The sequence below is a fragment of the Perissodus microlepis genome, chromosome 7 (genome assembly GCF_051167445.1).
Source record: "Perissodus microlepis isolate ML-2025 ecotype Zambia chromosome 7, ASM5116744v1, whole genome shotgun sequence".
In the NCBI taxonomy this organism is placed as follows: Eukaryota; Metazoa; Chordata; class Actinopteri; order Cichliformes; family Cichlidae; genus Perissodus; species Perissodus microlepis.
Window position 1 is genome coordinate 47,202,297 of NC_140467.1, and position 142,831 is coordinate 47,345,127.

Sequence of the window (142,831 nt, forward strand, 5' to 3'; positions counted from 1 at the left end):
AATCTAATATGTGGAGCTACCTGATGCTTCAACTCCTTGTGAAAATGGCAGCAGCTTTTTTTGTTTTTTGAGCAACATTCTGGTCCACACTGCATTCTAACTGGTGGTACTAACGTACCATGAGGCACATCAGGGGACCGCACTGGGGTAGGGCAGCCCACTCCTCTAATGTAGGTATACTGTGGACATGCTGCACATTTATAATGGGTCCCTGTCTGCTTAGTGTGAGCAACCCACATTCAGCCCATGCCATGAGCTGCCCCACTGGGGCCAATCTGGACCTAGGCTCTACATTACACAGTGGGTTGCCCACTGTGTAATGTAGGCCTGTTCACAGTAGCTCCACATGGGCCCCAAGAGGGCATCTTTGCTGGGATTTCTATGTAATGCAGTGTATTACTGCAGTCTACCCTGACTTCACAGTCCAAATCGATACCATGCTATGAGTAGTATGTAAAACATTAGAGCTTGTAATCTGTACTGCCACCGTTGTTTACTTGTGATTTGCTAAAAAAAAAAAAAAAAAAAAAAAGCATCGACCAGGCTCTATCCACGAATGTACTGTTGTGGTGTTTTAAAGTACAAAGAGAAAAAAGGCATTGCATTGTACTCCAGGCAGTGGTAGTGATGAGCTAATAGCCTGTTTTGTTTTCAACTGCTATTCCTGCAACATGGTTGACTCAGTTGTGACATCCCTCCCATCTCTGATGAAGTGAAAGGAACGTGACTTATGCGCACAACACAAAGAAACAAAGCGAGTGCCAGCAGGTATGTTAACAGGAAGTACACAAAAAAGACAAAAAAGAGCTGGCATTCTAAAAGGATTAGTTTTGTAACAGCTGTTTCATGTCATTGAGATTCTTTGTTTCAATATGACGTGCCAAGTATCGTTAAAGTTTGGTTAGACCAGTTTTTCTTCATACAGAAATGATCTTCCAGAGATGCAGATGTAAAGTAGTAGCGCAACAGTATTTAGCACGAGTTGTCAGCTGTTCACGGGGTTGGCAATTCCATCTCCTCTTTCTGACCCCAAAAACACGACCTGATGCGTCCACCTGGATTTGCATGGATGCATCAGTGTGTGTAAAAATCTGCCTGTGGATGAGGCTGGTAGTATAAAAAGTGCTGGATACAGTAAATTACAGTTAATTTACCTTGGAATCAACTATAACAATAGTTACAAATAGTTACATGAGTAAGCCAATATAACGCATAGCTGTACAATACAGTGGTGTAGACTCCTGATCACGTGAGGACCTTGATAAAGGTATAGTCATTGCATCAACAGGGACCAAGGCCATTTGGCCAAGGTCAGCAGTGGCTTCTCTCTGGCTTGTATATCAACAAGACATTAAAAGCCTATTGATCGGGACTAGAATGAGAGAGCATATTTCTCCCACACTAGCTTGATGATTCAGTAGACAGACACTCACTCTATCTTTAACATTATTAAAAATGACCTTTTTGATAAAGCTAATAATTAGGGCTGGATGAGGCATCCCTGAACCCTCCTGCTGTTATGCTGAAATAGAACTAGCATGCTGGGAGCGTCCCATGATTCACTGAGTGTTTCTTCTTCACCCAACTCTTGTCAATCTGGGTTTATACATCACTTTGCATTTAATTATTAGTTATTATTATTATTATTAATCTCCGCCTCAGTTCAACTGTGTGTCTTTTGTCCTGTCTCCCTCCCAACCAGTCGCGGTGGATGGTTCGCCCCTCCCTGATCCCGGTTCCACCAGAGGTTTCGTAATGTTTCTTCCCACTGTTGCCAAATGCTTGCTCATAGGTTTTTTCTGACTGTTGGGGTTTTCTTTGTATTATTGTATGGTCTTTATCTTACACTTTAAAGCACCTTGAGGTGAGTGTGGTTGTAATTTGGTACTATATAACTAAAACTGACCTGAACCTGTGCTTGTGTCAGATGCCTCACAGTATGAAGGCTCTAGGTTTTAACCTGTCCAAAGACTTGCTTGTCCGGTTAACCGGTGATTATGAAGTGGCTCCTTGGTGTGACAATACATGTTTGGGGTGACCTCTCATCCAGTGTCTGGTTTAAAGTCTGTAGAACTGGATAGAGTTGAGCCTAAGATAAAGAAGCCTTTATGCATCAAATACATGAAGTCTGTTGAAATAATGTGAATATATTGGCAGCAGACGACTATCTGAACCTAACTGTATGCACCACAGTGCTGTCAGAGGCATAAACAGATCATCACCACACAGTGAAGCCGCAATTATTAGTGGACCACTGGAGCAACACATAACATATGTGTCATCTCAGTTATTTTGTTTTTTGTGAAACAGAGAAGCTCTGAAGAAGTTTTTGCATTATAAATTTTCCATTTCTAGTACATCCACTCCCCTCCTGCAGATAAGGGACCACAGTGAGTTTCTGCACACTTACCTTCCAATCTAGACAATAATCAGCAACATTGCCCTTGAGACCTTCACAGAAGCGAAACAGGAGGCACCACACAAAAGACTGCAGATCATGATTTTCAAAAAGCGCTCCGCTGGGTAGGACACTATCAGACCTCAAAATGGTGAGAACTCACCAATGAGTACACTCTGCTAACACAAAACTAACCAGACCAACTGCATTCATTTACATTCATATTCACCAGACGGACATGAGGGTAAATCTTCTTAATATAAAATAAATCTTCTTACTCATCTCTCTGCATTTTCAGACACCCAAATAATTAGTTTGAGTTGACCTCCTTGGTGTAACAGTATGATATCTCTGTCTGCCATATTCTAAACGACGCTTCTAAGAATAGGTTGGACATAATAGCTTAGCATGTTGATACCTAATAGAGAATGTGCATGGCATTTAAGGTTCTACTAAGATGACAAAATTGTGAATTTTAAACTCTTAAGATAATTTTGAATGTAGTAAAATCTATCTCTCATGTTTCTTTAGCATACTTTTAGGATAATACATGTAATAGATGCTGTGCATGTGCATGACATACACTGTAAAAAAAATGTAATACAAAAGTATTTTACTGTGTATTTTACAGTTTTGTACTGTTCTTCTAGAATATCATTAAATTTACATAAATAGACTGTGATTTTACATTTCAAATGTAAATTAACGTAAAATCACTGTAAATGTAATAAAACATAATTTTCTTGTTTGTTAAATGTATCTGTCTGTACATATGCATATTTAGATTGTTAAAATACATTCAGAAATGTATCATGATTTCACAAATATTTGTCCGTTATTTGAAAGATTGAACTGTTAAATTCAAACGTAATGCTATGGAAAAGTGTATAAAATGATTCTTATAAACTTTTTTTTACATCAAATTATTATTATTATTGTTTTTGTTGTTTAGGGCGATCGTGGCTCAAGAGTTGGCAGTTCACCTTGTAATTAGAAGGTTGCTGGTTCGAGCCCCGGCTCGGACACTCTCGGTCATTGTGTCCTTGGGCAAGACACTTCACCTGCTGGTGATGGCCAGAGGGGAATTGTAAAGCGCTTTGAGGGTCTCAGAAAGCGCTATATGAATGCAATCCATTGTTATTTAAACCAACTGTTAACTGTATATTTCTGTACATTTAAGTATTATTATTCATATTGCCGCATTCATTGACCTTGTTTATAGGTAATTTCATTGTTTAATCACATTAAAATGTTCCTAATTTAATGTTGAAGAAGGCAAAATCCCATGTGAAATTAGGGCAACAAACTGTATTGTCATTACTGAAAATAACCATATTTTCATGGGAAAGTTATTTTCTGGTATTTTCTGGTATTGTTTTGGCGCCCCAGCTGCCGGAATATTACTGTTTTTTTAGGATTTTTTTTTTTTTTACGGTGTATGCAAAGCTGTGATGGTTTTAAGGATAAAGTCAGTTACAGGCTAATTCCCATTTGGGGATGTAATCCTGCAGGTTTGTGCCAGCAGGATTACATCCCTTTATGTCGTAGGATGATGGTGTGTTATGTTCGCTGTCAGACTGGTATTTTTTGGCTCACACTGCTGACACAAGTTACAGCACCATAGCAACATAACAACCCCCTGCAATGAAGCATAATTATGATTTAATATGACTGCAGTATGTCTTGCATGCTTGTTTATGTAGTCCAGAGTCTGTGTTGTGGAGGATGAAATAATAGTTTCATATGAAAGGTTACAGAGATACAGTTATCTGCAGGAATTTGCACATCAGCAGCGATTGTGAACACTTATTAGCCTGCAGAGTAAAGGCATGTTCCATTTATTAGAGAGCACCACATACTGTCAGTTTCATTCGAAAAGACAACTTAGAAAAAAATGGCTGAAGCAAATGCAAATGCACACTAAGGCACATTTACTGACAGGTGACATATAAACATGAGAACAAGCTTCTCTGACTTTGTCCTCACTCTCTTCAAAATACATTTAGAGTTCATACACATACAGATACACATTAAAACCCCAAAGTGAAAGGCTAGCAAGTTTGGAAACTGTCTCATACAGTGGAGCACTTTTAGTTAAGCCAAGCCTCCACACACAGGCTCAGCTGTTCAGCCTCTGTAGCTCAGAGGCTGCTCGGCTCCAAATATACAGATCAAAACAGCCTTCAGCACAAGTTCTCCTTGTCCTCCTCCAAACCAGGAGAATCCAGAACCTCATTTTATACATACTGTATATATATAAATGTATATATATTTATACATGCTTTTCTTGCATTGCTAATGTTTCTGAGTAACAATATTCGGTGTTAGTTCATTTCTGTGGATTGCTGAATAAGTGATAACTGTTGATTTTACTGGTGCCTGTACAATAAACACTCTGATCTTGTGACATGACACTAAAGCAAAACCAGCCTTAAACAAATAGGAGCAATACAAAAATGACACAAAGCTACTAAAACAGCAGCTGGCAGTACTCCTGAGGATTTCTATACATCTAATGGTTTGTTCACATGACAGGAGTTTACTGGAGTTTATGGAGTGCCGTATCTTTGTGCAGTCCTTTTTCTTCCATGTCTTAGTGTCCATGTGTCGCCCACGAAGGGCACTATCTGGTCAGCCGGATCAACTGTTATCACTGCCTGCCAAATGGTGTCACAGCCTTTTCCAGGATAGCAACAGTTTATTTAGTGTGGTGCAGCCCAGCAGCACTTAGTCAGAGGGTAGATGAGCCTGTTCCTCCACAGCAGTGGAAAAATCACCCGTGCCAGCACACCAGCAGCTAAACACAGCTCTCCGACTGATATTTATCATAAATCCTGGACGGCATCTTCTTTGCTCTCACACTTCTTTGAAGAGTGTTAAAAGGAACTGTATAAACTCCCATAAAGTGCACCGACAGATGCACTTTATCCATAAATGCCTCGGTGCCGTTCACAAACCTCCGACTGCTTAAGCGAAGGTGACAGCTATCATCTTTTATGTATAAAAGATTCCCAGACACGTTCCTCAGCTAGGTTCTCATACAGAATTTGTGAGGGCTTGCTCTGCTGAGTCGGGCTTTAAAGTTGAGCCCGTTGCATTGCTGTCCATCATCATGCCAAGCTTCTCCGTCCCATTCCTTGGTTCCTCCCTTTGTCTGTCCCTTTGCAATCTCCTCCTATGACTGAGAAAGAAACAATCATGGCCAACAATCAAGAGCCAAGAGCTAATCATCAGTATGCAGCAGGCATCCACTCTGATCCTTTACATGCATTCCATACAATGGTGAAAAAACATTTCATTTAGCCCCTCACATGTACACAGACTTACCGTGAACAGATGCAGATGAAAACAACAAGAAGAATTAATAGCACAAGCCCTGCGATGGCACAGGTAATTATGATTCTCTGTTTGCCTTGTGTCTGCCCCTCCAGGTTTAGGTACTCACACCTGGAACCAATGTAACCGATCTGACACCTGCGACAAAGAACATAAAATGTGTTCCTAACTTCATTTTCGTGTGCATTTTTCTTGCAAGGCATCTGTTCGTCTACTTCTTTAACATGCTTGGAAGGAACCCTGGAAACATTGTCGTGCAGGAACATAAATGACAGGGCTTTCTTTTGCACCCTGTTGTTTGTTCAAATAAACGTCCTTGTTGTCAGTCTCTTGTCACTGTCTCTGCTCCACAGCTAAATGATTTTGCAGAATGAGTTTTGTTTAAATTACATTTTGCACAACTTGGAAACAGAGTTTGGAAATCTGCGCCTCACCTGCAGGACGGTGCATCCTGGTCCTTAATGTAACGACACTCCCCATGGATGCAGTAATACTCAAGTTCCTCTGGGCATTTTGAGAAGTGCCCATTCGACTGTCCCGTATCTACTGTGTTTTCTGGAGGAGTAAAATGTGAGGAAAGGGGAGGAGTCTAATCATTGTTAGCAAGCACGTATAGAAGCTCATAAATACAGAAATTAAACAGTGAAATTTGTCAGTTGTTCTATATAAAGCATAGTTTTAATCAGTTTTGGTAAAATAGTCTACTCTATGATAATGCCTGTTACCATCAACAATGACCCTGTCACTATTACTAGGCATAAAATAGTTCCTTATGAAAGCCCTCGCAAAACTACAACTTGGGCTGGTAGCTGGAGTTTGTTCCCTTTAACCTGAGATAGATGAACTGTGTTCCCTTGTTACTTGTCTTTTAAAAGCTACTCAAATGCTTATATGTAGCTATGGAGACCTCCAACTGTACTTATGGGGAAAATGTGTATGTTGCATATCGAAGCTATTTTCTTGATCTTATGCCAAATCAAAAATATACTTTGTTTAGAAAAAACAAAAAGCCTTTTTTGTTTATGGTTTGAAAAAGTGAAGCACAAATTTTTTTATTAATGTTACTATTTATCAAATTCTAACGTCACTGATTATATACAAAACAGATAGATATATATGTCGAGCATATAGACACTGAGTGAAGTCAGTGTGTTAGTGCCTTAACCCTGCGTTCTTTCTAATGGTCAACAGGGGGAGACTATTGCGACTGCCAAAAGAAATCAGATTGTAGAGAAGTCTTTGAGTAAATTATCCTACGTTTGATTTTGGAAAACATTTTCTTAAAGGACTCAATGTTTTAGAGCCTTCTTCAATACAGCATAATGCTTATTTTGTAAATTATGGTTCCAATAAAATGGTTACCCCTGAGAAGTCCTAGCGCCATGTGCTGTTCTTGATTTCAGGTATCGGTTGCACTAAAACAACTTCTAAGAATAAGCTGTATCATTACCTAATCAGCTCATTTCTCAAAAGATAGCAAGACCAAGTTCAAGTTAGAGCCCCTGCTGCTTTTCAGATTTCTGTCTTTCATATTGCCTACAGTGTATGGCTAACACAAAAAGATTTTCTTTATGTGCCTAGTATATAGGCCTAATGGAGATTTATCAGTCACCTTGTCTAAATGAACAAATGTACCAAAAGCAAATGAGCTCATTTCTCCAAACGTCTATTTCTGTAACTGTGTCATGATCTTCTTTGATGTACTCCCTCACCTTCTGGCATGGCATGATGTGTGTGTATATATATAGACTGTTTGTAACACGATCCACTGAAGAACTGTGCAATGCATGCCAGGAAAGGCCTGGTGTCATCGAGATCTCATTAGACACGTGTCTCTACAACTTGAGCTCCAGAAGAGCTGGGATGCTGTGCAACATCTCAATAATAACTGAATATGATGATTTGCAAATCTCCTTATTCCATATTTTATTCATGATAGAACATAGAAAACATATCAAATATATGAACCGAAAATCCTTTAAGAAAAAGTTTGGCTCATGTTGAATTTGATGGCAGCAACATGTCTTTAAAAAGTTGGGACTGGGCCATGTTTAACACCAGTCTGTAAACAATTGCAGGACTTTTGGGAAAGGAATGTTTTCCCATTCTTATCTGATATGAAATTATAGCTGCTCAACAGTCCTGACTCGTCTTATTTTCCATTTCATGATGCATCAAATGTATTCAACTGGTGAAAGATCTGGACTGCAAGCCAGTTTAGCCCCTGAGCTCTTCTACCATGATACTTATTGGCCTTGGGGTTAGGGTTAGGCTTTGCTTTGGAGACTTTTGAGCTGAATGCTGATCATAACCAGATTGCCTTTGTCCTCCTTAATCCGGAGCACACCGTGATCCTGTTTTACAAAAAGAATTTCAAATTTTAGTTTGTCCGATGACAAAACAGTTTTCCACTTGCCCTCATTTTAAATGAACTTTGGCTCAGGCTGCATTTCCGGATCATGTTCATGGCTTTTTCTTTGCACGACAGAGCAGTTGTAGTTGGCACGGTGAACTGTGTTCACAAACATTGATGTCTTGAAGTGCTCCTGAGTCCGTGCCAAAACGTTCCTGCCAGAATCATACCTGCTTTTAATGCAATACTGATTTTTAGCATTGTCTCTTACCCACAGAGAATTCTCCAGATTCTCTGATTATTTTGATGATATGATAGTATTATTACCATAGATGATGAGATATTAAAAGTGCTTTGAGAAATATCATTCTAAAATTGTTCCACATTCCACATTTATTTTGCAGATTGGTGAACCTCTGCCCAACTTTACTTCAGAGAAACTCTGCTTCTCTCATAGGCTCTTTTTTAACACGTTATCGTGTTAGTGACCTATTGCCAGTTAACCTAATTAGTTATAAAATGTTCCTCCAGCTGTTTTTTTTTTACCACTTACTTTTCGGTCTTGCGTTGCCCTCATGACAACTTTTTTAAAACATGTTGTTGCCATTAAATTCAAAATGAGCTCATATTTTTCACGTAGTAGTAAAATATTCCAGTTAAAAGACCTGACCTATTTTCGAAATCATCCTGTTTTTGTTCACATTTTTGAAGCATCCCAGCTGTTTTGGAAATCAAGTCGTTTCATTAAAATTCTTTACAAAATGAAATGGGATTCTGTTTTCATCCTCTCCCTTTTCTCTATCACAGACACACATGATAAAACACACCCTGACAGCTGCTGGTTAGCCATGAAGATGAACTTCTGACCACCGGTTTCATATAACACTTCTTCTGAATACCGCTATCTTTACAAGCGGCTCTCATGACATTATCTTTGAATATTGAGCTTGTAAAACAATAGTGCTGTGACATCAATGAGAGCGCTTCACTTGTTAGCTGAAACACGAGACCCAGTTTGCTGTCATGACCTCAGTGCTGAAAGGAAAAATCTCATGTTACGAAGTTTAAAGAGATAGTCTGGGAAGTAGCTTTATTTGCTGTCTTGCCAAGAATTAGCCGAGATGGGGCAACCGATACCACTGTCACTTCGTGAGCTATAATGCTAACACTAGCTGCTGGTTTGCTTAGCAGAAACAGTGGAAAACAGGACATAGCTAACCCGAACAAGTCTTTAGACCCTATAAAGCTCACAAATTAAAATACTACGTCTTTAAAAAAAAAAAAATCACAAATCAAAGTGAAAAGCGGTGCTAAATAGTGTGTTTCAACCTGTTTCTGCGCTTTCTGCACACCTTAGCTAAACAACGGTGATTGTTTTATAGATATACAAACATAAAGTCAGTGTTTTCGTTTCAAATCTTAAATAGAATCTATTAATTTCAATTCTTTTCAAACTATTAATTTGGACTGATTAGAGCTTTTCTATTATATAGTCAGCTATTATTTTAATTTTATTTTGTGTCTTTGTTTTATATTCATTTTAGTTTCTAGAGTGAAAGTGTAAGTTTTAGTCTTTTTTAATCATTATTGTATAGAGAGCAGAATTCAGATGCGAGAATAAGGAAATCAGTAAAGGTATTACAATAAAAACTCTGAACTTTCTGGAAGAAGTTCACATACAGTCTTCTAGATATCCACAGTCTCAGTAAGCATGTCCATCAATGTCTAATCAGCAAAGTCGATACTAAAACTAAGCATAATTCCTCAATATTTTTTATTTTATTTTAGTTAGCTTCCTAAGTTCAAAAAATTATCTAAATTAATCTTAATTTTCCAAAAGAATACACACACACACACACGTATATATATATACACACACACACACACACACACACACACACACACACACACACACACACACATATATATATATATATATATATATATATATATATATATATAAATTAGATTTTAGGTACCAAAAATGATTTTTTTTTCCCATGCAGTACAATGCAGTATATTATTTAACATAAAGTTGTCACTACACCAGGAATAGTAGGAGACTACCTTTGTTGTTGAGTAGTTACAGTAGTTAGTAGTACAAGATAAGAAAATATTGGTGGTTTGAATTTGTGCTATTGTACTTAATCCCATAGAAAATACAACACCCATGTTATGGGTCTTATCTAGTGGTTTATTTCCCCCAAAATCCATCTACCAATGATGAAATTACAGTTAAAATTTGTTTAATTACAGAAATTACCCAGCAGAGGTTGTTGACAATACCTCTGTACTAAGGGTTGATACATTTTATATTGTGTATTGTATATTGTGACTCCTCAACAATATACTTATCCAAGTGTGTCTCATACCAACATCTGTCTTACTACTTCTACTACTGAAAAAGTCAAACCAAAGAAGCAGTTATGATACCGTCACAGAAACGCCCCCTACACCACCTTTCCATATCTACCTGTGCAATTGTCTCTGTTGCCATGGAGATGACAGTCGGACACAGTTCCAGTGGGAGGCGCGTCTGTGGCATTCCACTCTGCCAGGCAGTATTTGCATAAGGTCAGAGCTGCAGCCAGGAGCACAAACAAAAAGGCAATCACACACAACCAACGTACGTACACCTGCACATTTTAACCAGTGTTTAGCCGCATTGTACTTACAGGATCTGGATAAGAGATGACAGGACTTTTACTACTCTATAAACATCCTCTATTACTTTTCCTGGTGACTGTATTGGCAAATAATTGTTTTTTTAATATATAAACCTATAGAAAGGACAATATCACAAACAGTTTCCAAAACTTATATTAAGGGAAGCCTGATTTGATGATGATTAATGATCACAGAAGATGCACATTCCTTGTGTATGAGCTCTTCATTTAATCATTAACCACAAGTGAAGCTTGTTGTACAAGTACAATTATTCCACAAGTTGCTTAGCAGGGAATTGCCCGTAAACTTGTTTTGGCTCCATTATTTTGATAACACATGGTTTTAATACCAGTCAAAACAACATAGAGCTATTCAAATGACACTTTAAAAACTAGATATGAGAAGAAAACTGGAACCGTACAGGACATGCATTTAAAACAAGAACTATTTACATATCATTTTAATATTATCCTTTTGGGTTTTTAGCCTTCTGCTTATGGACAATGAGAAAGAAAGGTGAACAAGAGAAAAGATCTTACCGATTACTATTCCTACATAGAGTCTGTACACTTTGGCCATCTCCTCACTTGATAAAAGTTTTCATCCAGTATATTAAAGTTCAGTGTCATTAACAAACAAAAGTCAAACTGGTTCAGTCCTTTTTCAGGGGTCAGCGACCTTTGAAAAAGGTGTGGAAAGGCTGTGGAAGTTCCCCAGTGGCGTGTCGTATTGTGGTTCTTCATTGATGGTGGCTAATTTCATAATCAACCGGGAAAGCTTGAAGCTATAACCAAAGCACGTCCAGTCCAAAGCTCGCTGACTCTTCTGTGACTGACCTGAGCTGCTGGGTGTGAGAACAGAAAAAGGAGGCGGCACTGAAACCGAACTCCGATCCCCGCCCATACTTTTAAAGCTTTAAAGGAGAAGACAACTCCATTCAAGCTATTCTGTTTATTTTCTCTTTAGAGAACAAGTTGCCTTTATACCTGAGATTTGCTTTCTTAAGAATGAAATGAGAGGTGGAGCATTCATTGACAATACGTGGCACCGGTTTAGCTGAAAAGGACTTTAGATTCTATTTTTAATTTTCCATTCCACTGTCCTTCCCTCATTCCCTGGAACAGAAAGCAGATAAATGTAGATGGATGGGTAGGAGATAAAATCTGATAGTAAAATAGATGACTGGAACAGTTGGATTCCTTGCAGGTCTGCACTGATTCCTGGAGAGTTTAAGGAAAGTGAAATAAAGTTTAATGTGGAAGTTTAAATGGTTCTAGAAACCTTCTTTTACTTACACTTTAAACTTCAGTTACATCATTTCATTTATTCATTTGACTACTTTTAGGTGAAAACTTTCGAAGAGTAAAGAGTTTAAAAAGAAAATAGGAGTGGTGGAGAACCACTCGTCATGGGAAGTCCCTCGGCTTATCGAATAGCATAGCTTTAAGGTCACATGATCCAAGCCTAACTATCAGCTTTATGAAAAGGGAAAGTTTTATTTCTAATTTTAAAAAGTGGAAAGGGTGTCTCAAAGCACAGCTGTTCACAGGAGAGAGGCCCAGTAGCTGAAGGCTCTGCCTTCCATTCTACTTTTGTAAACTCTAAACCTGACCAGAAGATGGTGTAATTTCACACTTTTCCATACATTAATAAGTGGAGTAGAGGTGGAGTTTTTAAAGACATAGTAACAGGTCTTTGAGAGCCAGAATTCTTGCTGATTGCCAGGTGTTCAAATACTTATGTGCAGCAGTGCTATACAAATAATGTCATAAAAATTATACAATGTGATTTCTTGAATTGTTGTTTAAATGCTGTGTGACACAGTGGGAATGCACCGACAATGTGAATTTCAGACCCTCAGTCTCTAGATGTGCAAAGCTGGTAGAGACATACCCTAAAAGACTGGCAGCTGTAATTGCAGCAAAAGGTGGTTCTTCAAAGTATTGACTCAGGGGGCTGAATAATTACACACACCCCACTTTTCAGTTATTTATTTGTAAAAAATGTTTGGAATCATGTATGATTTTCGTTCCACTTCTCACGTGTACACCACTTTGTATTGGTCTTTCACGTGGAATTCCAATAAAATTGATTCATGTTTGTGGCTGTAATGTGACAAAATGTGGAAAAGTTCAAGGGGGCCGAAAACTTTTGCAAGCCACTGTATTTTAAATTAGTCCCCAAATGTGATTTTTCTTCCCACAAAACGTTTTCTTTCTTTCTTCACTATGAGAAAATAAATGTTGATTAGCTGAGGTTTGTCCATTATGAGTTTTGTCTTGGATTCTATTAGAGAGACTTATATATTTATTGTAAATTAGATTATGTGCAGAACATTTCCTTTGATTTGTCTGCAAAAGATGAAAGACATCACCTAAGTGCAAAACTCACCAGGCTATGAGGCTGTATGTGTACCTATAAAACAATTACCAGCACTTCTAAAGCTCAGAGCTTAACACCCATTTTATTTTTATTTTTATTTTTATTTTTTTATATAAACATATATCTACACACTGACTGTAAATACATGCTTACATATGACAATACTGTCTTAAATCCCTCTTCTCTGACACTCTGAAATCCAGACTTCTGCCTAAATAAACTACAAAGATACACGAGAAATGAGAACTAGGAGTTTATTTAAAGCATCTGCAGAAACCGCTAAAGCCTTGTTTGCAGAGCAAAGGTTGCTAGCAAAGGAGGCATCATGACAGGAGAGCTATTGAGACTCGCCCATGCAGCGACAGGAAAAGGAAGTGATAAGGCAGAGCTGTCTCGTGACTGGCTAGACTTGTTTTAGGGAGATTAAACAGTTTCTTGAACAATGTAGACATATAAAAAAAGTTCTGTTTTAAAATAAAATATACAAATGAACTGACTAAACAGACAACGACTTATGTAAACTGTCGCGCACAAATACAATGAACAACATGGTTTTTATATAGTTTGTAAAGCACCTTCTGCACAGAGTGCATTTATTTTATTTTATCTAAGCATTCTCTTCAGCTGGAACATCCAAAAAGTTTTAAAAGGCTCAAAGGATAAATGAAAAGTGGCATTTTGTCTTTGCAGTTTTGAACAGGAAGACCCAGTTTCCTCTCTCTGGCTGTGTTCCTGACTTAGACTGAACATCAGGAAGCGCAGACGCCACGAGATTCCAAGGCATAATTTAGAGCTCAGCAACAAACATCCGCTTTGAAAGCTTTACAGATAATCACTGTAAGACTGTTTGGTGCAGAAATTGCGTTTTCACAGCACTTTGTAAAAGCAATTTAAAAGAAAAACTGAAAAGACTGTATGTTCACGGGATGTGCTTTAATGTGTTTCACCAAAAAATTGATGATTTACAAAACTGTGTAAAAACATTTTTAGAAAAACATGAAATTAAAATCTATTACACTATTAAAAAAACAAAGCAAAATTAATATCTTCTTTGAGTGGGATGCCACTTGTATCCACTTTGTCTTCCACTGCAAAAGGTGCAAAACGTTTTATTCCACATTTGAAATCGAGACATAATAACAGGCGTTACAAAGAAACAAAGCTGCACATTTTATGGACCCTGACCTTCACACTATGGCACAAGAGCGTGGTTCTCTGAAAGGGTTGCTGCCTGTGGGGACTCCGACCAGCAAGGCGTCTTTTCCTGCGTTCTGCAGACAATACTGCTGGAGCTCTGCAGCTGCCTGGGACACCTGGAAGCAGAAACAGAAAAATACACTCAGATGGTACAACTTTGTAACTCACATATACTTTAAAAGGATTAAAAAACACACACACACACACACACACACACACACAAATCAAGTGCAGGCTTTTTGTTTTCTAGGTTGTGCAAAACCAAAAACTTATATGTGTAACTGACACCCAGAGTTTATTAGCATTTACAAGAGCAGATTTGATAAATTAATAAATTCCTTCATTTAAAAAAAACGAAAACATTCATAAGATAATATAATGCTTATAATACAGAATACAGTGATAGTAATACAATACATAATACAAAATTATAAATAGTTAAATACATTTATAGATTATTAGGGTTGTAGTTGAGGTGGCACTAACTATTTTATATTGAATATACTGATTACCCAGTTTATTTTTTAAATTAAGTAATACTTAGTAAATAACCCAAATCTTAAAATTATTCACAATAAATTGGAATTTAGTAGTAAAAAAGCTAATCCAGCTTATATTTATAAGCAGAAATCTTGAACTTTTTGGAGTTTTTGCATTAAAAATCATTTTTTGACTTAATGATTAATTAATGGTGTGTTTTATATTAATCTAAAGCATGTATGTATTCATTAAACTATACAGAGTGACTTTTCTGTAGTGTGATACCATACACTAAGTGTTTTAAATAAAATAGATTAAACAATCTTATTCTAAATCGTATTCTAAAATTAATCTAGTTGCACTTTCCCAACATTCATAACGTACATATTAAACAAAATAGTTACATCAATCAACAAAAGCTAGTTTGTAGAAAGCAAGCAGTCGTGTTCTGTAAAGATGCCAGCTATACCTTGATTCTTTCCACACTGGCCTCAAGCTTCAGTTGTTCTACCAGCCGTCGCATGTTGGATAAATTGGAATTGGAGGTCATGTTGTTTGTAATTGTTTTGGGAGAGAAAAAGTCCTTGGGAAGGAAAAAGGGGGAAAAAGATGTCTCTTTAGTCTTTTGCTCTCAGCAGTTGCCTTTACTAATGGGCAGCAAATGCTGGACAGGAACAGAGTGGCCGGGTTTCTTTCCAAATGACCTCAGTGCACTCAGCTGAAGAAATAAGGAGTGATACAAACACACTGACCTCCCTGTGTACTAGAGACTTCATAGAAAAGTGTTTTAGAGCTGTATTTTAAAAGGGAATTCGAGCTCCATTCACCCAGATTAAAAGTACTAGTATATTCAAAACAGACTGTAGTCATTTATATTTAATATATTTAATAACATATTTAATAATATGGGTTTTATAAAATATAGCTTTTCTCAAATATAGCACAAATACATCTGGAATCTACCATTAAATATCTTTAATGATTTTAATGAGGCTTAGTATTCAGTAGCTTTATGTACATAAAGGTTTACATAAAATGTTATCCAGTACATCTCTGTTATAACAGATGATGTCATTAGTGACATTATTAATGAATCCTTTCATTTTTGTTTCGTTGTTTTCCTCTGTTGTGTTTTAAATTTCTCTCCCTTCTGTTGTTTTTGATACAGAAGCTCTTTTAATAAATTATTATTACTGTGAAAATGATTTATCCTTTTCTGTCAACGTTGCCTGTATGCATTAGTACTGAGACTAAAATATACTCTATTTTCGTCTTTTGTTTCGAACATGTAAATAAAAAGTAAAGTTAATGAATAGCTTTCAAAACTACACTGAAGACACTGAGGAGTGAGATGAAGTATAAACCAATAATTAATAATCAAACAAGTTTATAATAATTTACTGATAAGTAATTATACCCCGTTTAATGCTATTTGATCATAATTAACCTCAACACACATGCGCACATGTGATTTTTAAACTTCTTTAATGTTGTCTAGTTTATAGCTTTGCGCATGCGTACACCGATACCGGAAAGCGTCACGAGACGTCGTGCTTTACCTATTGCTATGGCGTAGTTACGACAACTATGCTAGCTGACAGCTTCTGAACGCAGTGTACGTGCGCGCGCGTGTGTGTTACCCACGTGGCTAATGATTTACGGCGGTTTCTGCGTCCTCATTGGTCCGCAGGTGATTATCGGGATTGGCTGTAAGCTACTTTTGCGGAAAGGTAAACGGAACCTTCCCCGGAGAGTCCACACTTCTGAGCGTTGTGTTCAAAACTCGGCAACAAATATGAGCTAAACGAAACTCTGAACAAAACTCAAAGCAGCCGGACTTCAGCAGACATGGTGGAGGTATTTTCCGGACGCACACTCCTGAACAAGGACGGAGAGTTTGTGGATCCTGAAGAGGCTCTGCGGAACAAGGTGGTGGGGATCTACTTCTCCGCGGGATGGTGCCCGCCGTGTCGGGACTTTACCCCAATCCTGTGTGACTTCTACACGGAGCTGGTGGAGGAGAGGGATCCTCCGGCTCAGTTTGAAATAGTTTTCGTGTCTTCTGACAAGTCAACCGATGACATGGTTGAATATTACCACGACATGCACGGAGACTGGCTCGCTCTGCCTTGGACGGATGATTACAAAAAGTGAGTTTCATAATCTAATATTTCACATTTGAACTCAACGTAACATAATCAGGTGTTTTATTTATCTTATACCTACACAGTGCAGTCTGTACAGTCTACTAGGCAGTGATCCAGCTTATGTAAAACGCTGATGCGCGTCACTGTCGAGGATTAGGTTTAAGCGACAGCAAGTCCAGACTGTTCTCTTCAAAGTGTCCTTTATTTGTTTATTTTGATTTCCAGATCACGTGATTTGAGTTATTGGAGGGTTGCGTGACTATATCAAAGCAAAACAGAGTCAGATCTGTACACCTGTGAGTGCAAACTTTTCTCTCAAACATTTTTTCTTAAATAAAAGCAGTTATTTATTTATTACATCGCTACTTTAAAGTCGAGTATCAAGTTGTTCGGTTTCTAATCTTGGATGGAGTTGCAGCTATTCTGTTCATTTTTTTTCTTCCCAAAGTTAAAACTGGACTCTTTGAATGTTCTGTTTAACCATACCAGTAGTGTGGTTTAAATATATTCAGCAAAGCAGATGAGTATTGAAATAAAAACATCAAACATAAAAACATCCATGTGCCATTAAGTTAGCAGCATTTGAATGCTGTATCTAAGCAAAGTGAAGCTGTTTTTCTTATATTGTGTTTAGGTGTGTTGATTAATTGCAGCCAGTAATCATGTTTTATTTATAAAATTTGAATTTGTAAGATATCTGTAGCCACAGTTGCCATCAAACTGCGTTGTTATGTGCAAGAATCTCACATGTATTCATGGAAAACCATCAAGTGTATAATAGATTCTTTACAGTGGAAGAAGTGTCTTTTTCTAATAAAGGAGCTTCTTTGTCTTTTTGTCCTGTCACAGTGAGTTGAAGCATCGCTACAAGATCACAGCAGTGCCCAAACTGGTGATTGTGAAGGAGAACGGCGACGTGATCACGGACAAGGGCAGGAAACAGATCCGAGACCGAGGCCTGGCCTGCTTCAGGTCCTGGTTGGACGCTGCTGAGATCTTTCAGAACTTCAAGGGTTAGGAAACAAGGATGAGGAAAATAGAGGGCCTAACGAAGCTAATAAAATCTTCCTGCTTTCCATTTAAGTGTAGCCGTCTGAGAAGTCGCCGGATCACCGGACAGCTTATGTTTCTGTTAGATGAAGATCTGCTTATTTTTAATTCATCTTCTGCCCATTTCCCCGTCAGAGGTCGAACACCAGTAGTTAAAAATGCAATTTCAATGAAACATTATGAGAAAGAATAATCGTATTTAGATTCCAGTAATTCTTAAGAGCTGGTCTAATGATGGTTTTGCAGTTATTACTTGGGCATAAGGAGTCAGTCTTGTAGTGTAGTGGTCATATAGTTGGAATAATGACACCGTCAGTGATTAGACTGGATTCATCCAGTTCTTTTTGCCACTGGATGTGAAATCTGCCTGTAATGTAAAGGCTTGACTGCACAACCAAAACACGACGAGGGCAGCACTCTTATTTTTACTCCCAATACCTGAAATGGTAAGAAATGGTAGCTGATGAAACACCTCTTTATCTATGGTAAAGAAAAATTGTGAAGTAGTGGTAAAGAAACTTCTCAAATTGCAGATCTTCTATCATCCTATGCATTAATGATAAACCCTCAGGCACATAGAGAAATTGACCATTTCATGTGACTAATTCAAGCCAGCTGCTGCCGTTAAAGTACATGTATACAGTTAATGCGCTCTTCAAACATTTAGCCAGACTTTGCCTCTGTTAAATATATACTTTGTTTCTATATTACTTACCTTTGTACATAAATGTAGTTCTATCTCAAGCTGCCTGTATATTTTTATATTCTGTTTTTAATGAGTTGTTAAGATGGGCTATTATTAAAAATTTAATAGAAGAAAACTATTCTGTTTTAATTATGATTATTATTACTTTTTTTTTTTTTTTTAAGGTTTGATTATGCCTTGTAGTGCTGAAGAGCTGTTTGATGAACAAACAGAGCGATTCCCTTTTGCCTCATTAAACTGTGGAAAGCCCACAGGATCTGTTTCCATCGTGCTGGCACATCTACACGCATGGTCCTAATTACCTGTTTCCCTCGTGTGCGCTGACACAGCTGTTATCACTTTGTGCACGAAGCATCCAACAGACCTGGTGAATAATGATGCGTGTGCGCGGGCCATCTTCTCCAGGTCTTGTCTGCTTTTTAAAAAGAAGAAGACCAGAACCTCAATTCTGAGATGAATTGAGTCGAGCATCGAGCGTCTCTTCAAGGACCTTCGTCAAATCTCAGAGGACTGTGCAGACCAAAAGATCTGAGTTTATTGATGCAAGTCTTCAAGGTAACATAACTCAAACTGCCACGTTAGATGGATTATTTATTGTTAAAATATACTGCAGTTTGCATCATTATTCCTCTGGGAAAAAGGATGAAGACGGTGCATTTCCACGGTGTGCCATGTGGTGTAGCTGCAACACCATTTATGAGCGTAGCGTGAAGACCGGCGGTTCAGTTTCGTCTTATTAAAGGGTGTTTTCACATTTATCTGCTTATCAATTGATTTTTCATCCGAGTGGGAGAGATCTGAGTAATGTCTGAGTATTTATTGATTGTGTTGAGGAGTTATTAAAAAGAGAGCCACTGGCATGGGACGCTATTTACCGCTGTTCGGTCGATTTATAAGGCAGTGCGGATGAATTTTATTTTATGTACTTTGCGTGTAAAGGCCACAAATTTTCTGGTCCTCTAATGGCAATGGAAAGTAACTTTTCTTGTAGGCTACTCGTTAAAACATTTTGCAAGTAGCCAAGGATATACATTTAATCCTAGTGTGTAATTCCTTCAAGTTCAAAGGCAAACGCTGGACTCTTCTGTTTATTAGATATCTCTAGTTTATACTTACTTGCTTATCCAAAATTGAATAAGTAACTTGTGTATCTGAGTACTTCGCCACCGCTGTGTATCAGTACTCAACAAGAGAACTACATTTTTACTCCAAAGACAACAGTTTTTGCTCCGTGCCTGTCACATGATTTGGGTCCTCAGAGAGCCCCTCGGGTCACTTGTAGATGAAGATGTGGGCTACACATTTGGACTTCTTGCTGGCTTTACAAATGAAAGGCAGTAGTGTTTCCTGCTGCTGTAACGGTGTCTTGAGTAACAAGGCTGTCTTTATGAGAGGACCTGGAGGGAGGGAGGCGGAGAGCTGGGCGGACCGGCGGACCTGCACAGAAAGAGCGCATCGGGGTCAAGTTGATCACATTAGCTGTCTGACTTCCGCTCATAACCTTCAAAATAAAACTTGTTTAAAAATATATATATAGTCCCCCCCCCCCCCCCCCCTTCCAAGGTTGTTGCTAGATTTAACCTGCTGTCATTCAGATTTGTCATTAATCAGTAAAGTTGTCGGATTTAAAAACCTGAGGCAAGTCAGTAAGATTAATAATTACATGATAGGGATAAAGCTTTCTGAAGAGTTATATAATAGGGTGGCCAGAAAGGTATACATGGAAAGATGAATGAAAATGTAGACAAAAATTTTTTGTATTATCAGAGCTCTTGAGTTTATAAACAAAAAAACTTCAGTAGTGCCAGGAATATACAGATTGTTTTCCTGTTTTGAGCAATATCATAAGAAAAACAAACAATACAGCAATACGAACTCTTTTTGGTTTTCCAAACACACAGAACACAGAGAGCAACTAACAATGTCTTTCTCACTGAATGGACAGAATAAAAATAGTAGGGGCAAAGTTAAACAAGTAGACATTCCATGTGGGGGTTAATGTACAGTGAGATTTGATAAATATTTCATAATTTCATCTTTGAAAAAACCTACAACCTTTCACTGTTAAACTGATTTTTACATGACTTAAGGCACAAAGAAGTAACTGGACGACTTCCAGAGGAGCATTATGAGACTTTTCGCAAACAGAACGCTAGTATTTTGTACTGCAAACAAGACAACTTGAGGGGAAGGAATGGGGAAAGTTAGCCTATGTTAAATGTAATTTCCCCAGTTGGCTGGGATACTTTTTTTTTTTTTTTTTTTTTTTATCACCATTCAATTAAATAGCAGAAGTTTGGAACACAGTCTTCATTGCTAAGAGCTGAGCTTTTTTTGTTTGTTTGTTTGTTTTGTTAAGTTGTTGCTGGTTTCCAGTTTCCAATCATGATGGCAACAAGCAACATCATCTCTTAATTACTAGCGGATCAGTACTTTGTTTTTAACCCTTAAGTTCAGTATGTAGCCCACTGGACTGTATTAAATAAGTTGTTTTCTTGGAAATGAAAACAACAACAACAACAACATTACATTGATTTAGTGGTCATTATAATGTGTTCAAAAGTTGCAAAAATGATATCATGATTCATTTCATAAATCATGACACACTGCTCTCCCAGAAGTTTCCTTTATGGGTTAAAAGTATCAGTATCGATCAGCATCGCCAATACTGGCCCTGTATTTACTTGGTATCACTTCTACTCTTAACCACGTTTCATTATCGGAAATTGTTGCTTTTAAGAATTTGTGGTTTAATTGAACAAAAATCGAATAACTAATATGAACTGGGGAGCTTTGAATAAGTGCAGGTAACTATACTATTTTCCATTTTTATTGCTTTTATTTTTATTTCTCTTTTTAAGCTAATGTAACTGGCTTAGATGAAAAGCTTTAGCAAAGCTTGATACATAATTGGTGCATTTTATTGTGAAGGCAGCAGGCTTCTCGTGTTCCGGTGCTGTTCTCGCTGCTCCGCGGTACAAACGCTCACACCCGCTCCTGGACAACCGAAGAGTCGTCTGTGGACCGGTGGAGGGCTGCAGGACGGTTCCGCAGCACCGGGACTAAACAAACCTCCGCTCCGCTCACAGTGGACCGGACTGACGACTGCTGGGACAAGAGGTAAGTTGTCCGCATGAGAGGACACTGCTGATATACAGATGTAGCCTGTCGATAGCCGTACTGTAAAATAACAAAAGCCTAATATTTTAATAGGGAACATGTGCGGAGTTATTCTCACTTATTCTCTATCAGTGTAAATTGTTAGTTTATATTTGGATTGTCTGTAATTACAGGGTTTAGCGATCAACTTTTTGTGCGTAATTACGCCCAACTTATCAGGTCATTTTCCCCCATAATGCGCTTTATGGAGATATCAGGAAGAGGCAAAGAAACGTGCAAAAATGTGTCCACAATTTTGAATTTAACTTGTGTTTGTTTTTGCAGCAGCGCCTTTTCTGACATTTAATTCATCCATCCCACACTAATATTTAATACCAATGCAGCACTACTCACTGACGGGGTCCAATCAGTGACTCATGTTTGAGGTCACTCCAGACCAAAACCACATAGAGGAACTGAACAAAACATCACCCACAATAATTTCAGCTGAGCAGACCCAGATAATAAAATTATATGCACTCAGTCAAAGTGTAGGCTTCTTTCTAACAGTATCCCACTGAATCTCACTCACTCTCTCTCTCCTGCTCTCTCTCTCTCCTGCTCTCTCTCACTCTCTCTCACACACACACACACACATGCATACATCTAGTACACACTGCTGGAGGTTTTTATCACAGAAAAGGCTCTAATCCTGCTTAGTGCGCTTACTAACAAGTACCTAGCACCCTGAAATATTTGGTTTGCATGCTGGCAGAGTAGATTGTTTTTTTCCTCAGACTTGAAGAGTGAAACTTGAGGGATTACTCAGCGTGTGAGTTTATTTGGCAGGCAGACAGTGTGTCTGTGTGTGTGCGCGCTACAGGTCTGTCGTGGTGTGCACTTTTTAAAAGCTGATGTGACAATAACATCAGCTTTTATGTGTTAAGTGCACGTCTGTGAATGTTTACAGTTTCGCTTTCCCTGCTGCACCATCATGTTTCACATTTCAGATAACAGTGTCATGCGGGGTAATTAGCCATTGACATTTCAAATGCTCTGATGTAACATCCCTGCAGCACAGTGACAAATGAGATCTGATGATATTACAGTCACCCTCGCTATGTGTCTTTTGATTCTTTCAGATGGTTCCAGTCTTGAGAAAACTATTGAGTTAAATGCAGATCGCATAAATGGCACTGATTTATCGCCCTGCGTTGGTAGGGCCGGCTGACAGTTAACAGTATAAATTATCAACTGCAGATGGTGGAGCTGGTTTGGTAGAGAAACCTGTTGTAACCCCTTAAAGCCAAACCACAAGCCTTCACCTTAGCCTTGCTGCGAGGTTAGAGTTGAGAAACGTCTGATGGTAATTTCTGTTCTGCAGTGTGCTGCTTCAGGGAGAACAGGGAAGTCGTGAGTTTGCCTCATAATTGTTTAGGGTTTTTTTTCCCATTGCACAAGAAAAGCAACGGTGAATGCACTGCAGGTGTTTCTGGTTGAGATGAGCAGGTGTAAAAAATGTGGATGTGCCGGATTTCTTCAGCTTCAATTGTTTGCCGTCTTGCCATAATCTGTTGTCATCTATTTATAACTGTCCAGTTGCAACCATCACCGTCAGCAGCGGTAAGACCCGTGACACAGGGAGTATCTCACTGTGCAAACCACGATTTATTTTATTACATCGCGATTATGCAGAGGCTTACTGTGCCCTCTATGAATTGGATTGCGGTTTTCATTGTGCTTATGTGGATGAGTTACTGCCGTCTCAGAAAGGGCAAATTAGCAGGCACTGTATATATGTGTGTATATAACCATCCATCCATTTCCTTAACTGCTTATCAGATCCAGTGTTGCACTGGCTGGAGCCTCTCCCAGCTGTAATAAGGTGAGAGGCTTGCTGCTGCTGGCCGGCAGGAAAGCTGGGGGGAACAAGTGCGTCAGATATCAGTGTGTTAGTCTGTACCATTAATTCCCCTATTCTAAAAGGTCCAATTGCACTAATGTACATTTCACATTCATAAAAAGCAGGAAAAGGTTGAAATTTCTGACATCAGTGAAGCAGAATGTGGGAAGTAATTAGACTTTTTTTTTTTTTTTTTTAACTTAAGAAGTGTCTGCTTTATTATCAGAAGAGTTGCCACTCTTTATTCCCTGCTGCAATGACCCATTTTCCCCATGGGGACCATTAATGTTTAATCTGATACAATCTAACCTAACCGTGAAGAAATGGAGCACTTGAAGAGAGGGAAAGCAGGGGGCGGGGTTAGACGGTGCATGTTAACACAGACACTTGTAGTGAAGTAGAGGAGTGTAGGCTTTTTCGTTGTTTTCGTTTTTTTAAGGGCCTTCCAGATGGCACGCCGACTGGAAGGATCCAGAGAAACCGGCCCCTAATGAATGGGAGGGAGAATCACCTGAGGGGACAAGAAACATCAAAGAAACCTTTCTCTCACCTTCCTACCCTCCAACAGGCTCTTTTAATCCCGACTTTTTCCTCTCTCTGCTTCATTTTCTCCTTGCAGCAAGTATCTCATCTACTCGCTTAATAGTTCCCCTCGAGTTATCTGAGGATATAGTTGTCAAACTCACCACCCACTTTCTTTTCCCACTCGTTTTCAAATTTTATCTTAATTAATCTCTCCTCCTCTCCTCTCCTTTCCTTTCCTCTCCTCTGCTGTCCTTCCCTAGAGGATGTTCCCCAATTTTCCAGTAAGATAGCCAGAGGGCAGGTTCAGACAGCACTGTGTGAAAAGAAGACATTCAGTGAGGCCAACAAGCACACAAACACATTAACATCCCTGCCCTGCACGGTAACAAGTATACCACTCGGCAGAGGCTGCAGAGCTAGGATGACGGAGAGACAGACAGTATGGAGCAGAGTTTAAGCGTGCATGCTTCTGTGGTTTGTACGGTTGCTTGTAGAGATCTCAGGGGTCAGTTACTCACAGACAGTTTATGTGTATGGAAGGAAAGGGCCGAGGTAGGAGGAGAAGGTTGTTTTTAAAAAGATTAATATTCTCTCATATGAACGTGCTTTTCAGATGAGTATATGAAATGATGGGACTTAAAGGAAGATTTAAAGAACGCAACATAATTGTATATGGTCAGTAAAAAGCATAGCAATATACTGAATTTTATGATTTATTTATTTGCATACAGTAGATACAGTAGATACAGTAGATAGCTATTGTTCCTAGCTGGCCCTGGAAGCCTGCCTGTATTGTGAGATTTCTGTTTTTTGCCTTTAATATTTAGTTTTGCTCACTGCAGCGCCAAATGTGATTGGAGGAGTGGGCACTGCTGCATCTGGGTGGGTTTACTATGAAGGGAGTTGAACACAGCCAGGCTTTCTTTGTATTAGCTGGCTCGACAAATACCAGTCAGAGATAAAAGTGGCTGCTTTGCGGGTCATGTGGCTCTTCTTCCGCACAAAGTGATCCCTATGAGTGCACCCACTCCAATCGGGGATGACGATGATAATAAAATGGTGATAAAATTCTATGAAGAACATTAATGACACAAAATTAAAATATGACACGTTTGCAAATAAGGCGAGAAAAAAACTGTTAATTTGGAATTTAAAGCACAGAGCGGTAAACATTTCAATTAAGTTAATTTATCGCTGAGCGCCCTCTCAGTGCTGCTGTTTATTTCTGAGATGACGACTGCTCATTAGAGCCCTGAAACTTTAAACTGGATCCATTTAAACATTAATGGTTGCGTATCCTGATAACAGAGACGTTAGCTTCCCGGCACAATATAGTGAGATAAATTTTATGACTTGATAGACGTGTTGTGTGTTCCGGTAGCTGCAACTCCAGCAGTGTGAAAGAAGCTTAGAAGCAGATTTTTTAAAAAATATATACATATAAAAACATTTATACATTTTCCCAGTCACCAAATAATACAACACACACTTTGCACTAGTGTAACTTTCCAGCTCGGTTTAATTTGTGATGTTAGCAAAAGCGGCTTAACAATTTGCACATGTAAATGTACTCGCCCATTAAGGCAGCGGTCCCCAACCTTTTTTGTGCCACGGACCGGTTTATGCCCGACAATATTTTCATGGACCGGCCTTTAAGGTGTCACGGATAAATACAACAAAATAAAACTAGTACCGGTACCGAAAAAAAGAATTTATTCATAACACAAGTGAAAAGACCAAGGAAAACCGAGTTAACGATAAAAACGATAACAAAATAACGCTGAAAACCGATAAAAACCCTGAAAACTATACACTTCACACAGCCTCAACTCTCGCGGCCTGGTACCAAACGACTCACGGACCGGTACCGGTCCGAGGCCCGGGGGTTGGGGACCGCTGCATTAAGGAATCGATATTGGACTCAACAAATGCTGTAAATAAAAGAATGAAATTAATGCAAAGTCTGACCATAGTTTGCTCCCTGCCAGCTTATGTGTTCACCATAAGTTACCAGTTGGTGATTTAGGTAAAAAGAGAGCCACATGACACAGAAACTCTGACTTTAAGCTAAACCATTAATCTTGCTTCTTAGTACACCCCTCTAGGATTCACATGGTATCGTGTTTGTGACTGTTTGTGTAGGTATTTGACTACACCCACTGAAGGATTCTGGGCATGCAACCTACACAAACTTGCTAGTGTGCAGAGAAAGAAACCAACCGGATGTAGCTCGACATGGATTATATGACGTGAAGAAATGCAATCTATGATATGTTCAAGTTGAACGCTGATTATCTGAAAAGATTATTTTTTTATCATTTTATCTTGAAGACGTCAACTTGGATCCGCTCTTTGAAGCTTGGCTTTCTTTCTTATTGTGGTTTAGTAACAGTGCAAATAGATAAATGAATCACTTAAAGCACATTTGTTAATGATTAATAGCTGATGAAGAAAAAAAAAAAAAAAAAAAGTCCACTAGGTTCACGAGTGTATGAATGTGTGTGTGAATGGGTGGATGACTGGATGTGTAAAGCGCTATACAAATACAGGCCATTTACCATTTTTACAAGAAACAGTCGATCAGTCACAATCCATACAGTTTTCTCCAGAGAAGTTGCCGGCTGGGTGGCAAATTTGATTGGCTGACTGGCCAAAAAAACAAAATAAAAACCAACAAGAGCTCTGCTGGAGGACAGTTTATGCATCAGAAACTGTTCAGTAATCTAATTTTTTTTTTATAGATTGTTTTGAGAGATATTGCAGTCTGTTAAAATAACAAACCTTGGAAATATTGGAAAGTCTGGCGCTTGACTGTTTTTGTGTGCAGCCGGCATTCTCTGTTTTCTCAGGCTACACTGTTCTCACCTTTGTTCTAGATTGTATTATTGTTAATTTAAAAAAAACAACAACTTTGCTCACCTTTTCCCGTGCTGCAACACATATTTTGGACACTGCCCTCTAGTGACAATTAATAGCTGAAACATGTAGACAACAGTTGCGTGCAGGCTCTGTGTAGACAATCACATAGGTGTGATTGTAGAGGCAGAGCTGGACTTGACCAGAGGCTCTGCAGCCCCTCCTGATATGTCAAGTCATTACACGCAAGCTGTGACCTCTGAAGTCAACGGGAAGTGGCATAATTTGCAGTTCCCTAAAGGTGAGTGGGTTATAATCTTCAGTGTTTAAATGACGGCGTGTTTGGAGCCTGTTAAAAAAACAGTTTTGATATGAAAAATGGGCATGAAAAAACATGCAAAGACAGAAACCCCGGACTTTTTTACTGTGAGGCAACAGTGGTAACGACTCCACCACTGTGCCTCCCTACGTCTAGCCTGCTTCTTTAAATTGTTTTAAGGTTTAAAATGAATGCATAACTAAGGGCGCGGCCACTTTGAATAATTCACGAGTGCCATTTTTCTTTGTTTGGGGTTTTGTTTTTGAGCTGCTTCCTATTTGCCAAAATTAGCATTCCACAGTGAAGGACAGATAAAGGAACTAAGCTAGAAAGCCAGTGCTGTCATGAGCTGAGCATGAAAATATGGTCACATCTACTTTCCAAACCCAACATGGCACTAGGCAAAACAGCTGGGCTTAAGATGGGAGTCCACAAACTGTGGGGTGACGTCACTTTGGCGAGATCTATCTTTCTCTCATAATCATGCAATCTGTGCTGGCATTCCTTTTATATCTTCAGTCTGGCGCTGCCACCATCCCCACTGATGTCTGTGGGGGAGTATAAACAAGCACATCTTGAAAACAGCTGAATGCGAAGTAGGGTGAGTATTGAAGTCTCTTTTTCAGAGACTAAGATTTATGAACAGTTTGCTTGTTTGTTTGTTTAGTAAAATGTGTTTTTTCAGAGCGTGTTCTGGCATGAGCATGTTAAGATTTCCCCTCATGTGCACTGTGGCTCTGAAAACGATCAAAACCCAAAAATGCACAAAGTAATGGAAAACAGTGGCTGCCATGAACAGGAAAGAAAAAATCTAAAAATTTGAAGTGCAACTATATAATAATTCAATAGGAGATGCAGATATGAGAGATAAAAAGCTTAAATGTGCAAAAGTGCTGATAAAATCCTGAACAGTATAAGTACAGTGTCTTCTGTGTGTTTCTGCTTTACAACCACCCCGCCTAATTTTCCAGGCCATTGCACTCTTTCACACAAACACTCACACCCTTTGAAAAGATACATATACTGTGAATTCCCAGTGCATACGTTTTTATGAAAGAGCGGTCTGATGGAGACAACAAATGCTTCTCAAATGCCTCAGGCACCTAAAGGTTGGCCTGAAGCACAGAGAGGAGCACACAAACAGAGATATGCTGTCACCTGCGTGTGATTTCTGCTTCACCAGTGTGACTGAGACTCACAAAATGGGGCAACGGACAGAGAAGAAATTCATTCTTTCTCTTTCCCCCTCTTTTTTTCTTTCTAAGTGCAAACTCCTGCAGCTTCAGCTACTCTCTCAATACTCGTTGCTACACTTTGCTCACACGTTATCTCCTCTCTGACTTATTTTCACAAAGATGAGCACAACATTTCTAACAGGTGTCAAGAGGAAGACAATATTTTTGATGCACAGATGCGCCTATTTCAGTAGAAACACACACAGTGAAATAAACAGGCATAAATCCCCTGGGGGCAGGAAACAGCAGCGGGAGGGGAGGAAGTGATTTTAGCGGCTGACCCAGATGCTGCTGCTGCTGGGAATATCTCTGGTCACCAAATACTAAATCATTCTTTTTCTCGGTCCTTACTTTCTTTTCTTTGTGACAGGCAGATTATTTTTCCGCTCTCTACTGAATGTCTCTCTGCATCTGTGTTTCTATTTCCGGCATATCTAATAATGGGGACAGCACATTTATCAGCTGCGACATCTCAAAAAGTGAAGAAATGTAATGTGTTGGTAAACAAACTAGCGTTCGTATTGCCTGTAGATGTATTCGATGCATTCTGCAAAAGAAAAGCGGGAAAAAGATTTCTCAAACAGAGTAGCTCAGTGTACTATAAGGACTGAAACAACCATCAGGAAACTGTTATCAGGTGTCGGCCCTGCCAAGCACTGACTTAAAGATGGAGGTTGAAGAGACACGGAGGCAGAGAGAAAACACAGGAACTATTGTGGTAAACTTCACGGCAAGTATGTTTTGGGGGGGGTCGCGCTGTTGAAATTGATTTATACTGAGAATCTGATGTTTACAGAAAGTCACATGATCAGTTTATATAATTTCCTTTCTGAGAAACAGTATGTTTGGATTTACGGTAGATCCAGACATCTGTGGTTTTCAGGTCTCGGAAGGATCTGCACAACAAAGTTTTCTGCTAGCACAGACGAAAACTTTAAATCAAGTTAGAAATGTTTTTGAATCTATAGCCACACCTGCACATAGAGTACTTGAGGCTTTACTTGGCTAAGGGATTTGAAGCTTGAAGTGCTAACACAAGAATCCTAACAGCATCAGTGGTGATATGCTCCTCTTAAACACATGCAGTCATGTCAATTCAATTCAGTTCAGTTTTATTTATGTAGCGCCAAATCACGGCAACAGTCATCTCAAGGAACTTTATATTGTAAGGTAAAGACCTTACAATAGCACAAAGAAAACCCCAGCATTCAGATGACCACCTATTAGCGAGCACTGAGTGACAGTGGGAAGGAAAAACTCTCCTTTTAACTGGAAGAAACCTCCAGCAGAACCAGGCTCAAGGAGGGGCAGTCATCTGCCGCACCGGCTGAGGGTGAGGGGAGTAAAACGGGACAAAAGACATACTGTGGAAGAGAGGTGGAGATCATAATGACTAATGATAACTAATGGCAAAGTGAAGAAGAGAGTTTTTCAGAGGACTCTGTGCAGTCCTGTCAAACTTTTAACTGCTTTCATAGAAATTAAGAGGATGAGTAGCAGCACTTGGCTGCTACTACTTGATTAAATGAACATCATTAGATAGACTCAGATACAGTGTGAGTATCTCTGCAAAAACATTTGGTTTTTTTGTTTTTTTTGTTTGTTTTTTTTTTGCTGGTGTGATATTGTGACATTGTGTTAACACAATGTCACAATATCACAGTGGACCTGACCCTGCAATACTCAGAGAAACTGCAGAAAGTCCAAGAGCTGCTTGCCAAACTCTGCATGGCGCAGTTAGCATGTTAAATGTTTAAGTTCAGGACAGTACAATTAGAAAAAGACTGAACAAGTATGGCTTGTTTGGACGGATTACCAGAGGACAGCGTCTTTTGTCTAAAAAGAGGATCGCAGCACAGCTTAGCTTTGCAAAGCTGCAAAAGAACAAACCACAAAACCTAAGAGATCTATGCATAAACGGATGTCCACAAACCTCAATGGACTGAAGCAACGCTTTAAAGAAGAGCAGGCTAAATTTCCTCCAGAGCCTTAAGAGAGACTGATAAAGTCGCACAGAAAATGATAAATGATTGCATTAAGTAAGTAAAGGTGGTTGTACTTTCTTTTTCACAGGCCTGAATAATGTCTCTCACTATTTTACCATAGCTTGTTAGCACAGATGTAGCACATGTCAGACACATTGTGAGAATAAACATTTTATGAGCATGCGTTTACTTTAGTGCTAGATGGTAACAGGAAACTATATGCCTGTAATTATTTCTCTGCGGTGTTCTTGTGTTGAGGCCACGGCTATCCCCGTGGGGAGTCAAATAACCAGGGCTGAATCAATTCATTCATTCCGGTGGGACTCGGTGGTTTGACTGCGGGGCTCTGCTCATAAATCAAAGTTACACCAGCCTTCTTTGCAGTGATGAATCTTTCTCACATACCTTTATGACTTGGAATGACCACATTGCCATAGACAACATATACTTTTGTTCTGTTAGGGGTACATTTGCAAAGGTTTCAAGAAGCTGAACCAAACTAAAATAGCGCAGGGAGAGAACAATCACCCCAGCCTTAGTCAGCTGATGGCTCAGTTGACGATAATCAATCTGCATGCTAACCTAATCACCTGCTGGCTGTAGCTTCATACTCTCCTCCCACCACGAGCTTGCATTTGACAATGCAAAGCAGCGCATTTGTTCCTCAGTAAAAATGGGAAATTGACCATCACAATGCCAGACCCAGGCACACGCTTTAATTCGTGTGAATGGCTTGTGATCACATTTACTGGCATTAGTTCGAGCGCAACTGTGCTACAGGAAGTCAAAATCATCTGGAAAAACCAATGTAATTATTTAGAGGAGGTTCCCTGCATGCGGCCGCAACTCTCAGCTAATGAGAAGCTTTTGTGAACAAGCCAAAATGAACTGAATAAACTGCCATTAATGTCATGCCACATGTTTTGAAGATCCATGGCTCCATATAATGATATCATGAGGACTTTTTCTGTAATCCAAAGGACGATACTCGATGTGAGGAGCCGCAGCACGCTCTCCAGCACTAACTCAGCCACTTTTCCCCGAGCGTCCTCTCCTCAAACATTTTTTTAAGTCAGCAGCGGAGGTCCTGCTGGAGAGACGCCCTGTCTGTCCTGATTCAGCCATCTGTTAGAGCACAGTCCAGTATTCACTTCTGCCATATACTAATCCTTTCATTACGCTCAGCTTCAGGCTGTCCTGTCAAAGAGCTGACTGTGTGGGGAGTCAAGAGAGACCGGGACTGATACACAGAGATACATTTACAGATACATACAGGAACACTGAAACACCTTCCCACAAGAACATATATATGCATAGACACGCACACAAAACGTCTATTTATGCTCAAGACTTGCATTCAGACATCCAGATACACCATACTGCTGCTCACCTTTCCCACGCAGAAGACATAAAGTACAGAGTTATCGCTTAAACTTTACAGCTTGTTGTTCACCACTTAGATCTACTTTGTTTCAAGTGACGTTTTTGGATTACCACAAAACACAAAGCACGTCTGGTGCTGATCATGTCAGTGGTTGTATCTGCATTTGGCTGGTAGCGGTGAATGTTTGTCTGTTGTGTAAGATCAATTTTGTGCTGACTAAATGTTCTAACATGGCTAGATAAAGTCTTTTTGGGGTGACGGTTCCTTTTTTGGGACAAGTTGTTATTTTACCATCTGTGCCAGACAAAAAGTCATAATATCATCACTTTTATTACAGTTTTTCTTTCGTAACATAAATCGACGGGATATTCTAACCAAGCCCACAAAATTTGTTATAATTCATCATCTGGGGACTAAAACGGTGGTCCAAACAACTAACGTTGCTATCCACAAAGCCATCCCAGTAAAAATGCTGCTCAAGAGCTTTTGTGAGTAAAGTTTAAATATAGTCCTCGAAAAAAACAACAATGCATAACCCATCATTCAGAAGCATGTCGAGGCAATAACATGAACTAATGGTTTTCTATATGGCTATCAGTCTCTCACATTGCTATAAAGGAAATTTGAACCACTTTTCTTTACAATGTTGCTTGTTGAGTTTTGCAAGCATTCATTATATACATTTATTTGTCTTTGAAGGGCCTACTGCAGCACCTCAGTCCAGGTGAGGTCTGGACTTTGACTGTGTCATTGCAACACCTTGATTCTTTTCTTTTTCAGCCATTCTGTTTTAGATTTGCTGCTGTTCTTGAGATCTTTGTCCTATTGCATGACAATTTTGTGCCAGTTGACAAATTGTCACATGGATGGCCTCACATTTGTCTCCAGAAGACTCTACAGAGTTCATGGTTGACTCAATGACTGCAAGGTGCCCAGGTCCCAAGTCTGCAATCTAAGTCAACACTCCACTGTGCAGTGCTTGACATTCGGTATGAGGTGTTTGTGCCAATATGCTGTGTTTGGTTTTTGCCAAATGGTGGACAAACCAGACATCTTGTGGTTAACTTTAACATTAACATGTTAAATGAGGACTGCAGAGTCGGAGATGTAGCTTTTTGATTTTTTGCAGTTTGTCTGAGCATTGCATAATCTGAGCTTTATGCCAATAAGTTCATCAATTGCATCAACAGCACCTGGCTGATAATAACTCTCTTAATTCATATTGAGAAAATAAGGGTGTATTTACTTTACTGTCTTTATTGCATGACTGTGGATACATAAAGAGCAATAATATGACACTACAGTCCACTTCATGTGCACATACCAATACACACACTGCAGGTACAAATAGCTGCATAGGTGTACACATATTTTCCTCTCTATTCCCTGATATCGCGCGCTCTCTCTCTCTCACTCTCACTCACACACACACACACACACACACACACACACACACACACACACACACACACACACCTTAGCACATATGAACTATAACGTCTGGAGTTTCAAGCTCACGCTCCCTTACTTACTGCGTCATATCTTCAGTGACAACATTGTTTTCCAGGAGCCTTAGTCCTGAAGCAATGCTTGGTTTGGCAACTTCTTGCCACCCTAAAACTAACATGTCAGAGTAGCCTGGTCGGTTTCTGATTCAGTGCATATTTAAAGACACACCCTCCAGTGTTTAGAGAAAGCTGGTGCACGTCAAAATGTTAAAAAGAATTGTTTCCAATAACAGTCCTTTCTCTCTCCTTTCTGTTTCCTTTGTCAGGAAAACAGCTTTGGAAAAACAAACAAACAGATGACTACTGAGGATTAGAGTTCTATGATTTTTTTTTCTTCTTTCTTTCTGCATCAGTCACATTTGTATAGGGGACTATTTGGCTGAGCATTCAGATACTGGAAGGAGGACAGGAAGAGGACAACATGGACTTAGTGGGAGAGTCAGAGCAAACAGATGAGTCACTTATGAGTGACAGATGATGCAACAGTGTCTGGAACAGTTTCTTCTCACAGACCATGGAGCTAATTGGACCAAGAGAAAGGTGTCTGCCTTTTTTCTTTTTTTTCCTTTATTTTGCCAGTGACACAACAGTCTCAGGCAGTTGGGAACCAATGACCTAATTCAAATTAAATGACCTCACACTGATATGTAGCCCCACCTCCTCACCGGGTGATGGAACATAAGCACAAGTCAGACATCATTAAGGCCAGAGTGTGTGAGGTTACATGATACCTTTGTGGGTTTAACCAGGAGGAGTGAGTTTTGATGTTGCGTGCAGTGATGTTACGGCGTGGACTACTGTTGTGGGTGTCCCGTGTCGGGGGGCTTCTGGTGCTCCTCTGCTGCTCACTTTCGCTCCTTTATGTGATGAGATGCAGCCCGCCATACTCTAATGACCCTCCACTGAGTCATATATTACCCCACGCTGGATCTAATCATCCCAGCCTGGGAGGCACGAGGCCGGAGACCGGAGCGGGACCCGCTGGGGTCGGAGGAGCTGGGCCTGCCCACAGCGGCGGTCCTCCAAGTGCCCACTCTTACCAGGTGCTCCTCCAAGAGCGTGAGGAGCAGCACCGCCTCCACATCTCCTCCTTGAAGAAACAGATAGCTCAGTTGAAAGAGGCATTGCAGGAGCGCAGTCAGCAGTTGAAAGGAGTACAGGAAAGCCTGAAAAAAGCCAATGGAGGCCCAGCAGAGGGGCAGGAAGGAGGCGCTGCCTCACAAGGAGGTGGTGTTGGAGAAGCTCAGGTAGCCAAGAGCCAGCCGGCGGACCTACAGGAGTTCCTGAAGGCCCAGTTGTCAAAAGCTGAGGTGACCTCTGGCATCAGGTTGCCCAGCGAGTACGCTGTAGTGCCATTTGAGAGCTTCACCCTGCAAAGAGTATACCAGCTGGAGATGGGGCTGACGCGTCATCCGGAGGAGAAGCCTGTGAGAAAGGACAAACGAGAGGAGCTTGCGGAGGTCCTGGAGACAGCTCTGCATAGCCTCAATACGCCTTCATCTGAGCAGGACCGCAGGAGTGCAGCGGAAAAGGCCCAAGCTAGCAAAGTCTACACACCATCTGACTTCATAGAAGGTGAGAGCATGTTAAATCTCAACCCAATCTCCTGAAATATGTGTTTATCTGCAAATATTTTATCAAAGGTAAATGTGTATGGTATCAACAGAAGCATCAAAGTCTCAGCTTAAAGCTTAAAAGTTGCACCTTTTGAAATGTGTTGGTTGCAGCGGTATGGGACAACTTTTACTTGAAGGGTGAATGTTTCTAATTTGCATTGCACTTCTTCAAGTTTCACTACAGCTCAGAGAGTGTTTGCAGACAAGGCGGCGTCTTCCACGCAAGCTACGGAGCAGCCAGAGGTTTTTGTTGTAGCACCTTCTTTGCACCCAGCAACCAACCAATACCAGTGGCAAATACCCACAGTGCATCGCTGTAAAGGAGAGCGCCACACTGGATTTGTAATGCAAGATAATATGAGGGCCAGCAACACAATAATCATCCTATTTTTTTATTGTTATGTAATTGTATTTGAATGTGCTAAATTGCCCTGCTACTGTTGGCTACTGGGATATTGTATAACTAATGTATAATGGAAATCATTGAAATTCAAGTTCCTTAAGAGCTACTTGGTTGTGTTCTACCACTGATTTCACTCTTTGCCTTTGAATTTAACAAATTACACATTAAATAATTAATAATAATAATAGAATTAAATGCATATTTCTTTGTGACACTGTGTTAAATCTAAACTCCACTAACCACATTTGTTTTACTGTCAACAGCTTTTCTCCTCAGAACACAATTACTCTAATATCTTCTGCTATCTTGCTTTACCTTTCTCTCCTTTTCTTTTGTCAACATGAATCCCTGGAAGGTCAGAAATATGTGTATTTGTGTAAAACCACAGTCATTATATCCTCCTAGTTTGTTCTTCTGCAGCTATGATCATAACCTCAGGAAATGAGCACAGCTGCTGCTCAATCACAGCGCAGGATCTCTTCAAACACGGTGTTTTAGTGTGTGCGCCTGCTCTTTGAAGGTCACTATCTTCACTGTGTGAGTGGGTGGAGGTTTTAAAGAGAGAGATGGGGCACCTAGCTCTGTAGAAATGAGCCAAAGGTCACCATGTGGAGCTCCATGCATCCGTATTAGCTTGTGTGTGGTCCTGTGCAATCTAGGTCTGTGTTTATGTGGTTGTGGCTTTAAAGGATGTGCATGAATTTGTGCATCTGTTTGTGTTCACGCAAGTGGTCTCCGCATTTCTTTAAGTCAGCAGCAGGGAAATGCAATTTATTTATTTTTTTTAAATGAAATGGAGACGCTCGCTCACATCTCTTGTGCTTTTTTCCCTTTAATGGGCTTGGACATCGATTTTAAGTGATTCTCGAACAAACAACGTTTTATCCAACCAGTCAGACAAGTGAAAGCCAGTCTAGATAGCCAGACTAACACAAGCATCTTTGGGGAGTTTGAGGGCTGCATTAGCAATCTAGTGAGCTGAAACTGTACACAAACACTAGAGGTATGCAAAATGAACTTGCCAGCAACTATGTTGTGGCCTCAGAAAGAGAAAAAGAAGTGCAGTTAGACTAAAAAGACAGAGACAGGAAGTGGCGGCACTCAGTCTAAATAGTTTATCGTATTTACTAAATGAAAGATTATGGTGTCCCTTTGGGAAATGAGGCCTTGGCTCACAGGAAGCAGGCCAATTTAACAGGAAGGCCTTAATTCAAGCTGCTATTAGGCAAAATCTATGGCCGCAGAAATCCCTCTGTTCTCTTATTCTTTTTACATCAGTAGTCTTTTGACTCTCTTCCATCTGTCTGTCTTCCGTCTTTGAACACCAAATGCCTCTTTGCAGGAATGAGTTTTTTCGCATCCAATTTCCAATTTTTTGTTTCACTAGCCTCATGGGGTATGTTTGCAAGCAGTAATCTGTTAGTAATGTCAGAGTAATTGGAAAACAACCTCTCTATGGGGAAACAAGCTGACATACAGCGTCCATCAAGATAATTGACAGAGACCATGGAGAATGTGTGTGGTTTACGTGGCCTCATTTGCCCTCTTATTTTTTCCACGCAAATCATATCAGTCCAGTAAAAAAAGTATTGATGACAGAGATGATACAACAAAATAAAAGAAAGTGAACTCAAGCACAAAAATTAAAATCTGCCTTTGATTCTGGATTGTATTATATTGTCAGCAGTTACATTAGAAGTGTGATATCACTCTTTTACCTGAGGGATGAACACAGAGCTAGAGCCATTTCCTGTTAGCTAAGCCTAGCTTAAACACTGCAAGCAGATGATAATGGCAAATCAGCAGAGAAACAAAAACAGCTTTTAAATAATTGAAAAACTGAAATGAAAATTATTTAAATGAGTCCCGCAAATTCTTAATGTACAGGGTGGGCCATTTATATGGATACACCGTAATAAAATGGGAATGGTTGGTGATATTAAAGTCCTGTTTGTGGCACATTAGTATATGTGAGGGGGCAAACTCCTCAAGACGGGTGGTGACCATGGTGGCCATTTAGAAGTTGGCCATCTTGGATACAACTTTTGTTTTTTCAATAGGAAGAGGGCCATGTGACACATCAAACTTATTGGTAATGTCACAAGAAAAACAATGGTGTGCTTGGTTTCAACGTAACTTTATTCTTTCATGAGTTATTTAAAAGTTTCTCTTTGTTCACAGCCATTGACATGTCGAAGAGGTTAACACGTAAGGAGCGGATCGAAATCGTGTTCATATCTGGTGAACGCAGTAACCGGGTCACTGCAGCAGATTTCAATGCAAGACACCCTACGAGACCACCCATCTCCCATGCTACAGTTAGCAAACTGCTAAGTTTCGTGAAACTGGTTCAGTGTTGGATTTGCCAAAATGTGGACGCAAGAAAACTGTCACTAATGAAGAAACATCAGTGGCTGTCCTAGCTTCATTCAGCAAGAGCCCACAGCGTAGCACTCGCCGCATGTCACTGGAGAGTGGCATTAGTCGAACATCCCTTCGGCGGATATTAGCTACTCACAAATGGCACCCTTACAAACTCCAGCTACTGCAGCATCTCAACGAGGATGACCCAGATCGGCGCACAGAATTTGCAGAATGGGCAAAACAAAAATTGGAACAGGACCCTCAGTTCACGCAGAAGATTTTGTTCAGTGATGAGGCAAACTTTTATGTGAATGGTGAAGTTAACAAACAAAACCACCGCTACTGGTCTGACACCAACCCACATTGGATGGATCCCTCCAAGACTGTTGGAACAACAAAAGTGATGGTTTGGTGTGGTATATGGGGTACAACGATAGTGGGTCCATTCTTCATCAATGGAAACCTCAAGGCCACTGGATATTTGAAATTGCTACATGATGATGTGTTTCCCTCATTATGCACTGAAGCTGGCACGTTCCCTGAGTTTTTCCAGCAAGATGGTGCACCACCACATTATGGGTGCCAGGTCTGAGCATTCCTAGATGAGCAGTTTCCTGGAAAGTGAATTGGTCGTCGTGGGCCAGTTGAATGGCCCCCAAGGTCTCCCGATCTGACCCCCTTAGACTTTTATCTTTGGGGTCATCTGAAGGCAATTGTCTATGGTGTGAAGATACGAGATGTGCAGCACCTGAAACTATGGATACTGGATGTCTGTGCTGGCATTTCTCCTGCGGTGTTGCTATCAGTGTGTGAAGAGTGGGAGAAGAGGGTTGCATTGACAATCCAACACAATGGGCAGCACATTGAACACATTTTATAAGTGGTCAGAAACTTGTAAATAACTCATGAAAGAATAAAGTTACGTTGAAACCAAGCACACCATTGTTTTTCTTGTGACATTACCAATAAGTTTGATGTGTCACATGGCCCTCTTGCTATTGAAAAAAAACAAAAGTTGTATCCAAGATGGCCAACTTCTAAATGGCCACCATGGTCACCACCCATCTTGAGGAGTTTGCCCCCTCACATATACTAATGTGCCACAAACAGGACTTTAATATCACCAACCATTCCCATTTTATTACGGTGTATCAATATAAATGGCCCACCCTGTAGATCAATCCCTCCAGGCTTTTAATTATCTAATACCGAATCTCTGCTACTGCTAGCTACTTGAATGGTTCTCTATTCTTTTAGTGGTGCTTACCCAAATCTAGACTCAGTGGACAATTTATATGTTACAACTTGCTAATACTGGACCTCTTTTGCCTTCAGAGTTGCTTTTATTCTTCCTGGAATCGATTTAGCAAGGTGCTGGAACCATTCCTCTGAAAATCTGGTCCATATTGACATGATAGCATCACACAGTTGCTGCAGATATGTTAGCCGCACATACACAATGGTAATCTTGTATGTTGTATTGTATTGAGATCTGGTGAGTATGGACTATGAACTTATTGTCATGTTCAAAAAAACAGTTGGCTTTGATGCTCAAATAAATGACATGTTATCCTGCTGGAAGCAACCATCAGAAGATTGATACACCATGATCATAAAGGAATGTACATGGTCCAGTAAGCTGGGGTGTTTACATGATATTCAACTGGTACTAAGATGCCCAAGGTGTGTCAAGAAACTAGGCCCCAGGACCATTATCCACCATCTGTCTGAACCTTTGATAGAAGACAAAAACTTTCCAAATTCTTACCCTGCCATCTGAAAGTCTCAGCAGAAATCGAGGCACCACACTGGGTAGTCTTTTTCCAATCTTATTTGTCCAATTTTGGTGAGCCTGTGCCAACTGCAGTCTCAGGTTACTTTTCTTACCTGAAAAAAGTGGTATGGATCATCTTGAACATGTTTACACATTTAAATTAATTGAGTTTATGCCATTTGATTAGCTGATTAGATATTTGTAATAAGAAGCAGTTCAACAGGTGGATGAGTGAGTATATAGTGGAAAAAAATTACACCCCTACTGTTTTATAAGAAGAAACAATGATGTTGACTGTATTTAACTTATCTGCTCCTGATTTCATGCTCCAAATCTCCCCCGCCAGGTATCACGCGTACAGAAAAGGACAAAGGTACGTTGTACGAGCTGACCTTCAGAGGGGAGTCAAGTAATGAATTCAGACGCCTGGTCCTTTTCCGGCCCTTCGGACCACTCCTGAAGGTGAAAAACGAGAGAGTGGACACAACCAATGTGCTCATCAACATCATCGTCCCGCTCTCCCGACGCACGGACAAGTTCAAGCAGTTCATGCACAACTTCAGGTGAGTTAGATGTTTTGACCTGCAAAGTCGACAGACAGATGCGCCCCTATAAATTATTCGTGGCGGCTCTTTCTATCGCATGTTACTAATTCAGAAAAATGCGATACTCAGTGTTATTCAAACCAAGTTTCAAAGTTTAATTAAGGATCAACCAGACAGAGACAGGGGCTGAGGAGATTAGAGGGAAGAAAATTAACATCAGAGAGATTTTATTTTTACTTTTTTTGGGAGGGGGGCATGTAATTAACATTTTTGAAACTGCATGCGTTGTCTTATCAGTTAATTTATTTTGCTGCTGGTAGGCATAATCTGAATGTAAACAAATCTGAGAGACTTAAAATGACTCAGACCAGAACATGAATAAAGATGTTCTCGGTGATCACAGCCATTTTTGTCACCTCATTACCATAGGGAATCTATTTTCATACACACTTTTAACGCGTATGACTAACACCTCAAACACACCGCACTGTAGCTTCAACCACACGTAGAGCCGAGCGGGTGCACGCATGAGACAAAATCACAACAGATTTTTTCTTTAAGAAAAAGGGTCAGGGTTAATGGAGTTTTCTAAGGTGAAAATAAAATGAGTCATTTCCGTAATTTTCGTAATAATTCACACTCACAGCTCTCAAATCTAATCACCTGAGAGCAAAACATGCTTGGTTCAGCCCTGCAGCCCGTCAAAGCTGAGGAAATGTCTTCCTTAATGTCTGTGATTTATTGTGCTGCTGCTGCTGCTGCTTATCACAGCTCTTTTTACATGGTAAATCCTACTTTAGTGGCAGTGTTGCAGCCCATTAAAATGCCCCCCTGGCAGACCAGCGGTACTTGATATACAGCACGGCAAGAAGTGTACTTACTTGAAAGACTTGGGGAGTCGCTCAGCAAACACTTCACCCTCATCTATTATAAAAGTGCACTGAGTAAGAGAAGAGTGTGTGTGTGTGTGTGTGTGTGTGTGTGTGTGTGTGTGTGTGTGTGTGTGTGTGTGTTCGAGATAACATTGGGTAAATCCATGCTTATTATGAGTTCTTTGTCCACAGTTGGACTTGAAAATATGCTTAATATATTAAAAGGAAAGACTATGGAGATAAAAAGTCCTGCTTGTGAGATTTGTTTGTATGCAGGCAGATTTTTAAATTGATTTCTTGCTTTTTACAGACACTCAAATAATTAAGAGATGGGTTTTTGTCTGCTCTGTGGCCCCAGCACAGAATCAGTCTCATCAGATCCCAACAAAAAATCAATTTATTCCAATTTACTTCTAGACCAACATTTATAGAGGGCCTTTTATGCGACATCAATAATTGCAGCAAAAATGTTGGCTCAATATTCCCCGCACATTTTTTTTCAAGCATTTTTGCCTCATGTTGTGTGCTATGAATGCTATGAATCGCCTACCCTAACGTCCCTTTGGGGAAGATGTTGACAAACTGCGTGTGCACATCTGCGTATTTGCATGCGTACCTCGTGGGAGAGGTGAATTATCTGCAGCGTGTGCTTGTGATATATTTGACACATCTCCATCAAAGAGCCTTCAGGCATCTCCACCTGGTGTCTGTTTTACTCACAATAAGAGCTTCCTCTGTGTGTTAACACGGGGTCAAAATGGGGGGAAAGCCTTGATTACAGATACAAACGATGAATTTTATTTCCTTTTTTTAGAATAAATCATCAGGAAATAGTGAATGTTTAGGTTCCAAGATCCAGTATTCAGTCTGCTGGCCAAAGCCCAAAGAAATTCAGCTTTATAAAGCAGAAATCAGAAAATACTTGGCTCTTATGATGAACTACTTAAGCAGCTATTCACTTCATTATTACAGTTGTTGAGTTTTGGCACTGCATGGATAGATCCTCCAACCAAAGCTGTATTTTTAAAACCCCTCATGTCCTCTTCCTTCCTGCACACCCCCAAATCCCATTCTCCTCACACACTTTCATCCTTAATATCGCTTCCTTTGCATGTTTGTGTTTATGTACAGGGAAGTCTGCGTGCGTCAGGACGGCCGGGTCCATCTGACGGTGGTGTATTTTGGAAAAGAGCAGATGAGCGAAGTCCAGAGCACTCTGGAGAACACATCCAGGTGGGTTGGAAGTGGAGCCAAGAAGAGGTCTTTGAATTATAATTCCCAACACAAGAGTATGAAATGCAATTTACGTAATGAAGTGAACGCAGCCCCAGCCGTGTACCCGCTTTTGGAACGCGCTGTAGAAATGTTTCCACTGTTTCAACTCTTACCCTATAAACATTTCCTTGGTGCACAAAGCGCACACACCTCCTGGCTTGCCATTCTGCCACAGCCAGTCATCTGTCTGATAAATAATAGAGCAGTGTGCCACCCATGCCGGGTAGCTGAGAGCTACCAGCCAGCACAGATAAATTACAACAAGCCTGTGATCCTGCTGCCCTCTCGCACGGACACCCACATCTCTCGGAGAGGGATCGCTGTCGCCCAATCGGGAGTCAGATCCGCTGCGCCGCAGATTCCCTGAGGGGGTTGCTATGGTGACACTTGTCGATTCCCCAGCCTCGAAGGTTTTTGTGTGGCCTTGAATCAGTAGGACTATCACCGGGATCACACAGCGTGTCTTTGTCTCACCGTGCTGAGAGGAAACCGTGGAGATTAAAAAAAAAGATAGCATTGCACGGTCTTAAAGAAAAGTGTCAGATCAAGTGTAAAGAAGGCAAATTTAGAACCTGTGAATGTGAAAGGCAGACACAAAAAACATACAGTTAACCCGAGGCCTCATTGATTTTAGTGTGGGAGCCTTCTTAAATAAGTGACAGTGAAAGTTTGTACAAAACAGAAATTGAAAAGAGTTGGAGCTGAAGGTGCAGTCTGGGAAAGAACGGCATTAAATAAACTGGAATTTCCGGTAGTTTTTCTGCTTTGAACTTCCGTCTCTTTGTACTCTTCTCATTCTACTGTATTTCTTAGCTGTGTGGAAACATATCTGGGTGTGAATCACTGGCTGTAATCAAGCCTGCACTCCTCTTCCCTTTTATCTAACATTCAGGCTGTGGTTGAAATGACTGGGAATTATCATGGCTTGTTGTTCTCGTATCTGGGATCTGACACAGACAGACTAAGCACAGATACAGTCAAATGTAACCTGCTCTTTAGCTTGCAAGGAGAGGTGCACGTCTGTATGTGCTGCTGCAAGTAATGATTTATTTTTAAGAGTTAAGCATTATTCTTTTTTATAAGCGGACTGGAGTCTATAAATGCCAAGTATAGTGACAGAATTACATCCCAGCTCTAATCTGACACTTTAACTGTTGTCACCCATTATAGCGTACATGAATGGACTGGTGTTGGAAATTAGCTTTAACTATATAATACCCTGCTCACTGCTTTTAAAACTGTCAGGGGTTTTTTGTTTTTGTTGTACAGCTATAAAGATTAGATGAATTTACGTAAACTAGTACATGGCCACGCAGCAGTATTGTTTGCTGTGTTTGTGCAGTTGTTAAGCTAATCACTATGAGAAAAGTCAAAAATAGCAGTGGTACTTCCTGTTTATATAAATAAATAGATAAATATAGGAGTCATTGTGTGCAAAATGGATTTATGTCTGTGTGATTAAGGGACCACATCAACCAGTCGTTGTCTGGTTGTCTAAAAAACAAGTGTATTTGTTGTACAGTCATCATCCAAACACTGCCCACCCCCATTAAGTGTGTAATAAATTATTGGTATAATAACTTTCATCATGATTGCATAGTATGATATCTATGGGTAAACCATAGACTACTATCATATCATCTTAAAAATGCAGGAAATGAAATGTTGGAAGGAAAGATGAGCTGGGCTAAATCACATGGCTTGAATTCTGTATAGCTATATTTTAGACTTTTCATATAGTCTATAAATACAGTGAATATAGTAAAATGATGTTATACATAGGCAGACAACTATTCTCACTCACATACACACCTGTAGCCAATTTAGAAGCACACATTTACCCAACATGCAAATGCAAAGGTGAAGTGCAGAGAGAACCCAGGCACTGGGAGAACGTGTAAACAGCACACAGAAAGGCCAGCCAAACACAACACCTTCTTGTTATGAGACCATAGTGCTAACCATCACGCCACTTTGTCATGAAATCAAAATGACACAATGCTTTTATAAAGTGTTATAGATGCATAATTACTATAAATGCACCATTTTAGCCCTTTGGTAAATGGTTGCCTATATCAGATATAGAAATGAACCTTCAGGGGTTTAACATTTACCTTTTTGCCAATTTTGGTTGCTCAAAAATTGACAGTGTAGAAGGATTTACCAGGTAACCAAACAGATTTATACCATGAGGTAAACATTAATGTTAGCATGCTAATGATGCTAGCATGCTTTTATGTTAACCAACATACTTTAACATTTTAGGGTTAACATCTCCTCACTAAACACAAAGCACACAGCTAAGCCCTGATACATGCAGTTATACAATTTAATTAAAGACCAAGGTGTCGCAAATCCTCTAAGCTTTTTTAAGTTAAATTACATCTCCCAAATGTGAGCTAATGCTTATTTTATTTTTCAGTTTTTTGTTTTTATTAATTTTTTCCTTTATACATACATAGCTCCGACTTACAATAGTACTTTCTAAGTACATTATATTATATACCCTGCAACATTTTCTTATTTTCTTCAGTTTATCCAGATTCCACCCTAAAAACCAAGTCAAGGAGAGGACTGACCAGAGGGCTGTTTCTGTAAAACGAAACTGGTTCACACAGAGCACATGCCTTAATTGGCCAGCAAGTCAATATCTGTTTGCAGCATGTTGGCATCATTAGCGACTGATAAGATTCTGCACTTCCAGCAAATTCAATTTAACACTATAACTTGGTTTAGTGTGTCACGTATCACCTCTAGCTATTTGTCTTGGAGTTTTTTTGTTTTTTCTATTAAATCACATTGCAGTCACACTCCCCACTTTTAAATAGCACAGTGTCCCTGCTCAAATTTGTTTGGGAAGCATTTACATGACTACCCACAGCCAATATAAACTACTTGAGGCCAATTTCCCAAGAGCCTAACAAGATCTAAATTGTCCTGGCTCTCAGGCGGCTTTTCAGCCCATATCAACCTCTCTACATGGTTTAAATTATTACCTTTTTACTGCAGGTGATCATTATTTAAGAGTATACGTATTAAAAGTCAGTATAAAAGTATTTGCTATTAAAAAGCAAGATTCCAGAAAGCAGGGCCTTACTCTCCAGCGATTCTGTCTTTTTTTAAACATACAGAAAATCAGTTGCAGCTTTCAAATGTGGTTCTTAACACATGCACACTTCAAAGCCTAAACTCAGACTCAAACCAACAGGGCCTTGTATGTTTTCGAGCCTTACGTGCTAGAAAATAATGATTCAACACAACATGAGTGGAGCAGAAACCAATGGAGACGGAGAGGGGGGCGGATTGTGTGTAAAGGATGGAGAAGAATGAGTGATCTGTTCTGTGGAGATACCAGTCGATACATATGAATAATTACTGTGTTTCAGATGCAGAGGGGAGCCAAAGGCTGAGGGAAAAACAGAGGGAGAGGAAGTAAGAGGAGAGGTGTAAAGATAAGATATAAGAGCTGAAAGAACTTGAACAAACCACAGATTTTTCCGGGGATGGAAAAAGGGTGTCACCAAGGATTATACATGAAAACCTCACAAAGATAAAAGGCCCAGAAATTTGGAGAGACAAAGCATCAAAGGATGAGATCACTTTCTCATTCCTTTCTCTTTATCTTGTAGCAACTTGCCTTTTGCAATTTGTGCCATTACTTCATTGCACAGAAGGGTTAACGATCTCAGAAAAACCCACTGGGAGCTTTGAGTGAGCACGAAAATAAAGTTGAGCAGAAGTTGGAAGAAGATTATAAGTGTATGAAATAATATCCAAATCTCTCATGAGGTTGAAAGCTGTCCAATATTCATTATGAATAGATCTGATGCCTTTAATACAGATCTATTTTGAAAAAGCATTATTAACTTTGGTAGGTGTCTTGCCTAAGGGCCTCAGTCAGAGAGTGATCATGAGTCTACATTTTTTATAGTTTGTACTTACCCCTTTATTACATGCATGGACTGCTGATTCCCCTGCTCGCCATAAAGAACAAGCATCCAGAGAGGTTATGCATGCCACCCCCTGCTCTGTAAACAGAAGACAGCCAAACATAAAGTATGAGTCGTTTAAAATTTTAAAACACGTAAAAAAAAAAAAAAAAAATCATAATAAAAAAAAAAACGCAGCTACTGGCATTGCTGAATACAGAAAACACTTGAGAGATGTTGAGTAAGTGGAAGTTGACTTTTTTATTTATATTTTTATGTATGTATTAGGTGGAAACTACAGTTGTACCAGTGAGTCTGTGAGGCTGGCCTAAATGCTAAATTCTCACATATTAATATTTAGCAGGTGCAATTCCACATCTTTATTTTGCTAATATTAGTAAATCAGCACTAAGGACAATTTATAGCTAAGGCTCATAGGAATGTTCTTATTTTCAACATTTCAGTTTTGATCAAACAAATATCTGTTATTACAGAAACTGGATTAGAGGGTGGCGAGGTTTTGCAGATGCATATGATGTTAACTTTTGGGATGTACAACAATCATGACAGTGTAGAGTGACTCGCCTGCAGCCAATTGGCAAACGTTGGAAAAAAATGAACATTACTAAGAATATGTATTTCGTACAAATATGCATATATTCTTTTTTGCCTTTTATTAACTGGTTGACCAAGACTTCCTAGCAACTGCTTTGGTCGCTAGCAGATTGTGTCCCGTAGTTTGCATGAAAGGCGCCAACTTGTCCGGAAACACTTGGCTACTATCCAAGCTGGAGTGAAACTGTGAAAAGTGCGACTCAAACTGGAAACCCACAGGAGACCCTATTCCTTCAAAGTAAAACTTGTGCCTCTTGAAACATGTTAGCTCAGCTTTTGCTTTTAAGGATGTTTTCCATGTTCGGTTTGTGTCAAGTTTTGCCACTGCACGGCTACTAGTTAGAATTTGTTTGCAGACAGGTCAACATCTTCTATGTAAACTACTATCGACTGAGGCTTTTAATGCGGGGGACAGATGTAATCTAGCAGCATCCAACAACCAATATGTCAAACAACTCTCTCATGGTATCACGCTAACAGCGTCACAGCTAACAGATTGACTAGCACTAGCTATTTATTTTGATTAGGCTGTTTATTTGTCAGCCTGATGTGATATTAAATAGGGTGCCAACTTTGGTTAGTCATTAAAAAAATAAAATCCTGGATTCTAATCCAGTCTGCGTATTTTCTTTATGGATTCCTTCTGATTACTCTGGCTTCCTCCCATAGTCCAAAGAAATGGGGTTACACTTTGGCAAATCATTCAGACATACCGCATGACTAAATTGCAAGCTTGCTTCTGTGATATCTTCAAGAAGTGTTGAAAATGAAGAGAAATGTGTATATGGCCTCATATTAGATGCACCATATTTGCAGTCAGTCCTCCCCTCCCTGTCCTGACTGAGCAGAACTAACAGGATCAGACCTGCTGCTTAGACACAACAGGGAAGCTCTTTATAGACTCACTCAATCTGACACAATTTCAACAATTTCACTCCTACTAAGTACCATTAGGTACCATCACGCCTACAGTAAACAAATTGACTATTTTAGATCATAAAAGTGTGTGTGTTGGGAGGAGGAGGCTGATGCCTGTGGGTAGGAAGGGAGAAAAAGAGCAGATATAAAAAGTAATTTAGAAAACAAGGATTTATTTCTGGATTAAGTTGACACACAAATGTGGGGTCTATGCTCATATTTCTGGACTTGCAGTCATGAGACACAAATACACATAAATGTGTGGAAGCATTATTCAGAGAGGAAAATCACTTGAAGCAAAGCTTAGATTCTGTATTAAGAGCGACGTAGCAGGCGGCGGCATCACCCACTGCTTTGCAAGCCTAGAAAACCGCTTTATAGTCAGCGTCATCTTTTCCTATTCGAGCCAGGAAGCATTTTAGCAGTGGTATGTTAAGTAATGGCACTCATTCAATATACAAACTCTTGATGTCTAATATTAAATAAAATACGCATGACAAGATTTTTATAAAACACGCACACACACTTACTTAGCCAGTAAAAGTGTATCCCTGGATGAACTGTTATTAAAATGAACCAAAGAACAAGCTATGATAATCACAACTGATTAAAACAAGATAATGAACAGCAAAATGCCTTGAAAATAAACCGCTTACTCCAGTATCAAATTACAAGACAATAACGTTGATTATATTACAAATAAATTAACTCAAGTTCCCTGTTGAAGGGCCCTCACAGGCTGGCTCATCCAAGCTTTTTGTCAGTCACTCCAGAAAAGGAAATGCAATCAAGTCAGTTATCCCCCCACCCACAAACATACCTCTACCATGTGCTTGATTGTGGAAATATTTTTAAAAGCACCACCTACTCGCGGACCAGAAGGAACACTTATACCGCATGCTTATCAGATTGAGCAAGAGACAAACTCCTGGAAACAACTGGAGACAGTAGCATTTTGTTCCTGAATAATATTAGTAATCAGGATATTCTGACTAAGCTAAATGTCTTTGAAAATATTAAACACACTAAGCAGCTAGATTAGCATAAAGACTGGAAACAAGGGCGAGGCAGCCTGGCTCTGTCCAAAAGTAAAAGCTATTTTAGGCGTATTTTAAGCTGCTCCTTAATCTCCCAAGGGATGGATCCGCATGTTTGATTTGGCACAGATTTTCCAGATGCAGCGCTCCCATTTTCATCTGGGCTTGGGACCAGCAGTAGAAGTGAACTAGCTTGTGGCCCACTAATGCTGGGTTTGTGTCTCCTTCCAGTCTCTAACAAGGGACCTTTCACATGTACAACCAAAGTGTGAACCACTACACCAATGGACCAATCTGACATCTAAAATCAGTTTTAAAGAAATAGTCGGGCATCTGACATCTTCTTGGTAGCAGGTATGTAGTTAGTGGTACCACTAACTTTACAAGTCCTCACAGTAGTTTAGCTTAGTTTGGCATAAATACTGGAAACTGGGGAAAACGTCTAGCTCCACGTCTCTGTCCAAACGTCCTTAAAAATGGTATCTATAATGTTCACGCTTTCTATATTGTTTGTTCATTCTGAAATGATGATCCCAGTTTTTGTTTCATTCTTTTAAAATCTTCAATGCGAAAATGACTTTAGTTGTTCTGAGTGGATTTCCTAGCAAACAGGGATAAACTACAGCTTTAAAACTAAAGACACGAAACAAAGAGCAGAAGGACGTCCGGCAACTTCACATAAATTCTCGACGTTACTGTGCGTTCTGGTTTGTTTGCGAGAAATCATGATGTATTTGCTGACTGAGCCGATGGGAAGCTCGTCTCCCATTAAAGTAAAGCCTGAATCAACATGTGAATAAAGCTCCTGTTGCGTTAACATTGTTTAAGACAAACAGAGCTATTGTTCTCCGTCTCTGCCATCTGTGGACGGTTTAGTGCCAGCGGGTGGGTCCGCGGGGACTCTTGTGTGTAGACAGTGAAACAGACTGACTCGGCTTGAGTTTATAGACTCGAGATGTAGATGTGGAGGCCAGGCTCCGTGCACTGACAGCACAGAGCGGGCAGGTTAATGCGGACATCCAGATATTTCTACCTGTATATGAACATTTCGCAGATTTTCTAAAGTTATGACAGTTCAGGGATGTGAAAGCTTTTTTTTTTTTTTTTGTCTGTGTCTTTTAATGACAGGCAGAAGTGGTTTTTCAGACTATATAAAATAGTCTCATTACTGGTGTCATGTTTTTGTTTCTTTTGAATTTAGAGCCACTGGGGACCAGAGGGTTTCATAATGTCTTATTTATGGGGGAGGCTGAATGGAAGGGAGCGAGACAAAAGCTTTACACAGCAATATACATGAATCAATTTCACACACTGAACATTGTTGCAAATGTGACACACTCGCACAGCGGGGATTTGGAAATGTGGGGAGTATGATTCAAACCACCTCAGGCCAAATGTTTCTTCTGGTCATCCAGATTTTCCTTGACAGAGCTGAGTGCGTCTGCCCCGGCGCGCTTTCTTTCTTTCCCGCGTGTTTCCCAGCATCGCATGGATGAAGGAGGGTGATGGATGCAGTTTGTTCTGGTTCACACTGAGATATGGGAACTGTTTTTTTGTTTTTTTTTTCTTATTCATCCTTTATTCAAAGCCCATGCAGGGGTGTGTGTGTGTGTGTGTGTGTGTGTGTGTGTGTGTGTGTGTGTGTTTGTCTGAGTCTGTGAATGCGCATACATGAGGAACGGATTAGTCACAAACACTGTAAATTGTTATGCTTAAAGAAAAGCCGCAGCTGTGTACATCTGGATCCAGCTGTTTCTCTTCACTTGTGCTTCAGCCTTGAACAACTCAGTGGCCAGTGACAGAACCAGCTGAGTTTCCCATGAAGCGGAGTAAAAAGAGTGGGAATTTGAGCTGATGTGCACTTTTGTGCGTCATCATGTTTAATCTCTGGGTGGAACGTTCAAAAAGCAGAAATCAGAGGATTAGAAATTCTAAAGTTGGTTAAGCTGAATTGTGGCGCAGGGCCCTTCAGCGAGATGAGCTCTCAAGATTTGTGAAAAATGTGGGAGCTGCGCTATATTTCAGTGTTAAAGTGGCTGCATATCAAACAGTCAAATCACCATTACCAAAGTTCATTACCACCAAGTAAGATTTAAACACAATTCAGCTAAGTAGAAATCATAAATTAGAAACACAGTTGCAGCACAGTAATGTTTTGTGAGGGGAAATTAAAGTGTGCTAGAAAAATTACTCAATCAACAGCAGAGCCCTACAGCCGAGATTACAGCTAGAATTTATTCAGCAGCATAAATACGGCAATTAATGCTTAATATGTGGTATGTAGATAAAACAGAGTCATATATGGAGCACAGAATCTGCAAACATAGGAGAGATCTGCCGTATGTTATATAATAATGTATAGAAAATGTCTGACACCACTGCAGTGGTAGTAGTGCAGCCTCACCTCATAGCAAGTAGCTCCTGTCTTTGAATCCACTGGCCGGCTGTGGCCTTTCTGTTCTCCTGCACCTTTCACGGGTTTGCATTGGGTACTCCGGCTTCCCCTCATTGTTCAAAGACATGCATGTTGGGATAACTGGTGATTTTAAATTGGCTGCAGGTGTGAAAGATTTTATGTCTCTATATGTTAGCCTGCATTAGACCGGTGACCGGACCTGAACCAGAGAAGCGATTAAGAGAACGGATACAAAAGATGGCCTTCAAATTATGCCGCAAGAACAGTTTCATTTCGATATAAGGGGAGAGCATTTGGAAGAATTGAACATGACTTATTGAGATGTGGGATTTAATTAAGCTGTTTAGTGATTAGACTCCGATGACCCATCGTGGGAGAACGGATTGTCGGAGGTGATAGGAATAATAACAGGACCCACCCGAATCTAGACACTAGTGGTGAAGATGAAGATGGAGGCTTGGATGAAGTTCTGTTACCGGGGTGAGGCAGTGATGGGGAGGAAGCGGGTTGCATGAATGATGCGATGATGTCAGCACTGAGTTTGATGGCGTGGGAAAGTGAAAGTGACTTGAAGAATAGATTCGCAGCCCAACATCCAGGCAAGCAGGCAGATGAGTGATTACAGATGCTCATAAACTACATTTGTTCAGATGAAATCATTAAAAACTTTATTTATTTGAGTGCAATCAATAAGAGAAGTAAGTTCTGCTTCTGTAGTGGGTAAATTGTGGCATGAGGATAACTGGGGACAAAATGTGAAGCGAGCAAAGTTGAGTGAATGTGATTTTTGTAGGCTCTTCTTTGTGTCGGTGCCTCCGTCTACAGAACATACATTATAGCAGGTCTCACTACCATCTTGTAAACCTTCCTTTTCACTCTTGCTGCTTTTCGTCTGTTGCAAATCACTCCTGACATTCATGTCTGCCCACTCCACCCTGCCTGCACTTTCTTCTTAACCTCTCTTATTGAGTCTGCTGCTTTAGATTGATATGATTTTTGTAGGCAAAATAAACAACAGTGCTTGCAGATAACACCATGCTGTTTGTTATTTCACTGGAATTCAACTTTTTTTCCTATTAATTCATTAAATTGTGAGGCTTTTTTTCTAGCTTCTAAAGTGCTTCTAAAGTTGGCTAAACTACCCAAACTACTTCTCTTCGCCTTTCTAAAGGGAAGCAAATTTTAAGAACTACACGCTGATGCAGCTGGACGAGGAGTTCTCTCGGGGGCGTGGTCTGGACATCGGCGCCCGAGCTTGGAAGGGAGGCAACGTGTTACTTTTCTTCTGCGACGTGGACATCTACTTCACCGCCGACTTCCTCAACACCTGCCGACTCAACGCACAGCCTGGTGAGATGACTGCTGTAATCTCCCATGAGACATGCGGCGTGCAAAACACTTTAATGACAAGACAAAATGCCAACTCTGGGTATTTGTAACAACCCTGGTGACAGATTTTTATAATTGGATTTTCAGTTATCTCAGCCTGAGATGAGTGGGCCTGTTAAGTTTTCTTCTTATTTTCTATTGTGTAATAGTAATACACACATTCCCATCAGATTACAGCTGATTCATCTAACAGTTCTTTTTTTCTGCATCTCAGGTAAAAAGGTCTTCTACCCGGTGTTATTCAGCCAGTACAACCCCACTGTGATCTATGGAAGTCCCGATCGTATCCCAGCAGTAGAACAACAGCTGGTAACACACACACACACATACACACACCTTCTTTTCATCCCTTTTTCAAACCCTGCCACGCACTTGTGGAAAATACCACACTCAGCGTGGCGCTGCATTGCAGAACAGTTTAAAAACACTTCACCTCTCCAGTTGCTATAAGTGGACAAATCCTGTGTGTTGGACTAGTATTTCTTTCCACAAGCTGTTTAACGCTCTCTTATTTCCTCCTGTAGGTGATCAAGAAAGACACAGGCTTCTGGAGGGATTTCGGTTTCGGCATGACCTGCCAGTACAGGTCCGACTTCCTCAACATCGGTAAATATCACGGTTATTTACAATCCTGACACGGGCATCGTGCCCATCGGCGCATCTTTGCAGCGAAGGAATTCGTAAACAGTTGCTCCTGGGGGCTGATTATCAGTGTGCAGGTGTTACGTAACGCAGGGCGAAAATGGTCCTCCTGGATGGCTCTGAAAATGTGCACTTTGCCACTCTTAACGGCGCCACCGCTTAATGGATGTTAAAAAAAAAAAAAAGCCCTCACGGCCCAAATGGTTCAGTATCACATTACTTTTCTTAACAGGGAGGAGATTTTATTATATCACTCTGCGTGAAACAGCTCTGAGCTGCAGCAGCATATATTAGCATATCTCATCGCCCCGTGTCCTCTCCATCTGTATATCTGGCAAGCAATATTGGCTCTGTAGACAGATTTACATCAATTTAGTTTGCCTCCAAAGTGAAATCAATTAGAGGCTACTGTGGAACTCGGAGTGCTTTATTGTTTAGGGCCCACACACATGCACACACATTCATGCAAATGTCCTCACTTAACTATGCCAAATTGTAAAACACAACTCCAAGGCCAGGAGTGTTGTAAAAGGATAGTTTGGCATTATGGGGAAATAGTAATGTTAACTCACTTTATGTTCCAAGTTGTATTCCACTTCATGTATTTATTTATGAGCGCGTATCGATCCCAGAGCTGAAAACTAAATGGGATCTAAAGAAAAAACACAGAAGACATTAGAAATAGAATGAACAGCTAGCCTGGATCTGCTGAGAGATGATTAACTAACACAATATAAAGATAAATATACAGTAAAAAAAAAAAAAGTTTAAGAGTTTAATTGATGTATGGCAAGTTGGCAGATTATTTTACATAAACAGAGGCCAGCTGTTTAATCATTCAGCAGTGGAGCCAGGCAGTTTTTAGAGGAGGGGCAAGGATGAGACCTTTACTCACATTATGGTGGTGCAGAAATCAATGTTTGTCACATCATTATTGTCATTATAAGGATGTAAATACACTCATTAGCCATGTTATTAGGCACTCCTTGTTAGTATCAGGTTGGACACCCTTTTTTCCATCTGAACTGCCTTTCTTCTTCCTGGCACAGATTCAAGAAGGTGCTGGAAACATTCCTCAGAGATTTTGGTCCGTGTTGACATGATAGCATCACACATTTGGTGCAGACTTTTCGGCTGCACATCCATGATGGGAATCTCCCATTCCGTCACGTCCTGAAAGTAGTCGACTGGATGGAGATCAAGTGACTGTGGAGGCACCGAACTGAATGTCACGTTAATGAAACCAGTCCAACCACACACATCAAGGCAAAGCGTGTAACAGACACGCTGGACCGCTGTGTCCATTTCCCCCTTTGGATCTCTAAAACGTAAATGTACATGCATGCAGAAGTTGCAGTAATCTGCAGTAACAGCAGAGGGAGAACTAACGGTAAATCTCTTAGGAAAAGAAGGAATGCATGTAACGTCTTTGTAGACTGATAAAGTTTTATTTCCAATTTCATTCGTTTAAAAAACAGCTTTAATCCAAAGAGCATGAGATGGGGGGGAAAGAGGATTTCCATCTGGGTAAATAACAACAACAACAAACTGAGAAAAACAATTACATCCTAATTATTTCCACTCAGCTGTAAAGTGGGTGAGAGAAACAAATAATGTGGTAAGTGGGTCTGCTTCTGTGTTTGTATCACAGATTTCTAAAGGAATCTTTAAAATGAGACGGGGAACAACGAAACACATGCGAGAGCTAAACACGATTAGCATCCACAGTTTCCTTTCTCACCGAACTCTTGATGTGAAATGAAATTATGTGTCTCCCCAAACGTATTTCTTTATAAAAGCATAATTTAGTGGTTCATGTTTGCACTCTTTGTTTCATCATAAGGATGTCCTTTTGTTTTTTTAGGCCACGAGTGCATATTCAGAAACAAGCACAATGCATCCATTTGTGCAAATGTTGTGTCTTATCTGTGTTTGCCCCTGAAGCTTGAATTTAAAACAAAAAAATGCAAAATAACAAAATATGGCAGATAGGGAGAGACGGCATAATCAAAATAAAACTGCAGGGAGGTACAAAGTGCAACTGAAAGCAGGCATGAGGAGTTCTGGCGTCTAATGTGACAGGTTTAAGGTCGCCTGGTCACAAAGTCCAAATGTCTTTTCTGTCCCCACAAGAAACAACAAAACAAGGCCACAAACTCTAATCAGATTTCATAATCAGCATCCAAAAACTCTGGAACTAAAAAAATGTTTAGAAAATTGTAAAAATAAAATAAAATTTTTAAAAAAATGCAGAAAGTTTCCTATCGCACGCTCTCCTTCTGTTCTGCCTAGGAGGTTTTGACATCGACATCAAAGGCTGGGGTGGCGAAGATGTTCACCTCTACAGGAAGTACCTCCACAGCAACCTTCTGGTGGTTCGAGCGCCGTCGCGAGGCTTGTTCCACCTGTGGCACGAGAAGCACTGCGCCGACGAGCTCCCGCCCGACCAGTACCGCATGTGCATGCAGTCCAAGGCCATGAACGAGGCCTCGCACGGCCAACTGGGGATGCTCTTCTTCAGGCACGAGATTGAAGCTCACCTCCGCAAGCAGAAACTGCAGCAAAACTCGAACGCTAAGAAGACTTGAATGCTGGAGTCAGCGGCTGAATTACGGTGGCTCTCTGTGCAATCGGAGCTGGTGAACCCAGCTGATCTGAACTTTATGCTTTAAGCGGATTGCTGTGAAATGCTCCTGCTTGCTGTCTTGCTGAGAACAATTTAGATGGTTTACTTGGGAAAATCTCTCCCTGTCTTGTTGGGTTATGCTGACCTGTAAAAAAAAAAAAAAGTTTATTTTTTTTTTTTGTTCATCTTTTGGTTGGGTCCGTCTAGTTCTCTTTTACCTGTATTTCCAGTCTTTGCACTAGGCTAATGCAGGCTTAAGTCTGTCTTGTCATCTAACTCACACCTAGAAAACAAACACGTGGTTACCAAAATCTAAAGCTTCTCCTTTTAATGACAAGATGTGAGGACTTTATTGTTTTTAAGGACTCAACATAACAGAAACTGTTTTGGCTGTGCATCTTCACTGTTGAAGTGGAGAGTCGGACACTTCCTGCAGCATCCATCTGTACTGTAAGGTGCTTTTCAGCGCTCTCCAGAAGAAAACGTGGAGCCTAAAATTTTGAGCTTTAAGTTGACTGTGAACTGCGTGCCTTCTGTGAATAACTCCTGAACACTGTCTGCTCTGGATGGTCAGTAAAACTAAGTGAACCTTCCTGCAGGTTTTATATAAATTGGGGAACACTGCCACCCAGTGGGCGGGGGTTGAATAACGTGCTTGTGAACAATTAAGGACTTTTATAAAGCCTTAAATGGCCTTGTAGGTTGTTTTTAATATATACATATAAATTATTGTTTATTGATCTTCTTTGTTTTATTAATATTTTTAATTTTTGTAAATGCTACAAGCTTCAGGCAGTGTTTGGTGTAGGTGTTATGTAGGCATATACAGATGGGTTAGAAATGACAGGAAAACCCAACACAAAGTTATGAATCTTAGTAAGTTAATTGACTGCCAGTTGTCAGGTGTCTGTCTGTCTCACACATTGGTCCAAAATATATGTGTTTGAGCAGGCTGAGATTTGGAGACTTTGAACCCTCATGTCCTGTGGACAGGGGGATTGTAATCACATCTGGATAGACATGTTTCATTAAGCGATTGAAGGTGGTGCGCTGGCTTGCAGCACGATTTCCCTCTAAGTAGGGATGAGTGGACCATTAGGCGTGAGGTTGAAATGCCCGTCACAACATAAAATAACTAAATCCCCTCGCTGTGGGGTTCTAGCATTCAGGCCTGTACCGTTTTTTGATGCCAGACATGAGAATGGGATCAAGGATGACTCATCCGGCCACGGCACTTATTTCCACGTTTCTGACAAATAGTGCTTTAGTGGGTTTGTCCACAAAAAATTCAGCTGTGCATTCATTTTGATACAAACCACAGCAGCATCCCTGTCTGTGTAGCTGATGATGGATTGTTATGCTGATGTCGTCAGATCGCTGACACTCTGCCACCTGAGGAAGAGTCGCTCCGTTTGTCTTCGCACACATCAAATATGCGCCATCAGTTGTTGTTTTTAAACCTACCCACTGATTTGTTTTCCCACTCGGCTAAATGCAGATGTCACTTTAGTCACTGTTCCCTGTGAAACACCAGCCAGTCGAGCAGTCGACCAAAGCTTCCTTCCTTCTTCATGCAAAAGCGAAATCAACTGTACCTGCCCACCATGTTTTAATTTGTAACCCATCTATACATATTTATGCCCACAGTGTGACTAAAGATCACTTCCTTTTTAAATATTTAAATTAAGATAGACGTGAAAATGTAGGCTACTTTGTGTTTTCATTTAATTAATTTGCGGTCACATAAATGAATGTGATAAAATGTAAATTATTGACGATGACTCAGAAAGTCAGAACGGGACTTTTAATCTTAAGGTTTTTATTCCACGTGACTCAAATGTGACAAAGATATGAAAACTTGCCAGTGCAATACTAAAGAAGAAATGTGACATTACACGTGTTTGAGTGTAGTCACAGAGATACACAGAGATACCTGACTTGTCTTTTGTGTTTCATTTTACACAAAATCACATTCTTCTGTGTGGAAGTCATTCAGATGATCCTTTTATATTTGATTCTTTTATGTTCAAGATATTTCTTTCACTCCATGTAAATGAGCTAAATAAACATTTGTTTATACTTTATGACTTTGCTTATGTCATATTCTGTAGTTATCAAATCCAGTATAACTATAAGATGGTTTGCATTACAGAAAATATTCTTTTTTTCTACTTTCAACCGTATTTTGACACGTGTAATAACACAGACATGTTCATCTTTGTTTAGTTCTTTCTTATGTGCTAAGTCTTGATCCAAAATGTCCAGTACAAATACATTAAAAAAAATAATAAAAAATGTTAAACAGCAAATGTTATTACAGGATAATACCAAATAATGCTATTTATGTTTTTTTTTTGTTTAGTTTGCTTATTTTCACAATAAATGTCATCTAAGTTTTTACGTTTTTTCTTTTATTTGATCATTTTTCCAGCGTCTGTTTTTCTTTCATCACACTGCTTTTTTTTCTAAATGTTTTATGTCAATAAAGACCATCAAGGCAGAGCCAGTCGTATGTTCTTTAAAAGTTAAATAAGGTCCTCTTCGCCATATTGATTAAAGCAGTGTTTCCCAACCAATGTGCAAGATTATCTGGTTTCATCATGCTAGGCCAACAAACCATTCGGGGTTTTTTTTTTTTTAAAGGGGGCATTTGCATCACAGAAGAGCCAATGATGGTTCTGATATATACACACACCACTCTGTGTTTGTAAAATTAGTACAAACACAGAGGAGTGGGCTAATATAAGTCAAGAAAAAGTGACTTTATTTGGATAACTTCATATTATAATAAAAATTAGGGATGTTGGGTAAATAACAATGAATGGCAGGCGAGGTTTGAAAGCAAGTTTTGTGTCTCGGATGGTCCCAGTTCTTGCCTCACTCTGATGTGTTGTCATCTAGCATAGGCGTTTCCTTTAAAATTTGTCTTTTGGCATGGCATCAAGTTACACACCCCTTGGCACTAATATTTGGCTAGCCCTACCAACTTGTTTTGATGATCAGACGCATCCTACAGGAGAGTGGGCACACACAGTGCTGCAAAAACATTTGCCCCTGCCTGATTCTTTTTTAAAATATTAACAATTTTAATATTAGAGAAAGATAACCTGAGTAAATGCACTGAAAGAAAAATGAACCTGACTCTTTGTGAAAAAGGAACTGCCCCCTCTTGTTAAATTATCAGTCATCAGTTATGATTAAAGTGGACCCAAATTCCCTCACAGCAATATTAAAGACTAATCATTACATCGCAGTTCTTCCAGTGACACAGCCAGTTAGGGCTGGGCCATATCATACCGTTCACGGTAATACCGGTATAATATTGGGCAACGATAAGAAAATGAAACATCACGATAGAATATGGGTAAAACGCGCATGCGCAGTGCCTTTGTTTTCATAGGCACGTGGCGGAAAAAGCATGGGGCGACGGAGAATGAGAAGGGCGAAAGCTGATCGTTGAATGAAACAGATGAACTAGAATTGGTTTGTAAAAGTGCTGCAACTTCAGTGGTGTGGAACTGGTTTCGTCCGTCAGAAACACAACAAAACACTATTTTTGGTAGAGCATGCTAGCGGACCGTCATTATTACCGTGTTTTTTGGAAAATACGGCACACTTAAAATCAATCCTTTGATTTTTCTGAAAATCGACAGTGCCCCTTATAATCCCGTGTGCCTTCTGGTTGTGTTTACTGACCTCGAAACGATTTTATGTGGTACATGGCGCTCGAAAATCTGTCAAATGCTTTAGTACGACTTTGCTAAGCTACGAACCTGCACCGCTTGATGGATTGTCGGAGCATTACGGCTATCGTAGGCAGGAGCCTCGCGGAGTGATACGTACTGTGCTTCAACATAATATTACCGTATTGTGTGTGTATAACCTCTTTTTAAGTTTTGTGGATATTATACATGGTTATACTGAGGATATGCTGGCCAGTTTCCGCTGGAAATGCCTTTTGGTTAAACTGTCAGCAAGGAATTTGCACTGTTACGTTTTTATATAACTTTAATGCACATAAAAAACAGCTGCTTGTTTAAGTGGAAATACGTTGGGTTTTTTGCACTAATAAAGTTGTGGAGTTGTAAAGTATTTTGTCTCACATCAATTATATCGTCAGTTATATCGTTATCGCAAATTTTGAAATGTATATCGTGATAAATATTTTTGGTCATATCGCCCTGCTATACAGCCAGTTATGTACTGTATGTGTCACTTCCCTATCTCAAACCGCTACAGATTATACACAGCTCTAATTCTTAGTAGTACTGAAACCTAAGTTGTCTGTGATGTGTGTACCCATGTGTGAATTGGTTGCTGATTCTGAGCACTACAGGAAGCACTCAGAGGTCGTCATGGAGACATTTATTGTGAAAGCAATCTTTCTATGTACCGTGATTGTCACAGGCAAACATGTTAATACAGTGTGTTAACATGTTTAATACAGTGATTTCACTTCTTTACAGTGGGGGAAAAGAAGTGAAATCTAAGTCTTTAAGTTATCGGTCCTTTAAGACTATATATCTGTTTATTTCTCGTGCATTAACAAGTAAGCAAAATAGTGATGGCTGTTGAAGTAAACTTTTAAAAATTAGCATATCTTCTTCTTTTTAACTTTCTAACCTCTCTCTAACTTTGTCTCCAAACTGATCAAACTGAGACCTGAAATGTGACTCACTTGGATTTGAGATTTGTTCACTGATGAATATGTGATCGGGAACATCATGAGCGTGTAATGCATCAGGTATGCAAACTGAATTTATAAGGTTTTAGGAACTAGAGCTGTTGCAAATGGCTGTGCTGAAGTTAGTGTTTCCTCTTTTAACTTTAACTTCTTCATGGACATTTGACACGCAATGTTTTGTTTAGAGGGTTATATAACCAATGTCAGTCAATTTTTTGTGTTTAAATATCTGCAGATAAATCACGGTGATCACGGGACTGAAAACATTGGAATGTGAATCAATGCTAAAGAAGTGCGCACGTTCAACCACCGGACCCTAGAGGGCGATATTGATATAGCGGTTCAATGAAAAATGTTTATTTATTTGTGAAATTAAAATGCAAAAGGCAGTTTCTAAAAGGACAGCACGCATTAAACTTTTGTTTTTGTTAGACATTAGCTATAATTATGTACATACAAATTATAAGCCATAGCCTAAAAAAGCCGTTCTCCACATCTTTTAAGATGCAATAAAATATCCAAACAATCAGGCCTAATATTAGTTTAATACATGTATTTAAACATTCAGGGTCCCCAGAGGCACATCCTCATAATTCTATTAATTTTCTCAGCGGAAAAAAACGTTAATAATTGCCTTGTAATTGTAAAAACCTTTTTTTTTCAACAATCTACCGATATTATATGAACGCACCATTTTAAAGCTACATATTTCCCCCAGCTTCACGCGGGTACGTGAAGGCAGCAGCGGGCCTGGCGTAGCTGCGATCTCCTCGGGTCCGCCACAGGCTCGTGTTTCATTGGATACACACAGCGACACGCGGGACAGCTGCGAGCCGAGACTTGCTGTTTGTTTTTATCACGAAGCTTTTTTTTTTTTTTTTGTTTCAAATCGGCTGTAAATCCATCATGAAGCATATGCGGAGTCATCGGCTGCGCTGCAGTTCACCACCACCGCCCCCACCCAACTACAACAACATCAACAAACACAGCAGCGAGGCCGGTCTGTGAGCCACACTCGCTTCTTTTGATATGCAGCTGCTCTCCTGTGTCCGGGGTGGTCTTTGTGTTTCTTTGGAGGGCGTCGGCTTTTATTGTGCTTTTTAAACAGCTCGCTGCTGCTTTCCTTTGGCTCTCATTCAATCGGAAGGAGCACAGCAGCAGCTAAGTCCTGAGGAGGAGCGTCCCCCTGGTGTTTTATTACGGCAGAAGACCCGGCAGCAGACAGGGACTCAGGAAAGCACAGACAAGAGACAACATGTTCGACATGAGAGGGATCCCCTTTGTCCTACTAGATATAGTCTGTCTGGTTCTGGGTATGTATTTAAACGCCTTTTTCCTGTCCTCGCTTTTATGTACTATGCTGTTATTCTTTTCGATATAAGCCGATTTAGGAAGCGGGTATAAACCTGCTGAATGGGTATTTAGCAGCTTTCGTTCACGTGAAGGGAGTGGTGCTGGATTCACTGACGTTGTATTTACAGTGGTGCTACAGTACAGCTGTAATATGTGAGCTTATCTTCAGCAGCTTCTATGCAAACTGACTTTTCAGTTTGTGCTGGCACAGCATGTGCTGATAAATAATTATGACATTAGACGCAGTGTAAAACTAATAATTCATGCGTTGAATATCATATTAATTACACTGTACCAGTAGATTTCTCTCCTGATCTAGTGGTTTGGTACTTGTGGCGCACTGACTTATTCTTTCACTTATGTAAGGGGAAGTTTGGAGTCTATATGCTGCTCTATAATCCTTGACTCATTTAAGCCAAATGTAAATTTCCTGACACTTAGTTTAGAATACAGTGCTACCTGTGCTCAGCAAAGTTTCCTGATACATATGACTGCACTTTCCCTCCCTCAAAAGGTCTGAAAGCACTGCAGAGCAAATCTGAAACTGTACTGTTGACGTGTTGAATAGCCCCACATGGTGGGACCCGTGGATTGAGTTAGAGACTCATTTCTCAGTCTCTGTTCCCACCAAAGATCTTCTCCAGACACGGCAAACACAAACTGGCCATTAAAGTGAAGCAAAGAGATTCTACCATTATAATGAAGAGCACTTTTTAACCACTCCCAACAGGGCTGGGGGGCTGGGGCTGCTTGTCCCCGAGCCTGGTTCTGCTGGAGGTCTCTTCCTGTTAAAAGAAAGTTTTTCCTCCCCACTGTCGCCAAGTGCTTACTCACAGAGTGCCGTATGATTCTTGTGAGTTGCTCTGCATTATTGTAGGGTTTGTTGTTGTGGCTTGGCGCTATACAAATAAAATGTGATTAAATTTAATTAGTATCATGTTTCAACAGGTCTTGTAGTCGTGTTGATATTTCTCAATTGGCCATCGCAGTAATTGCTATGTCTTAGATTTAAGGTGAGCAAAAAGAAACATATATCAATTAAAGGATGCAGATTTCTTTCTGCTCTACACCTGAACCCGTGTTGCCCTGAGAAGCTGCTTGACTGCCTGCGTGCAGTTCACATTCACCCTTTAATTCAAAGGGGCTATTAAATTACAAGTAGGCATCTTGTGAGAGTCTGTTTCCAGACAGACGGAGGCTGTTAGCAGCAGTCATGCACTGCTGCATGTTGCCAAACATGCACATGCATGTTGTGCTGTTAGAATCACAGGAATGTCATCTGGTAAATGTGAGATTAATATTTTTCTTTTTTTTTTCTTCTCTGCCTATTTGTTTGTGTTTGGCTGCTCGCAGCAGTTGTAAAGTTAACCGTGAGCTGGCTGGAGTGCGTTTCAGTCCCAGCTTTCTGGCATCTCCAGCTGCTTCAGGCCGTCAACTTCAGCTGGTGAGGAGCTGTCCCTCATGAGGGTGAGGACAGCTGCAGAGGAGGCACGCAGAGCGGAAATACCAGGCCGAATGAATGGGCAGTTTATTTGTAGATGATGGCATATCCTGGCGTTGTGCGTCTGTGCGCGCCCGTCCATTTGCAGCCTTGCGCATTACCTTTCACTGATGGACTCATGCTTTCTGCTTAAATGAATCTTGTCTTCTCCGCACCGTACAATGAGCTAAACAGGCCAAACAGCCTGCAGGAATGGCAGCAGCATTACATCAAGACTTTGGACTAACTAATCAGCCCGTTCTGGTATCTTTATGGTATTTTATCTTAGCCGAGTCCAAAGCTCCTCTCACATCTGTGTGAGTCAGTCGTCCAGCCACAAACCTCTCAGCGCAGTTTGCTGACAAATTGCCCAATGAGTGGTTATGTCACTCGTGCCGGAAGATGTTTTCATCTTTAAATTGTAATGTTGCAGAGTATAAACCAGTATTTCTTGTGTAACCTGATGTAGTTCTTACTTACTATTAGGACGGGGACTGCATTTCATTACAAGGTAGTGCAGCTGTTGTAGATGTTCAGTCTTTTTCACCAAATAATCACCAGTCTGAAGTAGTCCTGAACTAATGCCACACATTGTTCTTATTGTTCTTGTTCTTCAACATTATTAATAAAAATAAAATAAAGCAAACAGCTTTTTATGATATATTGATCTTTTCATCAAATTTAACGACACAAGTAATACATAATAAGGTTTGTGCCGTTTGACTATGACTCTAACACCTTCGTTCTGTATGATATGTTGTATGTTTTTTTAACGTGTGAATTTTTGCTGTGGTAATTCCTCCCGGTCTCTCCTTCCACAGGAGGTCTGCCTCTGGCAGCCTATAACCTGGGTAAGATCCGTCCCTACCAAAGGGGCTTTTTCTGTACAGACGACAGCATCAAGTACCCTTTCCACAGCAGTACAATCACCTCCACGGTGCTCTACACTGTGGGCTTCGCCCTGCCCATTAGCTGTGTAAGTAGGAGTCGCTTAAAGCAGGCTCAACATACATCACAGCCAATATATTGACTTGCCAACAAGCACGTGTTCCGTTCTGAGCCGGTTCCTGTGGTGTGACGCATAAGCGGCTGTTTTAGTGCCCCACTTGCATGGGAAGCAGTCTTTACTGTTGTTATCAGCTTTGGCAAGTCAAAATATCCACTGTGAGGTGGTCTGTGGGGACTGAGAGAGCAGCACATCAAAGAATAAACACCCAGAGTCGAATGGAGGACAGCAGTGACACCGCTGATTGTTACTGAGACTCTGAATATGTGTCGGCTGCTTTTACTGGAGGTGTATTAAAAAGAGTTAAAGGTGAAGGAGGATGTCCACTTTACAACTACTGCAGAACAATTAATAATAGTTTATTTTATTGTCATTGTCAAGCACTACAGATGGATTTGTAGTGTAAAAAACCCTGTAATTCACTTGTTTGGTTTCCTGACGCAGTCACAGAGCTCTAAATCACATTTAGTCCAGCAAAGCACACAATCGACTATTTCCAGATATTTAATTGTGGATAATGACTGAGGCCAGGCCTTTTGGAGGGGTGTGGGGGGTTGGTTTTATGTAAACATCAGAGAGAACTTTATGTCTCTGTTATTAATCTGTGCAACAGACATTCAGGCTGCGTCCTCTGTTCCTTAAAATAGCTGGAATGCTCTTCTGGAACAGAGCGGTTGTTTCTGGAGAATGACGGGAAGAGCAGGAAGAGCGTCTGCTTTCTGCTGCTTTTGTAGCATCAGTGATTCATCCCTCTCTTTTTTTTTACCTCAATGTCTAATAACTGCTGTTCAGCGTTATTACGATTGACTCCATTGTTCCCTGTCTGTTAATGTGAGGTTTGGGAGGATACGTGGGGATATGGAACAGGACCACTGAGGAAGTTTTTTTTTTTCTTTTTAGGAAAGAGGAAAGTGTGTTGATAACAAAAAGACCGAATCAGCCTAGAAACACGATCGCCGCTGATCCCAGCACAGGAGATGCACCTGCTCAGCTCTAATCTTTTTTATGATTGACTTTTCTTCATTAACAGAAACACTAACCACAGTTTCACCATCTGTCGCTCTAACACTTTAACTATTAATGATGTTCCTGAAAGCTGGACTTCAGAGGAGCGTGGGTTTTTCCTCGACGCCCTCTCACGTGGCTGCTGGCTCCTGCTTTGCGTGGTGGAGAGATCTCTGTCCCGCTGACATCTTGTAACCTGTATTTGTTTCTCTGTCTCATTGCTTCTCTGGTAGCTGGACTCCCATTTGCAATTCTCACTCTGCGACACAGTCCTTTCCACCGGGGCTTTTTCTGTAACGATGATTCAATCAAGTACCCCTATAAAGACGACACCATTTCCTATCAGTTGTTAGGAGGTGTCATGATTCCCGTCACGGTACTCACTGTAAGTGCACCAGTTTTTGTTTTCTGTTCACTTCTGTACATCTTTTTTTTTTTTACTCTTCTTCAGTTTGGAGTTTTGCTGACTGCTTTCATCCACTTCTTTTTTCTTCTTATACTCGTGACCCTGCTTAATGGAACTGCATGGTTATAATCCTCAATGCATGATTTGTTTTGCTTTTTAAAAAACCTTTTAACCCCACTCTACTAATGTGCTAGCAGTTTGATTTGTTCAAATCATTTTTTGAATGTTCTACATTTAATGAGGAAACAGAAAAGAGGTAGGGGTTTGTTTTTTTTACCTGACCTAATCTGCCGCCTCGGGCTTTAAAATAGAGCAGATGTGTAACCTACAGATGTGAAGGTCTACGCAAACCTTCTAGTGATGACGGAGGTCAGGTTTTATCGTTTTAAGTAATAACACGGCTATTTAGAGTTGTTAAACCTACACTATTTTTAACTGTAAGTCGAGATAAAGCAGCTCTTCTGCTGTAAAGTAATAATGAAGAAGCAGTGTGTTTGTTTAAGCCTTCGAGGCCTGCTGCCTGTTCATAGCGTTGCAGAAACATGATAACGTGCTCATAAGCCTCAGGTTTCATTTAAAGTTTCAGATGAACTGAAAGAGAGAGGCTTACTGTGTTAAGTGGACATCCTCCTGTGACCTCAGCAGCTGTTGGAGAACCCTTCTGATTACTGTCAAATGAGCATTTATGTATTTCGAAAGCAGTTCGACATTATGAGAAGGATTTTATTTGTTGTAAAGGATTAGATCAGAAGATCAAAAAAAACAAATTTGTCAGACATTTTTTTCATTATTTAATGTCATAATCTTAGCATAAAAACTGGATATGAAGAAATAGCACAGATTCAAAGTTGGCTCTGCTCTGTGTCTGGTTCTGTTGGAGGTTTCTTCCTGTTAAAAGGGAGTTTTTCCTTCCCACTGTCACCAAGTGCTTGTTCAAAGGGGTTTGTCTGGTTGTTGGGGTTTTCTCTGCATTATTGTAGAGTCTTTACCTTACAGCAGCAGTCCCCAACCTTTTTGGCGCCACGGACCGGTTTATGCCCGACAATATTTTCACGGACCGACCTTTAAGGTGTCGCGGATAAATACAACAAAATAAAACTAGTACCGGTACCGAAAAAAGGAGATTTATTCATAACACACGTGAAAAGACCCAGGAAACCCGAGTTAATGATAAAAACGATAGCAAAATGACGCTGAAAACCGATAAAAACCCTGAAAACCATACATTTCACACCTGAGCCTCAACTCTCGCGGCCCGGTACCAAACGACTCATGGACCGGTACCGGTCCGAGGCCCGGGGGTTGGGGACCGCTGCCTTACAGTATAAAGCAGCTTGAGGTGGCTGTGTTTGTGATTTGGTGCTATATAAATGAGATTTAATTGAATTATTCATAACCACATGTCCAGTCTTTGCTAATTTGTGGGTTTATATTCAGGTCCTGATTTGACAGAAGAGTCAATCTTCTGATCTAATTCTTGTTTAAGAAGCAAATCATCATAGATGAGTCTTCAAAAACAAAATCAAAAAAATGATCCTGGGATTTTGCCTCTGACGTTCATTTATCTGCATCTTCTTTTTAAATGTGTCACCCTGTCATTCTGTATAAAGGTGTAACTCTGTGTCCTCCCGCCCCTCGTTGCAGATGATTGTTGGCGAGTGTCTTTTAGTTCATCTAAACCGCATCAAGTCCAAGTCGTCTTTCGGCAGCTACGTTGCCTGCATTTACAAAGCCATCGGCACCTTCGTTTTCGGTGCCGCCATGAGCCAGTCTCTGACGGACATCGCCAAGTATTCGATCGGCCGGCTTAGGCCGCACTTCCTGGATTTGTGCAGACCCGACTGGAAACTGATCAACTGCTCTGCAGGGACTTACATCGAAGACTTCATCTGCACTGGAGACGCGAAGCAGGTCAACGAGGCCCGGTATGTATGACCCAGCACCAGGAAAGCAGAGCTCGAAGCAGGATTGTCAGTTTGAGCAAAAATGATGTATAGGCTAGCTTCTCAAGTGTGATGATTCAGTGCTTTATGTTGTATAATCTCCAGCTGGCCTTTTATTGGAAAAAAGCAAACCATTTAAACAGATCACCATGGACTCTGATTTATCTTTTTATTCTGATGTTTAGATTTGAAACTAGCGGTTGCAGCCCGAGTTCAAATAAGAATGAATTTGTTTCTTTTTTTGATTTCAGATGTTGAAACGAACACCTCTTTTCCAACTTTATGCACACCAGCTTTGTTTGTTTTGGGGTTTTCTTGTTGTTGAGCTGATTATTGGAAAAATCCTCAGGCCATGTTTTGTAACATGTCCACAGCATAAGCACAAAGGGCAGAGGTGAAGCATGTCACTGAACAACTTCTGAATAACCGTTTTAGAGTTGTGCTTCCGACTTTCAGCTTGTGCTCAGCATCACTTGCATCTGTTACTGAAGCGTAAATGAGAACAAGCACATCAAACCTAGCAACGTCACGCCAATGTGAGAAATCTGTAGGTTCCAGTTATACGTGTAAGCCTGAGTTGAGATGGCCCCTTTTGGTATTATAAATAAGGTAGATTCTCAGCACTTACTCAGCACCATATCCTGCAGGAGATAGTGGTTCAGCAGCCACAACCATGAGCTGTATTTGTAAGTACACAATTCTGCGTTTTTTCTGACATACTTTAAGTCTCAGGTATTAAGTGTTTGATTACTTTCGCACAGTTAGAACAAAGCAAAGTGCTGTACTGTGAAGCTGGATTTGCTGTTAGCAAACCTCAGGTTTCTTAGTTTTCAGCGCTGGGACAGTTCACTTCCCATCGGAGCACATCACCGTAGTAACTTAAACACCAAACCTTCCCCAGAACCAAACTGCTGCGATCTGTTGGGGTTGATGGGAGGCAGACAGGACATAAAGACACACAATAATAACTAATGATCTATAAGCACACAGTGAGTGAGTGAAATTCATTTTTAGATTCACACAGCCTAAATGCATTTGTCCTTCCTGGCTGAGGCTGCAGCAGGATTATACTTCTGAAGTCTTATTTGTTCTTTATAATGTTCTTGTAAGAAATATCCAGCTTTACTCCCATCCATTGTCCATTGTTTACCGTCACCGGCGGCGTTAGCACCACCGCTCATACCGAGACCCAGAAAAGCCGGGTCAGTTAATTCAGTTGAGAACCACATGACCGCTTGATTTGATTTTGGTCATTAGGGAAAGGAAACAAACCTTGTTTATGTTGCACTCCTTCATAGTACAGTCGTCATTAATGATGTTCTGGCATAGATAAAGATCATTTTTAAAAAAACAGTTGGGAAGTGTTTAGATGTGGTAAATGGGTGACATCTGTAATGTGCGCAGCTGCAGCGCAAGCCGCTTTGAGTAATATCACAGGAATGTAAAGCGTATTTAGATTTAAGGTCTCTGTCTCTTATCGGCAGGAGCAGGAGGAAGAGTATTGGGAGGAGAGGATTTCCTCTTCTCAGTCTGACGGAGGCCCCGGCCACAGAGGAATACAGAGTGTTACGTGTTTATTATGGGCTGTGAGGAGGTTTACGTTACATTTGATTCTCCCCTTCTTTATCTGTTTAAAGCGAGACGGGGAAACGTTTTGCTCGAGCTGCGGCCCTTGAGCGTAAAGGGCCCACCTACCCTTTACCGCGCTGGGTTATCTGCTGTACGTTTATCATTGCTTCCTGGAGCACCATTATTACTCAGCAGTCTGCTTTTTTTTTTTTTTAATAAAAAGCTGCTCCCTGTCTTTGTTGGCATCTGCTGGACTCTAATGCATCTAATAACTGCAACAGGAGAGGAGAGAGGAGGCTGAGATAGACTGCCCAGCATCATCTTACAGTAATATGACACCTCTGTGTCTAAGGTTTACTGCCCAGCAAAGACACAGCTCACTGTCAAGGATTGAGTTCATTTCCATGGACGTGAAATCACAAATATTGATTTGTAAGGTGGCAATCATGAATTTTTCATCCTGTGATCCCACACAGGGTGCCACAGTCCTAATCTGATGCCACTGTTGGGGATTTATGGAGGTCGGCATTGTTATTGTTTACTCTGCTGGGTGTAACCAACAGTCGCTGCTGGGGAGTTGATTTATAGATTAGCTTAATTGTTAATGATGATGAAGATTTTCAGCTTTGCCATTTTGAGGGATTTCCTGTAGAGCTTTTAAAGAAAATAAGTGTCATGTTAGCAGCTCTGTGGGCCTAAAGTGTGCTTTTAGGTCAAAGGATAATTCTGGGTTTTTATTACAACCTAGTATATTTCTCGTTTATTCCAGCTCCTGGGGCTCGTGCTAACCTGGCTCTCTAGGGTTAGGGGAAATAAGATGTTGAATTTAAAGCAGAGTATTGCAAGTATTGGTTTATAGAGATCCTTAACGCAGTAGCTGATTTTTTTTTTTTTCAAATTCCTCCACATAATCCACTGATTTTCAACAAGCAGCAGGTTGTTCTGCGCTGCAGTCCAGGCCCTAAATCTGATCAGTAAAAGCCTCCTGACTGGGAAAATTGTGCCACAGTATCCACAGTGTGTGCACATGGCTGCTGATGTGGTGTTTCAAACGAGAGCTAACTAAAGCCGGGGACTCTCCAGTCAGCTCAGACCGCCGTGTTAATAAAAACATGTCCTTACTCGGTGTTGAGCTGTGCTTTTGTCTCTCTGTTGCAGGCTCTCGTTCTACTCCGGCCACTCGTCTTTTTCCATGTACTGCATGCTCTTCCTCGCTGTAAGTATCTCAGCCAGCTGCATGTTGATCTGTAATCCCATCCATCAATGTTTGACTTGACCAGTGTGGCGGCTGAGGAAGCAAGGTTATTATAGTTAACTGAAAACTAAACTTCGATGTCAAAGAAACATTTTAGCTAATCAAAAAAAACAACAACTAAAGATCAGACTCCTTGAAAAAGTAACTAAAATGAATTAAAACAGAGAAAGTTTTAGTATTTGTTTGAACTATGCATCCATTCTTATATGCTTATCCAATCCAAGGTCGGGGTGAGTGGGGGACTTTCTTATAGTTGAAAATCTATCATTAAAATTATAACTTTAACTAATTATAATTAGATTAAAAAACTTTGAATTTAATTAAGATTTTATTCGTTTCATAGCGCTAAATTACAACTTCAGTGCAATTTATATCGTAAGGTAAAGACCCTGCAGTAATACGGAGAAGCCCCAACAGTCAGATGACTCCCAGTGAGCAAGCAGGAAGAAAACTCCAGTAAAACTAGGCTCAGGCTTAGAGAGGAGCCATCATCAGCCCGGTTGGAGGTGAGAGTAGGGAGAAAGAAAAAAACACAACCAAACTAGTTAGTTTAATTTTTGTTTGAAAATGTTTAGCATTTTTAAACAATAAAAACTGAAGTAACTTAAGCAAACCTGCTCTGGAAGCAGAAATAAAAGTGATTAGATGTTGTGGCTTGGAGTTTTGTCCCCCCCAGAGTGCAGGAACTTTCCCTTTATTTCCCAGCAAAGCTCCACTTTCTACATCTTCCGCCTGTTAATGTACAGCTACGCCCGTCAGTCGTTGAAAACAAGGAAACTCTCCTTCAGATGGTCTAATGGACACAAAGGCACAACTTTTCACCTCTCCGCTATGCTGACGAGTCCATAACTGTAGCCATCTTCCTGGTAGTTTAGACGAAATTATGCAAATGCTTCACCAAGGCTGTTTATGATAAGCTGAGTGTCTGCTGGCTGTTGTTTCATGGCGTCACGAAGCAGACATCATTATGTTCCAAATGATTACTTACAGTTCTTTAAGATTACATCTGTGCACCTTCAACCTCGCGCCCGTTATCAGCAGCACTTCTGTGTGTTGTTCTGAGGAGATTTTACTGCCTGCCTCCGATGGACTTTGCGGTCTGCTGACTCATTCAACAGCAGCAGATATAAATAGACGCAGGGACAAAGTCTTGGCATGATAAACCTCTCACACACACCCTCCGGCAAAGAGGAAGTCTGAAGTATGGAAAAGCGCTGCCATTTAAATGACATTTGCGTCAGAATTGAAGTGCAGCAGGAAGACACGAAGCATGAATCTTTGCAAAGCCATGAAGCTTGTCTGTCCTTGGGGCTACACCCTGTTTTAAACATGAACAAATTAACTCACTGGACACTGTTCCTGAGGCAAACAGAGGTATAGAGACATTTATCAGCTTAGATCATCGATCAATTGCAGATAAACGGCCTGCATTGAACAAATTCCTTCTATCAGTAAAATTCTGAGACCAGCAGGGGTTTTTTCACATCCTTTCCCTTCATGAACGTCCAGCCGCTCATTGCGGAAGCGGGAACAGAAGCGTGTACTTGGCTTTGACAGTGACACATGTGCTTGTTTGTGACTGTCTGTACTTTAAAAGCATGGCCCTTGTGTTTCTCAGCTCTACCTGCAGGCTCGGCTCCAGGCCGACTGGGCGCGGCTGCTGAGACCGACCATCCAGTTTTTCCTGATTGCCGCCTCTGTGTACACCGGACTGTCGAGAGTGTCTGATTACAAGCATCACTGGAGCGACGTTCTCACCGGACTCATACAGGGCGCGCTCATGGCTCTGCTCGTGGTAAGTCCTGCACTGATCTTTAAGTTCAGCCCGCAGGGGGTTTTATATATCACCCCCTTCTGGCAGTCAAGGTAAGTACTCAAACGCTGTGTGTAGATATAACTGTTCAAACCTCAGTAGCACTTATTTTTAATTATTTTATTCATTTATTTTTTTGTCTATTACAGGTCTTCTTCGTGTCAGACTTTTTCAAGCCACAAATGGAGTCCCGTAAAGAGGCAGACATCCCACACACGACTCTGCAGGAGACGCCGACAAATGGAAACCACTTTGAAAGCCCTAACTAAGCTAAGTGAGCAGTGGAGGCGACCTCTGCTCTGTCCAAACGCACGCCCGGGATCCCAGCTCTCTACCTACCATCTCACGCCAATTATCTCTGATACCCTGCATGGATTTACAACGTGAAGTTACTTGATTGTGCATTAAGTGCGCCGGTGGACAAAACACATCCTAGAAAAACCACACTGGCCTGTTCAATTTCAAGACAGTTTGCTGTCTTGTCCACCACTTCTCCTCGTGGCTGGAGAGAGCTGAGACAACCTGTACAATCCCTGTAGTTAAGCTGACTGAAGCAGATGTAGGTTAGGGGCTAGAGGTTCTGAGAGGATGGAACTCTTTTTTTTTTTTAGCATGTATGAATCTACTGAACCAATGGAAAGACTTGCCTGCATGCACCCACTAAAGGGTCTGACCACTGCTGGGAGGGGTGGGGAGGTTGGAAACCTGTGAATGTATCTCTGCTTAGTGCTTTTCCTGACCTGGAGTCAGTGTGCTGGATGATCTGCTTTAGGGTCAGCTTGGTCTCCATCCTTCTGACCATGCTGCCTCAGGTTCATTGTTAATTAAAGGGCTGACGGCAAAGCTGATCCCAGACCAGAGGCTGTCGACACAGCTGCCGACTCCAGGTCAGCGCCGTCTTCCTCTCCAGCTATCTAACCTGATGTTCAAATCAGGAAGTTTGATTTGTATCACGATTGGTTAGAGTGCTGCAGAGTTCAAGTCATGTGTTGCCTTTGCTGGACTGCTGCTGCTATTACAGCTTCCTGTGTAACTAATGTAAACATAAATAAATGGACAGTGTGCTTTTTATATAATCTGTAAGTAAACAAATCACCCTACAGTCATTTATTGAAATATGTCAAATATGTACATCACGCTCCCTCATCTAAAAAAACAAGGAAAAATAAAGCTGTTTATTATATCGTTTTTCCTGCATACAGGGTTTTTGTCTTTAGTACTCGATGAGGTGCTGTGGGTGGAGACCGGCAGGAGGCTTTTGATCTTTAATATTCCTGCCGGAAAAGAAGTTAAAGAATGACTTTTTGAACATGTTTTACAATATTGACATAACTTTTCCTGAACAGATGCGTAATCTGAAAGCTTAGTTTATTGGTCAATCAACATGCATCCCCCCCCCCACCCAAAAAAAACCAAAACAAAGGAAAATAATTACAAATACATAATATAGTATAACAATCAAATATCTTTATTTATAAGTGCCTAAAATTTATTGAGCAGCAGTACATCTAACAAACTGTCTGACAATTGTGAAAAAGCTCTGCTGTTTAGGGATTTAACACAGACTACATTTTAAGAGAAACTAATAAATATCTGGTGATAAATGAACCATGGCTGTTCCTTACCTTCAGCAAACATCTCTGTGTTGCCAGTAGCTTTAGATCCAGTATGAAGTTTCTGCACTCTGATGATTTCAGGTGTCATCTGCTGCCGATGTTTTAACAAGTCTGAAGTCAACACGATGTCTACCATTAGGGTTTTACAGCACTTCATGTTTCCATTTGCTGACAGGCTTTATGGACATGCAGATTTCCCTTCCTAGTTAGGAGCATAGCACTTGCCTGCATGGCTTAAACTACTACCAATCAGATCTGATCTGGTATTACTGCCTCTGATTGGCCAGCCGGCTTGCCTGACCCTGTACAGAATCTGTGAGATATTGTCAACAACTACCTAACAGCCCCAAACTGCAGACGAGCTGAAGTCTGCATTCAAAACAACATCAGTACTTGAGTAACACAACTGCAGTGCCACAAGCTGACTGCCTGCATGCAACAGTAACACTGTAGTTATTCATGGTAAACAAGCACCAAGCAAGTACTTCTTACTAGCTGAGCATTTTTCTATTGAACTCTGAAAAACGTCTTCCATTAATAGTCTAACATATTTACTTTCTGATTTTCCTCAAAATTAAGACTTGAAATATTTTTATGTGTAAAATCAACATCATAGAAATGTTAAGTTGATTCAACACAGTTACTGTGATAAAAACAAACAAGTAAATTAAATCCTCCCTCAGCTATTTCAGCTCAGTTTTACTTTCTTGTTATGATGCCATTCAGTATTTCGCAGCTGAGGTCAGTGCTGGCACTCTGATGTCGGTGGACTCAAACCGCACACAATAAATCTCAGTTACAAGTGCGGCTCCAGGGTGGTAGAAAAAGCTTTCATATCCTTATTTAAGGATGTTCAGGAGAAGCTTCTGTTAAAGGTGGTTTTAACTACTATATACACTTTTGGGTTTAAGTCATGTGGTGTCATCCTTGGGTTGGACCCCTTTCAGATGTTCACAAAATAAGCTTATGGGGCTGTAAGAAGATTTAACGTGGAGAGCGGAGTATAAAATACATTTTTAAATTTTCTTTTCTCAAGACCATTTGTTAGGCTGAACCCACATAAAAAAAATTCCACCCACCTGAAGATGCCAAGAATGCAAAAGGAGGTCTAATGTGCGGGAATAGGAATAAAGTTGTTTATGTCAATGTTCGGGGAAGGATGAATATTTGTACGCTGAGTCAAAGGAATGACGTGTTTGTGTTCGTTTGTCCCCACGTTTTCCTGGAAGACAAAGCAGGACAGCGAGGCGGTGGCTTGGTCAGCTGTCAGATCATTCAATTGTCAGAAACTGTTGGACATCATCTCAGTCAGCAGGAGCTCATCAGGACTGGAAACATTTACTTTTATCTTCTTTTTTTTTAATCAAACATGAGCTTTTAAAAAACAGGATCTCAGAGGAGGTGTGACATGTGAGGTGGGACATGAAGAGCTGCAGCAGACGTCTCCTTAATCTAAATTACAATTCTCTGACGGCATCGTGATTCAGGCGATGCTCAGCATTTCACCATGTGAGGGTCCAGTTTCCTTGTCTCATCAGTAATAAATGAAAACAGCAAAGATGCCAGCATTGATGTGAACCCTCTCTTGTAAAGCCTCTTGTGACAGTTTGATTATAGCACTACTGCTACTACTCAAACTACAGATTTGTAGCATGAAAATAAAGGCCAAAAGCATCTTTTAACAGATTGTAAGATGCTTTAAAAAACCGGGGATTGAACCACCAACCTTCTGCTCTACCTCCTGAGCCCAACCCAATTTCTGTTTAGAAGCTGCTCCACCCAGCAGTTTGCCATCCACACTGTGGGGTGTGCACTTAGTGTTTATGCCAAGCAACCTTTCTCATTTTTAACTTGTTGGACTTCTTTCGGGGTTCCTTACAAAGCTGTGCGATAAGTACCAGCTGTCTTGCACATGAGATCATTTCAAACACCACTTTAGCTGTCAGAGTGATGGAGAGGAATGTGAATGAAAACTGCGTGCTTATCTAGCACCAACAGTTTCATTTATCTGCTAAAAACCTCTAACCCTCATCGTTACGACACAAAGATTTCAACAGCGCAGCTGAAATCAAAGCAAGAAACTCTTAAATCTCAAGCTCAGCTTCTCTGTGCTGGTGGCCGCGTTTGTGTTGGTAAAGAAAAGAGATCACACATGCACACTTAAAAAAATGCGTCTCAACTGCTCCGATACTCCTGACACGTACGGGATCACTACAGGTTTTCACTTGGGCAGCGGTTGTCCTTCTCTCCTGGATCGGCTGGAGCTTTCTTTAGGCGCCTTCCCAGCTTTGACAGAAGTCCAGCTGGGATAACCACATTTACTCAGGGCCTTCTTGATGTGCTGTTCTGCTGCGTCTGTGGGGATGGTGTTCGCTCTGTGTTGTAGCGTCCTGATGACACCAAGTTTATGCTCCAGTGGATGATGAGAGTCAAACCTTAAATACTGATCCGTATGTGTAGGTTTACGGTACACAACAGCTTTTAAATGTCCCCCATTCCTGATGGAAATCTCACAGTCTAAGAAGGCTAACCTGCCACTTTTCATATCCTCCCTGGTGAATTTGATGTGTCGGTCCACCGAGTTAATGTGATCCGTGAATTGCGGTACGTCCTGAGATTTGATTTTCACCCAGGTGTCATCCACATATCTGAACCAATGACTTGGTGGTGTTCCAGGGTAGGATAACAAAGCCCTCTTTTCCACTTCTTCCATGTACAAATTGGCCACGATAGGTGAAACTGGGGAAACCTGCAGTCAGCTGAGACTGAAGAAGTCACTTGGATGAGTGACGAAACGTTTCTCCCACTGATGAACAGTCAACTTTTGGATATTTACGTTATACTTTCCCACATTACTTCTGAATGGGAACCCATTTAAAATAACAAAGATACAAAATTTCCCATACCGGGAGTTGAACCCGGGCCACCTGGGCAAAAACCAGGAACCCTGACCTGGTCTACCACATGGGACTTCTCGGGGTATTGGAGTATACCATGGTTGTTTTGCTTCTGATGTGACACAGAGTAAGTACAATGCAAACTTGTGACCATTTGGATGAGCCATTCTCATGATTTACATAGAAAGTTGCTTCCTGTTTGGTGCTTTCCCTGTGTGTGTGCAAAATAAGAGCCCACCAAAAAACAACAACAAACAAACAAAAAAGATCACTGTTTCTAAAACACTCATGCTACACAGCATGAAACAAAAGTCCCTTTCACTGAGCGTAATATTTCTGTGAGATGTGCAGTTCAGCCAGTGCTACCTGCTTTCCTAAACAAACATGTAAAAAAAATGTAAATCACCAACGGTGGCGTCTGTAAGGACTGGAGTGTAGAGAGATGAAAGAAGGAAAGGATCGCAGCAGGAGTTTGAAGCTGTTAGGAAAAGTGGGTTAATCACCAGCCTACAAAGGAATCAGTTTAGTAATCCAGTTTGTGCTGGACTAGTTAGCTTAGCATTTCATTCAAACTTAATCTGACTAATCCTCAGCACATTACAAACTTACTTTGGTTCCTTAAGTGTTGCTCATGTATTTCTTATTGAAGTACCTTCGACTGTATAAGTAATTTTAGACATGTGTAAAGACCTAGAGATACACAAACTGAAAGGACTCATGCAAATTACTTACAGTTTATATGTCAGCCTTTAAAGGCCATGCAGGTGGGATTGTCCTTTTCTTTACAAATGCAGGGGGGATGGTGCGGTTGGGCTTGTAATAAATTGCTGGAACACAGCCTGATTTTTTTCTTTGTTTGTTTTTTTTAAACACAATGCAGTTTGACTTTTTGAACATAATGTACAGGATAAAATAAAATCTACTTACGATCATATTAGGAATTTTTCCCACCATGCCACCTATAGGAGTAGGAATAACAAATAACGCCCTTGCTTTCTTCCTGTGTTTGTCAGTATGAGCATATTGGACCGTAACTGAAAAGCAAAATACAATAAAAGGTCACTGATTCTTATCTGACAAAAGGTAGGACTGTAGATAAACAGAGAAGTTTAAAAATGTATAATTCAGAAAAATAATCTGGTGTTTAATGTCATCATAACCATGTGACGGTGTGGTGATTCATCCAGATAGATCTTACCCGACAACTTAATACTTAATATACTACAATATATACTTATAGATGCTATTAAAATCAGTGATTTACATACAAATTCTTATCTAATCTGCAGTGTGCACATATGAAAATGCTTACTCTCCACTACATCAGGCAAAGCCCTGTAGTGTTGGAACTGGTAGAAAGACTTGCATGCACTCCTCCACACGCAGCAGATTGAGCACCGTGTTGTAGGTTAGGTAGAAGCCCCTGTACAAAGGATCTGCAGAGCCCTGCACAGCAGGATGAAATCACAAAAACATCAACTGGACAAAAGTACAGCTGTGATAAATCACATATTCTGATTAAAATGTCAGCTTTTTCCTAAAACGGGCCAAGAAATCTAAATAAATGCAGGCTGAAGTCATTTTCTCCACTTAAAATAGTGATTTTGTAATCACAACCTCTGAACCACAGACATCTTTCTCCAAGACTCAGTGCAAGTTCAGAGCTGTCACAGCGCCAACGAACAGTTTCAAATTAACACTACTTCTTTGAAAAGCTGGCCCGCTGCGTATTTATAGCAGCGCAGCTATAAATGTGTCAAATCAAAGGCAGGGGACAAAGACTCTCTGGCTTCTTTGTGACTCTGTGTGTTAAGGTTTGACAGCACACCAAGCGGCCTCATGACACACAGAACAACTTCAGAGTCACTGCTGACAACCTCCACTCTATACAGGCGCTGTGGAGAGCATCCTCACACAGAACATGACATCGTGGTTTGGGAACAGCTGTGTGAAGGACCAAAAAGCTCTCCAGAGAGTGATCCGTACAGCAGAACGCTGCTGCAGGATTGCTCTCCCCCCGCTTCAGGACACCTACACCAGGAGATGCCGGACTAGAGCAGCGCAGATACTGAAGGACCCGTCCCATCCTGGCAACAAACTGTTCCAACTTCTGCAATCTGGTAGAAGGTTCCACATCATCCGGGCAAGGACAGAGAGACTCAAGAGGAGCTTCTATCCCCAAGCCATCCGGGCCCTAAACACACACACACCCGCCCTCTCACATCATCTATAATTGACTGAGACAGGACTCTCTTCCAGACACTCTAAACCAAGGCACAATGTACATTCCAAATTCCTTTAATTTTAAATATGTTTATATTGTCTATTCTGTAAAATAGTCAGATGTCTATTCATATTAATGTACAGAATTCACCTGCTTGCTACTACTACTGCACATTCACCCAATGTATATACTATTTATATGTATATATATAATGTTCTTCCTCTACCCCCCCCCCCCCATTTTTGCACATGTCGAGGAGCGTGTCAGGCTACATTTCACTGTGTGTTATACTTGTATAACTATGCATGTGACAAATAAAGAACCTTGAAACCTTGAAACTTGAAACTTGAAACACTCAGTGGTTCACACAGATTCTTAGTAGGATTGTAATTTGTATGAATGACTAGAAATGCATCAAAGAGGAGTGTGTAGACAGCTGTGAGGTGGTCTGCAAGGACACGGTTAGGAAGAAGACTAGAAGTTGAAAACTTCATGACTGACTTGATGGTTAATAAGAAGGATACCAGATTATTCACAGCTGGGCTCACCTTCTTATTCACCATGAAAAAACAGTCGCTCTGTCATCCGTTCCTCTCCTCCCAGCACACAAAGACATGTGGATATACTCTATATCTGCATTGCTATAAATCTGCATCACTCATCTATGTTGTGATGTGGAGAGTGAAGCACTTTTCCAAAGGCCTCTGAGGACTGTGCATTGCATCACACATGGCACTGACTGAACTCCACATTTTTACCTCTTACCAAACTAAAAAAGTGTTTAAATGATCCAACTTTTAATCCAGGCATGCGATCAGCTCTTGACTTGGAAGAGAGATTTTTTAAAGAATGAAGGTGAAGTGCGAGTGCCTGCGTGGAGCTTTGGCACTATCGGAGGCAACAGATGTTCCTGATGAACCTCTTGGAGGGCAGTTTCACTCTCCCTCTCTCAATTTCTCCAGTCCTTAGCGCACATAAGAGCCCCCAGCTCTTATAAACAATACGTGGCTGTTTATGTGGCAATGCAAGCTGCAGCGCTTGAAGACCTTATAAAGGCTTCAGAGCAACACACTGCAGTAACTGCATACTTCACAATTTATGGGGAGCTCTGCATTTTACTGGCCTCTAACAGAAGCCATAGAAAGACAGATTGCTTTCTGGAGGTTTAAATTTTCACAACATGCATATCTAAAGTAATACTGCTGCAGAGAAAATGATCTATTTACAGGATTTGACATTGCTAACCATGGCATGACTTTGCTGCCTACAGATGATTAATTATGCAAAACAAAGAAAGAAATAAAATAAAATAAAATATCAATGTATGTGTCTGATTGTGTGCTCTTCCAACGCTGTGATTTTTGCCATCAATCTTGAAACAATTTTTGGCACCTTTCCCTCATTTCACAGTGTTACTGTCACTGACTGTTCATTACGCAGAAGTTAGCAGCAGCACAGTGCGACACTATGGCTAAAGTCAATCTGAAAACAGTAACATCTGGACCATTTGCAGAGCAGATGCTGCAACACAATACTTCCACTCTAATCAATGAATCTGGCTACTCCACACCCAAGTTGTGGACACGAACCAGTTGTGGACACTGTTCTTTTTCCTAGGCAGGAGGACTGTGCAGCATACATTTTTAACAATTTTAAAAAAGCAAGATATGAGTGCATGATTTTATTTTGGATTTTCTCTATTCCATGCAGAGTCTGAAGTATACATATAGCCTCAAATATATACAAAGACTCATATAAAATCTTTTAATACGTTGTCCTGAAGGTTCAACAAAGTGTTTCAACTTGACAAGGTCTTTTGAGTTTGAATTAGTGAGAATGGTTGATTACAACTGGTAGTTTCTCTTCACAAAGATAAAAACGATTTGTTTGAAAGCACTCACTGGATTGACCAAAACTCGGCATAATAGGAAAGTCCATGGACCACAGTGAAGATCTAAGGAGGAGAACTGCAGATTTATGATGGGAAAGTCTCTTGGAGCCATTTCTAAATAACTCCAGATTCCAAAATCATCGGTTTAAACAACAGTACACAAGTTATTAAAATGTGTTACCACACTCAATGGTCTGGAAGACAGACCCAACTCACCCTCAGATGAGAGGAAATTGTTCAGGAACAAACCAGAAGCCACCAAATCTTTCAGGCCTGCCGTGAACTGGAAACTGCTGGAAAACCTGTGTCACTATCCAAAGTGAAGCTTGACTGAAATTTGAGGCTTATGGCTTATGGGCAAACCAAATGTCTTCTGGAGAAAGGTTTTATTCAGACAAGATAAAGATTGAGCTATTCGGTTGCAATAACAACAGGTTTGTCTAAAGGAGTGGAGATGAGGTTTTCAAGCCTAAAAACACTGCACCAACTGTCAAGCATGGTGGAGGCAGCGTTATGCTGGTATTTGTAGTAATCTTTTATTTTGAGTCCTACTAGTTTTTTCTCCATTCTTGCTTATAGTAGTTTGCATTGTATTCCTGTTTCACTTTATCCTGCCTTCCCTGTGTTCCCCATGTTTAGTTAATGTTTTGCCACTCTCTGTTCCCTTAGTATGTTGCCCTCCTCTGTCAAGTTGCTTGTATTAATTTCATTAAGGTGATTGTGTTTTCTCTGTTTAATTATTACTTCCTGTTTTACTTTGAAAGAATTTGTGCTCCTTGTGCTTTGCTTTTAGTTTTGCTTCCTTTGTCTAGTCTGCTCTGATTTGGTTCACCTGTGTCTTGTTCTCCACAGCGGTCTCCACGTCCCCTAATCACCCACCTGTGTGTGTATTAGCTGTGTCCCAAAACGTCGGCTGCATCCTTTGGAGGACGCGGCCTTCGCAGTCTACGTGGGCCGCGTCCTTCGAAGACCAAGAAGGCTGGAAGTGCGAGGTTGTAAAATTGGACGGTCTAGCCTTCAGATTTGCGTCACCGCTGTCTCGGTGGAGTTTAATAAACTCAGCCGTCTGCTCCTTGCTATCTAAAATTTAACAGGACACTGGTGTAAATTCTCGACCGTTTCATACTTCTGTTTAAGCAGTTTTCTGTTTGACGTTTATTCAGCTGTGTAAAAATCCTGGAGGAACCCGATGGATTAATAAAGTTTTATTTAATCTAATAATCTAATAACTTTGATCTCAGCCAAACTGATTTACTCCGAAACAAATAAAACACCGATAAAGGCCAAACAATTACATTTTTAAGTTATCCGAGTGACTTATATATCATGTTTAACCTGAGTAGCGAAAGACAGCGGAGGTCTGAAAACGATGAAGCTGGGAGTCCGCTGCTCTCGCCGGGTCGAGTGACCTTTGAACCCCCCGGCTAGCTATCGAGCGGGTGGGTAACAGACGTCTCCGAAAACGTCGGAGCACTTTTGCAAATATGCGATGTCTTGATAAACCAAGCAGATATTTAAAGTTTACACAGCTACTTTCTCGCCTGAAAATATGTTAAAAGTTTATTTTGTGACCCAGAAAGATTAATAAGAGTAATTTTAAAACTTAGTAGCGGCCGCCATTGTTGGAAACTGAAATAGGCTGGGCCTCGCTATGACTTCTGGGATATGGTGGGCCACGAAGGACACACCCGACCCATCCTTCAAATTCGGGGAAATGAAGGACGCATTTGTCGACCGCATTTGAAGGAGTCGACGAATCGGGACAGCCTTCGTCGCCTGGCTGTGACGTAATCGGCCTTCAAATGCGGCCTCCGAAGGATGCAGCCAACGTTTTGGGAGACAGCTTATTTTCTTACGCAAGGTGTTGTCCTAGAAACAAATTGGTCACAAATGGTTTTTCGTTTATTTTATTTGTCAAGAACACAGATAAAGTTTCATAGCACTGTGTAGTCGCTGAAGATAAAATATAATCCAAAACAAAAGCTCAACTTTTTGTTTTGCGTGTAACTCAGCCTGCCTTCGGAGGAAAGCACCCTATGGTCTGTTTGGGGTGAGCAGTAGGCCTCCATGATGAATCCCCCTCTATATCTCCCTCCTTAACAGTAGCTGTTAATCTCCTTACTCAGCAACAGTTCTGCTCACATGATCACAGCTGTCGAAACCAAGGAAACAGAGGATTGGAAAAGCATCCCCATCCCTCGTAGTGGAAAAGTGTGTTGTAGGATCGGGCTATAGTGGTCTACCCACTAACAGCTATGACCGCAACAGAGCTGGTTTTTATAACGTGACTCATCACAGCAGAGCAAAATAACAGGAGCACAGTGTTTGAGCCCGTGTTGACATTTTGTGTGCAGCTATTTAAATTAAGGCTGTCTTTTCTGAGCAGGAAAGGGACTCTGTGGACACGGAGAAGAGTTTCGATGAGGTTTTACAAGGTGTCAACGCCAGGTTCAGAAAACTGCTTCCTCTGGCGTGTAGAAACAACATCTCTGCTTAACTGACACAGTTTATTGTCCTCGTCCGAACGACAGCCCGCTTTCTCAAGACATTTCTCGTCATCTGGAACAAACAAGCACTGCATTTTTTAAGATCCTACGCAGCTACTCGGTTCGTTTCTTACAGCTTTGAGTCATTTTAAAATGCTACAAACGCAATTAATCTTGGCATATGTGTGTTTAATGCTGGACAACACAGAGAGGGGTTATTGTGGAACTGGCTCCAAGGAAACATCAAGCACTCAGGGACTGAGCAAGGCTCTCATGACTCTTTTGAGTTTTTGTGCTAAACACATTATAGTATTTGCTGTTGCCGCGGAGCCGTCTCTGTGTCCATCTCAGTCTATGTGGAAACTTAGTCACAGGTCTTTATTCATGAAACCATTCTGGGAAATGTTCCTTCTTATGAGGCTGTATTAATCATAACCTTGGAGCACCACAAAGTCTGATAGCTCAGTATTTACTTTTAAAATGTCAGGCGTCAGTGCCGGGGAGACTTATTTTACTTGTTTAATCATTAACAAATTTACTTTTAAAAAAGTCTAAAGCATGGGGGGAAAGTTCAAGTTAAGGCCTTTGCTTCAGCAAAAAACAAAAAAACTTAATTGATCTAACAGAGCAGGGTTGTGTAGACCTGTTAAGAGGACTTTCAGTCACCATGTAACAATGGTGCCACTGCTTTTATCTACACATTTTTTCCATTGGAAAAATTTGTAGATAAACAACAGTTGTTGCACCGAGCGAAGTGCAGGAGGTGCCTGATGAGCTCAAAGGCACGGCGTTGGCAAAGTTCAGCTCATTTGAACCTTGACCACTCCACACCGTGATGAATGCTCACACAATTAGAAGACAAAAACAGAGCAGTGCTGACTGCCAAACTCCCACATCGAGCCATCAGGAGTAAAACGCTTTTTAATGGAAGCAGATTTCCATCCAATTAGTCATGTGGCTTGTTGATAGGTTAGATTTGTTAGCTGCCCTGCCATTGGCTCCACTGATGTGTTAAACTCTCATTTTAATTCAGGTAATGAGTAAAAGAGGAGCAGCTTTCGTTACTCCTTACTGCATGAAAGCATACCACAACCAAGATGGAGAAGAAATATAAGCTTTGTCATGGACTTAAAAAGGTCTTGAAGTTAGTAAAGGTTGAGATGCATCATGGATAAAATATAAGATTCGACGTTCTTGGAGTTTGCCCCACACCAGGGATTAATACTGTGTGCATCTCAGCCTCGGTTGTTTCTATCTCGACTGATCTTTCAGTGTGATGCTACATTTCATGTCCGTAAATCAGAGGAATGCCCAAGGGTGAACAAAAGATCAGCGAGGTCAGCAGAATCATTAGGAACCATCCCCTGCAGACACAAAGATCCAAACAAAATTCACAGCTATGTAACCAGTCCATGCTGAAGCACTTGGCTGTGCAAACTTCATCAACCTCAGGCTCTGCCAACAGCAGGAAAAACATCTGCCATACTGCTCTGTGGCCAAAAACACTGGCCTTAACGCTGCAGGTCAGCCTCCCGAGCTAGATCAGTATCGAACTTCTATAACATGTCTGTTTTTTGCTGCAATTGTGCTGTTTCCTTGACTCCAACATGGCCCTGTCACTCCACAAAAGCTGCCCAGAAAATGCGCAGTCACAAGTCACAGCAGGGTGGGAGAGGGGGTACAAGATTTTTTTATTTTTTTTTTTTTAAAGGGGGGGGGGGGGGAATTAAAAGCAAAAAAAGACAGAAGAAGGGGAAGGAGGGGGCTGGGTGGAAAAGAGAAAAACCAGAAGAGCCACGTGGCTCCGTGTCCTCATCACAACCCACCTACACACACAAACAGAGGAACCTGTGTATACACACACACTGGTTAGACAATATAGTTTTCATCTGTGTGCTAGTCAGAACCGGCCCCTATGAGTTTGTAAATGACAGACAGCAACAGAAAACTTTAATAATATATTTAAAAAACTGCAAATTTACATTTACCTCATATGTTATTTGATCTACATAGGGGTTTTTTTTCTGTAAAACATATTTGATATGTTAACCTGTAACCTTTTCTCCTTACTGCCGATGCTCGATCATTATCTTCCCATTTTTCAGGGAAAATCAGCTTTACCGAGAGAACTCGCAGAACACGAGAAACTTGTGAAAACGAGGAACTGTCTTTGGCACAGTGTCTCCATTTGTTTTGTGCAATACTGATAAATCATTGGCGATCTGCACGGGATTTCAGTGCTGGAAAAGCTCAGTGTGAAAACAAACCTTCTCATTTATAATAATGTCACTGGGCAGAAAAAACAAACTGAAATGGGGAAGGAAAAGATCTCCCACTTAAGATTTGATGAGCATGTTTGACTTGGAGCAGGTGGATGTGAGCCAAGCTCAGTCTGCTGCTGGACTGTCTCCAATCATGTGAGGATTTATTCTTATGAAGCAACTCCTCTATCCACTGGACCAAACAGCAGCACCAACGGTGAAGGCACAATAAGCCACACTGATGGTAATCGCTGGGTGAGGAGGATTAAATTACATTCCCTGCCAACGATTTAGCAATGTTGATTTATTTGCCTGATTTCATCTCCTTCCCCGACCTCCTCCCAGTCACTAAAACACATGATTTATGATGTTTCAGTGGGTAAGGACAATCTGTTTGTCATCTCCAGATTTAATCAACAATGAGCTCACTGACTGATCATTTGACCTTTATAGCTTTATACCTGACAGTTTCATTTGAGCTATTGCTCAAATGAAAGTACATAATCAATAACAAGAACTAAGATAAGCTCCTATTAAACGAATCACCAGTAATTATTACTTTGGGCAGTAATTATGACCCAGAATGAATTCAGTATCGTTAGTTATGATTAAGCCTGTAGTTGTCTGTGAAACAACTACAGGCACCAGCTGCTGATCACATCACAATTCTTAATGTCTAAGAAGATGAAATCGTGCCTGAGGCATCAATCCAGCGAGACCCATTCTGTGGAATCTAAAGGGCAAAGATTCAGCTGCTATTATAATAGCTAGGCTCAGACGTGCACTCAATTGCCAGTTTACCAATCTAAAATTATCCACACTGAGGAAAGTTAAAACAACAACAACAAACGTACGCCTGGCTGGGTGTAACACAACAATATATGAGACCACCAACACCCCCATAAAGTAGAATTATTACTGTTTTTAAACAGTTTTAAAAAATAAAGTGACATTTTATAGCCTTTGTGAATATTAACAGAGGAACCTAACTCATTTAATAGCTGATGATAATGCAGATAAACCAAGAAATAAACGAATCATTCAGTTAACGTTAATATTGATTATTAGCAGTATGTCATGAGGCAACTACTAGTAACTAAGCAGAGATGATATAAGCAGTTTTTAGAGGAAGAGCTCGCAGAAAATGCATGGATAGATGTTCACGTGTAAAAAGAAACAACTGAAGCGAAGTTTTCACTAGTTTTTATATCAAAAGCTGAGTGATTTAACCCAAACAACCAAAAACTAAAGCTCTCAAAAAAAGATTATTACCATTTTAAGCTGAAAGACGCTGCTTTTTCACTCATTTTCAGTTTAGTCCTTGAAGCTGACCATTTTCAAAGAAATGTTTTTTGTTTATATGTTAAGGCTCTTAACACTGACCTATGAATAATTCAAGCAAAAGTAAGACACAAACATCAAGGGAGGAACCAGTGTTGTGTTTACACATAAATGTATTACACAGGAACTCAACTGAAAACCAGAAGCAGCAAGTTTTATGGAGTGATGACTTCAAATTTGAAAATTCTGGTCAATCCGCAGAAGGTCAGGAGAGAGGTACAACATGAGTGCTTACTGCAGTCTGTAAAACACAGTGGAGGCTCTGCCAGTTTGGTTAGATTTTGATTCATCATGCAATACTATCAGGAGAGCATCAGACTGGAAACAACTTCCACAGGATGACAATGATCCCAAACATACTATCAGTACATTGAAAGCACAGCATGCCTGAATAGAAAATCATAGAGTGGAACACTATCAGGCGTGGACGGGCCTCATTAGATCCCAGAACTCAACATTAGCAGTGTGGGATCATCTTGACAGAGAGCAGAACAAAAGGCAGCCAAAATCCAAAGAAGAGCTTTGAATGTCCTCTAAGAAGCCGCGAAAAATATTCCTGAAAACTACTTAAAGAAATTACAGGAAAACTTACCTAAGAGAGTTCAGGATGGGTTGAAGAATAGAGATGATCATACCAAATATTGACTTTCACGTTCATAAAAATTGTGCAAACACTATTTTGCATTATATTTCCATTTGTGTTTGCATGTTTCAATAAATTGCTGCACCCATTTCCTATAAACTCTGCAATCAGCAGGTCTCAGTTTGCTTTTCAATCAACTCAGTAAGTGACTGTGTAAAAGACACGTTTAGGTAAATGATCTGCATAGTTCACTCTCCAACATGCATCATATAAATATAGACCTGGATACATTTGCGTTGACGTAGCAGCCAGAACATCCCGTGTGCTAAATGTTTACTTTGACACGCAAAGCACAGCATACTGATGTTTATCAATGCTAAAGCTTCAGTTGTTTATTATTTTGCAGCTTCACTTCGTTTGTGTGGTAATGGATTTGGAAGCGGGTTTTGAGCGCGTGAGCTGGCGTGTATCTGAATATCAAGAAACACCGCCACCTGCTGTTCAAACCAATGAACTTCCAGATGAAGTTGACAATATTATAATGAAACATGTGATCCAATTCCAGCATATACACTTTATTAAAAAACTAATTTTGCTCTGCTGTGTCATTGCAGATAAACTCGTTGGTCTGCGGGGACCTCCCGACTTCTACAGGCTGATTCAAGAGCGCATTAGCTGGTGGGGTGTTTGAATCTCATGTATGTTTTATGTAGCACCGCCACCTGCTGTTCAAACCAATAAACTACCAGATGAGGTTGAATATATATATAAATAAAAACATTCAAGTGAAGAAGTTTCTACCATGTTTGGTGAGAGCACTGCAGAGTAGGCTGTCAGTTCAGGTCCTGTGTTGCTTGGCTGGACAGCTGCTGCTATTACAACCTTCTGTTTAATATCAGCATCAAGTGAATGGACAACAGTTTGCTTTTTATATATAATCTGTATGTAAACAAATACAGACGTTTATTGAAAACTGTCAAATATGTACACACATGTAAAAATACGGAAAAATAAAGTGGGTTATTAACATCGACACAGGTGTAACGTATTTGATGTTTTATGTCATGAGCTCTCAGATCAAAGCACAAAATAATTATCAGTCTAATTATGCACATTTTTGCCATTTAAGCAAAAACAAAACATGCATATTCAATGAACTGTGAAAACAGACCATATATGATGCACACAGTGAGGACAACGATTGGGAAACCTCAGCAGGATGAAAGTGTTTACGGAAGTTGCTGTGATTGACAGTTAGCATTCCCAAAGAGCTTTCAGCTGGAGCCAATGGAATAATCACCAATTTAAGTTCACTAAGGCATTACACATTTTTTTAAAAAGGGTAAATAACAAAGCACATGACTTCTATAGTGAAAGAGTGATGGACACATTGCCTTTAACCTATTTGGACCAGCTCACTGTTAAGTCACCATCTTTAAGTCCATTCTGAGCAAAGGAAAATCCCTGAAACCCAACCGAGTTTGGGAATGAACGTCACAGAGTTCCTACCTGTGTGACTCTTTAAACAAACAACCACAAAAGAGCAGGGTTCACTGAAAGACACTATAAGTAGAGACTGGCAGCAAAGACGATGTCTCTTTTGATCTTTGTTATTCCTGCAGGGAGAGAAACACAATTCAAACTCTGTCACAACTTTTACATGAACAATTACAGAATCTAGTTTTGGCTTCTTCATAAAACGTAAACGGTTTGTTAAAAACATGCACTAAATGCATGCACTAAATGCATGCACTAAATAAAGTTTATGATGCACAGGTGTACTGTCAATGTAGTTTTAACAATACAAAAATAAATCTAACAAAAACCAACAGAAAACAGTGAAAAATGTCCAACTTTTTAAGGATTTGTCATGTTAGACTACATTTAAAAAGGGAGCTAATATTCATTCAAATGAAAAATTGGTGTAATGTGTTTCCTACCTTCAGCAAACTTATTCTCCAGCTCTGTGTTGCCGATGGCTTTAGATGCAGAGCACATTTGTCTCAGGACCTCCTCCAGACGACGCATGCAACGGATGATGCTCCCTAAACAGAAATCCAGTGTGTAGATACATGTGTTAGAAATCTTTGATGATATATATCTTTATATCCATCTATATATATTTTTTTTGAGAGTAAATGTGTTCATTTTGTATCAACTCACTCATCTGACCCACAAAATCTGCCTCAAATAGAAAATATTTCCTGATATTGGAGAAAGGAACCAATAAATTGTGATCTTAATAATTAAACACCTGCAGATTGTAAGAGAAGTAACAAACCTTCAAAGACGTCGGTCATTTTGCAGATTTGAGCAAACGTGGCCCCGTTGGCCCAGGCATAAACCACGTCCATTAGGTGGGGTTTAAATTGGTTCAGATAGCTCTCTTCGTCCACCTCCAGCTTGGCGTCTGCTGACACTTTGGCGATGCGCTTTGCACATTCCTGAACACAACAGAAACAGTGATGCTTTCATTTCTACTAAAGTTCACGCATTTAACAAGATACAGCTCCACTCTGATGCCGTCTCACCTGCATCTGTCTCAGCGGTGCAGCGAGCTGTTCAGTTAGTTTTGGCATCTCGCTGGCCTGGAGGAAAAAAAACACAACATCTGTTTGCTCTTTCAAACAATAAAAATACATTCTAAATAATTATTACAAGTACCATATAAATGTTAATGTGATTAAATCATAATACAGCATAACTCCTGCACGCATGTCTAAGTTTTTCAGAAAATACAGGAGGAATACAAGGAGGAAAGACATCAGTAATTATCTTAGCGAAGCATCAAATAAATTTGTGGAGGTTTATGAGGAAATTCCCAAACAATCTGAAGTCCATCCTTCTACAGTGAGGAAGATTATTCATTATCAAATGGAAAGACAGTTGCCAGGTGGGCATCCAAGCTAAATTCACAGCAAGGTCAGAATATGCAATGATCAGGGAAACTGCAAAAAATCCAAGAGCTGCATCTCAGTCTCTATGGGAGTGTTGGCATGTTAAAGGCCCAAATTTCATGATAATTAAATTAGAAAAAGAATAAACAAGTATGGCTTGTATGGAAGGACTACAAGGAGAAAGTGACTTCCCTCTAGGAAGAACATGGCAGCATGGATAAGGTTTGCAAAGTTGCACAAAACAAAATGACTCATCAAGGAACCAAAGCATATCAGCAGCTCATATCACCTCTCACTAACTGGCGGGAGCGTAATGGAGGGGTCATGATTTTGCCTACTTTTACAGCCACTGTACCTGGGCACTTTGTAGTCATTGAATCAAGCACGATCTCCACTGTATATCGAAGTATCCTAGAATCAAATATAAGTCTCCGTCTCACAACAATTTGAGATACTAATGTTATTTTCATCAGAAAGCTTAGGGCCTCCTAGGCTGCCGGTATCACTTTTATAAGCAGCCACATCTGCTCTGTAAATATTTATTGTGGTCTGGATTTTTATTTTTCAATACAGCAGTATTGAAGTCAGGTGGTATTTATACATATTCTAGTGGGCTATTTTGCATCCGAGCAGCCATTTGGTCTGCAGATGCAAACTAATGTTAACATGCACTTGATCTCAGTGAATATCTGTTTGGTGGCTCCTCTGAGAAGCTAATGTGCAGGATTAGAGGTATGTTCACGTCTGCAAGTTATTGAGAAGGTGATGAACTTGGCTCAATAAGTAACAAATGTACAATTTATTTTCAGGTGTTCTTCCGACCAATGCTGAGTTCTTTAAAAACATGCTAATTGGCTAAAGTCCCCATCATCAACAGCTAAAATAGCAGCAGGTCGTCTTTAAAGACAACAGCTGTGCACTCACATGCGCATCGGATTTATTGGAAACATGACAGCTGCTTGTCATTATTCCCTGTGTAAACATTTGAAGCTGGCTAATAAGAGACAGTCGGATATGGGATTGAGGTCAGAATTTTCCCGTTCACAGGACTGAGCTAATGAGAAACCAATGAAAGTCTGTTTAAACACGTGCTGACGCTGGATCGCCCTATTTTGAGAGTTTGGTGTTTGCTTTGACTGTAAAGCAGGAGAAGAAGCCAAGAATGTGAAAGCAGCTCGAACTTACAGGAATAGGAATAAGGTGTTTATATTAGTGTTCGGGAAAAGATGAATATTTGTACATAGAGTGAGTGATGCATTTGTGTTTGTTTGTCCCTACGTTTTCCTGGAAGACAAAGCAGGACAGCAGGGCGGTGGCTTGCTCAACTGTCAGATCATTGAAGAGACCGTTGAACATCATCTCAGTCAGCAGGAGCTCGTCGGCACTGGAGATATTTATACAGAAACTTAATTATATAATGACTTTGCTTCAATATCTTGATCTTTTGAAAACAGCAGCTATAAAAGAAATGTGAGGTGGAACACAGAGTAAGAATCTGCTTTTTTATGCTAAATATTTAATTGTAAGACATCAAAACAAAAGCTAGGAATAGGAACTTTAGGTAACTCACGTAACCCCAGTTCTCAGGGTAGCATGAGTGAGATTCCCTTTTTGCTGGGGTGAAGTGAGAAAAACTGCTTATCTTTTAAAAAAAAAAATAAAAAAATGGCCACATAGTAGTGCAAGCTTCATAAGGTTGGGTGGCTGTCCAACGTGGTCGTTTCAATCATCAGCCAATCAAGATTGTTGTAATGGAATAAGGCTTTTAAGGAATACGCAAGCAGGTGCATCCCATGCTGAGACATCTCACTCATGCTGCTGTGAGAGCCGGGGTTACACAAGTAACCTGAAGTTTTCAGGTTCATCCATACAGATACAGCTCAAACATTTTCTTCACTGTCCCAGCTTTGTGTGTGTGTGTGCCCCGCCCTCCCCTACCTGCTAATTTCACAGGCGACCCGCCCTTTCATCTCAATGACGTCAGAGGGACTGGCAAAGCCAAGTCTTCGAAGAACTCTCTTTCTGCACTTCAGCTGGTCCATCTGCAAGATGGTTCGAGCTTTTTTGAGGTCTCGCTTGGCTGTTCGAACATCTGCTGCGATCTAAAACACACACACACACACACACACACACGGTTATGTTATGCAAATGTCTTCATTTTTAACTTGTTGAACTTTGATTTCAGGGTTTCTTAAAGTCTCAAAAAGCTGTGTGATAGGTTCCAGTTGTTTAGCACATCAGAAAACTTCAAGCAACTTTAGCTGTCAGAGTGATGAAGAGGAATGCGAAAGACAATTGCATCAGATGTTCATGTGCATGCTTATCTCATACCAACTATTTAATTTATCCACTTCAACCTCTTCTACTTTGTTTAACACACACACACACAAAGACTTCACCAGCACTGCTCATCGATCAAAGAAAGAAGCAAAGACTTCTCTGTAATGGTGACTGGATGTGTTGGTAAAGATAAGTGTCATCACATGAACACTTAAATCTAAAGCTAAGACTTTTTAGTGCTTGTGCATCTGTAAGATGTGCTGAGTTCAGCCAGTGCTGCCTGTTTGGCTAAACAAATAAGATAAATGAGACATCAGAAATGGTAGCATCTGTAAAAAACAATAAAAAGATGAACCTGAGGATTAGCAGCAGTTTTGTTTCATTTTGGTGTTCAATGAATGCAAAATTAAATTTACTGGACCTCTGAATATAGGAATAACATTCACAAGCGGTCATTTTTCCTGTTTGCCTGTATGCACATATCTGACCACAACTGAACAGAAAAATCCAAGTCTCATCTAACAAAAGGTACTTTTTGTAGACAAACAGGAAAGTTCAAACATTAAGAAATTAGAAGTGTTTAGCTGTTACTTGTTATAGTAACCTGTTGTGGTATAGACAATACATCCCAATATCAATCAAAGCTACCAATAAATAACCCTAACCAAAAGTGATGTTTTGTTCCAAGGTAACGTAATAGACAACTAAATACTTTGTTAGTACCTTGTTGCGATATATGACCCCCACAGGGTAGTAACAAAGTGTTCAACAGTGTAAGAACCTTTGAATTCACTGAAACAGTGCTCAGAGTCGACTTCCAGAGAAGCCATGATCAAAACCATTAACAAGTCAGCGAAAAAGCAAAGAACAACAGGTTATAAATAAAAATGGCAAACTGGAGACCAATACCCACACTCATTAACTCAGTCCTAGCCTTCAGGCAGTTAATTCTCACACTCTTTATTTTCACACTCTTGATCAGCGGTGTGATGAGGCAACTGGTTAAAACCAGCCACATAGTTGTTCCCGACCGTATAGCATTACTCACGCTTACTAGTTTACAGCTGACACAGTGGATACCCCAGTGACAGTGATGTTTACTTACGCAAACATCACTTACCAGGCAAATACAAATGCAAATCATGCCACTACAAGCTAGGTTAGCCCAGTTTGCCACCATTTAGTTATGCTCTCATAAGGCCTGACATTTAGCAGGGCATCCCATGGCTTGAAATTTGACAAAGTTTCTCACCAGAGCTTTCTTCTCACAGAGAGAATAGACAGATTCCAAGTTGGGGTCACTGTGCAGGGGATGGGTGTACATGCGGTGCTCAAAGGCCTCAATCTTCTGAATAACTTTCTTTAATGCAGGGTCTTTGATGCCCATGTCATCTATGGGATCAAGCAGAGGAACACCATCTGGGAAACGTTTCTGCACCTCCTGTGGACAAAATGATTGGAGGAAAAAAAATGTAAATGATTCACACTAATATCTTCAACACCTTGACAAATGGCTCTACTTTGTACCTGTATGGACTTGAGCATGAGCTGTCTGTTGTCATAGGGCCTCAGGTCTTTGGGGATGTAAAGACGAACTGAGCTGACAGAAGTGAGGAGATGGAGCATCACTGGAACCACCTGGGCAGAAAAAGGTGATTTTAATTATGACGCTCCCATTTGTGTATGAAGTTATTATGAAGTTATGTGTGTTTTTGTGATTGCTCCACCCACCTGCATCTCTCCAGTCTCCCCTGGAGCGGCAGGTTTAGCAGCTTCAGTTGCAGCATCTTTCACACTGTCCTTACTACAGTGGACCAAAACCTCCACGACATACAGCGGCTCTGAGTCTGTAGTCGTCTAAATGGGAAATGTGTGTTAGTCATAGCCACGGGACCTTGGATTCATCTACAGGTGCCACTAACTTACCTTAACATTAGTCTTCTTGCAAAAGTTTACAACCACTCCCCAGCCAAAGTCAGCATTCTCATTTTTTACCTGACAGATGAAAATACAGACTTGTTAAATGATGTGAAAATCTTCCATTATTACTGCTGGTCTAAGTGTGAAGCAGTACCTTGACAAGTCGCCCAGGCTGTAAGAAGGGCAAGCAGTATTTGGGTTTGTGGATGAACTCCTGGATTTCTTTACTCAGTTTGGCCAGCTGCTGTCTGATTTTAAAGTAAGTGACCACACTCTCTTCATTGGGAATCTCAATGGTGTGGTACTGCTCCTCCAACTTCTTAATTTCTGCACAAAAACAGTCATTTTAGATTCATCTTAGAACTAGATCACACGTAATTCATACCAGACAACTGAAGATGACACTTTAAACAGTCATCATACTACAAATATACATATACATGCTATTGAAGTCCATGATTGCTATTTGTGTTCATATTTGTATGTCTGTCAGTTACTACCCAAGTGTAGTAATGCAGAAATGCTTACTCTCCACTACACCAGGCAAAGCCCTGTAGTGTTGGAACTGGTAGAAAGACTTCTCCAGCATGTATTCTGGGTTGATCTCCTCCACACGCAGCAGGTTGAGCACCATGTTGTAGGTTAAGTGGAAGGCACTGTTCAAAGGATCTGCAGAGCCCTGCACAGCAGGATTAAAATGGTTAAAATGATTAAAATGTCAGTGGTTCCTGACAAAGAACAACTTAAGAATCACTTCTAAAACTTTGGATTCAGTGGTTAAAATAATGCTAGGGACTAAAAAACCTGAAAGTGATGGTAAAAAGCATTTGCAGCAGCCTGGTTAACAGTACCTTGAGTAGCTGTTTACCCACAGCTGGGCTCATCTTCTCATCCACCATGAAAATAACAATCCCTCTGTCGTCCATTCCTCTCCTCCCAGCACGCCCAGACATCTGGATATACTCACCTGATGTTATCTAGACAAGGTGGGAAGATAAATTATATTATAGAACGTCTATGTACATGTGAAATATATGTACAACTGAGAAACTGGTTAAAACAGCATAAATGAAGGTGGAAAAAACAAAACACTGAACATCTGCATATTTATTCAATTACTGCCTAGGCAATTATCTGCATTCCTATGAATCTACATCACTCACCTACTGTTTATTGAATCACACATGGCACTGACTAAGCTCCACATTTTTACCTCTCTTTGCAAAAAAAAAAAACCAAACAAGAGTTTAAATGATCAGATCTTCATTTCACACATTCTTCAGAGCAGCTCTTGAGTTGGAAGAGAGTTTTTTGAAGAATGAAGGTGAAGTGTGAGTGCCTGCGTGGAGTTTTGGCACCATCAGAGGCAACAGATGTTTCTGATGAACCTCTTGGAGGGCAGTTTCACTCTCTCGCTCATTCTCTTTAATCCCTAGAGCACCCCCTTGTAAACAATATGTGGCTGTTTATGTGCCAATGCAAGCTGCAACGCTAGAAGACCTTATAAAGGCTTCAGAGCAACATGCTACATAACAACTGCACACTTGACAGAGCAGCTTTAAAGCACAATTTATGGCGAGCTCTGCATTTTACTGGCCTCAAACAGAAGCCATAGACAGACAGATATCTTTCTGGAAGTGCAACTTTTCCAAACATCCATACTAATACTGCTGCTGAGAAAATTCTGTATTAAAGACATAAAAGAGGGGGAGACCATTGTGTTTGACTGCGTGAACTTACAAAGCGGTGATTCTTGCCATCAAACTTGCGTGCACTGGTGAAGAGCACAGTGCGAGCTGGCATGTTGATGCCCATGGCGAATGTCTCTGTGGCAAACAAGGCCTGCAATGGAAATAAGGAGCATTAAGCTCATCTCAATATTTACATTTTATCACTTACAAATAGACACTGATGAAACTGCATCCTCGAGGACTAATAAACATGTTCAAAGTGTTCCTCATAAAACATCTGGAAAGCCATTTTCTATTCATCAAATCCATTAATATGACTGTACTAAACTGAGCAAATGAAGTATTTCCCCTAAACGTCCGTTACAAACACATTTTTGAAATTTTCAGTCCTGCAGAGACAGACAAATCTCATTAAAGTTAGAATCACCACTGTACCTTGAGGAGGCCTTCAGAAAAGAGGATCTCTATGGTCTCTTTCAGGATGGGCAGTAGGCCTCCATGATGGATCCCTATCCCCCTCTTTAACAGTGGCAGCACATGCTCGACCTGAAGAACACAAACAAGCTCATTACTGTTGAAGTTCTCTCTCAGTGACAGTTTTGATCACAGCTGACGAAACCAAAGCCAACGCAACCCTTGTAATGGAAAAGGGTGTGGTAGGGTTGTGCTTTGCTGTTGCTCGTGTTGTACCCAATAACAGCTACTACCGCTGTTACTGGATACAGGACTGATTTTAACAGGACTCATCACAGCAGGAAACAGTGAGGCTTTTTGCTAAGATTTTACAAGGTGTTAAGATCAGGTTCAAAAACCATGTTTAAATAAATAAATAAACCCTTGACAAGCTCAGAGAAAGCTGAGTGTGAGAGCATGTAGAAACACTTACCTGAGGCAGTTTCTTGTCCTCATCTGATAGACAGTCCACTGCATTGTTGAAAACCTCCTCCACCAGACGTTTCTCGTCATCTGTAACAAAGAAAGGAGTCAAGTTTGAGTGATTTTAAAATATTATTCAACACATAATTAATCCTGGGAAATGTGGGGTTAACGTGGACCAATGGAGATAGGGGGTTTTGGGGAATTGCCTACAGAGAAACATCAACCACTCAGGGATTGTGCAAGTCTCTGTTGACTTTGGAGTTTTTGTGTCAAACACATTATAGTATTTGCTGTTGCTGGTGGGCGGTCTCTGTCCATCTCAGTCCATGTGGACTGGCCCTTATTCATGGAACCACTTCAAGTCCAATAATTACATTTGTAAGGGAATTTTGCTGTAGCTAAAAGCATAAACAAATAAAATACTGAAAACTTCTTTCTTGCAAGTCTTGCAACATCAAAGGTGTTGACAACTTTATCTCCTTTTTCTGACGTCAGACTGTGTGCTGTGTTACTGTTTGTAGGCCTCTGGTTGGCCAGCATTTCTAGATGATCAGAGTTATATCACCACCTGTTGCTTCGGCATCAACAGCATGCCAAAAATGTTTTGCATTTTCATGTGGAGAGATATTTTTCAAAACAAACATGGAAAAAACCTCATTTTAAATAAGACCTGTATATATGTGGATATACCCTTTTTCTCCAGTCTACTGAAATTATCTCAGTATCTACAATTTTTCTTAAGAAAAACAAAAAACAAAAGCTTTACTGAAACCACAAGAACACAAGAAACTTGTGAAAATGAGGAACTGTCTTTGGCACAGTGTCTCCATTTGTTTTGTGCAATACTGATAAATCATTGGCGATCTGCACGGGATTTCAGTGCTGGAAAAGCTCAGTGTGAAAACAAACCTTCTCATTTATAATAATGTCACCGGGCAGAAAAAACAAACTGAAATGGGGAAGGAAAAGATCTCCCACTTAAGATTTGACGAGCATGTTTGACTTGGAGCAGGTGGATGTGAGCCAAGCTCAGTCTGCTGCTGGACTGTCTCCAATCATGCGGAGATTTATTCTTATGAAGCAACTCCTCCACTTATCCACTGGACCAAACAGCAGCACCAACGGTGAAGGCACAATAAGCTACATTGATGGCACTCACTGGGTGAGGAGGATAAAATTACATTCCCTGCCAACAATTTAGCAATGTTGATTTATTTGCCAAATCTCATCTTCTTCCCCCGCTCTCTGAACAGTTTGTCACAAAAACAGGTGGTGTTGATGTTTCAGTTGGCAAAGAAAATCCATTTGCCATCTCAAAAATCTGCTCACTGACTGGTCTTGTGACCTGACACCTCATAAGTGACAAATGCAGTGAAGCGATTGGTCAAAAAAAGCAACATCACTGTATAATAATATTCTCATGATCAAATTATAAAAAGTCAATCATTTCTAATCTTATTAGAGGAAAAAATAAGCTTTTAATCTGTTATATTCAGAACTTGACTGACAAAGAGTCTGACCTCACCTCATTCAGCACACATCAGAGCTACAAGCCAAATGCCAGAAACACATCCTTTGATATTAATCTATCAGCTTAGTTGTCAGCAGTAAACTTTCACACATTGCACTTATCAAACAGCACGTTTGCAAAGACCTTCTCAAAGTCTACCGGTGCTTTCATGACTGCAAACAACTTAACTTGACTGACTATACTGCTACTCTCACCAGAGACATGGCCGCACGCTTTCGTGGGGAAAATACTGACACACACACAGATTAGAGAGTTTCCAGGAATGCACATACCTCTGTTAAAGTCCAGTTTAGCCACCTGCAGAGCGTAGGCCTCACACTCTTTCTTACTGAAGCTGAAAATAATCACTGGCTGGAAGTTCCTCTCCATGATCATCTTCACTATCTTGAACACGCTTGATGGGCCTGATTAAAGTACAAAGACATGCAATCTTATATGAATTACTGAATCGAAGATTTTTACATTAAAATCCAGCAAACCCACACACCTTTAGTGCCTCCTTTCCGTCCTTTTGGATCCCACTTAGCACCTCCGCTGCTGCCCCCAGAATCCCCAGCATCTCTCAGCACCTGCATAGCTGTGTTGAAATTGTCCTCTCTGAATTCTCCCTGGAGAAAAATACAAACACAAAAAAAATCCTGAATTATACATTACCTTATAGCGGCTGTTTCTAATTGGTGCATCCAAATTTAGAATACACAAATTGTTATTTTAGCCCCACTTGTGTAAAGCAGAATTATCAGTGAAGGAGATGAAGCTGAGTCCAAAGAGTTATTCATTCATTTCTTCTGAAAAGCCCTAATGAGTGTTGTTTCCACGTGTCCTTACATTTTCATCAACAACCAGGTGGAGTCCATCACCCCCTGCTGGAAAGATATAGTGTTGCAGTGGAGTGGGGCGGTAGTCTGTGTAGACCACATGGCATGGCTACAGGAGACATTAGAAAAGCATAAATCAATAAACAAGAAAAACTACCCTAAGTCACTCATTTAAACTGTCACCTTCTCACTTAGGGACATTATAAGAACTTTAATTATACTATGAGGCAGTACAACATCCCACCTGCTTGTGTAAGTGACAAATCCACTCAGCAAACTGTTTGGCATTGGGGATGGTGGCTGACAGGAAAACATAATGCACATTATCGGGAAGAAGAATGATGGTCTCCTCCCAAACCACGCCACGCTCTGAAATACACAGACCAGTGAGACGTGTTACCAACCAAAAGCCGTCATGTGACATTTTTTTAACCACAGGGTTAAAATAAACTTTAATTCAACTGAGCCTTAAGTGCTGCTGTTGAGAAATCAGTGAATGAAAAGTCGACAAAGAAGGTATAAACACTGATTTTTCATGCAATTGTTTTACTTTGCTTCCATTTTCATTCACGGCCTCAACTGCACCAGACTACAGGAAATAAAACGCTAGAAAACATGTTAACGTGTTTACTTTCCTGTGTTTTCTCTATTTCAAATATATATATTTAATTTGACAACATGCCATGTGCAATTTTTTCAACAGCGTATTAGTAATCTTAGAACATATATTGTATGGACAATTGAAAGCTGCAGGTCCACACCTCCTAATCTTTGAATTCAGACATTTCTGGTGTTACTGCAGGTGTGTAAAGTCATGCAGTCTGCCTTTGTAGAAATAAAATGAAAGGGTTGTTCTAAAGGGATCACTGAATTTGAATGTGATGCTGTAATAGGATGCTAATGTTGCAGCGAGTCACTGTGTGAGGGATCCAAGTCAAGTATCCATCCATAACTTACTCATGAATTCTGTTTGTACCCAGGAGAAAATCTATTTGATTCTTGGATGTTCAAAACACACTGATCTGTAATTTTACAGATCGTCTGCATCACTTTTCTATTTTACACCCACCCGTGTCTCTCATGTAATGGATCTCATCGAAGATGACCCACGCCACTTCCCTCATGATCTCAGAGCCTCGGTACAGCATGCTCCTCAGAATCTGGGAGAGAATAAGTTTATCATTGACCGAACTCTGGATTGAGCAGCATCAAAAAACACTCTTCAATAAGGATATAACTAGCAAATGTAATAATGTCTCAACTCCACACAAAATTGTTTTTTTTTACCTCTGTTGTCATGACGAGGCAAGAGGCAGTGGGGTTGATGGTGACGTCACCTGTCATCAGTCCTACATCTTGAAACTCTTCGTACATCTCTCTGTACTTCTGGTTGGAGAGAGCCTTGATGGGGCTGGTGAAGATCACTCTCTGCTTCTCCCTGAGAGCCAGCGCAATGGCATATCTGCAGAAAGATATCAGAGAAAGCTATTAAAAAATGTTTTTAAAGAACTATGAACACCTACTGAGCACAATTGCTGACCAGTCTTCATGTTTTAGTTCATAGTAAATGAAAAATGTTTAGAATACCTGTTTTGTTTCGTTTTAGTTCAGTCTTATGACCAATCAGTGGGCTATAAAGGTTCATAATATCTCTCAGTGCTGCTTTCCAGCGTGTCAGTACATTTACCAAGAAGGCACTGATACAGCACAACAGTGAGTATCATCTCTAGTCTCTATAAACTGTTAATGGTCAGCATCACATTTTCTGTAGTTTGAGTTTAAATTCTAAGCTGTATTTTAGCCAAATATAATCAACTGGAATGAGGAAAAATGTGATTGCTCAGTATAAATTGTTTACTGATGACACTTACTCAGCACAAACAGTCTTCCCTGCAGAGGTGTGTGCAGACACAAGCACAGACTGGTTGTTGTCAATACATAATATGGCCTCCCGCTGGAAGGGATCGAGAATGAAAGGGTACTCCTGCAAGACGAGTAAGATGTATCAGAACAAAAGGAAAGCAATCCCACGGTAATGTCAGTTCGTGAAAACTCAGACTAAGGCCCCTTATACCTTGGCTGCTTTTCCCACTCGTGGTTTCAGAGGTTTATATTCCTCACTGGCAGGAAGAGCAACCTGTCAGGGAAGTACAGAAATGGCAACAGTTATCATCACTATTTTTTCTGCTTGTTTATTTAAAAATGAATAAAATTCTTAAAAAACCAAACAAAAAACAACAGATTTTCTTTACCTCATGTGAACATCCTTCCACTGTTTCCACCTGCTCCACTTTCACCTGAGGCATAAATTCTGCAAGACTGAAAAAAGAAAGAAGAAATAGAACAAACTCGGATGTGAATGAACTCACATAATCAAAATGTTTATCAGAGGGAAAGTGTGATTCATGTGGAAAACGACACTCAAGCCTGACATTAACTGGCATAATGTGAGCTTATAACCAGCTCTTGTTGTTTAGCCGGGTCTTGTCAGCTGTCCGGAGACAGGAGGGTTGTATGTCTAATATGCTGACAATAACTGTGATGATATCAGGAATAATAAGCATAATTATGCACATTTTCATGTGTTAGAGCGCGCTCTTCGGAGCACAGGTGAGGAGGAAGAGGATGACATTTTATCCAGTTGCAGGTTGCTTTTCTCTTTCCTTCACATTTTTACTTCATTGGTGTAGAGGAGCCCTTCTCAGAGAACATCTGAAATAACATTTTGATGATGACACCTCCTATATTTCTGAATAGAATATGACAATCATATGTAAGCCCTGTGATAGACTGGTGATATGTGCAAGGGGTAACCCACATCTCATGCTTTGAGACCTGGGATAAGCTGCTCGATGATAAATGCGTGGATAAACATTCACAAGCAGGGATCATTTAAATATTTCTAATAATATGAAGCTGGTTTTACATCACTTTTTTTTATGCTGCTGAGCATTTTAATAACTGTGTCCACTAACACCCTGCATGAACACAACAAAGCTTCCCCTCTTACTTTAGTTCATTCGCCGAAACTGCCTCATGTCGAGGTTTCTTCGCAAACACCACCTCCTCTCCACCATCACTGTCTGCCTCTCTCTTGACTCGGGCAGACGGACCGACATCTCTGTCTGTTTCATTTTTGGCTGCAGCTTTCCTATAGAGAGCAGAAACACACGAGCTGTTAGCCAACATGCACGATTCACCAATGAAGGGCACACAAACACTTAGCTACAAACTCGTGTTCAAGAGAAATGGGCTCAGAGTTATATATGCCATAATATTGTTAACTTTAAGCCCAATAAGCCTTTTTTTTTTGTCCGGTGTTTCTTTAACGAACCAATGGCTGTTACTATGACTGGCACGAGCACCCATGGCACTACCGTCCTCGCGGAGAAAAAAACTTTCCAAAACAAACACAAAAATTTTCTCCAGAAAATACATATTTACCCCGGTTCTGCCGCCACACTCGACGGTACTTTTTTATTTGTGGTATTTTGTTGTTCATCGTCAAACACGCTGAACAAACCGTCTCCAAATGTGTCAGCCATGTTTGTTAGGGGCACACTTCCCACAATACAGCACGAGGTTGTTTTCGGGTAATACTTCCGCTACGGCAACCGTGCGGGGCAAAAGGGGAGAAAACGTTTTCTCAGGTTCGCTCTTGATTTGATATCTTTACATCTGTCCGGCAATTCGCCGATGTCTTCCCATCACTCAGGCACATAAAGGACTCAAAAGCGGGTAGCGTTTGGATGACCTAATGGGGGGGAAGAAGAAGAAATCGCCACCGCAAGCAAGTGCTCCGGCCGCACCGAGCCGGAGCGGTGGGGCTGCAGCGGGGAATGGAGTGGCCGAGGAGCCGAGGAAACAGGCAGCCACCAGCAAGCCGGCTAAAGACAGCAAATCTAAAGGTGAAAATCACTCACAGCGTGAACATTTCACTCCACGGTTAAGGCGTTTGCACTGTATTTTCACTCCAATTAATAAGATTTTAGTATGAATTTAGCAGGCAGAAATATGGAGCATGACATGGGTTAATCACACATATTTTCCTGTACTATTACTGGATTTACTTTTTTTTAACATCAACAGGGGCGATTCTAGGTTAAAACTTTTAGGGGGGCTCAGCTCCCAATCATAATGTCATGCATGTAGTGCCTTGTAATTAATATTCATGGAATATGCTGTTTCCAAATGAAGTTAAAGAACCATTTGTGGCAAAACACATAAGATGAGAATCATGCACAACATTATTTCAGTCTCTTAATCACATAGAGGCGGTCCACTAAATCATCAAGCACTTTACCTTCCTCTTGTGTTGGGATCGACACTGATCCATTTTTAGATTTTAAAAGCATAAAAGTGCCTTTTAAATTGGCTTATTACATGAAGCCTTTTTGACTTTGTCGGAATCTCTGTTTAAACAAAACAAAAGAAAATTTAATTTCACTAAATTACAAAAAGTTCTGGCGAAAATTATGACCTTTGTGTTGTTGGGGTCGGTTTCAACGCAGTTATAATATAAGACAATAAAACAATAATTAGTCCCAAAACGGAAATCATAAACACACTGTGAGCTCACTAACACAGTCAGAGAGGAGTTAGGGGCTTCTCTCTTTAACTGTTTGTCTCCTTCCCTGAACAAACAGCCCCCTTTATCCCCACTGCTTCCCTGAAACGGTCATCCGGATGGAAATGGACAGATGTATACAGACCAACTCAGTTTAGTCGGTGCCTGGCAAAATACACATCTCCAGTTTGCAGCATGCAAAAATAAGAAGGTTTTTGCAATAAGCAAAGCTCTGGATCATGTCTTTACTGAAGATGAGGCAGAGAACAGTATAGATTATCAACAGGAGGACAAAGATGCATCTGATCTTGAATGAAAAAGAAGTCCGTGGTGACATTTAGAATGGCAGTGATGAGGAATAACTGGATGCCTGCACTGGTGTTCTTGTTGAAGTGTTGAGATCCTGCAATGAGACTGCTGATAGTCTTTAGGATGCTGACAAGCTTGCTCCCATCAAGGATGTCTGGGAGAGATGGGTGCAGCTCCTTTGTCTGATGCTCAGACCAGGGCCAGAGGTGACGTAAGATGAACGTTTTTCAACTTTCCATTGAAAATACTCCTTCTGGCAATACATGCCCAGCAAGTCAGGTAAATACGACATAATGTGAGGGATGCAAAAACCAGCTGTGCATGGAATCAAAGATGACTGGAGGATTTCGAAAGGCAAACCGGCGAGTGGTTAAAAAAACAAAGGAAAACATCTAGTCCTTGATTTGACTACTGAACTGCGGGGACACAGTATCACCTATGACAGTTTCTTTACCATCTCTGATCTTGGACAAGAACTTCTCAGGAGGAAATGTACCATGGTGGGCACAATAAAACAAAACTTAACAAAGCAAAAGAAACCTGACCTGCCCCATCAGCTTCGCAGGTAAAGGGCCGAGCTCCACTTTCTTCAAAATATGCTTTTACAGACACTCCTGCAGCTGCTCCAAATTGTCCAAAAAAGAAAGAAAAAAACTTTTGCCCTTTTCTTGAGGTAAATATGTAAAAAAATAAATAAATAAATAAAAAACTTGACCTGTAAGACCACAAGTTTTACTGTAATTAATAATATAAATATATAGTTTTTTAATTCTCTTGAGGTTCAAGTTACCTTTTTTGTTTTTGTTTTTTTTTTTTTAAGATAATGTGAGGTATGCTGTAAAACGATAGGGTCTGGGGGCCGTGCCAAAAAAATAAAATCAATATTATCTTGGATAAGGTAACTGATAGGTAACAAACATATTGGAGGATGAAACAGTGTTTTCAGGGTATTTTGGGGGATATTTTCCAGCCTGTAAAACAATAAACATGTTAGTAAATCAGTGACATGGTTTATTTATTTATTTTAAACATGAATAGTGGATTAACTTGAAGTCTGACGCAGTGGTGTCTGTTTGTTGCTCTGTCTGTCCTCACTCCAGCTCCGAAGACCTACAGTCTTACCAACACCGCCCAGGTGGACACTGGTGGGGTCTCCGATAAGTCCATTCTTAAAGTAAGTCAAAAATCTTATTATATTGTGTCAAGTAGCTTTCATGTTTAAAAAAAAACCCAACTTGTATTATTATAACACTGGGTGTGATTTTTACCTTTCAATAAAGGTTGCTATCCAAGCTGACCTGGAGAAGAAGATTATCAAATTGATCAATGAGTTCAGACAGGAGAATGGCGACAAGGGGCCCATATCAGGAAGACTTACAAGCAAGAAGTTGCTGGTAAATACAAAACACTTTGGTTCCTTCTAGCTGACCCACACTGAGTTTTAGTGTTTTTCATCCCTGCTGTTTTTCTCCTGATGTGCTTTCAGGACCTGTACACAGCTCTACAGAAGTTTAACTTTAAAAGGGAGCACATTGAAGAGGCGATGAAGAGTAGCATCCTGTACGGAGGAGATCTCCATTCTGCTCTCGACTGGCTCTGCCTCAACCTTAAAGATGGTAATACGGCATCAGCAGGCATCCAAACATCATTATCGTCATCATCATCGTGGGAGTCCTTAAAGGTAGAAGAGTAACTTTCTGGATTTATGATCTGTTTTGTTAGAGGAGCTGCCAGATGGTTTTAGCCAGCAGATGCAGGAGGAGAGTCAGAAGAACCGGCCTCGATTTCAGCCTCCAGTCCAGCAGAAACCTGCAGCTCAGAGCCCTAAAGTGTCAAACAACACCACCCGCAGAGAGATCACCAAGGTTTGTACAGAGAGGGTGTGTTCGACGAAAAAGAGGTGTTCTGTCAAATAGTTTCTAAGTGTGTGTGTGTGGTGCTTGGCAGGCCACAGAGAAGGATGAAGCTGCCAGCATGAAGGATTGGATCTTAAGGTATGCAGAACAAAGCAGTGAAGAGGAAGAGGAGGAAGGTGGGAAGAAGACATGCAATCCTGAACTGGAAGAGAAGTTTGATCCAGTAAGTACAATCAGAGCCACTGAATTCTGAGATTCTCTTTATTTACAATTATAAGAGAAAACAGACACATATTCCAAAATGTTAAACTAAGGCTATGAGATTTTCTTACCAGCCTTTGTATGATGTTAAAAATGTGATCGTCTTTTGAAGTAAATGTCATTTAGGAAGTTGATTTTTCATTACTATGTCTGTATTCTTTTTTGCTGTGTAGAATGACAGGTATTTGATACTGACTGCTCAGCTGTTTGACGCTAAAGAAATGGCAGCTGCTGCCAAGACCAAAGCAGACAAGGCGGGGCAGAGGATGGCACAGGACAGGATACGCATCATACTGCAAGGTGTGTGTGCGCGTGTACATAAAACTAAGACAAAGCTGTAAACTCATTTTGCAAAAGAAAGCGTTTACATACACTCACAGGCCACTTCATTAGGTACAGTTTGCTTGTATCAGGTTGGACCCCTTTTGCATCCAGAGCTGCCTTCTTCGTGGCATATATTCAGCCAGGTGCTGGAAACATTCCCCAGACATTTTATCCATATTGATATGACAGCATCACACAGTTGCTGCAGGAAGCTTCCATCACAAGATGCGCACACTGTGGTCATAAAGGGATGGACAACATGTGGTGTTTAAATGATGCTTAAATGGTACCACAGGGCTCAAAGTGTAGCAAGAAATTATCCCCACGCTATTACCATCACCAGCCTGAATCACTGACACAAGGCAGGATGGATCCATGCTTTTATGCTGTTTACTCCAAATTCTGAGCCTACCATCCGAATGTAGCAGAAGAAGTCAAGACTTATTAGGCTGGGTGATAATTAGGTGACAGGAGTGGAATCTGGTGTGGTCTTCCACTGCTGTAGTCCATCTGCTTCAAAGTTGATCAGATGATCTTCTGCATACCTTGGTTGTAACAAGTGTCTGTTTGAGGTACTCTTGTATTTCTATCAGCACAGAGCAGTTTCTGGCCATTCTACACTGACCTCTGACCTTTGGCATCAACATGGCATTTTCACGCAGAGGCCTGCTTCACACTGGATCCTTTCAGTTTTTCAGATCATTCTCTGTAAGCCCTGAAGGTGGTTGTGCACATGAGCAATCTGAATGATCAGATGGTACCAACATGCTCGGTTTGAACTCCAGGAAGGTGTTTTGACCATGTTTGAATTACTGCCATGTGATTGGTTGATGACATGTTTGTGTTAAGAAAGCAGTTGAACGGGTGTACCTAATGAAGTGGCCTGTGAGTGTATACTGTTTCCTGTGGGGATATTTAAGATTTTTTAAAATTGAACATGGTGTTTTTATTTTCTAGAAATGAAGCAGCTGGAGTCCCACCCTATGTTCAATCCAGCCATAAAAGTGGTGGACACCCCTCAAAAAGAAAAGAAAATACTTCCTGCGAAGGAGGACAAAGAAGAGCTCGGCTTTAGTTTATTTGAACAAGCTGAGAAGGACCCGCCGGCCGAGAAAGGTACACGGGTACACTTTGTGAGCCAAACTGACACATAATAGAGGCTGTGCGTGTTTTATGCATCGTACAGTAGCTTTAGGGAATGTCACAGTTCAGGAAATTGTGTGCAACTGCAACTGCAAAAGCATGCTTTATGGATTTAAGAAAATCCATTCACAAAACTGAATAACATGTAAATGTGAGTTTGTCCTCAATGATGATCTCTGCTCATGGTTTGGGTGAATCGTAATAATCTGCACAGGTGGTCAAAGACGTTGAGGGAAAATGTCCTTCATTTGTGTAAGGTAGAAACATGTAGGATGTTTATGTTGTTCACAAAGGTGCACAGAAGTGGAAACATTTTTTACACGTTATTCAAAGGGGACCTATTATGCCCAGTTTACTTTTTTTCACTTATGTGCTAATAGTGTAGCTTTGCAGGATTGATGGTTCATAATAATCCTTCTTTATCTTATACTGGACCTTAGTGCAACTGATCATTTCATCTGCAGTCTGAAAGAAGTCATTGTTGCCACGTTTAATCAGCATCCAGCGCGTTTAATCAACGCATCAGCTGATTTACTGTAAATAAGGACAAGCATTAAAATGTGCACTGTAAGATCCCTTTGAAAATCTGACCTTTTCTTACTTTTCTTTCTTGCAGTTGTGAAGAAGAATGAGCCCAAGGACATCCGCAACTTTGACTACACGGCTCGCAGCTGGACTGGAAAGTCTCCCAAACAGTTCCTTATTGACTGGGTCCGAAAGAACCTGCCAAAAAGCCCGCCGCCTGCTTTTCATAAGGTTGCTTGCGGCAGATACTGGAGATGCAAGTGAGTGTGTCTCCGTGCTTCTGGTTTTTGGTTCACGTACTTGGCTGTTTCACGTATTCCAAGTGATGTCTTTGCCTCAGAGTGCGTGTTCAGAGGCCAGATGATGTTCTGGAAGTTTGTCCCACCATCCTGACAGAGGACAGCATGCAAGCTCAACATCTGGGAGCCACTCTGGCACTCTACAACCTGGTTAAAGGACAGGTAACAGTCACAGCGTACATGATGCAGTAGTTTTAGGGGTTTGGCCTGCTACATTTTGGCTTTGTTTTATTCGTCTTATGTGCGCGCAGTGAATTCTCTCCCCTGTTATTCTCTCACAAAGTCGGTGCACCAGCTGCTTCCTCCAACCTACAGAGATGTGTGGCTGGAGTGGAGAGACAGCGAGCAGCAGCAAGAGGAGGAGAGCCGCACTGCTGCCAACAAACCTCGAGACCAGTTCATCTCCCGCCTGCTGACCAGACTCAAACAGCAGCAGAACCAGAGCCAACGGCAAGAGTCTCAGTCCCAAGGGAAGCATGCATCGAGCGCAGATGGTGATGAAGAGCCAGAAGAATCATGGGAGAATTTGGCCGGTCTCGATATCGGGGAGAGAAGACAAGAGCAGGAGGACAAGAGTGAGAAAAGAGGTGGGAGGAGGGAGGTAGCTGATCTGGAGGCAGCCAGAGAGCTCTTATTAAAGCTGAAGAAGTCACCGCTCGCCCGCAAACTGCAGGTAAATACGCTTGAACTTCTCCACGTTTGCACTGAATGAAGCCGTGTTATTAAACGTGCGTCCCACCTTCAAGGCAGAGCGAGAGCAGCTTCCCGTCTTTCAGCACCGACATCGAGTCCTTGAGGCTTTGCAGCGCCACCCTGTGGTGGTGGTGGCCGGCGAGACTGGTAGTGGGAAGAGCACTCAGATTCCTCAGTTCCTCCTGGAGGACCTGTTGACCGGGGGAACAGCGGCACAGCCCTGCAACATCGTGGTGACTCAGCCACGCAGAATATCTGCCATGAGTCTGGCGTGCAGAGTCAGCCAGGAGCTAGGCTGTGAGGATGGACCAGGGTCAAAGGTGAAAATGCTTCTTTTTTTCTTTCTTTCTACATGTTTATCACACCGTAGCCTGCCGTACTGACCCCGTTTCATCTTGAATTTAGTCGTCATTGTGCGGGTACCAGATCCGGATGGAGAATCAGTCCGGAGACTGGACGCGCCTGCTGTACTGTACCACTGGAGTTCTGCTGAGGAAGCTACAGCACGACCGGCACCTCACCTCTCTCACTCACATCATCGTAGACGAGGTACTTACTTACAGCTATGGATGCATTTCTTCTCATCCTCCTCCTTCTTCTTCTAATTCAGTATATTAAACTCCATCCTCTCAGGTCCATGAGCGCAGTGTCCAGTCAGACTTCCTGCTAACCATCCTAAAGGATGTTGTGATGAAGAGATCTGATCTGCAGCTGATCCTCATGAGTGCCACGGTGGACTGTGACAAGTTCTCCAACTACTTCAACCGCTGCCCAGTGATCAGCATTCCTGGCAGGACCTTCCCAGTGGAGGTAAGACAAGCTTTACTAGTTTGTTTTCATTCAGCATCCAACCGTGGACTCCAGGGGTATAAGCACTGGAGGACTTTTCTTTTTTAAGTCAGTAAGTTATGAAGTTGTCTTGTTAGCCTATCCTTCCTGTTATTCTGTTGTCTGTCATTTCTGACCTCAGGCATGACCAGAGTATCTCTAAACTTTTAGTTGCTGTAAATCTTGAGGCTTTCAAAGATTTTTTTCTACTCTTGTCTCCGTTTAATGTCAGCGAGAGTGGATATCCTTAACATTTCAGTCCCACTCACCTGCTGCTCTAAAACGTTTGTTTACAAGGGGGAGCCAATTGGAAAAAAGATAACTTAAGGGAGGAGGAGCTAAATTGGCTTGCTACTGACGATTAATTGAGGCGCTGCTCCAAATCCAGGGTTACTGGGAATGAGGCTACTCTAAATAAAATTATCCATCCATCCATTTTCTTCCACTTATCTGTGTCCGGGTCCCCAGATAAACACTGAATTAATTAACGTGTCCTGGGTCTACCCCGGAGCATCCTCCTGCTAGAACATTCCTGGAACATCTCATCCTAATCAGATGCCTGAACTACCTCAACTTGCTCCTTTCAATGTTAACGAGTAGCGGTTTTACTCTTGAATGAGTGAACTCCTCACCCTAAATCTAAGGGAGAGGCTAGCCATCCTTCGTAGAAAGCCCAAAATGATAGAACTGCAAATAACGCTGAATATCAGGGATGACCTGTATTTGTTTCTGGCCACCATGAATGAAACTAGGGAGCAAGGATAAGGCCAAGAAGCTTAAACATTTTCAACAATGTGTGTGTCTTTGTTTATTCCTTCAGGTGTTTCATTTGGAGGACATAGTGGAGCAGACGGGATACGTCTTAGAAAAGGACTCAGAGTACAGCCAGAAAATTCTTGAAGAAGAAGAGGAAGTGACAATCTCTGTCACACAAAAAGGTGGCAAGACTTTGCAGCACCAGGTAATGTCGGCTCTCCTTACCATTTTGTCTTGTCCTGTTATGCCTCACCAGGACTCTGAAACAAGAGTGGACTGTCACTGTCCTGTAAATTATTCCTAAGTATGAGCTCATCAGTGTGCTCCCCATTGTTCCAGGAAGTGATAGTGAGGGACTCGTCCTCGGGCTGGGACCTGGGTCCTGACCTCGACCACTTCAGCAGCAGGACCCGACATGTGCTGCAGTATATGAACCCTAATAAGATCAACATGGACTTGCTTGTTGACCTCATAGACTACCTAGGTACACAAACTGGCAGCATTTGTCACAGATTCATTCATGTTCTCTATATTAAATATGAAATATCTGGGGGGGGTTTTTTGGTTTGTTTTTTAAAAATTTGTCCTGTTTTGCTGTTGGTGCCGCTGCCAGACAAAGCTCCACAGTTTGTGGATGTGGATGGAGCCATTCTCGTGTTCCTGCCAGGTTTGGCTCATATCCAGCAGCTGTTCGACCTGCTGTCCTCAGACAAGAGGTTTCGGGATAAAACCAGGTGGCGTGCACGCACTGATCAGTAATCTAAAAGAAGCGGTGACACAAACTTTCCCCCTGCCTCACTGTCACGTTTGTCTGTCTTGAAGGTACCGGATTGTTGCTCTACACTCGACCCTCTCGTCGAAGGATCAGGCCGCTGCCTTTACAGTGCCCCCTAGTGGGGTTAGAAAGGTACTTCAAAATGTTCTACAATCATAGAAACAGTCAAGGAAATATTACGCGAATTGTATTTCACATCATAACTGATCCTTCCATGTGTTAAACAGAACAAAAATCCTGTCTCTGCTTTGTGTCACTTTTAGATAGTGTTGTCGACTAACATTGCCGAGACAGGTGTGACGATTCCTGATGTTGTGTTCGTCATCGACACTGGGAAGACCAAAGAAAATAAGTAAGACCTCAAGAACGGCAACAGAAATGGATCTTGTCCAGTATGTTCAAATCCACAAAAGTTGGAAAGTTGTGCAAAATGTAAAAAAATCACAAAAAGAATGTAATGATTTACAAATCCCATAAAGCCACAATTTTATTCACAATAGAACAGAGAAAACAAATGTTTAAATTGGAGAAATGTACCAACATTTGAAATCTTTTATACGGTCAAATATGAGATTTGCAGATCCTTGAATTCTGTTTTTTATTTAAATTTTACACAGAGTCCCAACTTTGTTGGAGTTTGGTTGTCTTTTTATTAGTGGGAAGACAATAAAGATATTGGACAGTTTTTGACCACGTGGCACTAGATAATAAATAAAAAAATTACCCCAAACCAGATTTTATTGTATCATGTCATTTAGGAATTTTTAGGAAAAGATGACACAAACATGAATAATAAGTACCTGCTTGTGTGTTACATGCATAGACATAACTCCACTCTGTCGTCATCTTACAGGTATCACGAGAGCAGCCAGATGAGTTCCCTGGTGGAAACGTTTATTTCCAAAGCCAGCGCCCTCCAGAGGCAGGGAAGAGCAGGACGTGTCAGAAATGGCTTCTGCTTCAGGCTCTATCCAAAATACAGGTATGAAGCTCATCGTCCACTAATGCAGAGAGCTGGATGGAACCAAGTCCAGAAAGCAAGAAATACTTCCTTATATCATTCAGCAGAAAAGACAGTAAGCAAAACCTTTCCAGTTTTAGGTCATGTGCTAATTTTGTTGTGCTCTTTTTTTTTAAACACCCTCCTAAATTTAGGTTTGATATCTTCATGGATTACTCCATTCCAGAGATTCTGCGGGTCCCACTTGAGGAGCTTTGTCTCCATATCATGGTATCTACACCGTTCTGATTCACACAGAAACAACAATTCCCACACGGGGAAATCACTTGACTCCTCTTCCTCCTGTCCGGTAGAAATGTCAGTACGGCTCCCCGGAGGACTTTCTGAGCCGCGCCCTGGATGCTCCTCAGCCCCAGTCGGTCAGCAATGCTGTAAACCTGCTGAGGAAGATCGGAGCGTGTCACCCTGATGATCACATCCTCACCCCTCTTGGACACCATTTGGCGAGCCTGCCGGTCAACGTGAAGATTGGCAAGATGCTCATCTACGGAGCCATCCTGGGCTGCCTGGAGCCCATAGTAAGTCTAACTGTGCTGTGTGGTTGGTTCCAAGCGTGTGAGGCTAACATCTTGTTTTGTTGAACTGTTTTAAAACGTCTTGATGCATTTTCAATCATCCAGGTAAATAAATCTCCAAAAGGTGATTCTGTTCATCTGGACGTAGCGTTTTCAGTGGGAGAAACGTTTCGTCACTCATCCAAGTGACTTATACGGGATATGACACATATGTGTCAGGTTGAACTGTTTTGTTTGATATCTTCCAACTAATATTAACTAGAGACTTGTTTCAGGCAATCATCGCGGCAGCCATCACAGAGAAGTCTCCTTTCTTCACACCAATGAATAGAAAAGAAGAAGCTAACCTGGCCAAAGCTGCACTGGCAATAGCCAACTCCGATCACCTGACTATCTACAACGCATACCTGGGGTACGAACCAGTCTGAAGATTTTAAAAAGGCGTGGGTTTAATCATTTTATTAGAGGAAATGTTTGGGAATCATTTCCTTTCTTTGACAGTAACATTAGATATGCATTATTTTAGATTTCTTTGTGGTTGTGAGTAATCAGGAGACATTCTACATCTATTAAAAGAGCAGCCTGAAAAGAAGCCAGGAGGCCCATTACGATAAAAGTCAGGACATTCAGGGAGGCTATTTGTTACTTACTTGTGTCCATCATCATACTTTCAGGTGGAAGAACTCACAGACTGACGGCTTGAGAGGAGAAATGTCCTACTGTAGGAAACATTTTCTTAATCGAACGGCTCTCATTACAATAGAGGTAAAGATTCGAGTCCACTGCACGTTCATTACTTCATTTTTTATTAGGATTAGTTTTTCTTCTTCCAGCTAATTCCATGTCGCTGACTCCATCTTCCCTGCAGGATGTGAAGCGCGAGCTGATGAAGATGATGGAGCAGGTGGGTTTCTGGTCGTCTCGCTCCTCGTCCTCCTCCAGCTTAAAGCTGCAGGCGGCCTCTATGTCCAAGCAGCAGATCTCTGTCCTGAATGCTGTGCTGACTGCTGGACTCTATGACAACGTGGCCCGGGTTTTATGTACCCCTTCTGTGGACGTGCTTGAGTGCGTGGCCTGCACAGTGGAGACGCCTCAGGGCAAGGCTCAGGTCCACTTTTCCTCTGTTAACCGCAACCTGCAGACGCACGGCTGGCTGCTGTACCAGGAGAAGGTATGGATGAAGAGTGTGTGTGTGTGCACACGTGTGCGAAGGCCTTATCGGTGATTCACACTTGTGTTAAAAACATGTTTGTTTTTTTTATCCGCAGGTGAAATACACTAAGATCTACCTTCGAGACACCACTCTGATTTCTCCTTTCCCCATGCTGCTGTTTGGAGGCGACATTGATGTTCAGCACAGAGAGAGGCTCATCACCTTGGATGGATGGATTCATTTCCAGGTCAGAGGTCATGGGGATTACTTTAGGATTAGTTTAATATAGCTTCCATTTAAGGCAATTTGAGTAGAGTGAACTCATTGTCATGTTCAAGAAACCAGTTTGATGATTTGAGTTTTGTGACATGGTATGTTCAACAGAAGATGGTACACTGATGGTACTAAATATCCTCCACACCATCACATCACCACCATGCTTTGGTGTTGTTCGCACCAAATTTTGACCCTACCATCTGCAAAAGTAGAAATAGAAAAATGCTGCCCGCCTGTTCTCAATTTCTGCTTTTGCAAGCTTTTGTCTAATTTTGGTGAGATTGTGTGAACTGTTGCCTCAGTTTGTTATTTTCCAGCAGTTTTGATCTGCTGATCTAAACTGTGTTACTGAAAAGTGCTGCAGAATTAAGTTCTCTTTGTGTCGCTCTCGTTAAAAGGCTCCTGTACGGATCGGTGTGATCTTCAAACACTTGAGAAGGTTGATGGACTCTTTGCTTGAAAGGAAGCTGGAGAACCCAAGGATGAATTTGGAGGGTAAACCGACACATTCTATCACCAAAAAATGTCTTTGTCACCACATAATGTACATAGTACATAGGAAATGAGTCGTTATACTGAGATACAGACAAGTGTATTGTTGAATTTTGTCTTTTCATTTGAGTTTTCTTCACATATTGCTGTGTGGAAATGGAATTAAACTAGCAGTGACTAAAATTGTGCCCAAGCTGCTCTGGAAACATTTAATTGTTTAATCGCTTATCCGAGCTACATACAGACAGATCTAACTCAGTGTTCTTGATGTAGGTGAGGCGACAATCCGGATAATTCTGGATCTGATCAAGTCAGAGTATGCTGCGTAACAACAAACCAACTGAGGATCTGAACCCCACTCCAGTATGCAGAATAAACACCGTTACAATGCGTAGCAGCCAGTGGACAGAGGAAGTGACCCTTCCCAGGAACTCTTTACTCACATTGAGGAGGACTGTACAATTTGAGATGCATAAAGTCATGTTGAAATGTACGAAAAAAGGCAAACAAGACCACAAATAAAATAAAGCTGATTTGTTTTATATTTGAAATGGTTATTTTGTCATGGATGATGATCATGGGAAAATATTATAGCTAACATACAACCTGTATAAACACAGGGATCAGAAAGAGCCTCAATTTACAGTGCTGTGGAAAAGCCTTGAGCCACCTCTCATTTCTGTAGTTGAATCTACAAAAATGCCAAAGAAAACACAGATTAACAGGCATAAAATAGTGTTTTTGAACCCAAAGAGCTATTTGCTGAAAACTTGGCATATATAGAAAACTGTACAAAGGAGGACAAAAGAAGTTGCAGGTATAAAAACTATCTACAGCAGATTAACAGTATCTGAGAGTCATGTCCTTAAAATACGACAAGATCCAAAGAGCTGACACAGGAGACAAGAGAGGGATCTTCAGATGATTTATCTACTGTTTGCCAAAGCCCCATCAGGAATGGTCTTGGTGGCTGTCAAGAAGTCATTCTTAAGGAAGGAAATGGGGAGAAAAGGCTGAGGTGTGCCAAACTGCACAAAAACTGGAATCAAGATGAGAGAGGTGCCTACAACCACCTGTATATCACAGTTGAGGGTCTGTCATCATTGGAGCTGCATCTTTTAACCATTGTTTAAAAAAAATGCAAAAATTGACAGGATTAAAAATGTAGAAAAGTACAGTCAGATTTCAATAAATAACGCAATACTACATAAAGAGTGTGACAGCAATAGCTTCATCTCTTAGCATGACAAACACAACCACGTGATCCTAAACACACTGCCACTGAAGTAAAAGCATGCCTGGACATAAAAATGCCCACTAACAGTCATGGATTGGCCTCCCCAGAGCCTGTATCTCAACATTACTGAAGCAGTGTGGGATCATCCTGAGAGAGAACCGAACAAAAGGCAGTGAACATTTGAAGAAGAGCTTTGAATGTCCTTCAAGAAGCCTGGAGAACTATTCCTGTAGACTACTTAAAGAAATTAGAAGCAATTTTGAGAGTTCAGGCTTGTTGAATAAATGCGATCGTACTATTGGCTTTCAAACTCATTAGAATTGTACGCTTTATTTCCATGTTTGTTTGCACACGTTTAAATAAATTGTTGCACTTATTAAATTTAAAGGAATGAGGGGTGTCTGAAGATTTTTGTACAGTATTGTAAAAACACTGTTTAATGAATAAAAATGTGTCAAGAAGTGCAGTGAAGAACAATGTTTTTAACAAAAAAACAACAGCAGATCGGTCGCAGAATCAAATGCTATCTATTTACTTTTTGCTACAAAAAGTCGTTAATATGGGCAGAAGAAAAAAAACAAAAACACAGTGAAACTCTTACAGTCCTCCTCCAATATTCAGAAATATATTATCAATCATCATCACACACATTTTAATTACAGGAATGTTGGTTCAGAGCATAAAACCTTTAACCCTTGTCTGAAAAAGTGTTGGGTGCAGGTTGCACTTGACTAGGGTGTGTCTACTGTGTGTGCATGAGGCTTTCTCGTATACCTGTCAGCTGATGTGACACTTTCATACTCAAGGGGAAATGAAACCTAGATTACACAGGATCTTATTGTGTTTGAAATATGAATAGACTATTTTTTTTTAAATGACTAAAAGTAAAATGTGACGTAGTCATGTAGAAGAAAGAACCTTGCATGACACCAACACATTAAAAGGCTGTCTGTCAGCACAATGAGCCCCTACAGCTGTAGATGTTTATCACTAACGTACTGCAAAAGCATCACCATTTAAGTCTGTTCTAATTTTAAAAACAGAATCAAGTACTCCAAAATAAAATGTTCACTATTACTTAAACCTGAAACTCTATGTGCATTTATAACACACGTTTTCCTCTCTGGTATGACCTTCCTTTTACAGGAAATCATAAAAGAGGAAGTGAGGAGAAGTACAAAGTAACCCTGAGGTTTGACACAAAGAACAGTCCACAGTGTGTGCAGTAATTCCTCCTGCAGATATGTGTGCTAGTACTGGATAACACTGTAGCCTGCGTCCTCCACTGTTGAGTAGTGCGAATCATCTGCAATAAAAGCAAACATTAAAAAACATTTAACGTTTAAGTGTAAAAAGCAGAAGCATGGATCAAAGGAAATACACAAATATTCAGTTTCAAACATTCACAAATACATAAAATGCAAATAGAACAAGCTTGGAAGATACCAGTATGATTTCCTGGTTATTATGACCTACAGTTTTCTGTGTGGAAGCTACACAACAACACAAGGTCAAAGTTCTAATTTCAGTGCTGACTAAGCATGCTCTACTCAAAGTAAAATGTGACTGGAATGCAGGCTTGGCCCTACATTTATGCCACACTAAAGCAGATGTCTTAACTGGCTGGTTTGGCACTTTGATGTAAAAGCTGTGGCCTGTGAAGCTGTTGTGCTGCCCGATGAACACTGCAGCAGGTAAACTGTGCCCACAATGTGACCACATTTAGGTATTCCAAAACAAAAACCCTAAAGATTCACTATGCAGGCCTCAATTTTTAGGAATGTAGATGTTGTCGAGACAACCGACTGTGTGCTTAATAAAACAAGACCTTTCATTGGGCTTTTAACTATTTAAAAAAATATATATTATGCTTGTAAAAATGACTGATGGTGCAATTTTCATTATTTCCCCAGGAACTCAACCAGTACAACTGGCAACAGTTTGGAAAACTGTTTAACAATTTCTGAATGCTTGCTTGGACTCCAATTTCTGTGACCGTATGCTCTGAATTTAAGTTTGGCTGTGATCACACAAAAAGAACAACATTCGATAATTTTATATTAAATATTTGTTGACTGGAGCTTGGAGTACTTTCAGTAACTGAAACAAATCAATGTACATAGGCTCACATGATGAGTGAACCTGGGACCTTTGGGGTCTCTGGACAGTAGATAATTTTGAGGGTTGGTAGTCTACTTTGATAGTGCACTGTATTTAAATACAAATAAAGCAAACATACCATTACTGTTCTGTGTTGGCAGAGGTAATGGTCCCCTCCTGCAAAGTGAATATGAGCAAAAAAAAGCAAAGAATCAGAGGTGTCCCAACAATGCTCTGCACGTGTAGCAAAACAGGTTTCAGCGTGAGAGAGATAACTATTTGATCCCCTGCTGAATTTGTAAGTTTGCTCACTTCCAAAGAAATGAAAAGTTTCTCATTTTTATGGAGAGATGCAGAATATCAACCAAAAAGCCAAAAAAAACCGCACTGTGTGTCAATGTGGCATACAGATTACAACCAAGCAACCAACTAATCAGTCAACTACAGATAATCCTGATCTCAACTACTTATGAGAATCAGTTTTATTCCATTCCAATCTCCCCACCACCATGACCAAGACCAAAGATCTGCCAAAGGACATCAGGGACAAGACTGTAGACCTGCACAAGGCTGGAATGGGCTACAACACCAACAGCAAGCAGCTTAGTGAGTCGCCCTCGCTCTGAAACTCCATCCAAGATCTTGCCTCATGGGGTGAGGATGATGACGAGCAAGGTGGTGGATCGGCCCAAAACTAAGTGGGAGAAGCTTGTTAACGATCTGAAGGCAATCACCAAGAAAACCACTAGTTACACACTACGCTGTAATGATTGAGATCTTACAGTGCAAAGTCTCTCTGTTGGAGAAGACACATGTAGAGGCCTGTCCCAGAGAACACCATCCCCACAGTCAAGCACTGATGTAGAAACATGCTTTGAGGCTGTTTTCCTGCTTAGGGTACACAATGACTTCACCTCATTGAGGAGCCAATGAATGCGACCATGTACCGAAAAACCTTGGACAAGAACCTCCTTCCCTCAGCCAGAACACTGAAGGCTGTGGATGGATTCCAGCGTGACAGTGATCCTAAACTTAAGGCCATAAAGAGGTAACCACCTCAATCCTACAGGAAATCTTTGGAGGAAGCTGAAGCTTTGAGCTGCTTTAGATTTAGATTTAGAGAGTGATGACCAACTACAAGAAACGTCTCCACTAAGTCATGTTTGCCTGTTGATAATGTGTCTCTCTCCATTAAAGTTACTACCACAAATTTTAAGTGAGCAAACAAATTCAGCAGAGGATCACATAATTATTTCCCATGCTGTTAGGAGGCAGGCGGCACCCTTTGCTGGAATCCTTCTCTTTCATACCTGTTGACTGGTGGAGGCATTCGAAAGGGTGGTGCTCCAGTTGGAGATCTCTGACCACTATAGAAGTTCTCATACACAACTGGAACTGTTAGAGAGGAAGATGGAAATTGGTGACATTTTAGTAACTCATGAGACTGTGCTGTTAGATAAGAAGCTCTTTAAATACAGTGCTGTCGTTGAGTCCTACCTGGTGGTTTATCACCAGTCTGTCTGAGGTTTATAAAATGTTCAATATCTTCCTGGATGTCACACTGCTCTAGTGACTTCCTCACTTCCTCATAGAGCTATGCGAACATGCAAAAAAAGACAGTAAAACAAGCTCAGAGTCCAAGCAACTCACAACAAAGATATAAATATATGAAGTTGCCCAAGAACCTTAAACCGCAAATAACTGTGTTTTTTACACATACAGAGAGCAGACATGGTATAAATGCAAAACTGACTGTATAAATATAATGTGTCAAATGTCTGTGCTTATGCAGATACTAAAATTAGCGCATCCGTATAAGCAGATAACGGATTATGTCATGTCTTTTACAACAAGGAAGAAATAAGTACATAATGAGTCATTTTAATGGTTAAATTTAAGTAGTGCAGCTGTGATACTAAAGTGCAGCCTAAATTTGGGGTATTTTGGAGTATAAATACTGCTTAAGTGCTGGCGGCTTGTTCAGGGTGTTCCGTGTCTCGCCCTATAATAGCTGGAATATGCTCCAGTGATCCTGAATTGGATAAGTCCAAGAGAATGGACTGATGGATGGATGGACTGATGGATGGATGGATGGATGGATGGATAGATAGGTCATTTAGTGTTGCATAATTTCTTGTAAATTTTGCGGAAATTCAATCAATATTTTTCCATACATTGGAAGATGTATACTGTATTATACATCAGTGGATTAATCTTGCCAAACTTCCAGGTATTTTACAGGAAAGGAGTCACTGCTTTCCTGTACAATCCTTTTGAAAGAACAGGAGTGTCCAGAACAAAACGGTTCAGGGAATTCCCCCCTTTCTTGGGTCATATTATAATGTGTGACCAAGTAGTATAGCTGAAAACAGTTGTTGGCTTCGAGGTTAATAAAACCAGTGGGCTAAAGCCAAGACAGCGAAGTCACAAGCTGTAGAATCAAAACAATGAGACGCTAAAGTGGCCTTATGACCAACCTTCCTGATATTTCCCACCATTCGACCCGCTCTTTATATAAAAATACTGATTATAGTGATCGTGGCAACTGGAAACTTTACCTCGTCACTGGTCACACATTGCTGGGATAACTGGTTGAGGTGAGTCCAGACTGTGTTTCTCAGAAAGTTGATCCGCTCCACTGACTGCTTCTCAAACATCTAAGGGGACAACAAAAACAAAATCACTCGGCCCATTTCCATAATGTGTGCTTTTGTTAGAACTTGAAGGTTGTTGTCTCACCTCACAGGCTTTGATATGCTCCTTTATCCAGTCATCTCTAATCTTTCCCAGTGTAGTGACATTCTGCTGGTATAACCTGTCTGTAAATGGAAGAGAGTATAAAAAGTACAAATGAGCAAACTCAGCGCATTAACTGAGAATATTTAAGCCACGTTCAGCTATGCTTCCAGTTATGTGAGACTATACACTGGCACTATAGTGTAATGCTAAACTTAATCTCTCCATGCCAGCATGGTCACTATGAAGATGTTGCCATATTGAAGTTAAGCACACAGGGGTGACGTGACCAAGATGCCAGCATCATCACAGTGTGTGTGAATGGGTTACTGAAAGGCTAAGTCATTCCGTCCTGCTGTTGTTTGCTTTCTTACCTGCTTCTTCTGCGTTCTGTTTTGCCTGCTGTGCTTTTGCGTAGAGCTGAAAGATGACAAAAAAGGAGGAATGAGATATTAAAAATGAGAAAAGCCCTCTACTGAAGGTCATACAGACATTATTCCTGTTTCAGTCTGCCACTTTTTTTGTACCAATGAGCTGATATAATAAACAGAAGTCTGAGGGTCAGAACCAGTAAGGGTATCATTTTCTCACTAAACACTAATGTTTCATTTGCAACCACGTGTTCATCAGTCTGCATCTTCCTTGTTAAGTACTGAGGCTTTCTGAAGTACAGTTATATGTTTTGCTGACACCTTAAAAATGGGCATTAACAACAACACCTCTAAAACGGAAATAAGCACTCCAGTGGTAAATGGTTGGGACTTACACGGCTCGTTTCTACCCTGAAGGCTCAAGGCGTTTATTTACCACAAGCCACAACTACCCCCTCCCACTCACACATAGAATGCTTTATTGTACTATGTTTCACACACAGACTTTTACTCCAATTGATGTCTCAGCAACTCAAAAAATAATAAAGCCTCTTGAAATTGTGACCAGTGATTTAAATAAGTGAAAGTCATAGCAGCAAATACAAGTACATATATATGTGTAAGAGTTCAAGGAGATTTCAAGGTTCAAAGTCCAAAACTGGGGCCAATAAATGATATAATGCCTTTAGCATTTATCCTTTCATTCATTTATATCACATTAGATACTGATCAGTGCGGGTGACTGCTGTTGTCACAGTACCTTTTCCATGTGCTTGGTGTTGTTGGTGTTGGTGTTTCGGTTCACGTTCTGATCCGCTTCTTCTTTGTCTCGACACTTCTGGTCATAAGTCTTCTTTGACTTGAGACAAAACCACAGTAGGTACTTTAATAGTGTATTTTGACACTTTGGTGAAAAAAAGAAATTCCACAAATATATAAATAAAGTCAGTCTATAGAGACCATGTCTTTTGGTGCCACCATCTGATTTCTATTGTCACAGAGATGATAAGCACTTCTACTTTTGGAAAATATTTTAATGGTTTTAAATGCTGCCCCGCTCTTCACTTCCCAGACTGGTAAACACAACTTCCCCCACCAAAGAGGAAGAACAGCAAAAGGATAAGAGCGGCATTTTCACAACACAATTGAAACTCGTCTTACGTGACTCACCAATGGGAGATCTGCTTGGGGCCACATTGTTTAAATACTTCTGGTTTTCATTTTACTAAACACGGGACAGAACACGAGCTTAGGACTGCAGCTTTTGAACCTTAAAATTTGAATAAAGAAGTATTTTTGACTTTGGTTTTGCAGACCAATCACCGCAGCTACTTCATGTGACTGAATCCACAAACTAATTATATCAAACTATTGTTTTTGTTATCACAATTGAAAGGAGCAAAACTGTTCTTGCAGAAAAGTCATCAGTTCTGGTTGGTCTTTGAAGATTTTTATTTTTACTTACATCCATTGTCTTTTTGTACTGTGAGGACCTCTGTTTGTGGAGAGCATCCATTTGTTGTTCTACCTAAAATGACAAAGTTCAGTGTCATCATTAATATATTACCTGAATGCCTTCAACATCTCAGTGAATTGCAATGTGAATAAAAACCTTTTTCCTAGCTTCTTTCTGCTTTTCTTTGAAGTCTTCCAGTTTCTTGGCCTCCTCCCTCATGTTTTGGGCGAGTTGTAAATGTGACAGACTCACTTGTTCAGTCTCTGCAGGGCGAAAGCATACTTCAGATTGCAGTCATCATAGATTTTATAGTCAAGGATTAGGGTAATTAAGGAATCAGGCATGATTAAGGTATGAAAAAAAGTGCTTACGTAATTTCAACATGTCCAGGGATCTCTTTAATGTGCTGAAAAAGCAGAAGAAGACATTATTCTGCACATTGAATTTTTGGTGTTGGAGCTTGCAAATACAAATCATGCATCCTGGACTATGATCAATGGTTTATCAAATATGGCATTCCTCAAGGATCCATTTTAGGACCTCTTCTTTTCTCATTATGCATGTCACCCTGTGGCTCTAGCTTTGATAAAAACAATATTCACTTTTACATAGATGATACTAGCTACACACTTGACAGCCCAATGAAGAACCTCGGCAGTACTTAGAAACACTCATCCGCAGCTCTATCATGTCTTGTGTAGAAAACACTGCAACTCTGAGTTTCTCAAGTTAACATAAAGATAAAACATCAGTCCTGTTTTAATTCAGTTGACAGTACAATTGAATTGACTCTGAAATACAGGATTTATTTAAATATTGTTTATTCGTTTTTAAAGCCCTCTGTGGATCAGCTTCACAATATATCACAGATGTCTTTATACCTCTAGGTCTTTGAGGTCCTCCTAAAGACAACCTGCTCTTTTCTATTATTACTTTTGTTTTAAACATGCAACTAAAACAAACTTGATGTCGCTAATCTAAATGTATGCGTGTCTGTCCAATGCACCCACATAGTCTATTGGTGCATCTTGCTAGCAGAGATGTAGCATTTAGCTGATAATTTAGCATACCATCTTCTTGTCCAAATATAGTTACGTTTGACTCCAAAAAAGAAGAAGAAGAACTAAATAAGCTACGCACAAGGATTTAAATTGTCACAATCTATGGTGCAAACAAGCAAGCAAACCTGAGAAAATAAAATGTTCACATTTTAAAAGAGGAAGGAAAAGTCTTGTGGAGGTTTTCTAAAAGAATTACTAAGTTAAATGAATTACTTTTAAATACACAATACATGTAATTTGATACCAGTCGTAGTTTGTGATATGACTGGTCTTAAAATAGTCTTATGAATTGTGTATTCTGTCTAAAAAGTTATAATTTGTTATTTTTCACTTGCCAAATAAGAATAACATTTTTTTCTATAGAGTTCTTCCTTTTCACCCCCTAAAGTGAAACTGGTTGGCAGGCCTCTGAATCAGCGACATCTTTACTATTTTAATTATAGAAATATGAGTCAGACAGTTCTGTCTGACTCTAAATAAAATGTTCAGTCAGACAGAACTACTAATGAAAGACAGTTCTGTCTGACTCTTAAAAAAAACAACACCAATTCATTTGTCTAGAATAAATCAACTGAAATGCTGTAAATAACTATCAGAACAATGAAAGTACAACCTGACAGCACATCGATTCTGTCTCGTTCTAACTGATCTCAAGGTTGCTGTAAAAACATGGATGAAAAATGCCTTTAATGCAGTTCAAGTAACTCCTTTGATAGGACATCTTTAAAAGATGAGTCTATCGATAATGCACTATGATTTCAAGAAGTAAATTATGTAGCTAAGTCGTTCCTTCCTATAATGAGTGCGAGCACTCATTAAACAGGAACTAGGCTTGCTAATAAAAGATCGTGGTAGTGGTGTCATATAAAATCTGACTAAATCAACATTAAGAACCAAACCGTCAATTTTACAGAAGTTCAAACTTAATTTCGAAATTCAACTTGTGAAACAGACTGAGAACAACAACAAGAACCTTTGGTGACTAGACTCATTGTTTTCTTTGACCTTACTTTCTGCACTACGCTTGAGTCCAGACTATAAGGTACTGTGTCAGTACTGCAGAAACACACTCATGCATTAGAAGGGGTGAGGCTTCCTGTAAATACAGCAGGCCAAGCACATAATAACAGCATATCAACACAGAGGTCGCTTACTTCATCTCACTGTGTCCACACACCTTCTTGGACAAACTAAGGAGTTCTTTGGCATACTTCTCCTCAACTGATGCCCTGAAAGAAACAACCAATTGAGAGTGAGGGCAGCGTAAAGCATACATGCAAAGATTCAGCCAACAAACAGAGCAGTCAGGCCAACAGACTGTATATGAATTTACATGCAAAACCCATACTAGACATCTCTGAAAGGTAATGCTTTATCGCAAATTTATATTTATACATCCCTTAGGCTTCACTATCAGTATTTTTCAGAAGTTATAAATTTACATATTAAATTATTAACTGATACAAAAAAGACAGGACAACATTTACATGTGTGGTGTTATAATTGGAGTCTGTTCTTTCCCTGAAGAGTTTTGACAGGCACATTTAAGCAATGTTGGAGAAGTAAATGGAAAATAATTAATCAATTCTAATATGCATTATACAATGATAAATATTAAAAAACATACATATAAATATACAACTGAATACAGTTTTACTATACAAATGCATGACCATGCTATAGTGCTGAGCACTTAAAATTTGTTTAATTTGCTAAGCAATGCTAATAGGAGACTTAAAGTAAAATGCAACTCTAACACATCTCAAATATAATTACACAACAACAGATCAAGATATAGTTAACACCATTTACAAAAGATCATAAAACATGTGACTCAAACAACCTAAACCAGGAAGTTCTCACACTAAGTTTGACCTGAGTCCTTCCTCCACACCAAAGATGGTCTGGTGTGGAGGGCGGGCTGTCGTGGCTGCTCTTTGGTGTCCTGAAGAATTTGCTTTTGCATAACTGAAAGCTGAAAGAATTCGATTGTTGCCGCCGTTTCCCACAAAACACCTCACTCTGACCGTGTTTCCTTACTCTACTTTTATTTTGGTAAATCTCCCCACAAATATTTTTTAAACCACTGCGGTTTAAAAATGCTGAGTCCCAAATTAGGAAACGTCCAGTTGTGTTGTGGCATAATATCCTCCTTTTTTCATAGCGTTAACCTCACTAGGTCACGTTTCTGACTACACACTGGACTTTTATATGTGTGGGGTGTTTTTGTTTTTTTGCTGTGCGCATGTGTGTGTGGGAGAGCACGGACAGATTAATTATTATAAGAGGAATTAATGATTAGATGTGAAAGTTTATACGTCTCTATTATAAAACCTGATGCGTCACATCATTCCAGTGCGCAGAATTAACCTTGGAGAATTTTTAGAAAGCAGAATTGTACTACTTTTCTGGTATTTAATCATATAACTGCAGTAGTGCCCTTTGCACAAATTACAAGACGGCAGGACGTGTTTGTGTTTCCACTTTGTTAAGACAACAATGCAAGTCACAATAATCCTCACTAATCGAAAACTCATGCCATAACCTCTCTAAAGTTCCTCAAAAGCTTTTATACTGACTATATAATTCATAATCAAAATATGTATTCATCTGATTTTGTTTTAGATTATAGCAACAAAAATTTACTTTTTTAGGCAACTTTATTCGTTGTATTCCAGTACTGTCCTTAATCTCAAAATGCTGTCCTCCTCCACTACACTTGTCGTTCTCAGAGTTTATTTTCTTTTCACTCTCTTCATCGTAATTGCATGCCTGCAGCCAAAACGTGCACTACATCTATCTACCTTGCAGTCAGTTATACATCGATGGCAACAACTGGCCTGTAAATGTAAAGCTTGAACACAGTTTTGCAGACTTCGGTTAGAGCCAAACATCCCATCAGTTGTGCATTATTACATATAAGGATGACGGCATTACCTGGCTTTCATAAAATCCTCCACCTCCTTGCATGTCCTCTTGCCATCATTGAGATACTGAATGATGGCATCATACCCGACAGTAGAGGTCAGGTCCGAGTTCTGTCAGCAAGATGCACAGACAGTATTACAGCAGACAGTTTTACAGCAAAACACATATCCTAAAAGAAACAGAGAGCTGTACCTCTGCTACCTCTCCTCCCACACCCAGGTCTTAACTGTACGACAGCCAGACTGGCTAAACTTGTTTAAACATCCCTACAGACATAAACGAGCACTGTAGCTTCAGAATAATTGACTCTGAGTTTAATTAATGTTTGGGACTAGGCATCTCTGTAATTTAGTTAAGGTGAGGGCAACAGCTTGTAATCAACTTGACAGACTTTTTGTTGGTTTAAAATACACCATATGAGGCCATACTTAGACAATGCAAAAATCCTGTAGTGAAATTTAACTACACATATTTGCTTATGTTGCGTAGAAGCAAAGTTATTGGTACTCTCAGTATTTCCTCTCTAATCTGCTGGATTGTGAAGTTTACTCTTTACTCCACCAAAGGAAATGACATTTACACTATTTACACTGCAGAGAGAGAAACGTGATCTGATAAAATATCGGTCTGGTTACACATGAATGCTTATCAAAAACTCCCCAGCAGTTCATATCAACTGTTTTTAATAGCTTAGTTTTGATGCTCCTGTTTCCATACTATTTTACAAACGTTAGATCCCTCAACAGGATTCCCGCTTCTAATAATTAATACAATACAAAAATAAAAATTTTTTAATTAAACCATCTGAAGTTGAATCAAAAAATAAAATGTTTCTAATTCCAATCACAACTTCATAGAAAGACAAACAAACAAAAAGGACAAGAAAAAAACTCACCCAGAAGAAATCCTTAAAATGAAGGTTCTTCATCATGTAAATGGAGCAGGCAACAGACAGGTGCTTTATCGCAAACACACACTGACCATGTAAGAGAAAGTGCCGACTGTCAGGCGAGAGCTACACGAAGCCCGTCAAAGTGGCGCACGCGCAGTCACGTGACAACTGGAGCGCCAAAAACCTCTTGCGCTGAGCTTGGTTTTGCCGCCATCTGATGGCTGATGGGCGTACTTACAGTGTTTACAGATGGTATACACTGGTCCGATAATAATAATAATAATAATAATAATAATAATAATAATAATAATAATAATAATAATAATAATAATAATAATAATAATGAGAAGAAGAACAACAACAAGAAAATACAACATGATTTAAGTAGTTCATTTGAAGGGGTTTATCCCTAACAACAAATAAAACAAAAGTAGTACACTGTAAGACAACATGAAATCCTAATTTGTAACGTAATCGGTAAATAGAGCTGTTAAATAAACACAATGTAGACAAACAGGAAAACCTTGCAGTACTGTAATACCAGCAGTAGCACAGTAATGGATTAACTGTCCATGAACCTTTCGCTGCTAAAGATCAAAAATAGCCCATGTTAATGAACAACCGCTTCAGCATCATGGACAATTCATCATTGTCCCAAGGTGCAGGACTGAACCATCCCTTTAGATCCTTTCTCTCGGTGGCTATTACACTGTGTAACTCCTAAATAACCAGAAACCAGATAGGATTCATATTTATGATTTGATTTTATTTCATTGGTTTTATCTGTGTCGTGGTTTTTGTAGCTGGGCTTTATTCTGTTCTTGTGTCTTGTGCACATTAAAGGCACAAGAGTTCTTATCATTCTACATGTGCATGTGGAGTATAGGACGGGCCATCAGGCAAAAAGGACAAATATCCTCACCGTTTAAAAAGAAAGGAAAAAAAGAACTAATTATTTATCATTATTATCTGCCCATCACAAGGTGGCGTATTCACTTTGTTTCGTACAACTAACAGTCAACAACTAAAGGAACTTCAGTTATTAATTAATTTCATTTAATAAGTTAATCAGTTAGCTGAGTTGGCTTTAGTTTTACTTTTCAAAGGTTGTAAGGGTGCACTGATCATACGTAATTATATTAACTGTAGTGACGCACAACTCTCGTTTATCATTTTCTTTTTAAATTACGTTGTACTTCAGGTCACGGACAGCAGAGGGCAACATTTCGCTTTTACACAGCTGCAGTTACTGTTTACTTTGCACCAAGTCAGAACAGGTGGGTGAGCCTCTCCTCTTTCTATCTGAATACCTCTGAATATGTGACGATAGTAACTGAAGCAGACTTTACTGAAGTGTTTACACGAGTCTCAGTAAACGAGCTATGATGTCCTATTCTCATAAATTTTAAAACATGCCACTTCAGATTTTCCCCATCACATGCCAGTCAGTATAGTTTGGGTATTTATGTCACTTATTCATACAAGCACTAATGTGACACATGCATGTCTATAATGTTGATCTAGAACAGGAATTAACCATAAATTAGACAGACAAAAAAAGGAGGGGGTGTATCTTCACTCAAGTTTCTATATGATTCCAATATAAATTGATGTTTTGGATATTCTGATTTACCAGCAAATGAATTTCCAGTGTGGGCGCTTATGGAACAGCATTCCAGTAGAACCAGTAGAACCAGTGACACAAAGATTTTTGATTTGTGCCTTGTAACACATTAAAACTCAGGCATGGGCTGCTGTGGGTTAAGGTCCTACATAGATTAAACTTACCTCAGGGTAAGTTTAAACCCAGCTGACCTTAGATGTACTGAGAATCCATTTACATGTTTTTGCTGTCTCACAAACGGACCATACAAATAAAATCAATTTTAATAATAATCTAATAAAATTTTATTCTTAATTTAAAATAATTTTCATTTTAACCACATGAATACGGCAGTTATAATATTATTGCTAATTTATATATATCACAGGGAACAAGAGTGTTTAATATTTGCATATAAATATATACATACCTTTAGGTAAAGTCACATTTCCTAAGAATTTTTACACTAAATGATCTTAATTTACTTCAACCCAGATGGCATGAACGGCTTATTTAAAGAACAGCTTGACTATTAATGTCACATCTGTGTACTCTTCTTTTGTCAGTATTTACACAAACAAAGGTCAAAGCCTGTCAACTCTTTTTTTTTTTTGTTCACACAAGCTACCTGCTCCCATCACAAATAACACAAGTACCGACTTCAAACCTACCCGTGAAAGCCCCAAAAAGCCAATGTGTTTTCCAATTTATTTATTTATTTCCACCCAAGCAACGTCATTCACACACACCCCAACCATGAAGCGGAACATTAATGGGGTGATTTCCTCTCAGAGATGTTGCACAACAACAAAAACTTTCATACAAAAGGTCACAAGACTGCAAAAGAGAGAAACCACGATAAGCCTGTTGATTTACATTCAAAACATATACCTTAAGGACACGGCAATAAAAGGCCAGTATATTTAACAATGCTGTTATCAGCAGCAGCGACACGCCTGCTGTAACCATGTCACCACTGAGCTCTGTGGACAACTAGCAGCATGTGTGAAATGTGCAGTGGTGCCACTTAGAGTTCCCCCATTTAAGTACGTTTACAGTAATAGTAGTGTAGTACAATAATAGTAGTAGTACAGTAATTCAAATATAAAGACATTTTCCAGCTAACCTTTAAAATTGCTATAATATACCATGTATAATTCAGCTTTTAATTCACCATAAATATATCGTACATAATTTTTCACTCTCTATATGTTTTTTTTTTTAATGCAGAAATGTAATTTAAAATTTGCTCTTAATCTAAATTTGCTCTTAATTACATGACCATTTAAAGGGAGGCCCACCATGTGTTTGGCAGCCACTTGGCTAAACTGCTGACTTATACTTAGCTGAAACTTCATTAGTTGCCTTCAGTGTGGCTTTATTGATTATTTGTGGCATAAAGGCTGGAAGCAGGATTAGAAGATTGGTACACTGTGGTCATCGAGACTCAGGCCAGGCAACAGTTTTCGAATATTCTGTTGTCCAATCATGGCAAGCCACTGGGAGTTGAGGCCGAAATTTCCTCTTTTGCTTTAAGCTGAGTGGATATTTTCTCTTTTTCTTACTAAAACTCCAGAGATGGTGGCGTGTGGGGAAATCCAAGTAGATCAACAGTGTCTGAAATTTCTTGGCCAGCCCGTCAGACACCAACAACCACGTCACGTTTAAAGTCACTTTAACTTTCTTCCTTATTCTGATACTCGCTTTGACCTTTCACAGGCAGTCTTGACCTTTCACAGGCAGTCTTGACCTTTCACAGGCAGTCTTGACCTTGTCTGCATGCGTAAATGCAATGAGTCGCTGCCATGTGATTGGTTGGATGAGATATTGATTCGCAGCTGAACAGGTTTAATAAAGAGGCGCTGAATGTATATTAAAAGCAGACCGACTACAGTAAACATTGTGGCATAGGTATTAACAGACCCATGATGCCACATACATTAAACATTTATATTGTGGCACTTTCAATAATCTAAATTTCTTAATCTTAAAGTTTAGACTCAGTTCTCAAAAGTAAATACTTTTTCCTTAAATAAAGAAAATACTGCAACTCTCTAAGCCGTCGGTGGTCAGGTGATACGACTTTCGTACTTCCCATTTCGTACGAAAGGAGAAGGTATGCCCAAACAAGTTCACGGTGCTTGTACTAAGCACAAATGCAAATAGTGCACTTTTAAACAGGTCACGTGCCTGGTGTGTGTAACGTGATTAGAGTGGTGTTGGCCTTGTTTGTTTTTGCATTAATTCAGTCACGGAAACTTGCGTGACACCGGTTAATGCAAGGTTTTGATGTAACAGAAACATTTTCTGCAGCTGGTTATTTTAAATATTCTGTGTTTGTGTTTATATAATACGTCCAATGATATCTGTCCTGTACATGGTGAAAAGAACACTGTTTCTAAATATCTAATCTTATCGGCCAGGTAGGACACAAAGTGTGGCATGTAACTGTTGTCGTACAGTCTGTACTGTTTTCTTTATGGTTGGTTTGTGAGCTTTTTGCAGTTAACAAACTGGTCTGATGAAATGTTTCGTGTGACACGGTGGAACTGGTTCAGATGTTGTTTTGCTTTCTATTTGATTTGGTTATGAGCTCATTCTGAGACTTCTAACTTTTTTAAAAACATATGTATGTGTCCATTTCTATTCTCCGTGTTATTCTTAAATGTGACTATCGGGGGGAAAAAATAGGGCAGGATATGTATCTTTAGCAAAGTGCAAACATACTAAGTTTTAACCATTTTAACCTTTAACACTACTGATTGTAGACGCTCGTAAACAAAGTAGGAGGAGGAAGAAGTTGACTCGTGACCAACGGGGGATTTCTTTCTGAGCATGTGCGTGACGTATATAGCATGCTTAAAAGGCGGTCTGTGCTATCAATAGTTCAAACCTGTTCCTGAACATCAAGTCTCAATACTGAAGAAGCAAAACGATCCTGTGAAGCGCTTCTCGTTTTCGGACTATTATCGTTGAGAAAATGGCCAGCAAAGGTGAATATATAAACAGATCTGATTGAGGAAGTTTTAGTTAAGCCCGATAGTTTACTAACAGATTGCGAGCAATCGACTGATATGATCTAACCGATGTCTTCTTCCCTCAGATAGACCCTCAGGAGCTGCTGCCGCTGTTGAACTCTGCGCACGCGAGCTTCGTAAAGCCGGTGATGAACTCTACTGGAAATACAAACTGCTGGAAATACTTATCAAGCACTACAAGACTGTCGCTAATGTCAAGTGAGACATGATGTGAGAGCTCATCAAGAGGAAGCGTGTACTGTAAATCTGACTGGCCGTGAGCCTAACATTAAAGACGGGTCTCATATATAGACTCATAACTGGTGGCAATATGGTAGCCGTAAGTGGGATGTACATATGTTTGTGGACACATCTTGCTGGAGTCGCTGGATTTGGACTGGCAGTGGACTCAAAAAGGAAGACAGGAGCTCTCCAGAGGAAAACTTGTGGGATGCTGTTCATCCGCTGATACAGATCGGTGACGAATTGGATCGAACAGGAGCTTCAAAATGGATGATATCTGCTAAAGATGATGATTGTCACATGTATATACACCGTATACCATCTGTGGACATTCATGCATGTTGGCTCTGTTATAGGTTAAGGTGTAACATTTAGACTAACTGACTTGGACCTAAAGGAAATGACACTTGTGAATCTATAAATTCTGTGAATCTACTTAAAATGCATTTAAAAAATGTCAGCATAAGTGGAAGTGTGTCATGAATAGTTCATTAAAAGATATACATTCAGTAAATGTATTACTTGGTCATGTGTAGTATCTGTTTGTATGGTGGGTATGACAGAAAGCAGTTTGTGAATGTAGTTAAGAATACAAACAATGCACATTTTTTATGATCAGAAAATGGTTAAAACTGAATTAGAAGGCTTACTGATGGTGGGTCTGTTATTAAATAGTATAAGCGCTGTGTTTTTAGTTACTTGAGACAGCTGGTGTCAGGTTCTGTAAGAGCAGCTGACGTCAAGCAAACTTATGACTAGATTAAAAAGGGTTTCTAACTCCACATCCACAGCTATTGTGCCCACAGCAGACATTCTGAATTGTGGTAGCAGGCATGAAAACAACGAGTGTAACACCAACTATCTAATTTCAATGTTAGGCAGCAATCATGTGTCTCTCTGGGAACTGGTTCTGATCTAAGATTTAGGGGAAAAAACAAAACAAATTGGACATGATTATCTGCTTGCCAAGTGCTGCAAACCTAACTAATCTGGAAACATTAGGCGTTTAAAATCTTTTGGATTCCAAACATGTAGTCGTGGCTCATAAGGCTTTACAGGTGTTGGAGTACATCAGCAGGCAGCTGTCTTCCAGCTGTTCCACAATCCAGCCCAGGTTTAGGTCAAAGAGTAATGGATCTTGGCTGTACTTAACTGCAGACATTTTTAAAGAATTCATCCTGCTGACATTCTTTCCGCCTTCAAATCTGTCTTATAACAATTTATTTACATGTCTAAGAACTAGCTGTATTTATATTTTTAACATTATACAGCTCTGCTTTGCTGCTACCTCATTTTAAACTGAATTCCTACCAACAATCGATTCTGTTCATCTGGACGTAGTGTTTCCACTGGGCCAAGTGTACATCTTTCACCTTCTTACATCGCTGCCATTCCCCAACTCTCTGTGGATGGTACTCATAGCCATTGATCGATGGTCTGTGATCAATGGTGACGACAACTTGCATACTAACGATCATGAAACTGACCTCACAGGCCATTGTTGACTAGTGGTGATAGTTTCGGTCATCATGCAAATGTGCTGTTTGTAAGGCCGGGGAAACCTGCAGTCAGCTGACACTGAGGAAGTCACCTGGATGAGTGAGGAAAACGCTACATCTACCTGAATGCAGAGAATTAACTTGTTGGGGTTTCCTTACCTGGATAATTGAGCATCTAGTATATTGGGAAGGCCAGTATTCTCCAACTTTGAGAATACGTTTGCTGTGAAATACATCGATCTGACAAAGTTCACATACACATTGTCAATATGGTACAAAATGGTGAAATTTCTGTTTAAAGCAGTGGTTCACAAACTTCTTCTGGCCTCAAAGTTAGTTGACTACCCACTTATTAAAAATTTATATTTATTGTTAAAAATACAAATATAAAATGCATCCAAGTTTCATTGTATTTAGAGGTTAAATAGCGTCAGGGAACTCTTTTTGTGTGTGTGTGTTACTTTCCCCCCAATAAAATGATTCACCTTAGTTTCATTTCATGTTTTCACCTGCACATCCCAGAAATAATTTGCTTCCTGATAAGAGTTAGGCAAGAAGCCACTCCCATGTTTGTAATGGAAACTGTGTAGTTGAAGCGAAGAGTTCACAAAGAATGATTAGGTAACATGAGATCCCTGTAATCATTGCAACTGGAAGTTGCAAAAGAAGTTTAGTCTGATGGGAAATGCTGTCGCATCCTATTTCTTGGTTGGGATCACTAAAAAAACCCAAACTGTTACACAAAGGTAATAAATTGGTTCATGTTAGTTAATGAATTTCACAGACTGATGTGTAGGCTTTTAAGTTAAAGAAGAAAGAAACTGATCAACTTTCTGCCATAAATATAATTTCTACAACCTATTATCAATTATTTGTTACCTACTGATTATTAGAAGCACGCTTCTACCACTGAAAACAAGTACCAACATTTTCTTTCCCTTTGATTACTGAACAAGTCTTGCAAAGGTTTATATTCACTGAAGAGATTCGTCTACCAACTAGTATTAGAAGAATGTGAATCAGACGATCTACCTAAGGGATCAAAATCTTGATAAGAGCAAGTCCGTTTTTAACCATAAATTCTGAAAGAAAAACCGCAGCAAAACATTATAAATTCAGGCACTTAAAGGATCCTTAGTTTATTTTTTTGTGGTAATACAAAAAGCATACAGAATTATAGAGGATAGGAGAGATCCCTTTCACTGAATTCAATTAGACCGTACACATAAAATGATTAATAATTACATACAAGCCGTTTTCTCTGTAGCTACATCCACAAACATCCCAGCCCTCCACCGATAACAAGCATGGTCTTGTTGCTGTAAACGTGTCTCAACAGTTCTTCATACCCACTGGTACTGTGCAGGTAGAAAAAAGGCAAAAATAAAACAGGCGATGTAACTTCATACACAGACCACATTGATCAGATGGTGTTTTTATAATCATAATTTTACAATGAAACAAGTTTTTCCCAGACCAAAGCGTGTTTGGAGTTCATTTCCTCTCCATTAGACATTGTTAAGATGTTTCAGTCATAAACAGGGATTTACCAAGACCCCATGTAACCTCCGCCATCATTTCCATGTATCAAACCATACAACATGCCCACAGGGGCTGATTAAACAGAACAAAAAGAGCATGTAATCATGAAATGACAATTAAGCTGAGATACATGGAAAGTCTCGACTTTCCATAACTGCACAACACATTTTCTCACTTACCTCTAAAAGTAACAACTGGAATAAATCACATGATCATGTCAGGACGATTTCTTCAGAGGAAATGCAAACAGGTTATGCTTGTCGATTAGTCATGTGTGGAAACTCCTACACAAGACTTGCCTCTGACTTTCTGTTTTGTTTTTGGGTTGTTTTTTTTATACTAACTACGATGACAAAAGGAAATTCAACTAATATTTTTGTCAATTTTCAGGGAAATGAAAATATTGTTAAACCTAAATAGCACTTCTATGTCTACATACCACTAGTTTTAAGTGAGAAAATATGTTTTTGTAGTAACTAAAATAGCTAACCTGCTTGGCTAACAATTCCTTAATATGTATAAGTAAACACTAATGATCACAGTAAGTGTCACGGAGGGTTTTTTTAAATATCCAAATTCGACCACTACTCTTTTCCCCCCCTGCGTCTTTACATCTTGATTCACATTTAGAAATATAAGTAGCAGGAGCATTTTTTTTAATCACCAAGGGAATTATTTATTTTTTTGTTTTTTTAATTTTTTTTATTTATAGAGCTGGATTGAGATTTTTTGTTGTCGTTTTTTCTCCTTTACCATAGTTTCTAAAGTTTATAATCATCAAATCCCTTTGTCACAAGTGGGTTACACAACCCGAGAAGACACCTATAAATACTAACCTACCTGCAGGGCTAGCAGCTGTGCAAAATAGTTAATTAATGGCAGGCTACTCCAAGCATCGATCAGCAACATAAACAGAAACGGAAGACTAGCTGCGTTCTCTACACACAGAATGGACCCTTGAAAAACCAGCAAACTAATGAGAGCTTTGTTAGATTGCACATTTTAAATCTCTATAAGGGCCGAATGATCTCACACTTACTGGTGAAGGAACTGAACTTGTGTTTAGCCCCTCTTTCTCCCTCAAGAGGCATTGAGGGGAAAGGAGGAAAGAAAAATTAAAGCAAGGACAAAATGAATCTGACCCAGTCAGGTAGTCTGTAATAATGGGAACCCAGAGATGTGTTCTTAACTCAAGTGGAAACAAACAGGTGGAAGCGGGAGACCTGCGAGAGCAGAAAGAGCGTTGCTCATCCTTTGTCCTCGTGTTAGCATGTGGCAGGGTATGGAGATCTTGAAGTGATGAAGAGATGACGTTTCCTCTGCGCTGAAGGGAAACTCGGCCCCAGTCAATATCTTCATATTCACCATGGCTACTGTTGCCAGCTACTGCGCTCTCCGATGTCATCTAACGAATAGAAACCCACCTGTATGTAGTGTTGATGTTTGTATAAGTATATCCTTTGCAGTGGCAGATGATGTACCTCACTTGTGTGAAAGCAGCCAGTCGTTTCCATTTTAGAGAGTCATCTAGCCCGTCCCACTGTTAGCTTGGTGAAGCCCACCACCGATCAAGACTGTGTGTTAATATGGACTACCACCAAAATATCATCCAGAAGAGATGTCTAAACAAGCTCCCCAACCAAAACAGATTGTCTCATTAGAGTGAAGTCTGTCTCATTAAGTCCTTCAACCAATTAAATAATACAGACCACCTTTCAGTCCAACCAATCAGGTGCTTTCATTTAGTAAAGGCGGCCACCACGGCCCACATTAGTTCATTGACATTGGGCTTAGCGCTCTCTTTCTCGGGCTCCAGCTCTAGCAGAGTGTGAACCCTCTTCATGGCGAGGTCGTACTGTTCGTCTTGGAGCGGGGCGAAGGCATTCTCAAGAACATCGGACGAGTGAGCCAGCAGAATCAGGGCCAGAACCCGCTTGTCCATGCGGTGGGGATCGTTGACCCACTTCTCCAAAACAGAGTCCTGGACCTTCTTGACAAGGCGCTGCAGGTAGTAACAGTAAATATTATAGAGTTTTATAGTTAGAATTAATGTGAATTAGATTCAATTAGATCATTACACTATTCAGGCTCTAACTCGGAATCTGTACCACACCATACCTTTATTATAAAGTAGAGCTGCCACGATTAGTCGACTAGTCACGATTACGTCGACTATCAAAATCGTCGACGACTGATTTAATAGTCGATGCATCGTTTGAAGCTTTGTAAAAGATCACAAAAGACGCAGGAATAAGTAGTAGGATTTAAGAGTGTAATAACGGACTGAAACAGAAGATGGCAGCACTGCATGTACAAGGATGCCAGCTGCCGTTAAACCCCGAAGAAGAAGTAGCTCTGTCCCAGAATTCATAGCGCAGCCCAGCTCAGTTTCCAACAATGGCGGCAGCTAGTTAGTTTTAATGTTACTCTTATTATTCTTTCTGGGTCACAAAATAAACGTTTAACATATTTTCAGGCGAGAATGTAGCTGTGTAAACCTCAAATATCTTCTCAGTTTATCAAGACACCACATATTTTCAAAAGCGCTCCGACGTTTTCGGAGACGTCTGTTACCCACTAGCTCGATAGCTAGCCGGGGGCAAGGCTCACTAGAGCCGTGAGAACACCGGACTCCCGGCAAACCGTTTTCAAACCCACCGCCGTCTTTCGCTACTCAGGTTAAACATGATATATAAGTCACTTAGATAACTTACAAATGTTATTGTTTGGCTTTTTTTTTGTATTTTATTTGTTCCTGAGTAAATCGGTTTGGCTGAGATTAAAGTTATAGTTTTTACACAGCTGAATAAACGTCAAGCAGACAGCTGATTATCAGAAGTGTGAGATGCTCGAGAATATACTCCGGTGTCCTGTTATATTTTGGATAGCAAGGAGTTTATTAAACTTCACCGAAACAATCTGCAAATTTCATTAAAATTTAATAAACTATCATCTTGTCTTTATTTTTAGTTAGCACATACCTTAAACACTTAAAGCTGTAAGCTAATGATAGTTATATAAGAGCAGATGCTGCTGGTGCAATAAGCTGTACGTTTTACGTCCAATGGATGCATGATCTGATTAGTCGACTAATCGCAAAAATAATCGGTGACTAGTCGACTATGAAAATAATCGTTTGTGGCAGCCCTATTATAAAGCCCTTTAACATAAAACCAGAGTTCACACAGTTCTGCACATATACAAATATCATAATCAACAAAATAAATAATTAGATAACTAAAATAAAAACATTTTTAAAAAAAGTCACATTTGTAGCTTCATGTTTAGCAAGACTTTAACCCCTTCAGCAGTCAGACAGGAAGTTTGCTTTAGCCTCTCGAGGCCGGAAACTAAACAGGTGGTTTTTTGCATAGAAGGTTATGTTACAGCTAACTAATAAGCATATACGGCTGCCAGACTTCTTGTCCTCCTATAGCTGCTTGTTTTAATGCTAGACCAGAATCAAGGTTGTTAACTATACAACCATGAAGTGAAAATGATTTGCCATCCAGCTAAAATATGAGAGAATATATAAGAGGGGAATATTACCCCTTTTGCACTGATACTTGTGCAGTTTGTCAACTATTTTAACTGAATCCAGTGAAGAAAAAAAAAAGTGCAAATATAGGTCAAACCTCTATCAAATGAAGTTGAGGGTGTGACTAACATGCTCCTAAATAGCTGACAGTTCCTGCACGCAAACTAAAAGACACAAACCTCCCCCACTAATGATATGCAATGATGCTTGAATCAAAATTTTGATCATGATTGCAGAACAAAGTGAACATTTGCATACCTGTTTAATGGTACTGTTGGTAAGCGGATGTGTGGTCATATCAAAAAGCAAGAAGTTCTGCTTCTCTGTGGTGAGGACACCTTTCTCCACCAGGTTTTTGGCCAGACGTTCTCTGACATTTCGCAGCTGATAGTGCAGCTTGAGCGGATTCCAGGTCTCGCCTACGTGACAACATTGAGATCAGCTTTCAGACGCAACAAAATAAATGACGTGCATGCCGAAGTCATTTTTCCCCTTTAAGGTTCTTAGCTGAGAACAGGAGCCAAAAATGCTTCCTGTGTTGCTTTTTTACAATAGGTATTATAAAGGATGCACCCATTGTTATATTTTGTTACATTTTGCAGACTGTGACAGTGCACAAAATGTAAATGTATTTTAATTAAAAATAAATGTTTAAAGTGTAATAAATCTTCATCATTACACGGTCTTTTGATATTTATCCATCTTGGAAAAGTTTTGGGACTACAGATAAACGCTAGCTACTGCCACTGGTGAATGTCATCTCACACAACGAACACCAAGACTGACACCTACTGACAGATTGGTGCATCCCTAATTATCTACTGTATTTCCAACAATTGCCACTTGGGGCACTACAAGGTGTTTTTAAAACAATTTTAAAAATCAATTAATCCTGCTACTGACAAATCTGACATTACATTGCACATAAGCAAGCAGTACTCCTCTGCCCCACCATTTTAGACACCTATGTGACCGAAAAGGTGAAACAATAAGCAGATCACCACCAGGTTTGGCTAACAAATACAGCAGTGCTTATCTCACCACTCAGTAGCTCTATCCAGCTCTGGACATTCTCTGGAGGCTGAGTTTCTTTAATGTGTTTCAAGGCCTCATCCAGCAGCACGTCTCCTGTTGGAGCATCTGACTTGCAGATCACCTTGCCAGAGAAAGGTAAACATTTTAATAATGATGGCTGCTGTCTGTGGAATTGTGATGTAGACACATCCTGTGTGAGGAGGAATTACATAGATAACTAGGTGTAAATCTCCCGACAAAAAAAATGCTTCCTTCTTCGTCAGAAGAAAAGCAAACAGTGTCAAGTGTCCACTACGTCAAAGCATTTAACCGGACAAACTGGTCCTTTTCCCCCCTACACACACGCACAAACATCTGATCGCAATATAATAGTTCTCACCTTTCTTGCCAGCAGGCTTTTCCTTCGCACACCGGACGCCTCCAGCTGTAACCTCCCTCTGAGAGCCAGCTCTACAAGCATACAGCCTCGAAGGCCGGAAGAAATACAGTCGTTCCAGAAAGACGTGTAGCCCTGGGTGGAGACAAAAAAAAAACACTCGCTAACTTAGCTGACGTGTTGGAAGGAGCTGAAGCAAAGCGAGATGAAAAGGAAAGCGGTGACTCGCTAGCGAGTTGTCAAGTGAACGCTTGGAGAAACCCGAGCCAAGAAGCTCAACAAACCGGATAATTGTTTTCACTCTCCACCACCCCCCATTTTTTTCTGTAACCTTACGAGCCAACAACAAAACGCAGCGCAAAACATTTCGATGCGCTTAAATACAAGCTACATGACATCTGCTAGCAAGCTTAGCAACGACACACTGTGAATCAATACACTTCCAGATGTGCTACATGAACACAGCATTCCGGGAAACTTTTAACTAGCGCTTTAATAAACCAGAGTTAGCTTTGTTGACAACCACGACTGGTGACGCACAGTAAACTCTAACATTAGCTAATGTCAAGTGTAGCGACTAAGTTACTAGCCAGCCTGCTAAGCTGGACTGCAAAACAGCGCTCACCTCTCGGTCCTTGAGGCCCAAGAGCAACACTTCCTCCATTAGCGTCAGTCTGGTCTCCTTTGAGTCCCCTTTGTCGTCATCTTCCTCCTCCCCGCGGCGCACTTCGTCCTCCTCACCGCCGGACTCCTTCTCCTTCTCGGCGGCGGCGCTGCGAATGGCCTCGGTCCGCCGCTGGACGAGGCCCGATGTTCTCTGCGTGAGAGTAGTCATAGCTGATGCCGAAAAACGATAAAATCCGAAGAAAGGCGCCGACTTCGACCAGCAAGAGAGCCACGCAGCATGTAACCTGAAGGTTAGAGGTGAAAATCGGAAAGCGGTGGACCGATCGAGCGAAGCCGACGGCTAACGTTCAGCTGGGCTCGAGATTCCTGCAGACTCTGCCCACTTCCGGATCCAACATGGTGGCAGGTGACGTAAAAACGTGGCCTGGAGTGATCCGCGGACGCCTCCGGCCTCGTGCCTTCAACAGAGCGCAGCGGGAAATATGTGCAACATAACCTCTGAGCTGCCCCATAAACTTATTACATTTAACGACAAAGGCTATGAATTATTCAGAGGAAATCCTGTTTTATAGAGCCCTAATGTAAACAAAAACAATGGATGTTAAGTAAAGCGTTTTAGGAAGAAACTCAAAATACTTTAAAGATGCAAACAATTAGATAAAAATGTAAAAATGGCTGTCTTAATCATTACATTATTTAATCTCTGTAATGACGAGTAAAGGAAACCAAATAACACATCATAAAGGCGGGCTCAGTCTAGGAAAAAATGTAAAAATAGCCAGAGCTGGTCATCTATGAACTTTTACTGTATGAAGAATTAGCCTACTTCTATATTAGTGTTGTTGGTGGGGTTTAAAATTAAATAAATAAATAAATAATGATATAAAAATTGGCATTTACGATCTATTCTCTTGTTATATACACTTGATTATTGCACCTTCAATAGATCACTTAAAAAAAATTCTGACCTGGGAACAATTATATATGCTTAAATTAA

General features: G+C 40.4%; 9 protein-coding genes across 11 annotated transcripts; 4 read left to right on the forward strand and 5 right to left on the reverse strand.

Annotated features, from left to right (window-relative positions):
• Positions 1-3,777: 3,777 nt before the first annotated feature.
• Positions 3,778-11,570, reverse strand: btc (betacellulin, epidermal growth factor family member). Its single transcript, XM_084935500.1, has 5 exons — positions 11,294-11,570; positions 10,561-10,668; positions 6,169-6,289; positions 5,726-5,872; positions 3,778-5,579 (listed from the first exon to the last, which is right to left on the reverse strand). The coding sequence occupies exons 1-5, from the start codon at positions 11,331-11,333 to the stop codon at positions 5,435-5,437; spliced, it is 561 nt and encodes a 186-aa protein (XP_084791626.1). The 5' UTR covers positions 11,334-11,570; the 3' UTR covers positions 3,778-5,434.
• Positions 11,571-14,048: 2,478 nt separating this feature from the next.
• Positions 14,049-15,527, reverse strand: gng10 (guanine nucleotide binding protein (G protein), gamma 10). The gene is made up of 3 exons (XM_084935501.1): positions 15,283-15,527; positions 14,322-14,449; positions 14,049-14,224 (listed from the first exon to the last, which is right to left on the reverse strand). The coding sequence occupies exons 1-2, from the start codon at positions 15,361-15,363 to the stop codon at positions 14,324-14,326; spliced, it is 207 nt and encodes a 68-aa protein (XP_084791627.1). The 5' UTR covers positions 15,364-15,527; the 3' UTR covers positions 14,049-14,224; positions 14,322-14,323.
• Positions 15,528-16,397: 870 nt separating this feature from the next.
• On the forward strand, positions 16,398-18,832 carry nxnl2 (nucleoredoxin like 2). The gene is made up of 2 exons (XM_084935504.1): positions 16,398-16,963; positions 17,810-18,832. Exons 1-2 carry the CDS (start codon positions 16,662-16,664, stop codon positions 17,976-17,978), a joined length of 471 nt encoding a protein of 156 aa, XP_084791630.1. The 5' UTR covers positions 16,398-16,661; the 3' UTR covers positions 17,979-18,832.
• Positions 18,833-21,739: 2,907 nt separating this feature from the next.
• Positions 21,740-58,453, forward strand: csgalnact1a (chondroitin sulfate N-acetylgalactosaminyltransferase 1a). Of its 2 annotated transcripts, none has more exons than XM_084935502.1 (8): positions 21,740-21,836; positions 33,884-35,105; positions 40,034-40,250; positions 42,236-42,337; positions 52,466-52,644; positions 52,898-52,992; positions 53,208-53,289; positions 55,618-58,453. In XM_084935502.1, exons 2-8 carry the CDS (start codon positions 34,295-34,297, stop codon positions 55,911-55,913), a joined length of 1,782 nt encoding a protein of 593 aa, XP_084791628.1. In that variant the 5' UTR covers positions 21,740-21,836; positions 33,884-34,294; the 3' UTR covers positions 55,914-58,453. The 2 variants fall into 2 exon arrangements, with proteins under 2 accessions (XP_084791628.1, XP_084791629.1); XM_084935503.1 differs by lacking the exon at positions 21,740-21,836 and adding an exon at positions 23,933-28,019.
• A 2,911-nt stretch (positions 58,454-61,364) lies between these two features.
• plpp1a (phospholipid phosphatase 1a) lies at positions 61,365-73,653 on the forward strand. Of its 2 annotated transcripts, none has more exons than XM_084935505.1 (6): positions 61,365-61,948; positions 64,290-64,444; positions 67,530-67,810; positions 70,556-70,613; positions 72,271-72,447; positions 72,615-73,653. In XM_084935505.1, exons 1-6 carry the CDS (start codon positions 61,891-61,893, stop codon positions 72,732-72,734), a joined length of 849 nt encoding a protein of 282 aa, XP_084791631.1. In that variant the 5' UTR covers positions 61,365-61,890; the 3' UTR covers positions 72,735-73,653. The 2 variants fall into 2 exon arrangements, with proteins under 2 accessions (XP_084791631.1, XP_084791632.1); XM_084935506.1 differs by lacking the exon at positions 64,290-64,444 and adding an exon at positions 65,713-65,864.
• Positions 73,654-88,684: 15,031 nt separating this feature from the next.
• Positions 88,685-103,361, reverse strand: mtrex (Mtr4 exosome RNA helicase). The gene is made up of 27 exons (XM_084935509.1): positions 103,225-103,361; positions 102,791-102,931; positions 102,033-102,099; positions 101,855-101,917; positions 101,652-101,764; positions 101,068-101,242; positions 100,850-100,940; positions 100,025-100,149; positions 99,791-99,889; positions 99,450-99,570; positions 99,235-99,366; positions 97,439-97,518; positions 96,988-97,098; positions 96,602-96,703; positions 95,713-95,838; positions 95,390-95,540; positions 95,016-95,188; positions 94,868-94,936; positions 94,673-94,798; positions 94,469-94,579; positions 94,194-94,382; positions 92,600-92,763; positions 91,940-92,045; positions 90,296-90,352; positions 90,046-90,208; positions 89,705-89,809; positions 88,685-89,380 (listed from the first exon to the last, which is right to left on the reverse strand). Exons 1-27 carry the CDS (start codon positions 103,323-103,325, stop codon positions 89,328-89,330), a joined length of 3,114 nt encoding a protein of 1,037 aa, XP_084791635.1. The 5' UTR covers positions 103,326-103,361; the 3' UTR covers positions 88,685-89,327.
• Positions 103,362-103,369: 8 nt separating this feature from the next.
• dhx29 (DEAH (Asp-Glu-Ala-His) box polypeptide 29) lies at positions 103,370-116,124 on the forward strand. Its single transcript, XM_084935508.1, has 28 exons — positions 103,370-103,688; positions 105,757-105,830; positions 105,937-106,050; positions 106,143-106,272; positions 106,379-106,521; positions 106,604-106,735; positions 106,947-107,073; positions 108,055-108,213; positions 108,857-109,025; positions 109,106-109,226; positions 109,348-109,737; positions 109,811-110,077; positions 110,163-110,306; positions 110,391-110,567; positions 111,406-111,546; positions 111,681-111,825; positions 111,955-112,075; positions 112,164-112,248; positions 112,380-112,468; positions 112,970-113,098; positions 113,272-113,347; positions 113,431-113,655; positions 113,928-114,064; positions 114,327-114,417; positions 114,521-114,823; positions 114,921-115,052; positions 115,480-115,576; positions 115,847-116,124. The coding sequence occupies exons 1-28, from the start codon at positions 103,538-103,540 to the stop codon at positions 115,900-115,902; spliced, it is 4,125 nt and encodes a 1,374-aa protein (XP_084791634.1). The 5' UTR covers positions 103,370-103,537; the 3' UTR covers positions 115,903-116,124.
• Positions 116,125-116,225: 101 nt separating this feature from the next.
• On the reverse strand, positions 116,226-128,504 carry pstpip2 (proline-serine-threonine phosphatase interacting protein 2). The gene is made up of 14 exons (XM_084935510.1): positions 128,358-128,504; positions 127,472-127,572; positions 125,689-125,763; positions 123,845-123,879; positions 123,630-123,736; positions 123,483-123,545; positions 122,778-122,876; positions 122,021-122,066; positions 121,650-121,729; positions 121,469-121,567; positions 120,408-120,504; positions 120,221-120,305; positions 119,050-119,087; positions 116,226-118,116 (listed from the first exon to the last, which is right to left on the reverse strand). Exons 1-14 carry the CDS (start codon positions 128,391-128,393, stop codon positions 118,061-118,063), a joined length of 1,017 nt encoding a protein of 338 aa, XP_084791636.1. The 5' UTR covers positions 128,394-128,504; the 3' UTR covers positions 116,226-118,060.
• Positions 128,505-135,823: 7,319 nt separating this feature from the next.
• Positions 135,824-142,240, reverse strand: LOC146383924 (Golgi phosphoprotein 3-like). The gene is made up of 5 exons (XM_084935511.1): positions 141,833-142,240; positions 141,211-141,342; positions 140,838-140,952; positions 140,055-140,215; positions 135,824-138,260 (listed from the first exon to the last, which is right to left on the reverse strand). The coding sequence occupies exons 1-5, from the start codon at positions 142,040-142,042 to the stop codon at positions 137,997-137,999; spliced, it is 882 nt and encodes a 293-aa protein (XP_084791637.1). The 5' UTR covers positions 142,043-142,240; the 3' UTR covers positions 135,824-137,996.
• Positions 142,241-142,831: the final 591 nt, after the last annotated feature.

Excerpts from the sequence above, each read along its gene's own strand:
- btc (XM_084935500.1), bottom strand. The coding sequence starts at position 11,333 with ATGGCCAAAGTGTACAGACTCTATGTAGGAATAGTAATCG. Across the intron at positions 10,669-11,293 it reads CTATGTAGGAATAGTAATCG|CTCTGACCTTATGCAAATAC; the intron begins GTAAGATCTTTT and ends TCCTGGCTGCAG. Across the intron at positions 5,580-5,725 it reads TTCATCTGCATCTGTTCACG|TCATAGGAGGAGATTGCAAA; the intron begins GTAAGTCTGTGT and ends TTTCTTTCTCAG.
- gng10 (XM_084935501.1), bottom strand. The coding sequence starts at position 15,363 with ATGACCTCCAATTCCAATTTATCCAACATGCGACGGCTGGTAGAACAA. Across the intron at positions 14,450-15,282 it reads CCAGTGTGGAAAGAATCAAG|GTGTCCCAGGCAGCTGCAGA; the intron begins GTATAGCTGGCA and ends TTCTGCTTCCAG.
- nxnl2 (XM_084935504.1), top strand. The coding sequence starts at position 16,662 with ATGGTGGAGGTATTTTCCGGACGCACACTCCTGAACAAGGACGGAGAG. Across the intron at positions 16,964-17,809 it reads TGGACGGATGATTACAAAAA|TGAGTTGAAGCATCGCTACA; the intron begins GTGAGTTTCATA and ends GTCCTGTCACAG.
- csgalnact1a (XM_084935502.1), top strand. The coding sequence starts at position 34,295 with ATGTTGCGTGCAGTGATGTTACGGCGTGGACTACTGTTGTGGGTGTCC. Across the intron at positions 35,106-40,033 it reads ACCATCTGACTTCATAGAAG|GTATCACGCGTACAGAAAAG; the intron begins GTGAGAGCATGT and ends CTCCCCCGCCAG. Across the intron at positions 52,993-53,207 it reads CAGCAGTAGAACAACAGCTG|GTGATCAAGAAAGACACAGG; the intron begins GTAACACACACA and ends TTCCTCCTGTAG.
- plpp1a (XM_084935505.1), top strand. The coding sequence starts at position 61,891 with ATGTTCGACATGAGAGGGATCCCCTTTGTCCTACTAGATATAGTCTGT. Across the intron at positions 61,949-64,289 it reads TATAGTCTGTCTGGTTCTGG|GAGGTCTGCCTCTGGCAGCC; the intron begins GTATGTATTTAA and ends CTCCTTCCACAG. Across the intron at positions 64,445-67,529 it reads TCGCCCTGCCCATTAGCTGT|ATGATTGTTGGCGAGTGTCT; the intron begins GTAAGTAGGAGT and ends CCCTCGTTGCAG.
- mtrex (XM_084935509.1), bottom strand. The coding sequence starts at position 103,325 with ATGGCTGACACATTTGGAGACGGTTTGTTCAGCGTGTTTGACGATGAA. Across the intron at positions 100,941-101,067 it reads GCCTCGTCATGACAACAGAG|ATTCTGAGGAGCATGCTGTA; the intron begins GTAAAAAAAAAC and ends ATTCTCTCCCAG. Across the intron at positions 97,519-99,234 it reads TAAACTGGACTTTAACAGAG|ATGACGAGAAACGTCTGGTG; the intron begins GTATGTGCATTC and ends TCTTTGTTACAG.
- dhx29 (XM_084935508.1), top strand. The coding sequence starts at position 103,538 with ATGGGGGGGAAGAAGAAGAAATCGCCACCGCAAGCAAGTGCTCCGGCC. Across the intron at positions 109,738-109,810 it reads CGCTCGCCCGCAAACTGCAG|GCAGAGCGAGAGCAGCTTCC; the intron begins GTAAATACGCTT and ends CCCACCTTCAAG. Across the intron at positions 114,065-114,326 it reads ATCTACAACGCATACCTGGG|GTGGAAGAACTCACAGACTG; the intron begins GTACGAACCAGT and ends TCATACTTTCAG.
- pstpip2 (XM_084935510.1), bottom strand. The coding sequence starts at position 128,393 with ATGATGAAGAACCTTCATTTTAAGGATTTCTTCTGG. Across the intron at positions 122,877-123,482 it reads AGTACAAAAAGACAATGGAT|TCAAAGAAGACTTATGACCA; the intron begins GTAAGTAAAAAT and ends TTTTGTCTCAAG. Across the intron at positions 119,088-120,220 it reads ATGCCTCCACCAGTCAACAG|GAGGGGACCATTACCTCTGC; the intron begins GTATGAAAGAGA and ends TTCACTTTGCAG.
- LOC146383924 (XM_084935511.1), bottom strand. The coding sequence starts at position 142,042 with ATGACTACTCTCACGCAGAGAACATCGGGCCTCGTCCAGCGGCGGACC. Across the intron at positions 140,953-141,210 it reads AAAGCCTGCTGGCAAGAAAG|GTGATCTGCAAGTCAGATGC; the intron begins GTGAGAACTATT and ends TTCTCTGGCAAG. Across the intron at positions 140,216-140,837 it reads CTGGATAGAGCTACTGAGTG|GCGAGACCTGGAATCCGCTC; the intron begins GTGAGATAAGCA and ends GTTGTCACGTAG.